Here is a 144,179-nt window from a genome sequence, read left to right on the forward strand (position 1 = left end):
AACGCTCATAAGTCAAGCAATACTGCAGTACCAAGCATCTTTTCAACTGCTTATCTGGTATTAGTTTTTGCCACAGTACAGTATGTTCACTGCGTGCGTCACATTGCTGTATTTCTTCTGTGCCCAGGACCATATTTAAAGTTCATTTACTATTACTTCAGGTTATATAGGTTCTCCTGGGTTTTGTTCGCAGGTAAAGCTACAGTAAAAAAAGGTTAGGTCAGAAATTGATATAGTTACGTCTAGTTGCAGTTTGTGTTAATTAGGTTCTATGGCAATTTCTGTCAGTTTGGTCTAGTGGTAGTCTGTGTTTATTAGGACTAGTGGCAGTCTGTGTTTATTAGGACTAGTGGCAGTCTGTGTTTATTAGGACTAGTGGCAGTCTGTGTTTATTAGGACTAGTGGCAGTCTGTGTTTATTAGGACTAGTGGCAGTCTGTGTTTATTAGGACTAGTGGCAGTCTGTGTTTATTAGGACTAGTGGCAGTCTGTGTTTATTAGGACTAGTGGCAGTCTGTGTTTATTAGGACTAGTGGTAGTCTGTGTTTATTAGGACTAGTGGCAGTCTGTGTTTATTAGGACTAGTGACAGTCTTTGTTTTTTAGGACTAGTGGCAGTCTGTGTTTTTTTTAGGTCTGTTTGCATTCTGTGTTTATTAGATTTAGTGGTACTCTGTGGTAGTTAGGTCTAGTGGCAGTCTGTGTTAGTCTGGTCAAAATTTGACTTCATTTCATTAACACCAGTTGTAGTCTACATTTGCCAGATAGGCTGGTTTGGTTTGATTAGGTTAGGCTTAGTGTTAAGATGAATTACTGCTTTAGTCAGTGCTACTATTACTACTGCATATACTTTAAAAGTTATGGAATCTGCATACAGTTTACCAAGAGTTGTGTATAGCCGAGACTTGTTGGTATTTACTACATTTCAATATCTTACTCGCTTTATAAACGAAATAACAGATCCGCCAAGAGGTGTTTAGTTTTTTTTTTCTTTCGGGGGGGGGGGGAATTACTCATATACAGTCTTCAAATACCAAATGCTAAAGACATGTATTAATGTAGTTGAAATTATCCCAGTTGCTGTACTACAGGGGAATTGTTTTGCCAGGTGAAGGGTAGTAGCCTATTAGTCAGGAAGACTTTCCTAAACCTCATTAAGATTTGGTCCAATAAAGTGATTGATTTAACTTCCAGCCTACAAAGTAGTTTACTGTACCAGAGAGAGAGAGAGAGAGAGAGAGTCCGATTCCAACACCACTCCTCCTCATGCAAATCTCGTTTCGCGTCTTTGCAACTTCTGTAGCACTTCAGGTCCTCACGAGCGAAAAATCTCCTTTGTGTCAGCTGTCCAGTGTCTCTCCCCTTAGTTTATTCGGTGTTCAGCTGCCACCCCTCGCCGCCTGTCTCCCAACTTCCTCCCACCCTCTGATGCCTTTCTTCTTGGTTGAACATTAAGTTGGGCTTTGGCACCGAGTTTCTTGACTGGACAACACTTAAGTTTTGTCAGGTGCCTTCTCAGTCGCTCTCCTTCCATCTTCATCACATTCTTTATCTGTCTGTCTGTCTCTCACATTCTCTGTCTGTCTGTCTGTCTGTCTGTCTGTCTGTCTGTCTGTCTCCTTATATATGTATGTATATATGTATGTATGTATGTATGTATGTATGTATACAGATAGATAGATAGATAGATTAATGGACTGATGGATGGATGAATAGATAGATAGAGATAAAGGTATATATATGTGTTATGTGTGTGTGTGTGTGTGTGTGTGTGTGTGTGTGTGTGTGTGTGTGTGTAGGAGAGAGTGTCTGTCTCTCTGCCTGTTTGTCCTCTGTGGAAATCGAGGGGGATACATACAGAACTATAGTTCCAACAGGTGTAACTTATTACGACGAATTTAAGTGTGTATATTACAGATGCTAATGTGGCGCCTTTGATGACCAAGGGTAGAACCAATTACAAATAATCAAGATAACTTGGTGGAAACAGGGTAGCCAATTACCTTAGAGTTTTTACATCTGCAACCATAACGCTATTACCTTCAAAGGGTCGGATGGGTAGGAGGGATGGTGGGATGGGTAGGAGGATGGGGTGGGAGAGAGGGGTTTGTGGGTTGGTGGGTAGTGGGAAAATTGGTCCAAGGCAGGAATAGGTTCATGAGGAATATACTGCTGGGGAAATGGGTCCAAGGAAGAATAAAAGTGGGACGCAATGGGTCGTCTCCCATATGGGGAATGACCGTCCAGGGCTCCAGACAATGCCAGTATGCACGGTCATAGGCCGTTACCCGCGCAACACCCTGCTAGTACACACACACACACACACACACACACACACACACACACACACACACACACACTCGTGCGTATATATATATATATATATATATATATAGATAGATAGATAGATAGATAGATAGATAGATATAGATAGATAGATAGATGGATATAATTACTGTATATAATGGTCAGTAATCCGGAGCTTATCTACTCTTTCGCTCACTTAGATTTATCTGTACGACACTCACGTGTACTTCTCATGTCGGCTTGAGCTTTTATTTATTCCACCCCTCCAGCTCAGCCATAACACGTCAGCATATTTTTGTTAAGGGCTTACATATCCTCTTTATCTTATTCTTCCCCAGTTAGCTTATCTACTTATTTCTCAGGCTACTCTTTCCTCAGGCTTACATCTTCCTTCAAGAATACTTTTTCTGGCACATTTCTTTATCTAAACTTGCCATTACCCTCCGTTTATTTAGCCCAAAGTTTTCTTTATCAACTTACTACTATTTTCCAGGTAACTCTCCCCTTTAATTTAGTCTTTCTCACAGTCATCTTATTCTTCTCCTTCCAACATCTCCAGTCTTCTTCCAGGCTTACTCTGTTTCCTCCACTTTACTCTTTATATCCCTCAGTACACTCTCACCAACATCAAAGTACTGTTTTTCCTTTCCTTCCCAGGTTGCTCTCTCTCTCTCTCTCTCTTTCGTCATATTCCAGCCTATTCTTTCCATCTCCCAGCTTATTTTCTCTACCATATAGCTTACTCTTTACATCCTCCAGCTTATCCTCTCCCTTCCAAGATACTGACCCCACCTTTCAGCTTGCTATACATCCCTTCCAGTGTACTCCATCCCCCTCAGCTTACTCTTTAATCCTTTTAACTCTCTCTCTCTCTCTCTCTCTCTCTCTCTCTCTCTCTCTCTCTCTCTCTCTCTCTCTCTCACAGCGTATTCTCAGTCACTTCCACCTCACTCTTTCTCTACTCTAGCTTACTGTCTCCCTTTCCAGCTTATTCTTTTAGCGTTGTCTTCCCTTTTACTTACTCCCCACAGAATAATCATACAAGCTTACTCCAACAGCCACCTTAAGCTAATTCACTCTAAAGTTTCCTATGCTGATTCGGAACTCTCATTACCACAGCTTACAGCTTCAGTTCAGCTTACTTTCAGCTCATTCCGCTTCAGGACTTAATTTTCTAAGCTGAACATTTCAATTTCAATATCCAAAGCTTTATCTTTAGCCAGACCGTTTATAATTTGCTTTCAGCCTGCCCTCCACAACATCTTCAACCTTTCCTCCCAGCATATTCTCCATCTTCTTTTAAATTACTCTCCCCTCCAGCCTTGCAGTTAATTCGTCGTCTCCTCAGCGTATTATCTCCCCTCCAGCTTACTCTCCCTCTCCTTTCAACTGACTCCCCTTATCCTTTCACCTTATTCTCCCTCTTCTTTTTATTCTCCCTCCCCTTCATCTTATTCTCCCTCTCCTTCATATCGTTCTCAAACTCGTTCATATTATTCTCCCTCTCCTACATATCACTCTCCCTCTTCTTCCAGCTTACCCTCCCTCATAATACTCTCCGTCTTCTTCCAGCATACCCTCCCTCTCCCTTCAGTTTCCTCTTCCTCCTCTTCCAGTTTACCCTCCCTCTCCTTCCAGTTTCCTCTCCCTCTCATTTCAGCTTCCTCTCTCTTTCCTTTTCGCTCACCTTTCCTTTTCCCATTAGCCTCTCTCTCCACCAAGGCTCAGGAAGCAAAGATATCCGACACTTCCTTCAACATTATTTACTGGGGAAAGAACAGTTCCATCACTCAACTTTCTGTGTGTGTGTGTGTGTGTGTGTGTGTGTATGTATGTATCTATATCTGTCTCCCTGTCTGTATATCTATCCATCTCTCTCTCTCTCTCTCTCTCTCTCTCTCTAAATGCTTGCCTGCCTCCTTACTTTTTGTCTAACACTCCTTCTTTTCTCTCTACCCTTTCTCGTCCATTCTTCTCTCACGTCCTCCCCTCCTTTTCACTCATGCTCGTCCCTTGCTTCATTTCTACCTTTATTCTCTCCCTTTCCCTCTTTTGAGCTTTCTTAATCATATGAAATAGGAGCAGCATTGGCAATGTGGACAGATTTCTCTTACGTTCAATGTATGTGTGTGTGTGTCTGTGTGTGTGTGTGTGTGTGTGTGTGTGTGTGTGTGTGTGTGTGTGTGTGTGTGTGTGGAGAGGATGCGGAACAGGTGTGTAGTAAGCAGAGAGGGACGGGTGATCTGGATCAATTCATTTTGATGAATCTGACGTTGTTTCTTGAAAGGTATGGGCATGACGACGGTTTACAACTGGTCTACAAGAAGAAGAAACTAATCACTTGTCACTCACTCTCCCACACCTGGTATCTCGCCACACAAGAACAAACACAGGCGTCGTAATGGTAGTGGTTGCGGCGACAGACTTTAATCCCTCCACTAATATTTTGAGTCCTAGTGACGTCCTTGATAGTATATTCTTGCTGATACCAGGCAGTGAAATTCTACTACAGGAAGTCTTCTCATACCGAAAAGGTTTGTTAAGGCAATATCTAATTTTTTCAGGAGAAAATTGGGCTAAGAGGTGTATAATGTCTGGCTGTAATATGAGTAAAATGTACACGGCTTGTTCGTGATGGAGTGTGAGTATTCAGGTCACAATTTTTTATACGAAAGGAAGTGCAGAATTCCATTTTACATTGACAGTCAGACAGGCATATAAAATTGTATGTCGATAATGTCAGTAAAGAAAACTATCCCCAAGAGTACGGGTTTTAGTTCACGATGTTGTCTGTGAAGGATTGGTGTCGAGAATCAGTTTTATCGGGACATTTAGATCATATCCCTCCCAGATCCTACCCCTGTGCTGAATACAAGCGTCTGATAGGAATACAGTGAAAATACAAAGATATCATATAATTAAAACAGCTCTGTTCACATGACGGCGCTGAATACGAAGGGAAAATACTGAGACCAGTTTATCACGATATTCATGTTACTTTTACCTCCCTTACGTTTCCCCAGGCTACGCTGAATCACCTCGAAGTAACATGAACCTAACAGAAACACACTGCACTGAAGCACGTGTACGAGTATTCAGGTGACAACGTTGTATAGCCTACAGAGAGTAAATGTCCACTGCCATTTTACCGCAAGACTCACTCCCTATTTTCCAGAATTTTACATGTGTAACACTGCATTCCAACCACAGCTCGGGACCAAAAAAATGTGGACAAACCTCAGTGTCAGTATTTCTGATTTTCTTTTACAAATGGTAATTCGTTTTCCTTGTGATTTTCCTGTTTTTTTCGGTCACTTGCTATGGGATTAAAACCAGTGTCAGATAGATACATTTACTTTTATATTTCAGCAATCCATTCAGTACGAGAGACCTGTGCTGAATAAAACTGACTAGAATAAACGCTTAAAATAACGTTGATGATGTAAGGTAATTCAGACTTATTCTAATCTGGTAACGACATCAGAAGTGCACCGCGCAAAACTCATAAACCTGGTGAAGTAATTTAAAGCTTGGTATGAGAATAAACATTGCAAATTTCGAAATGATATTAATTGGACGGCGCATGAATTAATAATAACTCTACGGCTGCACTTTTCGCAGCATTGGAGGTTTCGTAGCAAATCTCCCTTAGCCATTTCTTCTGCACAGCACACCTCAGTTCCCTCTTGCATGTCACTGAAACAATTGTCATTATTAAGTAAATAAAATAACACAAGACAAAGTATTGAAATGTAGGCTAACACGCAAAATAAGTCGGCGGTAATCAGTTGCTACGAAACTTCCTATGACACAGAAATCGACCCAAGTCTACGTAGGAAGTCAGCATGAATGATTTAAGAAATAAATGTGATAAATGTGTAAAGGAATTTAGAGAGGCAGCCTAAAAATACACCACATCTGTGAAAGAGTTATGGTGGATGACATGAAAAGTCGTATATCATATAATCTAATAATGAAGTGGGATTGCCATTTAATGTGCAAAGGATGCAAGGAAAAAAGGCAAACATATATATCCTCAGGTATGGAAAGGAGAGAGAGAGAGAGAGAGAGAGAGAGAGAGTACTATAAACATAAAAAACATTGCCTGGTGGTATCTTGAAAAGTGTCGTAATGCTGATGTTGCTATAGAAGTAATAAATGTCGATGTAATAGTCGGACTCCTAGTATTTACATGAAGATGAATAATATCTCTTAGTTTTGTCTGGATAGGGTGCTTTAGCTGTCTCATCTATGAGAGCTAATACTGACAGAAATATTCTCAGGCTTATAGTACTTACTCTCAGCCGTGTAAAATGTTGTAGTTCTAGTCAAAATAGAGTATTTGGGTTGTTGGGACTATGGCAGCGTCAGTATTGTATGTATCTGAAAACGGAGGGTCAAGCGTGATAATTATTCAGGTTGCACAGATCGAGTTTGCGCCTTGCACAAGGTTTCGATAGCTCTGTCCGTTATGTGTCCCCCTGTCTGTTGGTCCTGTCATCGTGTACCCTCATATAGTAATTTGTGAACGAGCCTCAACCAAATATCTGCTCGTACAGCCCGTCTGCCTGGTCTGTGTAAAGTGCCAGTCATCTTCCTGACGAACCGCCTCCCCGTTTGCCCTTTGACATATCTCAACTATCCCCACACACTTTATATCGTAAAGTATTGATTATGTGGAAACTTACAAGCACCAGTATAATTTTAATATTTATTAGCACATACACGTATTATAATGCTATAAAACACACACACACACACACACACACACACACACACACACACACACACACACACTGGTGCAGAGAGTGGTGTAGGCAGCACTAATCGTCTCTTGCTCTGTGGTGGTTGTTCAGAAATGACCCAGAATCGCTGAAAAAGCTTCTGAACTCACAAGAATGAACATTTCACGCAGCCATGGACAAAGTTGTCAATCAAATGAAGTCATGAATTGAATCTTTGGGAAGAAATTGTGACTGAGCTAACAAAAACTAAGGAATTTTCCCAGGACGTAGTTCTTGAGTGGAAAGGAGAAATAGAAGAATTACAAGAATCTGATCGTGACAACAAGGCCATTATTGAAGATCTCAAGTCTCGAATTGTTGACATAGAACAGAGAGTCATCTACCAAGAGAACTATAGTCGTCGTAAGAACCTTGGACTCAGTGGAAAAAGTTATCATGCTAGTTGTGAAACCTGAGAAGAGGTGACTTCAGTTGTGACGGAATTGCTGTAAGAAAAAATGCAGCTTCCATTCATGAATATTGAACGAGCCCACCGTGTAGGACCAGTTGCTCAATCTCGTTCCTGAGTAATTTGGGTGTGATTTTGAGAAATTTGGCGATCGTGAAGTAGTTTCCTCATCATACTGGGGTGCTGGAGGTGTGGCTTCCAGTCGTGTGGATGTTTGCGATGCTGGTGGTCGCTCGTCCCTTGTTGGTACTGGAGGATTGACACCCATTCATAACTTGTTGATATCGTGATGTCCGGCGTCTCGGCCCCTGGAAGCAGGGATGAAGCTGGCGGTGGGACGTGTGCTGGTCTGGGAGCTGTGAGCGTTGCTGTGATAGGTGAGGCAGCTACTGGTGCACCGGAGTGAAGTAACGGGAGAACAAAATTGAGCAAGGCTACTTATCCTCCCCAACTTCAGTAGAGAAAAGATCGTAAGACGAAATAGATACTTACGAATCCCACTTGTGTGTTTTTTTTACATATACTTCTTCACGATTTACCTTTTGCATCTATAAATGATATCGATTTTCCAAAATTGCTTATGTTCGATTCATAAAGTCTATTAACCAATTCTATTTCTCATGATCATTTTCGTAACTTGAATTTTAACCCCTGCTTTCTTTTAGATGACAAATACAACAAGGACCTACATGTAAATCATTTCGATATCCATTCCGAACTCCATAATGGTCCGAATGCCAGAGTATATACTTCTTGACTGGTTTTCTTTACCTAATAATAATAATACCCTTACCTTGCTTAGTGTGAACATACGCAGTATTGCTACCAGCTTCCAATATTTAGTTGATACTACTTCTAATATTGGCATAAAAATTGATGTTTTAGGCCTCACTGAAACAAGACTCGTTCAGAAGTTGCGCCAGTGTACTGTACCATCTCCCAGGTTACAACCAGTATAATAAAAACAGAAATAAAACTGTGGAAAGTATAGTTTTATTCATCACTGATGATTGTCACTCATCTCTGTTAACAGAATTTTGCTATCTTGATGCTGTTATACTGTAGATTGCGTGGGTGTTGATACTGTTATTATGGACAAGACATACCTGGTTTTATGGATTTACATACTTCCAAGTGGTAATAAAAAAATTATGGAAAAACTATCAAAAATTGTAACATTAGCCAATAATAGAAGATATCATGAGGGTGAAGTGCATGAAAGGGTACAGCAGGGAAGAAAGGTTGCTGGTTCCTTGAAAGCAGTGATAAGAAACAGGGAAGTGAGCATGGAAGTGAAAAAGTTACTACATGACAGTATTGTGATATCAACTCTAACGAATGGAAGTGAAGCTTGGCCGTTGTTGGAAGGACACAAGTCAAGAGTGAGAGCAGTGGAAATGAGTTATTTAAGAGGAGCCTGTGGAGTCACATGGAGAGACAGGCTGACGAATGAAGATATAAAGGAGCGTTGTGGTGTGGATGTGGATGTGATAGGAAGCGTTATGAGGAACACACTGAGGTGATTTGGCCATGTGGAGAGGATGGAGGGTGAAAGACTGACGAAGAGAGTGTATGTGAGTGAGGTGGAGGGGGGAAGAGGGAGGGGGAGGCCGAGGATGAGATGGAGGGATGGGGTGGAGAGGTATATGAGAGAGGGGGGTGTGAGTTGGGAGCAGGGCAGTGAAATAGCGGGGGACAGGGCAACTTGGAGGCGATTTGTTTGTGGCCACCCCAAACGGGATTGAGGCGTCTGGCAATAGATAGATTGATAGATGATGTTTATTTACTGGGAGACTTTAACTTAGACTTGTTGAAATACAATAACAGTACTACTTGTGAATTAATTAACTAAATATATAGTTTTCTCCTGTTTCCATTAACTACCAAGCCTACTAGAGTATCGGACGCAATGGCTACAATCATCGACCGTATATGGACCACACAGGTAGACTCGAATATCAGTCATTTTATAATACAAACAGATGCCACAGAACACTTCCCAGTACTTTCTCAATTCAAACTCCAATTTCCGAAACAAAATATCCCCTAATTTATATATGAAAAATATGTAACAAATACTGTTATAGAAGACTTCGATAATGACCTTATTCAGGTAGGCTGCTCTTCTGTATTGGAACTAAAGTCTCCTGACGAACCCTACAGCCTGTTTTTACATCATTTAAATATATCATTTTAGAAACACTGTCCAGTGAAACCAAGTGTTTGAAGTACAAGAGTAAACAAAGCCCTTACATTCCCAAGGCCTTGAAAAAAAAAAAAAAGTATTAGAGAAAAAAATAGACTGGGGAAATTTGCGAAAAAATGGCCAACAATATATAGAGAAGCCTACAGACGGTATAGAAATAAATTGACATCTATTTTTCGAGGTAGAAAAAAATAAATGTTAAAAAAAATCAATTTAAGGACAATCAAGGCAATCACAAATCTCATTGGAGAACTATTAATTCAATCCATGGTAGACAGTCTGATACATCTAATGAACAATTAATTAAAATGTAACCATCATGTAACAATATTGCTTTCTTAAGGTTGGGAAATGCATTGCTTAATGCTATTACTCATATTTATGCATAGTATTTATGTTGCCCAGCTGCATCTTCCATATGCCTGACTCAACCACACTAAACTGAAATAAACAAATATTTAAAATCCCTTAAATCTACTTCTGGTTATGATGAAATTCCACCCAAACCTATAAACACTGCCTCATCCTCTACTGTACCTCTGCTCCATTAACTCACATAGGAATTTTTTTCTTTATCATCATCATCATCTAATCCTGTGTTGCCCCATGAGGAACGTAGGAGCCCGGGGCTAGGCAAGTTGGACCTGACATTTAAGATGAGAGTGACCAGCCTCATTCATCGATGTGTGGCATTACATGAGCAATAAACCCCAATTTAATAACCGGAATTTTTGCAGGTGAACTGAAAAAGGCTAAAGTAATCCTACTGCATAGATCAGGTTATAAAGAGGATGTTGATAACTATCGACCCATTGCATTACTGCCAGCGTTTAGTAAGAATTTTGACATGACAATTTCCACACACCTGATAAATTATCTTAAAAGTAATAATCTGCTCTCCAACAGCCAACATGGGTCTCAATCAAATCGCTCTACAGAGTCTGCAATATTATACTTTGTTAATGAAGTGTACAAATATTTAGACAAGTTTTCTGTAGCTGGTGTGTTTATTGATCTCTCAAAAGCATTTGTTTCTCTGTTACATACTTCTCGATAAACTTGAACGTGTAGGCGTCAGGGGTCTCTGTAACAACTGTTGAAAAGCTAAATTGAAAATACGTCACAAACTATTTACTGCAATTCTATCTTCAGTATTTTTTTCTAAACCTATAAGCAAGGGTGTACCGCAAGGATCAGTTTTTGGGCCTCTTCTTTTTCATATATATATATATATATATATATATATATGTGATATAACAGGTGCTAGCTCAAAATCTGAATTCACTATTAATGCTGATGATACTAACTTCTTACTTATCCATTCATTCATTCATTGCCAGACGCCATGTATCCCAAACGGGGTGGCCAAGGGCTTAGAGGTAATTGTTTTACAGGGAGGGGCACTAATCCTCCACCAACCCCACTTGACACGTAGGGATGCCAACAGCATCTGGTGTTCCCAGGCTGTCACCCATCCAAGTACTAACCAGACCCAACGAACTTCTTACTCACTGATAGAAATATTGACTTGTTTCACTTACATTTACATTTTGAATTAAATTCAGTAAACCAATGGGTACAATGTGGGAAACTAAATATTAATAGTGCCAAACCAAATTATATAATTTTCCAGAATCGCTCATTAAACAATGTTATGCCTCCTTTATTACTGGAAGGTCAGTTTATACAACGTGTTCATCATACTAAATTTCTTGGTGTATCATTGGCGATATTTAATTTGGGGCTTTCACATTCATGGGGTGTGCTTGAAAATATTCAAAGTTTGTGGTATATTATATAGGGTTCGTCATAAACTTACAACTGAAGCAATGTTTAGTATATATTACACATTATGTTACCGTCATCTCATCCACTGTGTCTCTATATGGGCTTGTACTTGGCCATCATTCTTACACAAATTAACAATAGCCTATAATAATATATCTAGATGCATACTTTTTATGAGTAAATTTGATTCAGTAAGCCAAATATACTCCATGTAAGATCTATTAAATTTAAAATCTATTTTAGAATATTTCCTGATGTTATTAATCTATAGACGTGCAAAATCCTTCCCCGGAAGTGAAATATTCAAATTTACAAATAATATTAAAAATATTAGGGATAATACTATTAATATAATCTGTCCACAGTTCAGTACAACTCTCTTTAAGAACAGCGTACTATATAATGGTCCTGAACTATGGAATTCTTTACCCAGACATCAAATGTCTCATCAGCACCAGTAATTTATTACAGTTTAAAAAAAGAGTACAGAATTACTTATGTTACCAAAACACAATTCTACAGGGTGATAAATATGCATATGTTTCTCAGTATATGTATGTGTATTTGAATGTCTTCAATAGTTTATGTATTTTCATGTATGTGTGCATCTCATCTATATATAATGATATTAATAAAATCTGTCCACAGTTCAGTACAACTCTCTTTAAGAACAGTGTACTATGTAATAGTTCTGAATTATGGAATTCTTTACCCTCAGACATCAAACGTCTCATCAGCACCAGTTATTTACTACAGTTGAAAAGAAGAGTAAAGTATTACTTATGTCGACAAAACACAATGCTCTAGGGTGATAAATATACATGTCTCAGTACATGTATGTGCATTTGAATGTCTTCAGTGGTTTATGTATTTGCATATACAGTATGTGTGCATCTAAATATAATGTATACCACAACTTGATGTAATTGCATACATAAGATATATAAATTGCCTGTGCCATGTACAATTATTATTATTAACAAAATTTTGTCTGTCGAAGAGCTTCAGCTCGACAGGCCATGCCTTTATTTTCCTATATGATGGTTATTGTATAGATTATATACTGTTATTGGCAATAAACATTACGTACTTACTTAATTACATACTCTCTCTCTCTCTCTCTCTCTCACACACACACACACACACACACACACACACACACACACACACACACACACACACACACACACACACACACACACACACACACACACATCAAACTGGACTTTCTCATGGGCATAGGCTGAATCATTTTCTACTGCTGAGTTTGCATCTGAGCACTTGCTCTTATCTAGTATACTATAATCGTGTGTGTGTGCGTGCGTGCATGCTTGCGTGTGTGTGTAATTCACCGAGTCGGTCAGGATCACCTGATGGTCGTGATCGTCAGCTTTTACCCTCCCGGAAGAGAGCTGAGAGCTCATATAGTCCGATCTATGGGCAAGGCTGTGAGCTTCACACACGCCCACACCCGTCCCCTTGCTCAAGGGGGACAGTAACCACCCACTTCGTCAGTGAAACTTTTCGCAACCTGAGCGAGGCGTGTGTGTGTGTGTGTGTGTGTGTGTGTGTGTGTGTGTGTGTGTGTGTGTGTGTGTGTGTGTGTGTGTGTGTGTGTAGTGCAGCCAAAACTGGATAAAAGATTATTATGAAACTTGGCAGAATGGTTGGAACTGGGTCCCAGAAGGGCCGGTTTTTGTTAGATGTTGACTGAAATCTCATGAGGGAGTGTTTTGGACCCTCGTAATTGTTTCTATTGATGTTACAATATACGGCGCGTGGAAGAGGCAGCGGGGCATTGCCGTCGTTTCATGCGTCCTTGAAGAGAGAAAGAGATAGGTAGATAGATAGATAGATAGATAGATAGATAGATAGAGAGAGAGAGAGAGAGAGAGAGAGAAATGTGCATCTACAGTTTGATGCCTATTACTTCACTAATACTACGAACAGACGATTTTATTCGGCAGTAAATGGTGGTAGATGTAGTGGTGGTGGTACTTGTGGTGGTTGTGAAGATGATGGTGGTGTTGGCAGTTGTGGCGGTGGTGCCGTTGCTAGTAGCTTTGATAATGATGGTGGTGTGTCATTTGGACAAGTGTTTTGCTATTCTATAGGAAAGCAAGTGATTTGCTCCAAAACGAAGTATGGTTCAGAGTCGCCTCTGATTTGGACGAGTGCTGAGCGGCCCGACAGGGCCAGTTAGACTACCTCTTAATGTACACTTTTTTTTTTTTTTTTTTTTGCTTTCTCACCGTGCATCCGTGCATGCACTTGTATGTTATATATTTCATCACTTCCAAATTACTGCAACAGTTGCCACACGTTGACATAACCAGACAACCACCTGCTGGACATAAGTTGGAGTATTTGGGGCTCTTTAATCCCTGCCTGGGTTTGGACAGCATGATCTAACGCTACAAAGTCAGATGATGCCACAATTTGCAGAACAACTTGGGATGAATATTATGGAAAATAAACGTTTCAAGCATTGTGGAATGCACGTCTAAGTTACTCTTTTAACCCTTTCTCTTGCCGACCTGCTTTTACTTTCCTGGCCTTACTTGTTCTTGCATGAGTCCCTGATAATCAGAAATATCGGTGGCTCATTATCGACCTACTTATAATTAGGATTTTCTTCTTCATTGATAGCATAACCTCTAATAATGTAAAGCTATAAAATAAGTGCTTATGATCAGTATATGTGAAAAGTTGAAATAGGAAATGTTTACATGATTTTATTTTCCATACAATTTTAAACACCTCAGGGGAAGTTCCTGGAAATGGCAATAGATGTAAGTAACTGGAAGTTCCATCCTGATCGTCAAAAGCATTTCCAATATTGTTTATTTTCTTTGGTTCTGGAGGTACTGCATTATTGTGTGGAGAGGCAAGGCCCAAATCAAGGAGAGCAACACATAATTTCCTTTCAGTAGTATAATTTTTATTGTGTATTTCTTTTTATTTCAGAGTGCATGCCTTTTGTTGGTCAAAACACTGAAAGGCTGATAATTTTTAAAGAGTGGATTTCAAAAATTAGGAAGCTATGACAAGCACAAGTGAAAAAATACGCTGAACGCAATCTCGCCTCCAAGGAAAGAAAAAGTCTTTTGAATTACGAACGTCGTAATGATGGTTGCAGTGTTCTGTACATGATATCAGTGGGTGGGTAAGAGGACTAGCAGACTTTCTAGCCCAAAACTTTGCTTAATGTTCTATGTTTCCAAACATGCCTGTTAATTATTTTGCCAAATGGAATATTATATTTTTGACGTCTCCACTCTCCTTAGTCATTACCCTTGAGATCCTGGCCAGGCAAGACACAAAGCCTCCTGCATGTCCTTCCGGGTTGGCAGCTCATCTCATCCCAGACTTTGCCTCCTCCGGCTGCTGCTGACGCACGGGAATTACCTGTGTTAATTACGTTGCCTTACCTGCCTGCACCATCACCTGCCAGCATCATTAAAGGCCATACTCTCATTGTTTCACACTTCGTAACACATTGTTTTTAATAATAAAGATTTCACAGAAGACATTGATGTCCTCTTGCTTGTGTTCAGAACTACTCCTGTTGGGTGATTGCCTTACATCACCAATCCGTGTCATCACCTGTCATCACGATGATATGCAATATCCTCACTGACTTAACGATTTTCGAGCTGTATTTTCGTCATCTTAAGAGTCTTTCTTGCATATCTTACGAACCGATTAATTTACATGTTTATATTTTTATGTTTACAAAGACTGCATAAATCATACAAGAGACAGTGTTAAGGTACCCAATATACCAAAACTAATATCAAATTCTCGTTGACTTAGGAGAATTAGTAGCTCTTCTTGCTTAGCGTCACAGTGTGCATATTCTCTCGTATTATATTCCATTAACGCCACTTGATTTTATTCAGCTGAGTCTAAGGACAGGAACCTGAGAATGTTAATACTGGTACCAATAACAAACTGAAAGTGGGGAAAACACAAATGTATTGCAGCTAACTCCAAACATTTCTTCAGGTGAGTGAGCATAGGAGTCGAAGTGATAACGGACGGTATTCTTCTTGACTTGGGACATCCTGGTACTTCTTCCTTTGCATATTACACCTTGATATTCTTAGGACGTCAATGATTTCTTTCCAATAATTATGAAATTACGGACGATGTTAATCACCTCACGCAAATAACATCATAATTATTTTAATCTAGCTCTTTCCTAACACTGATTCATCTCTAGACTGACCTGTAAGAGGGAAAGGATTAATTAAATAAAATTATCTAAGGTAATAATTATGATTTTGATGAGCTGAGAAGTGATGAGAGCACGAGGGAAAAGTTTCGGTGCGAATGTAGAAACAAGTTTCTAGTCCTGCAGACTTTGATGGAATCTGAAGACAATGATATTAATCAAATGTGGAGAGAGGTAAAAGAGGTTTTGCATGAGAGTGCTAAGGTTACTATTAAGAAAAAGGGAAAAGCGAGAAGGAAAAAGTGGATGTCAGATGAAACATGGAATGTAATTCAGAAAAGGAAAGAGGCTAAGTTAAGAAGTGAAGAACAACATGTTGATGGCCAGGTAGTTGAAGTACTTAGAGCAAAGTATTGGAGTTTACATTCTGAAGTAAAAAGACTCGTTAGGCGTGATAAGAGGAGACTATATGATGAAAAGGCGACAGAGACAGAAATTAAATTAAGTAAAAATGACTGTCAGAGCACAAGAGCAGCGTATCAGGCCATAAAGGAGTTAACTGGGACTGAAAAGAGAAGGAAGGAAATACCTGTACGAGATAGAAATGGTAATTTGATGACTAAAGATTTGGATATAAAAGGAAGATGGAAAGAGCACTTTGAATCTGTTCTAAATAGACCAATCCCAGCTGAAGAGGACATTTTGCCAGCCGAGAGAGATTTGCAGATAGAAACAGGGGATATAACTTTGGAAGAGGTAGCAAAATCTATAAAGGAGTTAAAGAATTTTAAGGCTCCAGGTGAGGATGGAATATTCCCTGAAATGCTTAAGGTGGAAAATGCCGAGTTGATGAATGCACTTTTGAAACTTTTTAATGTGGCTTGGGATAATGGTGGAATTCCAGAAGAGTGGAAAAATGGAGTGATTATAAAAATACCAAAAAAGGGAGATTTAAGTGTGTGTGGCAATTGGAGGGGGATAACTTTGACACCTGTAGTTGCAAAAGTCTTTTCCAAAATCTTGCTGAACAGAATAGAGCCAGTAATTGATAAAATTTTAAGAGAAGAACAAGCGGGATTTAGAAAGGGTCGAGGTTGTAATGATCAGATTTTTATTGTAAGGCATCTAATGCAACAAGCTAATGAGATGAAAATGCCACTTAGTATGTGTTTTGTGGATTTTGAAAAGGCGTTTGATAGTGTTTCACGTGGAGCTATGTTGAAAATCATGAGATTGTATGGCATACCAGAAAAGTTTGTAAATATTATTAGAAGCCTGCATGAAGGTACTTTTTGTAAGGTAATGGTGGGTGGTTCTTTGAGTGATCCATTTCAAGTTAGGTCAGGAGTGATTCAAGGAGGAGTTCTTTCGCCATTGTTGTTTGTTTTGGTTATGGATTATGTTATGAAAAAGGTTGTAAGGAGAACAGGTGCAGGAATTAACTGGAAAGAAAATAAGAAGCTGATGGATTTGGACTATGCTGATGATATTGTACTGATTTGCGGAAGTATTTACGAGATGCAGAGGGTGCTCGATTGTCTTGTGGAGGAAGGAGAAAAAGTGGGATTGGTAATAAATTGTGGAAAGACTGAAATTATTAATATGAACGTGGAGAACCAAATCGATTGTGTAATTGGGAATAATGTGGTGAAGAATGTAGAAAACTTTAAATATCTGGGAACGATTGTATCATCTAATGGATCATTAAACACTGAAATTGAGGAGAGGATTAGACAGGCTTGGCGAGCTGTTGGAATGTTGAAATCTGTTTGGAATAATAATATGCTTTCGGTACATACTAAAGTGAAAATTTACAAGTCCATGGTTAGACCCATTTTAATTTACGGACATGAGTCATGGTACAGTACAATTGCAACGGATCAGAAAGTATTAGGATTTGAGAATAAAATACTGAGAAGGATTCTTGGGGTAAAGTGGCAAGACAGAGTTACAAATGAAAGAGTAAGGGATATTACGAGAGTGGAACCAGTTAATGAATATGTGAGACTGTCTCGCTGGAAGTGGCTCGGGCACATATACAGAAAAGAAGGTTGTTTAATACAGGATGTGCCAGAGTGGATTGCTAGAGGAAGAAGAGGTAGAGGTAGGCCGAGGGAAACCTGGTTGAGGACAATGAAGAAAGAAGCAGGAGAGGAGTGTTGGTGGGACCTGAAGGAGATGGCAAGAGACAAATATTGGTGGAGAGAGTTCATTGAGACCCTATGCATCCCGTGGGGTGCCACAGGAAATGATTGATTGATTGATTGAATTTAATAAGATCAAATAATCTTTCAGAACTAAATCAGTTTGTCTGGTAATATATCGAATAAAATACAAATCAGGTTGTCGTAGTGAATAAAACTGATGGGACTTAGAAACCCCATGCCCCTTCAGAGGCATGGATTCTCATCCCACCACTACCACCAATGTCAAAGGCCACCAGTTGTCAGGATTAGGTGGCCTTTATCTTTTGTTATGAAGAGAGAAGATGTATTATCTTGTCTGGTTGATTGAAGAGACCCAGGTAGGCGTTGTAGAAGATATCACTATAGGCCGTCCCTGTTCCGTAAGTAAAGTGAGGTGATGAAATAGGCGGATTGGGGTCGCTGGAGTTTATTTGTGAGACAGTTGCTTGACTGCGAAAGTTAAAGAGCTTGGCGTGACCGTGTATGGTTAGTAGGCGTTTGTGCTTGCTAATGCCTTCCCACTCTATTAAGCTCTTACTTTACTTGCCCTTCCTTCTTCCTTGGCTGTCTTTTGTTCTCTCTAACTCTACTTCATGTGATTTGGGACTTATATCTCCCTCTGACTTCCGGCTAAGCGTGTGTGTGTGTGTGTGTGTGTGTGTGTGTAATTACCGGGTCGGTCAGGATCACTTGATGGTCATGATTGTCAGCTTTTACCCTCCCGGAAGGGAGCTGAGAGCTCATATAGTCCGATCTAAGGGCAAGGCTGTGACCTTCACACACGCACACACCTGTCCCCTTGCTCAAGGGGGACAGTAACCACCCACTTCGTCAGTGAAACTTTTCGCAACCTGAGCGAGGCGCGAACTCCCGTCCACCAGTTGGCAAGCGGGAACGTTACCACTGCACCAGCGAGCGGTGTGTGTGTGTGTGTGTGTGTGTGTGTGTGTGTGTGTGTGTTGGCCATGTTTCCGACACATGATCCATCAGGTCATCCTGTGTTTTGGAATACCTGAGAGTGTCTGGCTATAGAGATGTGTAGTTGTCTCCAGACATAACTACCTGTCTTTTACATATTGTTCATGCTAACCGCTGTTACATAGTTATTAATGAACCATATCAGGTGAGAAGAAGGGTCAGGTGTCGGGGAAGCCACTGTGAGGGAGAGACAAATGTGAGAAAGAAGCAAACGTGGGGGAAGGAGGTGTGATGGAGAGCCAGGCTTGATAAAGGCAGGTGTAAGGGAGAGGCATGTGCTGGGGACACGCATGTGAGGGGAAAGACAGGTGTGGGAGAGGCAGGAGTGAGGGAGAGCCAAGTGTGGAGGCAGGTGTGAGGGAGAGACAGGTGTGCCGAAGGCAGGTGTGAAGGAGAGGCAGGTGTGAGGAAGAAGCAGATGTGAGGGAGAGAAAGGTGCGTTGGAGCAGCCAGGTGTGGTCGGCAGGTCTAGGGTTTGGAGAGAAGTGGGTAGAATGGATAGGTAAGTGGGGGGAGACAGGTGAGAGGGAGATCAAGGTGTAGGGGAGAGGTAGGTGTAGGAAACAGGCGGATGGGGGCGGCAAGTGCGGGGAACAAGAACATGAGTGAGGCAGGAGTGAGGGACAGGCAAGTGTGGGGAGAGAGGTAGGTGCAGGGGCTAGGCAGCTGTAGGAGAGAGTTAGAGGTGGGACTTAGCAGGTTTGGGGGAGAGGTATGTGTGGGAAGGCAGGTGTGTGGGGAAAGGTAGGTGTGGGGAGAGGTATGTGTGGGAAGGCAGGTGCGTGGGGAGAGATAGGTGTGGGGAGAGGTTGGGGTGGGGAAAGGGCAGGCATGGGGGAGAGGCAGGGTGTGGGGAGAGACAAGCTGTAGGGAGAGGCAGGTTGGGGGAGATGCATGTGTGGGAGAGACAGGTGTGGGGGAGAAGCAGGTGTCTGGGAGGAAGGTGTGGGGCCGAGGAAGGTGTTCGGGAGTGGCAGGTGTAGGGAAGAGGAAGGTATTGGGAAGATAAAGGTGTGGGGAAGGAAGGTGTGGGGAAGAGCAAGGTGTGGGGAAGAGGTAGAGACGAGGAAGTGAAAGGTGTGGAGGACTCGTGTGAGAGAGAAAGGTAATGAAGAGATTTTTGGGGAGATCCAGGTTTGGAGGGGAGGTAAGTGTGTGGAAGAGGTAGGTATGAGAAGAGGAAGGTGCGGCGAAGGCAGGTGTCGGGATGAACCAGGTATGAAGGGGAGGGTGGTGTGGAGAAGGTAAGTGTGAAGGAGAGGAAAGTATATAAGAGATTGTGGAGGATAAGCAGGTGTGGAAAAGAGGAAGATTGACGAGAGAGAGAGAGAGAGAGAGAGAGAGAGAGAGAGAGAGAGAGAGAGAGAGAGTCATGTACGGGGTAGGTTGGTGTGTGTGTGCTGAGGAAGAGGCAAATTGGTGTACGTGGGAATAGAGGGAGTTTACATTCTCTCCCTGACTGATGGTACCTCTCCCTGACAAGAGCCTTGATTACCCTTTACTCTCTGCATATAGCGATTACGATTTTATGTAGTATAATTTTTTTTTTCACGGAACTAAGAACCAGTTAGGTGGAAGTGTTAAAAAGGTTGAGATATTTTAAGCTTTTATATATCAGAAGAACAATATATTGAGCTTCAAATATAATTTAATGTTTCACTCCCTTAACGTAGACATAGTTTGGCATTAAGAGTAAGAGACTGAAATTTCTGTTTTTTCTTTTTTTTTGTACTAGAAGCTAAAAAACGTAGGCAGAGATATCATAAATTACGCTGATTTACTACAGGTGCTATTTTTGGCTTCAAACAATGTCATGGATTCGTTAACTAGTTCAATGAAAATTCACCTGCATCCCTTCAAAGATCGAAAGTGAGACTGTCTTTAATATTGTCTCACACCTCTGCATTATATTCAAAGTTTTCCTTACTTTTTTTTATTGTTGCAGTCGTGGTCTCAATGGACGTGAACTCTGTGCATTGTAGGAAGAGCCTTTTATTCTCTTTCAGCCTACCACCCTCCTCTTGTAGAATAGGAAGAGATTTTGTGGATGTTTGCATGACTGGGCAATGATGTTGCCCGTCTACATTAGTGCCACCATATGAAGGCGTCCCTTACTTAAAATGTAATGATAGGTATCACTGTTTCCACCATTTCCCTCTCCTGACCTCATTCTTCAATCACGAAATTCTTCTGTTTTTATGTCAGTCTTCTTTGTTCGTTACTTCGTTACAGTCTTTAGGGCAAACACTTCTTTTCTACTTAACCCTTCAGTAGCAATGAAGTAATACATTTGCGTGCACCCCAGGCTGGCCGAATGTTATTTTCTTCAGGTACACTTCGTTACCCAGTCATATTTGCAACGTCTGAGTGAGTTCAGTGAGAAATGATTTGGCAGTGTCACACCTCCTGGGAATAGATGATACAATTCGGCAAATCACACACACACACACACACACACACACACACAAAATCTGTCAACATTAAATTTACCTTGGCTATACCTAACAAACTTAGGCCCAACCTAACGTTAATCTACCTTAAAACTTTATTTTATCTGAGGGATGACGAAGGTGCGACATTGCTGAGTCGTTTCTCAATGCGCTCGATCCAACACTGCCAACATAAAGTGGATGACCACGTATACCAGGAAGAAAAATCTGCAGGTGGCCCCAGGGCCATTTTTTTTTTTTTTTTTTTCAGATTTCGACATTTTCTTTTCTTATGGATGTGAAGAAAATCGTCTGGCGCACATGGCAATGTGTTTTTTTTTAGCTTCCTAAACGTATCCAATGATTAGCTATGATTCACGGAAAATTTTGTAAAATCGCTGCACATGTGCCATTCACATGTAAACATAAGTACAATAACATCCGTGATGAACTAGCCCTATGAGTGCTTGGGATGATAGGGTCGTGTAAACATACCAGTGACCTTTGGTTCATTCCAATACTTTTTAGCATTTTTTTTTTTTTTTAGATAGCATTAATTCGACGTCACCGGTACTGACACAGCAGGATGTCACACGACACTGGCAGCTAGCAAACCAAACCTCTGCTTTCATTTTGGCCTTCGATCATAACTGTTTCGTCTATCTATCGATCTATCTAGCTATTGCCAGATCCCATATGAGGTGGCCACAAACAAATAGTCATCATGTCGCCATGTCTCCCGCCACTTCGATGCCCTCCCAAATGCTCCCATCCCCCTCTCACAAATACCTCTTCACTCAATCCCTCCATCTAATCCTCGGCCTTCCCCTCCCTCTCCCCCCTCCATCTCATTCACACTCTCCTCGTTAGTCTCTCTCTTTCCTTCCTCTCCACATGGCCAGAACACCGCAATGTATTTCTCCTAACTCTTTCTATCACATGGACATCCACACCACAACATTCCTTCACTTCCATATTTGTCTGCTTCTCCGTGATACTTCAGGTGCTCCTCTCAAATAACTCATTTCCACTGCTCTTACTTTTGAATTGAGTCCCTCCAACAAGGTCCAAGTTTGGCTTCCATACGTTAGAGTTGGTATCACAACACTACCATGCAACAACTTTTTTTACTTCCATGCCTATATCCTTATTTCTTATCACTGTTGTCAAAGAACCAGCAACATTTCCTCCCTGTTGTACCCTTTCAAGTACCTCATCCTCCAAACTTCCATCCTTACTGATCACCATACCCAAGTACTCAAATGCACTCACATTTTCTATTTCCTCATTATCCAACTTCCCTGTGCATTCAGTGACTTGCTTTCTTTCGAAGCCTATAATTTTACTCTTTCCTACATTCCCCTTCAAATTACCCTACCAGACCCATTTACCATTCCTGTCAGTTCCCCTTTGTCATCATTTAACAACACAGTATCATTTGCAACGACATGACAAGAAGTTTCCAAACGCTGCCCTCTCTCATTACTGCCACTCCAGCATGCACTGCCCTGCCTTGTATCTTACAATCTCATCCATATACAGATTGAACAACATTGGAGACATGACATATCCTTGTTTGAATCCACCATTCAGATAGAAAAATTCACATACTTCACCATCCACACACACCCTCATACATACTCTTCACACCATTCAACAGGTTCCCTTCTACTTCATATGTTCTTGTGATTTTCCACATCCCTTGTCTACTTTGTCATATGATTTTCCCAAATCCATGAAGGCCGTATACACTTCTTTCCCTTCTCTAGAAACTTTTCCACTAAAGACCTAAGGAATAAAATCTGATTTACACAACCTCTTCCCTTGCTAAAACCTCGCTGTTCTCCAACTATTTCCACTGTTATTTCGCTAACTCTGTCAGCAAGTATCCTTCCATATACTTTTCCTATTACACTATGAAGAGATATACCCCTATGATTATCACACACTTTTTTTTCCCCTTTTCCTTTGTACAGGGGAATATATATAACTGTCTTCCAATCCTCTGTGACTCTACCTTCCTCCCAGGCCAATCTGCACATCTTCCATATCCATTCCACTATTATCTCTCCCCCATGCGTCATCATTTTACCTCACACTCCATCAGTTCCTGGGGCTTTCCCAGTTTTGACTTTCTTCATGGCTTCCACTACCTCCATCCTACTAATCTCTTCCTCCTTTCTCACCTCTTTCCATCTCCCAGTCATTCCCCAGCCAATTATACTTGCATTACTTTCATTCTCTGTGCGTAAAGGGTCCTTAAAGTGTTCTCTCCATATGCTCATTAACTCAAGAACATTCTCTTAAGTTCCCTCCACTTTGCGCTCAAAATACTTCCAAATCCTCATTCACACTTTTTTTTTATTCACTCACTTATCTTTTCACTTCTCTCCTCTTCTCTAAACATACCTCTCTATTCCCTCTCAATTTCCTCCGTGCCTTTGCTTCCTGTTCCTATGTTTTTTTTTAGTTATGTTAAAATTTGGATGTTTTCGTTTTTTGTCTGGTTAGTGAATTACTTTTATTTAACTGTTCCGGCGGGCATATTCCTTATCCTTGTGATCGTAATCGTTTCTTCATAATTTCCTATGAACAATGTTAGACGTTCCTGTTGTTTTTTCGAGGTTTCATATATTTTACTTTTGTAGCAGCTTACTTTACTATTTTCGAAGCCTTCTTTCTTTAACGACGCTGCTGTCGTAGTGATTGTCATCAAGTCAGCTTTATGTATATAATTTCCTCTCTGATGGCTCTACTGTTGTTTCCTCTACGGAAAAAGCAGATTTCTTTGCTGAGACTTTCTCCTCCAATTCCACCTTCGACGATTCCGGTGCTGTTCCTCCATCGCTTCCTTCCTCAGACTTCCTCATGACTGATATTAAAATTTCTTCATTGTACTGTCTGGCATCACTGACTTCAGTACTAACAAGGCATATGGGCCTGATGGGGATTCCTCCTGTTGTTCTCATGAACCCTGCATCTGGTCTTACATCCTGTCTAGGTAAACTCTTCTGCCTTTGTCTGTTCACTTGTACTTTACTGCTTGCTGGAAGTTTACACTCAATCAGCCTTTCTCAAAGAAGTGTGATCATTCCTAGCTCTCTAACTATCGGCCAATTGCTTTAGCATCCTCTGTTTCTAAAGTTTTAAAATCTATGATTAACAAAAAAAATTAAAGTGCCTTTTCTATCTTTATATTGTTTCCAATTGCCAATACGTGTTCCGCCAGGGACGCTCCGCTAGCAATCTTTACATCTTCCTTTCAGACTCCTCGTCACCCCTTTTGGGGGCTCTGGCGAAAAGCTTTGCCATCACATCAAACATCTCAATGGCTTCTGATCGAGTCTGGCATAAATCTTTAATTTTCAATCTCTCCTCTTACGGTTTCTATCCTTGTATCTGTGCCTTCATCTCTTGCTTCTTTTTTCGTCGTTTTTTGATGCTGTTGTAGACAGACACGGTTTTCTCCTAGAGCTATCAATCGTGGTGGGTCCTCAGGGTTTTGTCCTATTACCAACTCTTTCTTCTATTCATTAATCACCGAAGCTGTACGCCTAACCCAATCCACCATATGCTGATGACTCCAGTCCTTCACCTTTCCATTTGCTTCTCGCAGCATCCATCTCAACAGTTACTTCAACAAACAAGGGGAGAAGCTATTACTTGAAGAAGTCTTACTTGGCTCATATCTCTGATGGGGGTAAAAGTATCCTTGTTGTTTTTAATGCATCGAAAACTCAATTCTTACATATTAAAAACCTTCAAAATCTTCCGCAGCAGTATCTTCTAAATTTTTACAATAACCTAACCATTCCTGCATCATCATTTAACATGCTTAGTGTTTCATTCTCTATGGATTTATCTTGGAAAAAACATATACTTCTCTTGTAAAATCTGCTTTCAAGTGACTAGGTATGTTAAGTTGACTCTGTGTCTACTTTATCTCTACACAGTTGTTGACCTTATACATTGGTTTTATTCGCTCCTGGATAGAGACCAACTCTAATGTGAGGGAAAGTTCCTCACATACAGCTCTTCTCACCAAGGTGGATTCAAAGGCTTTTCGGCTCATTATCTCTCCTTTTACTGGCCTCCTTCAGCCCCTGTCTCTTTGCCGCACTGTTGCATCTTTATCTCCTTTCTGTCACTACCAAAGTGATCACTGCTCTTCTGAAATGCCTACTTGCATCCCTCCGCCACCATGGCGGGCGTGTAGCACCCGTTTGGCAACAAACTCTCATTCCTTTTCTGTCCAACTTTCCAGTGCAAAAGTTAACCATTACCCCCTGTTCTTCATGTATGGAACAGGTCAGTTCTGGAATTATCTTCCTTTGTGTTTATTTCCTACTACCTACCGTCTTCCGACTTTTAAATACAGTGTATCTAGGTATCTCGAAATGAACAAATTTGGAATTTGATTTTGTTATTTCGTTTTCATTTTTTTTCTGGAAGGAACATTCCCGTGGGTTTCTGGACTTTGATTGCTTTTTCTGGCATTAAAAAAAAAAAAAGTGCAGCTCCAGTGGTTGTTTAACAAACACATCTCGACTTCTGCCAATCCCTCGAGAGGGTGATGGCAAACTGTAGGTGAGGGGCAGTTTCAACCAGCAGTACACCAGGTTCACATCCAGATAGGCCTTGAAACAACACCGTGTTGCAAGGTGAATTTGCGGGGTATCCTTCGCTACGAAAACGTCATTTTTAACTGAATCTTGTTACTACCATAGGATTAAAATAAGGACGGTTGTGAAGGGGGATTAATTAAGGCTTTATACATGTCCTTTAGTTTTAAAAAATCTTTCAGATTTCAATAAAATGATCAACAGTTATAAAAATTAGACTAGAATTATGTTGTGAACATATCTGTATATGGTTTTATTGGTTTAAGATTCACTTATTGAGATTTGCTTCAACTGAATATCGTTCATCTCCCAGAGACATTTTATCGTCACCTCTTCAATCAAATGAGGTATTAACATTTAATTTGTTCTTTCTAATTTTAGATGTCTTGATTCATCTTAGCAGAGATTTCAAAATAGAGGAGGTAGGTTTAGCTTGCATTATTATTTCATGACATGCCTGCCCTCTCAAACTGTATAAAACCGTCTGGAGATAGCAAAAAAACAAAAGAATAAGTAAATGAATAAATAACTTAACAATAAAGTAAAGCACACGTCGTCGATATGGAGATGTTAACAAGGATGTCTGTCACCAGCACTATCATCATCAGAAGCAACAGGAGCAGCAGCCTGAGACAGCCCACTGCCATACAAAAGCCTCTTCCATCTTCCTTCACTCCAGTGGTTGCTAACTTGTTCCATCCTGCCCCAGCAAAGTTACAAATTTCATCTCTCTCGCTTGTTTTCGTCCTGCCTTATCCTCTTCCTCCATCTCTGGATTATGTCTTAGTTACACTTTTCCTTGGCCATGAAAAGGTTTTGAAAGTTAGATATTCCCGTCCTTCATCCCAGCTAAGTTACTGGTGCTCTCCTTTAATCCTTTCAGCATAATGTAGTCTTGTTATAGTTCATACTTGGAGCTACCTGTCGATTATATTGACAGTAGGAGCTCTCTGGTAGTGAAAGGTTAATGAATACTCTATTAACTTTCTCAGTTGCGAAAAGTCTGCATGGAGACAAGAAAAAAAAATAATTACAGAAAGTTAATGTACAGGGCATCCATTTAAATTTTTTGTAGGGTTTCACCTAATATATATTACTTTGCTATACATAGTTTATTTCAATGTCTTTTCTCATTTAACCGTATCAGTATAATAACTTTTTCTTTTTTTACAAAACATTTTTTTCCCAGACCATTTTCTATTGCTTAGAGGCTTGTTGAACTACAGGAGCTAAAAAAATTTCTTTCATATACTCCGTCAGTGCTAAGGCGCTCTCCAAAGTTGAATAAAATTGTCTGGTGGTGTCAATAATGAATTAAGATGTAATTTTGGTGACGCGGTAAACGATAGGATTTTTCCAAAGTACAGTACACTTCAATGTGGAAATTAGGCCGTTGGGACAAAAAAGAATGATTGGCCGAGAACGACATAGAGAGATAAGGGTGAAAGTAGCCTATGTGGCAGAGAGATATAGACTGATTATAATTCGCTCATTTCAGTTTGGCTCAGATTTTCATCCTTTTGCAGATGATTTCATGTAGCCCAAATAAAGAAAAGGACAAAACTCTATATATTTTACATAACACTTCCTCACGAGTAGCATCATTTTCTTGTATGAATCGCTACTTCCAACACAAGAAGCAATAGGGAGAGACGGAAATCTTAGTCCAAGTTTTGGTGAAAAAGCATAGGAGAATGAATGATATTAAGGTGAGTGGAAGGAAAAGCAGAAGGTGACCGAGAACGAGGTGGAGGGATTTGGTGCTAGAAACCGTAAGGAAGCGGTGTGTCCTTTGAAGATGAATTAGGGACAGAAACACTTGGAGTTTGTTCGCCGAGGTAACCCCTCACAGGATGCGGTGTCACATAAAATTGATGTAGATTGATAGATAAATAGATAGATAAATATATAGAGAGATCGATTGGACAATGCATTCTGAAAGAATTAATGGTGATTTTCCTTTTGGTCCGCACTCCGCCACCTTCTAAAACTCTTTTTCATTAATTCTAACATTTATTCATCTCATCGTTTTATTCTATCTATTGTCAAAGGCCTTAATCCCGTAAGAGGTGGCCACAGACAAATCGCCTCGATGTCGTCCTGTCCCCCGCCATTTCACTGCCCTGCTCCCAGGTTACACCTCCATCTCTCATATACCTCTCCACTCCATCCCTCCATCTCATCCCTGGCCTCCTTCTCACTCACCCCCCCTCCAGCTCACTCACATACACTCCTTGTCAGTCTCTCGCTCTCCATCCTCTCCATATGGCCAAACCACCTCAGTGTATTTCCCCTAACGTGTTCTATCACTTACACATCCACACCACAACGCTTCTTCACTTCCTCATTTGTCAGTCTGTCTCTCTACGTGACTCCACAAGCGCCTCTCAAATAACTAATTTCCACTGCACTCACTCTTGACGTGTGTCCTACCAACAAGATCCAAGCTTCACTTCCATATGTTAAAGTTGGTATCACAATACTGTCATGCAGCGACTTCTTTACTTCCATGTTTCCCAGTTTCTTATCACTGCTTTCAAAAACCAGCAACCTTTCTTCCTTATTGTACCCTTTCAAGCACTTCACTCTCTAAACTTCCATCCTTACTCATCGCACTACCCAAGTACTTAAACGCACTCACTTTTTAATTTCCTCCTCATCTAACTTCACTTTATATCTAGTGACTTCATTTCTTTCGACGACCGTAACTTTACTCTTCCCTACATTCACCTTTAGAATCCCTTTCTTACATACTCTCCCGAACTCGTTTTATTCATTTCATCTAAAATTATTTATAAGTACGAGTATCTCTTCCCGTTCTTCAATTCTTTCTGAGTCATTCGTTCATCATGTGTTTTCTTCATGTCACCTAAAATCATTTACGAATTTCTGTTCCTGTCCTTCGTATCCAATCTGTTCCATTCTCTTGCCGTGTAGTTCATCCAGGTGTCACAGACAATGCAGACTCCCTGTTTCAGTTCCTGGCCCTGTGTGATTTATGACTCTTTCACTCTCTGTCTGTCTGTTTGTCTGTCTGTCTGTCTGTCTGTCTGTCTGTCTGTCTGTCTGTCTCTCTCTCTCTCGTGGTCAGAACAGCCCTTCCGTCGTCCAACAAACTTGGGACGATAATATTTAGGCCAGTGACTAAGAGGAGCTGGATTTTAAATACTACTTTAATTACTGCTGTCACTCTTTCATTTTCTGGGCAACTCTAATATTTCATCCCAGACAACGCCAGGTGACATTTTTCAGCTGTGAACAAATCACATGAGCCTGAGTCTTAATACTGTAGCCATTCGACACGGTCACCAATAAAACTCTTACAATCCAGACATTTGCAGTATTTAATTAAAGCCAACACCTGATGACTTTAGTCACCTGAGTGTGTCACAGCAGCCATAGAGTACCAAAATGTTACCTGATTACTTTCTTTTCTACAGATCACCGGGGATGCAGACACAAAGCATTGTTGCAGCGAAGTAAGTGGTAATGTATCATAGACTATGTTTTCCCCAAACCTTTTTCTCCAGAATTCCGATGATTGTTGTTCAATAGTGCTTTACTTCTGAACGGAGTTTCAGTATGTCATGAACAGTTCAGAAGGATGATATACCTGCATATTGCCTACGTGTATACTGTGAAGGTGAATGTAAAACGTAGCCGGCACAAACTATACCAACCTCTGGGTATAATAGAAACTAAATTGCTATATGTGAAAGCAAATATTCTTCTACCTGAAGAGAGTCCAAGTCAAGATGAAAACTGCGATATCTCTGCATTAAAAAATATTTTGAAACGTGAGTATAATTTTTTTGGTACCTTTTCTTGCCTGGTTCCGAGAGAGGGATTGATAGGCGAGGGATTTACTGGAAGGGAGGACGTGGGTTAAGCACTATGGGGTGGAAAGTAATATAGAGTAACGGGGTGAGGAGAGAGAGGGGAACGTGTAGTAAGTGTAGTGAAGTGGAAAGAGAAAGACAGTGGAGGGAAGAACTTTAAGAGAGAGAAGAAGCGGTGAGGAATTGAAAAGTAGTGGTGAAAAGAGAAACAGGTAGTGACTGTAGTGAAGTGAAGAAAATGAAGCAGTAAGTGAGAGAAATGAAAGAGTTAGTGAAGGATTACCGGAAGGAAAAAGAGAGAAGTTGTGACGGTAGTGGATGAAAGAAGGCGAAGCAGAGGGTATGGAAGAGAAAACAGGGAGATATAATGAGTAGCCTACGAGTATAAGGGAACGAAAAAGAAATAGGTAGTGAGTATGGTGGAGAGAGAGGGAAATAAGAGATAGTGGAAGGAAGAGAGTATAGGAGAGGACAGGGAGAGGTAGTCAGTGTATTAGAAAAAGACATGTTCAAAGAAGTACTCAGTACAAAAGGGTACAAAGGGGCACAAGGGAAATCAAACTGCAAAAGAGCCTTTTGGATCTTTCCAGGCCATTTGCTACAACGAAGGTTGTAACTCGACTGATACATGAAAGCAAGTTGAAGAGGCGTCTGGGATATACAGCGGTAAAGCAGGTCAATGATAGCCCTGTACAAACGCGCTTTTCTAAAGCTCTTTTGGTTCCCCTCTCAAGCCCTTAACTCCTCTCCCTTTACTTCCTCTCTCTTGACATCGTTTCATCTAATTCCTCCTTCACTCTGTCCTCCTTCTTACTCCCTTTGTCCTTATGAATAGAACCATATTATACCATTATCTTCATCCCCCATCCGCCCTCTCCTCTTATCTCGTCTTCACCTCACATCCACTCCCCTTGCCACGCCTTTCCTTTTCCTGACGTCCCCTCCCATTCCTGCACACCATTTCGCTTCACTTCCCATCCTTGTCCTCCACCCCTTCCTCTTTCTCCTTTACCACTTACCTCTCCTCACTCCAGCTCCTTCTCAATTATTCCTTCTCTCTCTGTCTCTGTCTCTCTGTCTTGTCTGTGTGTCTGTCTCCGTTCTCCTCTCTCTCCTACCAACCATCTTGTCACTCTAACAACTCCTACCCAACTCTCTCCCTTTTCTCACGTTGCCTCTCCTCACCCTTCTACTCCTTTAACCTCTCTTTATCACACTCCTCACCCCGCCTAGCCTGGGTACCCTATTATTTCACCTTTTATCTTCCTGAGCCCCAAACTCTTTTCTTCAGTACCCTTCTCTCTTTCCCTTCTTATAATTCGTCTTTTCTTGTCATCTCCTTCTTCCCTCCTTTCCCATCTCCTCTAATCCGTCGTTTTCTCTCCTCTCCTTCTTCCTTTCCTTTTCTTCTGCTCTTTTGAACATTTTTCCCTCTCTCTCTCACTCATTCCCACTCTCCCCTAACCTCTCCCCTCTCCTGACCTTTCTTCAGCTCCCTCCTCTCCTTGTCTAGTCGTGAAACCCAGCCTTTATCTTCCCCTGCCACTCATTCTGTCATCCTAACAGCGCCACTTTCACCTCAACTCACCCTATTATTTTAGCTTCTTAAAGTCTTACTCTGCCTGCCTCATGCCTCTCTGTTGCCTTACTCTCACTTTTCTCCCAAACTTACCTCTTGATCTTACTTTTCTTCCTCTCATTGCTATTTATCCTTACCGTTTTTTATTGTTTCTTTCGCTCCCCTCTTTTACCCTGATTTCTTCTCATAGATGTACTCTACTGCAATGGATTATACTTACTCTAATATTATTGCTAGATCTTACATCCTTACTTCATCGTGTTCCGTTATTACATTGCATTGTCATTCTTACCCGTTTTACAGTATTTTTACTAAAGCTAACGTTCACTCCAGTAAATAGGTTCATATTTTATTCAACGGTGTATCGTGCTTAACTTCATTAATTCTGACCTTCACTGGGGAGGGAGTGTTGCCCAAGAACCTTCCTATTTGCATTTTTTTCCCCTCTGATACTTTAAATACAGATACCTTAAATACAGGCCAGTGCGCCTTATGTTATCAGTACTTCATTTGCACTTACATCGGCCTGCAATATACCACATGAAAGATGTAAGAATTGTCCTTTGGAAAGCAAAAGATAAAGATGATCGTGTTTTGATCTGTAACCACTTCAAGGACGAGGTCCTTAGATATACAGCCGAGGCTCTCTGACCGTAACATCTTTTTCTGCTTGACAATGATTACATTGCATTACGCTCAGCCCCACATACTGTTACGGAATTCTTTGAGATGCAACCCACAACCAAATGCCGAGGTGACAAAAGCTTTTTTTTATTCCCTTACCCAATTTCTTCAGCAACTAACACCTCTGCTTTATTCCCAACATTTGCATTTGAAGACGAGGAATTTGCTTGGGCCATATCAGGTCATGAAAATCATCATGCGAAAACATTTACCTAGAATGTGGGAAATACTTCCTACAGTAAAAAAACATAAAAAAAATAAAAAAAATAAAAGCTCATGCCGATATACATATTCTGCCGACTTTAACTTGGTGTAAAATTGCTCTCCTTCCATCTTCAGTGCTGAGGCTAACCAAGAGATTAACAAGAGAATGTTCCAAGTCATGACGAACTGTAATGAAGAGGATGTAAAGCAGTGGCATTGTCTGTTTCCTCCACTTATTTTATTAATGAGAAATGAATGGGCTTTAATGTATAACGGATGACGTTTTATACGTCCTGTAAACTTTTAACCCATTAAGAGTTTAGACTTCCTTTAGCTAAACAAACTATCGCAGTGCTATCCTGCATTAAGCACCAACAGGCATCATCCACAACGTTAGAACGAAAACACACACACACACACACACACACACACACACACACACACACACACACACACACACACACACACACACACACACACACACACACACTTTTGACCTTTGTGAAACGGTCAGGCGGTAGCGGGGTTAAAATAGATCAGATCATTCACACTGACTCTTCCTCCCCGTAACAAGATCCAAGGTCTCTTTGACTTGTGATCACTGAAATTACATAGTTCAAATGACCAGAGGTCGTGGACGAAAAAATGACTTGAAAATGCCGCTTCCTGATTGATCACTTGTGTTAATGAAAGACTGGGAGCTCCGGTTAACTTTTAGTTTGGAGCTGAAGAGAGGGACGTAAACCTGAAAGGTCTTTAAGAGGAATGGTAAAAGTGAGATGCGTGGCGCTAAAGGGTTAAGAAGAGAAGCAGCTAGTGTGTCACCGAGCGTGTTGGAAGAAAAAGCCAATGGTGAGTTATTGACGGAAATGACATATATATATATATATATATATATATATATATATATATATATTGCGTGTCCGACTTCTGGGCGAATGCTTCAGTGCCTATTCCCAAGTCCCAGTGGTCCTTCTTGGGGCCCAGTAGTACTCCTACATCTCCACATGTTACCACTTCGGCGCTAACACCCACCATCCATATTGAATACATGCTAGGGCTGTCTCATACATGACTGGTATTAGCAGGGGTACTTTTATGACATGTCGGCGGGTCAACTGGTAGATCAGAAAAGTCCGCTTTTTATGAAATTCAAATCCTTAAACTGTTCCCAGCCCCAGCCGGGATTCGAACCTTGGTCCATTAGGACTGCAGGCCGTCTCTCTACCGATTCTATATATATATATATATATATATATATATATATACTGTAGAGAGAGGGGGGGGGGAACAGAGGTAATGAAGGGAAGAGACAGGCTGAAGAGAGGAGAGAAGAAGAGGTAGTCTGTGCATTAGGAAAAGAAATGTTCAATTAAGTACTCAGTACAACAGACTACTAAGGAGCATAAAGGAAATCAAACAACAAGAGACTCTTGAACATTTATTGACCATTTGCCATAACGAACGATGTAACTCGGCCTATACAACAAAGCAAGCAGAATGGGCGTCTTGGAAATAGAGTGGTAAAGTTGTTCAAAGAAATTCCTGTACATACGCGCTTTTCTACAGCCCTGTTGGTACTTCCTTCAAACCTTCATCTCCCCCCGCCCCCCTTTACTTCCTGTCCTATTTTCATCTAATGCCCTCCTCGTCAGTCTCTCCTTCTCATTCTCTTTCCCCTCACGCCATGTAGAACCGTATTATACCATTGTCATCACCTCACACCCACCCTCTGCTCTTACCCTCCTCTTTACCTCACTTCCACTCCCTTCTCCTCTCCCATCCCCTCGGCTGAAGGTCGTGGTCGCTCTCACCCACCAGGTTTTACACGATTTGAGTGAATTTGAACGATTATTCCGTGTGCAAATAATGCATCTGTGTTTATAAGTGTCTTGGACGTATTATTCCAGTGTAAAGTGTGAAAGTCCGGAGTATGTTAGAATTTTGCAGTATTAAGTGTGAAAAGCTTTGTCCTGTGGTGTGTTGGTTTACGTTTGGCGCCAAATAAGGGTGACTACGGTGGGTGGTTATTGTTCTCGTGAAAGTGATAAGTATTATCCTGTGTAAATTTAGAGCTACAACTGGGTGAGTGTTAACTGTATGTTGTTTCGCCAGTAAGAACAGTTAATACCCTGAATAAACATTCGGAACTGAGTGGAGCTTTGTTTTGTCTTGACTTCTTTTATTCGAGCTGACATTGTTGGCTGAGGGGAATTTTTTAATGTTTTGATTGGTTTTGTTCGAACTGAGCTTTAGTTTGGAGTGATACAGCATTTCAGTGTATCTTTTGTTTATACAAGAGTGTGGGAACGATTTTTGCGACTTGAGCAGTTTGTGGCAGTCCTTTGTGACTGTGGTTGACGCCTTTATGTTGGTGGATGTAAACAACTGCAATCTGGTAAAGAATACTTGGTGTACTTAGTGTTATGCATACCCCTTTGCACAGTGTTGTTAGTTATTGAGTACTGTTCTCTTACATTTGTTCATTGCTTTCACCAGTGAAAACAGTTTATATCCCTTGTATACAGTTATTTAGTGAGTTTTGTTTGATTGCACTTTCCCATCCCTAGCCAACCCGTATTTAGAATACTTGGTTAACTTTGTTCTTTCCTCCCCCCCCCCTCTCTCTCTCTCTCTCTCTCTCTCTGTCTTTCAGATCATGGTAAGTTAGAATACTTAGCAGGTAGATTCCCCCTTACATCACTTGGAAAGACAGCATGTCAACATTTAAATCACCAGTGCTGGAAAGTAACTCCCAGATTATTAAAGTATTAAAGGTTCACTATACATGTAATTATTTTTGTTTACAGATAACACACTGCTTTTCTTAGTTACAGATAAATATGTTTTTTCTCCCTGTTTATAGGCACAGCTGCATTTGGTGTTTTATTATTTCTGTTCCCTTGCATTCCAGGAACTAAGACATTTTTAGCACCTTCAGTGCAGGTGATAACAAATTTTTCACTTGACAGCACTCAATTAACTTTGCATTCTTTAGAACAGCTGTAATCAAAATTCCCCGGAACGTTACATGCACAGCCTGCTCCTGCGTCGGTAGCTTCACTGGATCATTTTTCACTGACTGCTATTTTGTTTGCAGGAGGTGCAAACTCCGCCATGATCTTGAGAAAAAGCTGTCTGAAGCTACAAAAAAAAAAAAAAAAAAAAAAAATATCCTGTGTCAGAAATTTTTATACACCCTCTTTTCTTACGAGTGTTAGTAGAACAACAGCAAATATTAAATTTAAATACCAGAAGTCTCTTACAAAATTAAGGTATAATTAATACTCTAACTCACCAGTAATTATCTCCTTATATCCGAGCTAGTCCCCCCGATTTGGCCAAATCATGAAGGTTACTTAGCTAGATAGAGTCGGAATAACAGATGACGATGGGCTTGAGGTCTCAGTCGGTTTGCCTGGAGCTTTCCAAGTGTCCTGGGTGAGATCTTTTTCAAGGTGTGGCTCGAACGACCTTTAGGAACAGAATGAAAAATAGTGAGGCTCTCTCCCCTTATAGGATTCAGAGATGCCAGATATTATTTCATTACAAGTACTTAAATACAGTGAATTATTTCATGAAATTTACAAGAAAAATCCAACTTAACTTAAGCTTAGTTTCAAATAAAACTAAAACCAAATATTCACTTTACCTATGTCAAAATATGTTAAATCTTCCTCCGTTTTCTCGTCAGGATACACGTCATCCTACCACACAGGCGCAGTCCAGACAATGGAAAATTCTTAAGTATTTACACCAATTTACAATATAGTTGTCCATAGAGGTTAAACGCAGCAGCATTTAATTTATTAATAATAAGAACTATTAAACAGAACTAGAGTGCAATCTCTGGGAAACCGCTTGAATTAGTCATTAATACTCTCTGGGTTTTCCTCGAATTTCAACAGGGACAACTACTTTAAAAGGGAAAGAGCGCAACAGCTCTGGGGGAAAATATTTCCCACAGTCTGGGGGCTGGACGAAAAATGATATGCTGTATCATGTAACGTGATCCCTAGCGAGAAGCTCTCTCCATAGATCTCGAAAATCCTTTGCTGCTGCCCTTCAAGGTGCACATCTTGACCCAATTGCTCTCCACCATTCACAGTCTCTGGGGTAGCCGTTAACTCAAGGGGCACTAATTTATCAATGGTTTTTATACTGATACGTCCAGTACATTTAATCATTACAAGTCTCAGCACCCCATCCGAATCTGGATGTGTGGAGATCACTGTAACTAATGGCCACAGGGATCTTGGTTGTTCTATATTTACTAAGACCACATCTCCTATGTTTATGATTAACATGTTACTGGCAACCTGAGCCCCATAAAATTTCTCTTTTAGGCTCAAAAGATAATCATCGCCCCAATGTCTATTCCAGGTGTCCAATACTTTTTCCAGATGTTGATATCCCTCATGCAGATGTTGTCCTGGTTCATCATTCTCTATTGTGGGATCATCTACTTCCTCCTGGATATCCAAACAAGGCACCGGTTGGAGCTTTCTGCCATACAACATATGAGCTGCTGTCAAATCTTCAATTGTTACGCTGGTATCATCCTGTTAGGTTAAAGGTTTATCATTAATCCTAGCCTCATTTTCAGTTATTAATGTTCTCAGCTCCTCTCTAGTGATCTTAGTTCTATGTAAGGTTTTCCTATTGCAGTTCTTCACAGTACCAACTATTCGTTCTGTAAATCCATTATGCCATTGTGCTCTTCGAGCTATGAACTGCCAGATGCAATTTTGGATTCCCAGCATTGACTTAACCTTTGGATCATTCATTATATTTAAAGGTAGAGGTGATGCTCCAACGAAATTGGTTTCGTTGTCGCATATTAATTTACTAGGATAAAACCTTCTACCCGCAAATCTTCTGAATATGTTCAGGAATGTTTCTCAGCTTAAATATTCTGTCATTTCTAGATGTTCTGCCCTTGTGTAGGTGCAAGTAAACAAACATATGTACACCTTATGGGGAGTTCCCTCACCCGTAACAGCTATGGCCCCTGTGTAATCAACTCCAGTTACTTTGAAGGCCCGACTTACATTTACCCAATCCTTTGGTAATGCAGGTGGTCCTGGATAGTCATATGGTCGTTGTTCATACCTCCAACGTATAATGCAATTCTTGAGATATTTCTTTGCAGTCTGTCTACATTTAGGAATCCAGTACCCTTCTCTGATTCGGGCCAAAGTCTGTGGCACACCTCCATGAGGAGTTAACTAATGGGCCTCCTTAACAATTAATTGTTCAAATTATTCATTCTTGGGTAACAGTATAGGATGTCTAGTTTGGAGAGGCAAATCTGCCTTTACTAGTCTGCCACGACATCTGATTAGACTCTTTCCATCTAAGAATAATCCTCAGTATCTTACCAGCTTATTATTGCTGCTAGTGCCTTGGTATAAAAGGTCAAAAATCTCTCAGTAATATTTCCTTTGAAGCTTTTTCAGCCAATATGCATGGGATCAAACTCCTTAAACCCCACTTTCTTATTCAAAAATTTAACAACTAGTTTAGTAGTGTTAAGTTGTCTTACTGATGAAAATCTACTAATGTCTTACATTTGGCTCAGGTACTACAGGTTCCACGTTTATAACACAAACTCCAGCAATATTATACTGTTTTGGCTCAGGCCATTCTTTAGTAAGTAACCATTTGGGGCCTTTAAACCACGTCTTTTTTTATCAGTCTCTTTACTGTCGAGCGAGAACTGATCAACTGGGTTTTGCTTGGAGGATACATGCATAAATTTAAATCTGGAAAACATTTCTTTTATAGTCATCATTCTATTGCGAACGAAAGGAATTTTACTGTCATCCTTTCCTATCCATTGAAGACAAATCTCACTGTCAGTCCATACATAAATATCCTCAACCTGAGTATCAAGAGGAGTGGGTGAACACCTGGCCAGTTTAGTTCCTCCTTCTATGGAAGCCAATTCCATGTGAGGTAGAGCTCTTCCTTTAACTGGTGAAACTCTGGCTTTGGACATAATACTCTTACTATCCTCTCCTGTTGCACAATAAGCTATGCTCCATATGCCCTTTGAGAACCATTACAAATATATGCAAATGTGACTTCTCATTACTGTTTTTCTTCCTGGGAATACAAATGCTTGATGCTTTTTCAAATTTCTATCTGATCTGTTCCCAATGTCCAACATTTGTCTCACCTAATTCGGTGTCCCAGTCCAACTTTTCTGGCCAAGCCTCTTGCCCTAAACATTTGCCCTTAATAACTATAGGACTAACCAATAGGAGCCCCCACAAACTGGAAAAATATGCCACCGCTTGCCAGATAACTTAATGTAAAGTGCAAAAGTGGGGTCAACTTGATTTTTTTTTTTTATGTGATCGACTCTGGGCATAGGCTTCACAGCCTGCTTTCAAGGCCCCAGTAGTCCTCCTACGTACCGTACACCTCTACATGTCACCACTTCGGCGCTAACACCCACCGTCCATACTGAATACATGCTAGGGCTGTCTCATACAGGACTAGTGTATTGGTATTAGCGGGGGTATTTTAACGACATGTCTGGCATAATTTCTTAATTTCCAAACTGCTTCCTAACGGTTTCTATCCTTCTATCTGTGCCTCCATTTCTAGCTCCTTCCTTTCTGGTTGTTCAATACCTGCTGTTGTAGACGGCCACCTTTCTTCCCCTAGAGCTAACAACAGTGGTGTTCCTCAGAGCTCTGTCGTATCACTAACTCTTTCTTTTATTCACCAACGACCTCCTAAGTTGGACATCTAACCCCATCCACCCATACAATGACAACTCTACCCTTCACCTTCCTATTCGCTTCCTGCAGCGTCCATCTCAGCAATTACTTCAACAAGTAATGGATGAGGCTATTGCACACCTAATGTCTGACTTGGCTCATACCTGTGATTGGGGTAAAAATAATCTTGTTTTTACTGCATCAAAAACTCAGTCCTTACATCCATCAACCCAACAAAATCTTAAACAATGAGTACCCTCTAATTTTTGACAATATCCAGCTCAGTCCTGCATCATCTTTAAACATACTTGGGGTTTCATTCTCTGGAGATTTATCTTAGAAAGAACATATTATCTTTCTTGTAAACTCTGCTTTCAAGAGGGTAGGAGAGCTAAGCCGACTCCGTGTCTCATTTTCCCCTGCGCAGTTGTTACCTTTATCTGCTGGTTTTATTCACCCCTGTGTAGAGTACAACTCTCATGTGGGGGGAGGTTCCCCACATACAGCTCTTCTAAACAGGCGGAGTCAAAGACTTTTCGTCTCATTAACTCTCTTCCTCTTAATGGCTTCCTTCAACCTCTATCTCTTCGCTGCACTGTTGCATCTTTATCTCTTTTCTGTAGCTGCTTCATTGGTCCCTGCTTCTCTGAACTGTCTGCTTGCATCCTTCCACCACTGTGACTGGTGCTGCATCCGTCTAGCAACAAACTTTTATCTCTTTTCTGTCCAGCTCTCTAATGCAAGAGTTAACTGTTACTCCCAGTCATTCATGTATGTCACAGGTCAACTCTGGAATTGTCTTCCTCTGTCTGAATTTCCTACTGTCTGTGATCTCCAGTCTCTGAAACGTAGTGTGTCTAGGCATTTCGAAAAGAATGGATCTTGAATTTGGCTCTCGGTTGTCTTGTTTTTTGTTTTGTTTTTTCTTGGAGAGACCAATATGCAAGCTCCTTTCCTTTGGTTCCTTCTTCCTTGCATTAAGAGATTTATTTCATATATCCACCAACCTCCTGTCCTACGCACAAACGATGTAACCCAGAATTCCAAAAACAGATATAATATATTATGATAGCTTTAAATAATTAGGAATCTAATATATATACGCTCTGATATTCTCTTGTTCGTCGGTCGTATCTGAAAATAAAACAGACCGGGTCCATCTCTTTTTCTGAACAAATCCCACTTCATTTTTTTTCCCCATTTCATGACCAGTATGACTCCCGACTCTCCACAAAGGAGTGGGTAGAATATGGCGGAGATGGTGATGAAACGATTAATTATCTGTGTCCGATATGGCCTGTGTCCGATCCCAGGCTAGACGAGGGAACTGTTTAAAGGTTTGAATTTCGTCCACAAACTCTTCTAACAATGTAGTTTGGATTTGTGCGGGACTTATTTTGAAAATGTAGTTTCGAAACGTTTGGCTAATTTGTTCCTATTAATACCAGACAATATTTTCAGCTCTGAGTAACCATATCATCCAGCTGGTTAGGTTAGGCGCAGTGTTCAATCTGCCGCAGTCTCTCACCAGAATCAGAGTCGAAAGTTTGGAGTTATGGAGTGTGTAATTGCGTGAGGGTTGGTGAGAATTACAAAGTTAGAGCTTTTGCATCGCTTGGGCGCATTACCAGGTATTAATTCTATCAGTGGATGATATTCTCTCAGTAAGAGACATCAAACGTTTAATTTTGTTGTGTTGGAGTGGTGAACTGTGTAGGAGTTGGTCAGAATCAAGTGTTCCGATTTTAGCCTCGGTGAAGCATTATACTGAAAGTGATTAAACCAGATGAATGAGTGATGTGTGTGTGTGGGGGGGGGGGTGGCAAGACCGAGGATAAGGTGGAATGACAGAATGGAGAGGTATATGAGAGAGAGGGATGTGAGATGGGGGGAAAGCAGCGAAATGGTAGGGGACAGGGCGCCATGGAGGCGATTTGTTTGTGGCCACCAGTTACGGGATTAAGGCACCTGGTTATAGATAGATAGATAGATGATATTGTTTATGCGGGCTCATGGCCTTTGGTTCCTTCTTCCTCGCATAAAAAAAAAAAAAAAAAAAAAAATTTACAAAAATCCATCTAACACTGGATAAATTTACATGCAGTGTTCATCCATCAAACACAATTTAAATTTAGATGGTGTTCATCTGACCGAAACCTCCTGCCAAAATTAGAGCCGAATGTGTCCATTGCTGGAGCATGGCATTGTGTGAGAATCTGGCTGGTAAATGATTGTCCAGGGACTGGCATTTGGATATTTTTTTTCAGATAACACCAGGCAAGTTTATTCAGCAAGAAGAAACTGTGCAGGTAGTGGATTCATTTCTGAGTGTTGTTCAGAACTGCCAAATTGAATGTTGAAATATTGGAATGTTAGGTTGCGGAACTGCGCTAGTTAGCTGAAAATGGCAATCTGGAAGTTCTACAGTATTTCTCTCCTACCTGGACCAGATAATTTTGTTCAGCCAAGAGAAGTCCTACTAAACCGTGGGTAACTGTGGAGGATTGTTCAGACTCGCGCTAAAATCAATGACGATGGTTTGCAGGAGTGGAGCCTTGAATCACTCAGTGGTAGTCTCGGGTATCTTAAGTATTTCATTCAGGTTAATCTCACACGATTTTGTTCGACACAAGGAAACAGTAGCAACCAGTGGGTTAATTTAAGGTAATGTTCAGCCAACCGTAGCCCCAGGACAAATAGCAAAGGCAAAAATTTTGGAGTGCAGGAGTATTGAAAGGCGTGAGAGTTGGTGGGAAAATTGTGGCGTCGAAGCTGTATGGTATTTTGTACCTTCTGATACCAGACACTTTTGTTCGGCTCAGACAGATCCTCCTATCCACCTAGTCAGGGCAGTGAGCAGAATATTTGGAAAAAGGTTGGGGGAATTGAAAAAAAAGAAACTAATTTTTCATAACATAGTTCACTCGCATTATTTGATTAATTCATTCATCATCTAATCCTGTGTTGCCCCAGTGGGAGCGTAGGAGCCCCGGGCTACACAAGTTGGTCCTGACATTTAAGTTGAGAATGACCAGCTTCACTCATCCCTGAGTGGCATTACATGAACAGTAAACCACAACCTCCCCTTGGATGTAAACCTGCACAGGCTCAATCCTATTTGGAGTATCTTAATTACCAACATAAGTAACGCAATAAGGTAAACGTTGGTACTGTAACTGAGGAAAGTACTGAAAGGGCACAAACTCAGGGTAATTTACATATTGAACTCTACAGAACCTTGGCAGTGAAACAAAGAAGTCGGTCGTTTACTTGACATCTTTCAATAAAAAAAACATAGGAAAAACAAGAGAAAACCCTTCTGCACTCGCTAATTTCTGACCGTAAACAAACTCATTCCGCACAGAAGCACCGTTTATATACCCTTATGAAACATCCTAGAAATTTCTAGTGCGTTCTATAAACTTCCATTTTTTTTTAATAGCCTTCCATGTCCTTACATTTATTCTCTTCGGCAACAAAACATTCTAGGACCTTCGTGAAACTTCTTAGTTCGTGCTTTCTTAGATCTTGTAGAACTTTTATCTCTTTTTTTTTTATTAGTTTTCTATCACAACATTCTCAACAGGATAAAATTAATGTAATGAGTTGCTTTTTTAGTATTATTTTCATTCGAATTATTCATTCTTTCCAAATGGGGGGGTTAAACCCTTCACCCCCACCCCACCACATGTGCACGGCCTGCACAGAGTAAATGTACGCACATTGCTCGTATTCTGCCAACATCAGAGTGTAAAGTTTGGAGTGTGTGTTTGTGTGAGAGTTGGTGGGAAATGGCAGTGCATGTAATCATTTGGGATGTCACCACCAGAGTCAGGGTGCATCAGTGGCAGGGATGGGGTGGGGGTAGGAAGTCGAATGAATTTGATTTTTAATAGCCTGTTTCACTGTCTAGTTACTGAGGGTATTTGTATGCGTCTGTCTTAATCATCATCATCATAATTCTGGCCCTCTTTCCCGTTAACTAGGTTGGATATTCAGCGTTGTTCCTCTGTGTAGGCCTATTGGTAATGACATACTTGAGTCCGATTGTAAAATGTGATTGATTTATACTGAAGGTTGGACCATTACCTGAAGCTATACCATATTACTTACTTTTTATACACCTGCATGCATACCCGGTGATGGATAAACAACAGGACCTGATACGTATACCCCTTTTCTGGGACGACATTAATATTATTTATTTTATTTCTGCTGTCTTCAGACGTTTTTATTCAGCCTTGGAGAAAGTTTTAAAACAAGTAGTCAAATATATCGTTTAGTAACATTCTTGCTATTAAAATCCTCTCCCAGACTGAATAAAATCTTTTGGTAGGAGCAAGAGTTAAATATAAAGGCAATTCCTCAAATTCGATGGAGTATTTTTGTCTTTAATTATTATCTTCCCAAGCGATAATCTTGAGCTTATGATAGGCTCTAAAATGCAGATATTAAGAAAGCCTTCATTAGCCTCTCCCATGCACGATACTACTCTTACCAACTTGTATAAAATCGTCTGGTGGCAGGAAAAACAGTGTGTGGAAATTAAAGCTTTACCAGACTATGAATTATTCACGGTTATTCATAATGAATAACTAACAGGGCCTGACACAATTAACCCTTACAGCAATCATCTTACTCTTTTCATTACTTTAGGTGAGCCCCTCTCGTGGTGAAGGGTTTAATAACGACATGATCTAAATCTGGTTCGAAATTCATTCAAAAGCTAAATACAGTCGCGTGTAGACAGCTAGAACAACGAAATGTGTCATCGTTGTGATGAAACTGACTCTTCCCATCTCATGATTAATTTAGTATGATACCAGCACACTATTAAACTTATTTTCCTGTGGACGGCTTGGCCGCAGTCTATGAAATCCCTTCACAACTAGAAATTTCCCTAAATCGAATAATATAGCCTGGTGGTGTTTCATAAAAAATGAAAAAAAAAATAATCCGTAGCACGAATCAGTGGAAGTAAAGTCATCGTAGTGAATGTGTTAATAAATTCCCTGTAACCCTTCACTACCACGGGTTTATTCGAAGCAAGAATGTAATACGAAAAACGACATCAGCCAGAAGGACGTTTTCAAGTCATTTTTTACCAGAAATCTTCCCCTTTCCATGTTTCCAAATAGCTTGAGCTGCACAAAATTATGTGGAGATAGAAGGAATAAAAAAATCTTAAGAGGGAATCGTACTGAAGGGGTTACAGTCTGGATTCCGCAGGTTTAAATGGTGTGTGGATGAATGTATGGTCCATTTCACTGGGCATGATCGTTACCCCGCTTTTCACTCTCTTATTCCTTGTTATTAGGTCATAACTCACTCCATCTGCAGGTGGGAAGGAGATTCGGGATGACGATGATGATGATGATGATGATGATGTAGTGTAACCTTAAGGTGACTAAGTTTAGTGTGAAGCCAGATAGTTTCATGTAATCCAGGTAGCCATTTAATATATTGGATGGTAACCATATGACCAAGTGGATACCTAGTGGTCTAGGAGATTAAGGGTGGTCATGAATTTTCAACTTGAAAAACTGGCTTCATCTGCAGTGGGCTTCGTTCCTATTGATTAAGAAATGGTGTATGCAGATCTTCAGGTTTATTGGATAATTTTAACTGGTGCCGCATCATGTTCAGAGTTATACTACTATGGCGTAATGTTAGTATGCCATTGAGTTACCTAGGTCCCTCCTCCACAGAGGGGTTATCATGAGAACCCAACTCCCACTCACTGTTGCCTAGTTTTATGGCTTGTAATTGCTGCCAGCTGTAGCTTTCTTCACATCTGGATACACTTGCCTGTGTTGCTCAACGACCTGGAGAAGAAACAGCCGATGATCTTCGTTCTTGATCAACACTGGATTATACTCGTGAATCAGTGCTACCTCTCTTTCTGCAAAGTCATTTGTTACCTTAGCCCTTGGACGATGCTCTCAGCTTCCTTGTAATCCTAATGACTTTCCCATGTGGATAGACTGAATTCTAGGAATGAATGAGGAAGGCCAGAGCAGTGTGAAGATCTTGGTGTTACTGATCACAAAACTTGAAATTGGTCTGTGATTCAGTGCTGTCACCTCACGTTCAACTGTTGCTCTCTTTAGTTGATCTTTGCTTCCTTCATTAAGAGCGATCACCATTTTTCGCTTCTCTTTAGTGTCAATAGTTGGATCCAAAAAGGCCAGTCCAATTAATTGCTCTGACAAATGCCATAAGTGATGATCAAGTGCTTTCAAGCAATTTTGTGAGATATCTTTCTCAGGATGAAGAGACAATTCCTAGAGAAGCCTCTAATCGTTTGCTGGAGTTAGAGCTGCTTTTGTTGCCATGATCCATGATTTCAAGTATTGCTTCATGATGAACACAACAAACTGCTTCAGTCCTCGGCCTTGCTTCAGTGTGATGCTTGTGTGATGATGGAAAAGATAAATTTTGATGCTGTATATAACTTCAGCCATCCATTTGGCATGGTGGCAAGCACCATGGTGCTGAACCCGTGTTCCATGCTGCGGTGCACCACCCAAGACAACAATGGACAGTTCTAGCAATTCTCGATAATTATCTCGAGGTTGGCTTTCGTGCAACTTTTTCTTACAAAATGCTATGAGCTCATCACATTGCTCAATCACACTGATCATTAGCAATCGCCGGCATTTCCTCATTGTCATACAAGGTCTGAAAGTGTGTTGCGTTAATAGTATTCCACTTGGCTTTGAACTGCTTGAATATATGAATATCGGGACCAGAGGCAGGTCCAAGGCAAATGGTGAAGGCCTTTTGAACAAGGATCTTAAAAATGTGATGCCGGCAAGCCAGGTGGAGGAGATCCTTGTGCAACTGTTGTTGAATAAGGGTGCAAGCCCCTGCCCTCAATCCGGTATTGCTGGCAGTGGTGTTTAATGCCATTCCTACCACACGTTCAGATATACCCCAGTCATTCAAGGTTTCAGTGATGATATTGGCCATGGCCTTTCCTGTCCCTGATTCCAAACTGGGTACATTCAAAAGCTTTTAAACTCCATCACCTGAGACGACGATTGGAAGACGTTCAGTATCATTTGCTCCTGTGACATCGGGAATTAGTTTTCCATCCCAGTGCACTACAAGTGGCACAGTTGGATGGAATGATTTCTTCAGCCACTCTGCAGATTCCCTCCAACTCTTGATTCAGTCTCGGTGGATTCTTTGCCTGTTGATAGTATACATTTCGGGGAGGTAGTGGCTGAAGCGGTAGAGAGGCGGCTTGCAGTCCTAATAGACCCAGGTTCGAATCCCGGCTGGGGCAGGGAACAGCTTAAGGATTTGAATTTCATAAAGCAAACTTTACTCACTGATCCACCAGAAGACTTGCCGAGATTCTGTAAAAGTTCCCTCACTTACACCAATACACCAGTCCTGTATGAGACAGCCCTAGCGTGTATTTGATATGAACGGTGGGTGTTTGCGCCGAAGTGGTGACATATGGAGGTGTAGGAGGACTACTGGGCCTTGGGATGGGCCACTGTCCCCGAGAAATAGGCCCTGGTACCTTTGTCCAGAGTCGGACACATAAAAAGAAAAAAGAAGAAAAAAAAAAACAATGTTGGATCTTGTCCACAGGCAGAAATGGTTGCAGAAAGCAGATGGACTGCAGCACGGTCTGAAGTCTTCGTCCGATCTAAAGCAGCAGCAACTGGAGAAGTGACAATTGTTTTTCGTGCTCGTTGGCGTTTCAGAGAAGGAGCTGCAGCCGATCCGCTATATCTGGATAATCGTCACCTGTATCGTCTTCATCACTAATTGGGCTTTCCTCCAGCTCCACTATTTCCTCTCTTACTGCTCGATGACGTTCCTCACGTTCTCTCCTCTCCTGTTCAATCTGCTCTCTCTCTCTCTCTCTCTCTCTCTCTCTCTCTCTCTCTCTCTCTCTCTCTCTCTCTCTCTCTCTTCGTTCTTTCCGGTTGAGTCTGACATCAGTATCCAACATAGAGCCTCGCCTCCCTTTCTCAATCTGAGCCACAAGAAACTCCTTATCCTCACGATTTTTGACGAGGTCGAAAGCGTTCATGTGTGCAGTGTCAAATACATCTTTCATGTGTCCTTGGAAGTCTTTTCTCTTCTTTTCCTCTCTTTCTGTATTCCTGCTCTTACCCTTCAACTTTCTCCATTCTTTAAAGAGAGATTCGATTTTGGGGTTAGGAATCCATGGCTCAGATGCAGGAATACGAGCTGTCTCCCAGAATCCCCCCAGATCCTCAGACAGAACACATGCTGGAAATCTCAGTGTTTATGTCTCTGTTTGCATCAGGTAGAAGAGCTGCGCTAACACTTCTCCACAAAGAGGTAACTTCCTTCCAAGTAGTCTTTAATTTGGTTGGCCAACAAGCCAACTCTTGGTTTTGCTCCTGCTTTTCATCGCTGGCGTTGACAATTTCACTTCATTCACAGTAAATAAGTGCTATACTAACTCAAAAGTCAGTTCCCTGAAAAAAGAAAATAGGGTATTACTAGAATGCAGCCTCCAATAAAGTAAAGCAAACACTATTTTCCAGTTACAACAAAGGTTATGACAACAGTAATTTAATTATGAGGCTCAAACTTTGGGTAAGATCCAGCACCACTAAATATAATCCAGTTCGGATAATATTTGGTGTCTCAAGAGTTTCCACCTGAACTCACAATATACACTGCCAACAAACAAAATATTCCAGATATAATTTTCCCCCTTAGTGATGAGGACCACCCTATTATATATATATAGATAGATAGATAGATAATATCTATACATATATATGTGTATATAGGTAAAGATAGACAGATAGAAATATATATATATCTATATCTCTCTCTCTCTCTCTCTCTCTCTCTCTCTCTCTCTCTCTATATATATATATATATATATATATATATATATATATATATATACACACACACACACAGAGAGAGAGAGAGGAGACAGACAGACAGATAATATCTATACATGTACTGTATATGTGTACATAGGTAAAGATAGACATAGATATATATATATATATATATATATATATATATATATATATATATATACTCGTATAGTTGTATAGGTATATATAGTAATATATACAATAGTTTTATATATATATATATATATATATATATATATATATATATATATATACTCGTATAGTTGTATAGGTATATATAGTAATATATACAATAGTTTTATATATATATATATATATATATATATATATATATATATATATATATATATATATATATATATATATATATATATGTATATGGATCATTCATAAACGTTTCGTGAAAGTTTTAGCAAGCATAATGTACACGTGTAAATCTGCCGTAAAAAGTTGCACCTGCTGAAATTCTTTAAGAGATTTTACAAGGATTTCTCTATTTCCTTTGGACAAACAGACATTCTTTAATTTAAACACACACACACACACACACACACACACACACACACACACACACACACACACACACACACACACACACACACACACACGCGCGCGCGCGCGCGCGCGCGCGCTGATTGTATATATATATATATATATATATATATATATATATATATATATATCAATCAACCAATCCTACATTGCCCCAAGAGGATCGTAGGAGCCCGGGGCTAGGCAGTTGGTCTCGACATTTAAGATGAGAGTGACCAGCCTCACTCATCCCTGAGTGGCATTACATGAGCAATCAACCCCAACCATCCCTTGGATATAAACCTTCACCGGCTCAATCCGACTGGAGCACAATAATTACCCACTATACCACCAGGTGCCAAAATTTGGTTATATGGTTACCACCCAGCGTAGTAAATGGTTTCCTGGTTTACAGAAAATCATTTGGCTTGTCACTCAGTGTAGAGTCGCTCACAGGCAGAAGGAAAAGGAAAGAATGAAGAAAAGAAAGACAGAAGAGGGAGTGTAAAGTTACCCGTAGGCAGAAGGACAATGAAAGAATGAAGGATAGAAAGACTGAAGAGGATTGAAGGAAAGAAGGATGGAAGAGAGGAAAGGGCAGACACCCGAGAGCAGCAATACATCGAGTGAGTGGATGGTGAGCGCCCCCACCTACCACTAATATATATATATATATATATATATATATATATATATATATATATATATATATATATATATATATATATATACACACACATAGAAATCAACGATTTCCACTTATCAGTCGGACGTTTCCACGAACCATGGACAAGAATTTTGGTAAAAAATTCTCCCATCGTCACCCCAAGAAAGAAACGAAGTGGTCGTGCTTAAGTACGCTAAAGCTTTCCAGACTCCCACACTGGCCATTCAGCCATGTTGCTCTTTTAGTAAGTTATTTCAACTGACAAATTGTAAGAAATTTGATCCCCGAATCTTACAACGTTGCCTCACGAAGGCAGAATATATTAGACATGGTGGAGTATGCATGTTGTAGCCTTCCAGTGCCACCTTCCATCCCAACCCTTCGGCCATGTTGGTGACTGGTCCATGTCAGCGGCAGGTATTCCTGGAAAAGTATGCGTCCTCTCAAAGCCCCGAGGAGTGACACAACAAGCTCAGTTGAAGGCATCTTGCAAGAATGTTTCTCACTGGCTGGGCTGCACTGGAATATGGTATGGAGATCACAGGGGTGGATTTTAACCCCTACAGCCTAAAGACATTTTATCTACACAGGAGTAAAAGAAAACCATGAGCTGTGGTTTGGAGGCTGTTACTTATTGAAAATACTATACCTGTGGTATCTAATTTTATGAGTTCAAGCTGGCAGAAAAATGTGAGTAGAACTACCTTTCATTATATAGGATAAGCTCAGCAAATCCTCCAGATGAAGTCAGCAGGAAAATGTGAAAGCTACCATGCAGCACGTATTAAACCCATTAAACCCCTCATTCGAAGCCAGCATGAATATTTGAGAACTACCATGCATCATATAATAACCATCGTGTAGATTTCATAGGAAAGAATGAATGTAAACTTATATTATTCAACATTACCTTATTCTGTAACTGTAAAACATTGTCGATCTGTTACCGTATTCTTCGTGATCTGGATGAGTGGAAAGCAGTCAGATTTCATATTATTTAAATATGGATGTGTTTAGCTGGGGACCAGAATTCAGATACCCAACAAGGTGTCTTTAATTTATGTTAATGTAATGCAGTGTATCATACTCCTTGAGTGTTTTTCTATGAATTTCCACCCTGCCTCAGTTGACTGGTCTGACAGGGTCGAATAACACCACATTCCATCACTGGAGATGTGACCTGTCCCCCACCTACTGCTTCACGCATGGGCGGAAGTGTGGATGGCTTTTTGAATGTAGAGTGAGGTCATGTGGAACCATGTATTGTTGTAGTGGCTGTGTTTGTAAATGAGGGAATCGGTATATGTCATCTATGTAACCTTAACAAAGTGTGAACGTAAGTGAACATATGTAAAGGACACTGTACTGCAGCACCTTCCTAAATATCTGCAGCTAACTAGGACAGAATATAGATAAGGATAAGTACAGGCTCGCACAAACGACCCAACCGCTGCAGACGCCAGTAAGGCAAACAGTTAAATAAACGACAAAATAAGCAAAACGGAGTAATATCTAATCGTCTGTGGGTTGTGGTGACGGGATGGCGTGTATTTGTGTCGCCATTGTGATATAATTGGTGCAGCAGTGTGCGGCTCCCAGGAGTTAATTGAGTGTCATAGCCAGAGTCACACCATCAAGATGCTCGCATTCGCCTTCCAAGCAATTACCTCTTGCACTACGAAGGAGGTGCTGGAGAGGTTGCCTTCACGACGTGGCTCCTATGTAACCTGCTGTCTGATTATATAAACACCCATCGACTCCCTTCCTCTCCCTTGAAAGGATGATGATACACTGTAGGAGAATGGTAACTTCAGCAGGCGGTCCATAGCTCACGTCCAGATGAGCCTAGGACCACACCTAGGTCGGATATGGAACAAGGGCCTCAGTTTGGCACTACTACACTTTTAATCTGTTTCCCTGGATATCAGTTCACTTTCATAGATTAGGTACCAGTAACTGCCAGTCCCATTATACCCCCTTCAAGGTGTTGGGACCCAAGGCTATGTGTCTTGCCACAGACCTCAGGTATACTCATACCTGGTCTCAAACCTCAAAGAATAAGCATGTAGGTCTCGCAGAGTAAGTGGCTTATTGCAAGAACTCTTATTCTACCTTGTTTTCTTACACGCTAATTTACCCTTTACATTTTTTTCGATCTTCCACGCTACCTCTCAGACTTAAACTCAATCGCACAGACGATTTTCATTCCCATACTATTTATATCCATTTTTTACATTATCATCTGAGTACTCTAATGTCACATCCATGACGTTCCTTACTCCACACCTTGCACTGATTTTAATTTCTTTTTATGTTGAATCTTTCCATTCTATATATATTCCTAAACAGTCCCACTTCCAGTGCTCTGTCTCTCAGTCTACCAGAGCCTCAACACTCATATGTTAAGGACACTACTACAGCCTCATGTATTCCTCATGCATCCATTATCCTCAGTCCTCTGTTTTGTATCAACATGGAACTAGCCACTTTCTTTTCATTAGTGACTCACCGCTCCACTTTCATTCACATCTACATTTCTTTTTATGCCAGTGGAACGAACTACTGTAACTGTTCCTCCTATTCAGGTCTGTACATCCGTTCTAGAAGCATCATTTTATTATCTTCAATTACATATAGCGTTCGGCCACATTTCCACAGACCCACATGAATTTCTGTGAGCGACAGTACCTTTCAGACATGATTTGTCAAGGTTGACCAAAGCCTTGCACTTTACATGTAGGGAAGCTCCTTCACTCTTAACAAGTGTTAGTGGATTTCTATCTAATGAAGATTGTTGCTAATATTTTCTCCACGAGAGGTCTTCCCTAAGCAGAATGAAATCAGCCGGCTGTATTCTTAAAGAAGTTAGTAACGCCTTTTCATATATTTTTGTTATATCCCAGATGATTTCAGTCAAATTAAGGATGGCCCTTCGTAATGAAAGTTAAACCTAACTCCACCAGTTCAAAAAGTCAGTCCAAAGTTAATTAATATCGTTTGGAATCATTAAGACCAAGTGGAAAATGGTGTCATCTTACTTGAAATGGTAAAGGATTAAACCTAAGAGCCACTTAAGAGCTGGAAGTTTTGGAAGTGAATGGAGTTGAAGCGCTGGGTGAGGGACTTTGGGCTTAGAGTTTGACATTAGCATACCCGAGGATCTTGATGACTTCCGAATGCTTGAAGAAATAATGCTGTATTCTCATTGCCTTGATATATTTCCAGACATTTTAACCTCTTCAGTTAGATGGCGTAGGTTTCTTGCCGTATGTTTCATAATTCTCTGCTACATCCAGACATTTCTGTTCAACTCAGAAGAGTGTTATATACTAGTGTTAGGTAAACTTTTCGTTACCTGTTTCACAATTAAAAAAAAAAAAAAAAGTCTTCTCTCAAAAGTGAATCGAATTAGTTGGAAGCAGCAAGAAAAAAATTACATCATTGGACTGAACGAATTAACTCTCTCGCATGTCGCAACTAAACTACTTAATATGAGAGACAACTGCAATAATCTGTTCCAAACTATTCTCTTCAGCTTTCAGAGAATCATACAAACCTGAGTGTGTTAATTCATACACTCTAAGACATTCGTAGAGGAGCTCTGGGATCTATGGGTTAGGTTTTACATATATATAACTATGGAACTAAATAATGTTCACAAAGTCATGATTTACGATTGCTTCTGCAGTTCATGCCAGCTAAATCCTCAGTATGATAAGCCTCAGTAGTAATGCGTAAGATCACAGAAGATTCAATGGTAACCAGGCTAAAAATGCTTATGTTAATAGTTCACGCTCGTACGTTCAAAAGTATCACGCCATAGGTGATTGTGGTAGAAAAACCAGAGGAGGGAAGACATTGCTGGTTAACACCTTAACCCCTTGAGTTCCACGACTTTTTTTGTTTTGTTTGTTAAGAGGGATCTTGTAGTGAAGGGATAAATGGAGGCTTTTTCTTACCTCGAGTAAAAGAAAAGAAAAAAAAAACTAAGTTCAGTAATATCGTCCTCTGGTATACAATGAATAAACAAAATACGTCAACGGACTGAAGTAATTAACAAAATTAGCAGGCGTTAAAACGGCCTTTATCTGTTTATAACTTTCTGTCTACTGATATCTACCTATTCATCACTATAGCTGTAACTGTGATGTCTATATGTCTGTCTACCGGTATATCTATATATCTGTTCATCTATTTGTATATGACACTGAGGAAAAACTCGAGTGTGACGTAACTGTAAATACAATTTTCCGACCTATTCCGGTGCCATCTTTAGGAATATATATATATATATATATATATATATATATATATATATATATATATATATACTTTATGGTCCTAACACGTCAGCATGACTGCTTTTAAGTAATAGTAGTAACCCAAGAAATCATTAAGACTGTGCTTAAAACCCACCAGCAGCAACTAAGTATGCAAGACTCAGCTGTCAGCATAAAAGGCTGCCATAAAAGGATGCACGCTGAGTCAACGGGAACTCCTTCCTCCTGTTTTTGGCCATGTAGAATGCCAAATACGACTCCGTGTTAACAAGTGCTGAATCAGATACCCTGATACTCTGGTCAGGAAGTGCTGTGGAGTAGGCTTTAAATGTCACCGTGATCTTTTAGCAGTTTCTGTTGATGGTACTGATGGTCGAGTAATTAGCATCGGAGTCCCTCACGTGTTGCCTCTTTGCCAGTCCCAATCCTTCTGGTAATTTGCATGTTTTGTCCGTAGGTGAAGACCATGCATTTTCTCTTAACTCATGAGGGGAAGACATGTTAGCTGACAGATAGTCAGACACTTTGGACAAAACACAGTGCTAAACAGAGTGCTGGTGTTCTCTGTGAGCGAGCAGGGGTACTCAGAAGAATGACGTCACTGACTTAGGGATGCGCACTGGCCTAGTGAGCAGTCACATATAGGGCGCTGTTGGAGGCAGGTGAGTACAATAGTCGGAAATTGCATATTTTAGGCATATTTATGCCCACATCTAGATTTATGCAGATCAAGAAGCTTCAGGATCTTGACCAACAGCCACGAGCATTATCTATGAATGGTTTTATGGAAGGTAGGATTGTAATTGTAGGCTCTGTACTCTCAGGATCATATGACTCACTTCCTGCCAGATGCAATTGTCTAACCTTAGCTAGTCTATCTATCTATCTGTTGCCAGACACCATAATCCCGTAAGGGGTGGCCATTTGACTTTGAGTTATTTGTTTTACGGGGAGGGGCACTAACCCTCCACCAACCAACTTACCGACACGTAGGGAGCACTTATGGTTTGGTTATATGGTTACCACCCAGAGTTGTAAATGGTTTCTTGGGTTACAGGAAACCATTAGGCTTGTCACTCAATGTAAAGCCACCTGTAAAGGAAAGAAAAGCAATAAGAAGTGACAGGAAAGATGGGAGAAATAGGAAGAGAGGAGGGCAGGCACAGAATAAGAATGATAAAGGCTAAGGAAGAAGTAGGCAACACTACATCACGTGAGTGGATGATGGTCGCCACAGCTGTCTCTACCATGAGAGGGTTAATGGTGACAAAATTAAGTCTCTCGAGCTCCTACGGCCCAGTTTCAGACAAATGAAATCACCTGACTTTAAGAGAAATCGAATATTCAATTTGTCCTAACAATGAAAAGTCAAGATTCTCTCCGAAGTGTTTTGTGGCTCCATAAGATGATCGTCGCAACCTTGGCTTCTTTCCTTCGAATCTCTCAAGCACCGAGAAAAGGAAGGTATTCCTCATTACGTCTTGTGAATAATGACCTCTCTCTCCCTCCCCCGTTCCCCTTCTTTACAGAAGCCTTGTAAAAGTCTGTATTTCTCCTCGTTTCTGGAACTCTCTAATACTTGTCTGCTGCCCTACTCCTACCCTATCCTACTCTCACCTCTTACCCTTCCTTTCCTTTCACTCCCTAGTCTTTCTATATTTTCCAACCCTCTACTTCTTCCCATCCCCCTCCTTCCAACAGCTGTCCTACGTCTCATCCCTCTTCTCCCTCCTCCCATTAATTTTTCCTCCTATTTCTCTCCCCTCCATCCACTACCTCTGTCTTCTATCCGTACCCCTCCCTTCGACTCTCTTCCTTCCTCTCCCTCCTACCAATACCTCTCACCTCTTCTTTACCTCTTGTCTCCCATACTCATTTCTCTCCTCCCCTCTCACGCTTTCCTCCCCGCCCTCCCTCTCCTCCCCTCCTCCATCTGTCCCTCTCCTACTTATCCCTACTCCTGTCTTCCATCCCTTACCCCTCATCCCTTCCCACCTCTTCCTGACCTCTTTTCCCAGTCTCCCCTTCCGCATTCCTTCCTTTACCTCACCCCCTCCTCCCGTCAGTCGTCTTTATATCTCATTTTTCTCCATCAGTCCTTCCCAGTTCCATTGCTTTCTTCTCTATCCTTACGCTCTTTTCTATCTTGGTATCCTTTTTACCCAATCTTTCTTAATTTCCCTTTAGCTCTCACTGGGTTATCCTTGTCCCTATTGCCTTCTCCCCTCGCTCGTTTGCTTCTCTACCCTCCCTTGCGCTTCCCTTCTCTCCCCGTTCCTTGCCACTACCTCTTTCGTGCCCGCCACCACGGGCGTCAGCAGGATTTTTTGTAAGGGGGGGCTGTACATCTAACCCTATCCACTCGTACCTTGATTATTACACCCTTCACCTTTCCATCCGGTTCCCGCAACGTCCATCTCAGCAGTTACTTCAACAAACAAGGGATGAGGCTATGGCGCACCTAATGTCTAACTTGGCTCGTATCTCTGACTGAGGTAAAAATAATCTTGTTTTTAATGCACCTAAGTTTCGCAAATAATGGCAAGTTGTTAAATAGGAGGACAAACATGCAACGCCAAAAAACACTAGACTGTTAGTTTTCACAAAGTTCACATCAGAAACAAAAAAATTAAGTCAACGGACCCTTCTGCAAGACAGACAACTGCAGAATCAAGGTCATCCAATTTCTCTGTAAGTTGAGTCGAGACTATGTTTCTAGTATCCTACACCTTTATTATTTTCCTTGCACAAATCATGCATTTGTGGCCTTGCTAAGACTAAGGCCGATCGCAGACGTATAATCTTATATATTAATATGCTTGAGTATTTTTACAGACTTTTTCAATGAGTCAATTAATTCCTTTTACCCAGTTTACCCATTTGAATATCAGTATATTTCAGAACAGTACTGATACCTTTATATGGCTGTGCAATGTTCTTTGTAGAGCGGATATAGCTCACAGAGTCACACATATACAACACATATAATTAATGTGTTTGTGTGTGTGAGTGTTGGTGTGACTGTGTAGACTGCATTGTATAAAGTTACTTTTACGGACAACAGCGATTAATACTAAGTTTTATTTATAAGAATATTGTATTAGGCCTAGGCCAGACTTAAACTAACTTAACCTAACTAGGCTAACTTACCTAATCCAGCCTAACCTAGCTATAGTCTGTTTTGTTAAGCTGGTGAGCAGTTGCCTTGCTCTCATCTTAATTACTCAGATAGTATATAACCAGATATGTTTTTAATTATGAAATATTGTCATTAATATGATAAGGAGAGGCAGTAGTTTTTCATTATGTGTCATCGAGGCATAATATGTTAAAACTTAAGTGGGTAAAATTATCACCAAGATCAAAAAAGAAAAAAATGGAGTAGAGGCTAGCTTAGTAGTCTATAGATTTCGTTGCAAGGGAACCTAATGTACCATTGGCATTTATTTGGATCTCCATTCTCCCTTATCATACATTTCGGCCACTAATGACAATTATATAGCACAATTTCGGCCACTAATTACATATAGCCTACATTACCAAAAAATACCCGGTAATAATGATGTACATGTTGTAACGGATTCATAGGCCACAATAAAATCGAAGGGGCCTACTGTATGTCCTTAAAAGTAACCTTATTTAATATATATATATATATATATATATATATATATATATATATATATATATATATATATATATATATATATATATATATATATATATATTGTGTGTGTGTGTGTGTGTGTGTGTGTGTGTGTGTGTGTGTGTGTGTGTGTGTGTGTGTGTGTGTCTTTTTAGTAATAACAGGGATGTGGGCCCTCTGATTCTGCCTGTTCAAGTAAACAGAAGCAATTGGAGTTGCGATCCACTGTTGGTGAATCCATTTCCGAAGACAGACCTGTTGCTCCTCTCACCAGTGCCACCATGTCATTTATTTCCTATCGTGATGACGGTGGTTTAGCTTTGGATAATCTCTCAGAGCTAACAGAGGACCACCGCTTGCATTTGCTAAATAATGCCCGGAAGCCTCCAAAAGACTTTTCTTGGCCATACACTGAGAGCAAGGATGGCAGTAAGATAAGGAAAAGTACTTGGGCCTTCAGCAATTAAGAGGCTCTTATGACTGTTTTGACTATTCTTGTACAAAAAAAAAACAAAAAAAACGGGGATTTCTCCACCGTTTCTGTATTATTTGGAAGTGATTCAGGTGGTGACAACAAACTAGGGAAATTGGTAAAGGAAACATTGAAGTCATTTGGTCATTTACCTGATAGAGATGGATACTTAACTGAATATTATGAGGAAGTCATTTCATGAAGTCAACCTATGTAAAGCAAATAACTTTAGACCGGTTATGGCATCTGGCAGTAATTTTGCCGCACGACTGCAGTCACAGAACGAGAAAATGAGACGCAAGAATCGTGAAGCGCTAATAATCATAATTAAAGCGACTGCATTTCTTGACAGGTTAGGGTTGCCTTTACGGGGGCATTGAAACAGCGGACCTCTTGATATACAGTACAAGGTTGTGACTTTACCCAGTGGAACTGTAGTGTTACTTTACAGCTCATGTGCACGTCTGGTGATTGTGTCCTGCCAGGACACATATCCAGAACAAGAAAACGAAGGACGTACAGTACCTTGGGGAACGCTAGTGTGGGTCGTGTATGGCCGTGACGGTGGTGCTGTATTTCTTGTGGGTGACCGTGGTCATGATGGTGGTGGTGGTGATAGTGTTTTTGGCGATGTGTGATGCTGTGTTTGAGGTGGTTGTGTGAGTGGAGCTGTGGTGGTCGTAGTGTTTGCTGTGGTGTCTCTGGTGATGGTAGTACCAGTGGTGGCAGTTTGTCTGGTGTTGGTGTTGTTGGTGGTAGTGCTACTGCTGCCGATGTGGTGAGTTTGTGGTTGTAGTAGTGCTTGTTATGGTGTGTCTGGTGATAGTGATGCCCGTGGTGATAGTCTGGTGGTAGTGATTTCGTCTGGTGGTCGTGGTTTGTCTGTGGTGGTGGTGATATCTGAGGTGGTGGTGGTTGCGGATATGTAGAAGTCGTGGTCTATGTTGTAATTCGTCACTGGTGGTGATGATGCCAGTGGTGGTAATGTCTGCGGTGTTGGTAATATGTCTGAGAAAACGGTGATATATCTATGGCTGTAATGATGGTGATGATATATTTTTTCTTCTAGTGGAGGTGTGTTTATATTATGGAGGTGCTGTTTGGTAACTGTATTTTTCGTGGTGTGTTTGTGGTCGTGGTGATACATTTGTTGTGATGAGGGTGTGACAGGAGCGGTGTTGTCTAATGGAGGATATAAAACTCAGAGGTATTTTTGTTGTCTACTGGATTATTTCACTATCATCGCTCATAATCGCCTATTTCAAGTTCAGTTTCGAAGAATGATGGCAAAGGCTAGCCAGGAAACCGATCCTGCAGACACGCAGATTGAACCACCATACCTGCTGGATGGGGATACACAGCTAATTATAGTATTTGGCTTGGCTACCTGTTGCACATTCGATCTTCCCACTTTCAATCCAATGACGTACTTCTTATTTATATTTATATATTTATATTCCTACTATTTTTTTGAAATGCAAACATCGGTAAATATACGTCCTTTTAGACAGAGAATAAAGAGCACAACCAAACGGGAGTTGGTGCAGTGTGGAGCGCTTGAAGCTTCCACGTTTCACTGACGCCAGGCGACTTGATTACTGTTTTATACACATAAGACTGAATTAATGCCCTTCTAGAGATAAGATAGACGGACAATATCATGAGAGTAATGAAACCAGAGGCGGCGGGGTGGAAAAAGTAAAGCTTACACTCCTTTGCCGACACCACAGGAAATTACCCTGCCTTTTCATCTTCAAGCAAGAGTGTTTCATGCCCACGTGGGTATATAGGCCTATAATGTGAAAAATGCGTCATGGGCTTAACGATGCAATATATGCAGGGTAGAGAAAGTGATCCAAGTATTGCTGACGCCAGATAATTAGATTATTTTTGTTTTATTTAAAGAAGAGTAAATCCCTGTCCCTCTAGAGTTACGATCAGGTGACGTATAAGTAGTTAAGATTGCGTGAAACATATAAAATTAAGTGAAATATAAAGTATGAACATTTTACTGATGCCAGAAGATTATATTCTAGCATTTTTTCTTGCAAACAAGAGTGCATTTACGTCACTCAAGGGTTAGAATACAACGAACAGGAGTGTATCCATGTCACTCAAGGGTTAAAATACAAAAAACTGGAGCCCAGTAATGTCGCTCAGGGACTAAAATACAAGAAATATGAGTGCATTCATGTCACTCAAGGGCCAAAATACAAGAAAGTGGAGCACAATAGCGTCATTCAAAGGTCAAAATATGAGAAACAGAATTGCACTCATGTCACTCAAGGGTTAAAGTTCAACAAACAGGAGAGTATTCATGTCACTCAAGGGTTAAAACACAGTGAACAGGAGTGCATTCACGTCACTCAAGGGTTAAAACACAGTGAACAGGAGTGCATTCACGTCACTCAAGGGTTAAAACACACTGAAGAGGAGTGCATTCACGTCACTCAAGGGTTAAAACACAATGAAGAGGAGTGCATTCACGTCACTCAAGGGTTAAAATAGATTGAAATCAGGAGAAGTATGGCTAGGGCTAGATATAGACTTAAGGCAGGGAGAAGGTAGAAAATACTCCATGCGGCATCGACAACCTCCCTTCGCTCCAGCTCGTAGGTCTCGTATTCGTTGAGGCAGACCCGATAGCGAGCGTGAAGGTGTATGGCGTAGAGGGGTAGGGTGTGGTGGGCGACGGGGACCGCACCGCAGTAGTCCTCGGCGCTCTTATAGGGTTCGGGAAGCCCGTAATGGAGAAGAGGCACCCGTCGGCCCCAGCAGTCTAGATGCCAGGCTGAGGGCGCTGGGTACATCGCCATAATGTCTTTAAGTTGTGATTGGGTCAGCGTCGCAGCCATGTTCTCCCAGACGGCGATACCCACACCCACAGCGACACCGGCCATCACGGTAAAAAGATATGGAATACACCCTTTTATCTTCATTTTCGTGGATGTTAGATGGTGGAAATAAAAGAATACAAGTTTGAGTAACGTCACTCTTAATCAGTAAAATAAAACTATATCACGCTCGGAATCCCAAGCTGACAGAAAATCGGGAAATACGTATGTTAAAAATACACCAATAAGATAATTAAACTGGTATTTCGCGTGCTCTTTCAGACACCTGTATTGTGATGCAATCATGAGGTCGAGATGTTACCGCTACGGCTGCGGCTGAGGGAATAGTGGTTGACAGATTTTGAGGCGCTTATATAGCCCTTCATCACAGAAAATGGGATGCTAATGCTATGATTGCTGCAGAGGAAATGGTGGTAGACAGCTTTTTGTGGTGTTTAAATTCCAAAGCCTCACAGGAATCGAGATGCTACTACAACGAATGTTGGTGAGGGAAAGATCGTGTACAGATTTTGTGGCGTATATACACGTACATTCGATAAATAAGAGCATTCCCAAAGACACGGAGACCAGATAGAAAACGGGATGACTGCATAGAAAACGAGACCCAAAAGAAAACGAGATGACCGGAAGGAAAATGAGGAGACCCGAGAGAAGACGAGGTGACCCGAACACAGACGAGGAAACCCGAAAAAACAAACAAAATAAGAAACCCAAACATGGACAGAGGAGGAGACCTGATGACAGAGGAAGGCACCTGAAAACCTTATGACAACCTGAGATGAGGGGGAAATGACCACTGGCGTGTTTTGGCTTCCAGGGAAGTTGCAAATATCAAGACTGATGATTTTCGTAGTATTAGCACAAGTCATGTTTAAAACAAATGAGTATATATCGCGTGAAAATAGTTTTGACATTTCAGCAAGTACTTGCAGAACAATATTATGTCTTTTCTTTTTTTTTTTCTTTTTTTTTGTCGTTATAGAAAGTACAGTATCGAAAATCGTACCGGTACATCTTTTCAGTGTTTGGGATTTTCCTTATTATACTCTTATTCACTGCGAAATCGGAGCATAACATGTCTTTATGTCTTCACTATTTTCCCATGATATCTAGCTATTTCAAACGCAGTTTATCCTAATCCTCCAATAACTGTCAGCGTCGACATTCAACTTCCTTGTAGCCCCAAATTCACAAGTGGTTAATGAGGAATGATTAGGGGAAGGGAGTGCGTGGACGCACAGGAAACCATAAGGGTGCTGTGGATGGGGCAAATGGTAAGAGAGGGGAATTGGGATGAAGAAGGTTCTGGGGTAGGGTGAAGTCTATCTGTCTGTCTATTGCTAGGCGCCATAATCCAGTAAGGGGTGGCCATTTGACTCTGAGTTAGTTGTTTTACAGGGAGGGACACTAAATCTTCACCATCCCACTTACTGACACGTAGGGAACACGTATGGTTTGGTTATATGATTACCATCCAGCGTTGTAAATGGTTTCTTGACTTATATTAGGCTTGTCACTCAATGTAAAGCCACCTGTAAAGGAAAGAAAAGAAATAAAAAGTGATGGAAGAAATAGGAAGAGAGGAGGGCAGGCACAGAAAAAGAATGATAAAGGCTAAGGCAGTGGTAAACAGCAGAAGTAAAAGGAACAATTGTCATGATGGGGAGGAAGGTGAATGGAGGGGAACAACGGAAAGTGTGGGTGGATGAGAAGGTTGCGAGAGGGTACTTGTAGCGGAGGGATGGAAAAGGGAAGGTATGGGTGACTGAAGGGGGAGGGTCGTGGATGTGGGTGAGGTAGGAGTTACATGGGATGGGTGTGGGTAGTTAGTTTGGGTTTATTGTCTGCATAATGCCACTTGGGGACTAGTTTACAGTTCGGGACTACGTAGCCTCCGAATCCCTGCGCTACAGAAAGAGCAATGAAGAACTGGATGACAGATGAACTAGACTTAATGAATCTAATGAACCTAAACTGAAGTTGATCTAATGAACCTGAACTGGACTGAAGTGAATCTAATGAACCTAAACTGAAGTTGATCTAATGAACCTGAACTGGACTGAAGTGAATCTAATGAACCTAAACTGGACTGAAGTGGATCTAATGAACCTGAACTGGGCTGAACTGAATCTAATGCACCTGAGTTCGACTGAAATGAACATAATGAACCTGAACTGAGCTAAATGATCTTGATTTGAAGTCACTGGACATTAATTAGTCTGGATGGACTTAAGCTGACCTGAGTTTCCTAGTAGGGATGTTAACTATCTCAGGTTCCTTTGATTCATTCTCAGCTAAATAAGTGGATCAGTAGACGGACCTAAGACCCGAATCTCCCAGTAGTGATGTTAACTATCTCCGGCTCCTTTGACTCATTCTTAGCTTAATAAGTGGATCTGCATTAGTCTGGATTCTCCTAAACCGACTTGAGTCTCCTAATAGGGATGTTAACTATCTCAGGCTCCTATGATTCATTCTCAGCTAAATAAGTCGTTGTGTAGACGGACCTAAGACCTGAATCTCCTAGTGGGGATGTTAATTGTGTCAGGCCACTATAATTCATTCTCAGCTTAATAAGTGCTTTGAGTTAACTAAAATAACATACTAAAGTTATCACGACTATGAAATATTTAATAGTGGCAGTAGTCGTTCCTTCAGGCTCTTATGATTCAATTTTAGCTGACTAATATCGTTTGTCGTCAGCTCGAACAGAAGAATGGAATTACCACGGGTTATGAAGGTTGATTCCTTCACATCAGTGGCATATTATTTGTTTATTCTTGCTAACACCTGCAAATTTACCTAACTTGGGAAAGACATCTATTTGTAAAATTGCCTGAATGTTGTATCTTAAGCTTCCAGTTAAAAAAAAAAAAAAAAAAAACTCTCCAAAGCTTAATGTCTCGTCTGGAGGTCGGTAGAGCACAGGGTAAAATATGTAATTGATCTTGTGGGATTGTGGAAGGTAAGTGGCCAGAGTGAAATGGAAATAACTTAGCAGGGACGGAATGGACGTGAAGGTCATGATTACACTTAAAGGAAAGTGAAGGCACCCAAATACCCATGAAATGGCTTGACCGGACCTGAACTTATAGAGCTGGAAATACTTTAACTTGAATGGACTTTAACCTCTTAACTCCGATTATGTACTTTTTGGTTTATTGCTGCTGCATCGAAACGCCTATATTGAACTTGAGAAATACTTATCATACTGAAAGTTGTTAATGAGGCGAAATCTGACCTGTCTTGTTTGATAACTACCTTCCAAAGTGAACAAAATTGTCTGGAAATAGCAACAATAAAATTAAATATGCCATTCTCACGCTGGAGGGACTAACAGGTCTTACTGGACCCAAACTGACGTAACTGGATCAGGAATGATGTGAATGAACCAAAATTATTAACCTGGCTATCCAGCTTAAGGTAAAATGACCTAAAGTGACCTCAGTGAATCAGAATTTAACAAGTTGAACTGAAATGGATATAAAGAGCTTGACTGGGTCTGAGGTAGCTTCAGTTAGCCACTATAGTATTCTACTGCTAACCAATTCACTAGTACGAAATTGGGCCATTTCATCTCTATTTGTTCTGACGAGTATGTCGTTGCAACGGAAATATGCAGTCAAGGAACGCTCTTGTTGTTTTCCAGCAAGTAGTTATTGACCGAAATAACAACTACACTCACTGCCATAATCGTCTATCGTTTTGAGACTCATCGTTAGTGATAGTTTGAGTCATGCGAAATATTTCATTATAGACCGAGTCATGAATATTCATTTGGGGGCAGCGATATGTGCTAATATCCACTGCTTTAAGTAAAACTGTTACATTACCTCTTCCCAAAATATAAGGACCTTTCAGTCCCTCCAGCGTGAGAATGGCAAGTTTAATTTTATTGTTGCAATTTCCAGACAATTTTGTTCACTTTGGAAGGTAGTTATCAAACAAGACAGGTCAGATTTCGCCTCATTAACAACATTCAGTATGATAAGTATTTCTTAAGTTCAATATAGGGGTTTCGATGCAGCAGCAATAAACCAAAAAGTACATAATCGGAGTAAAGAGGTTAAAGTCCATTCAAGTTAAAGTAGATCCAGCTTTGTAAGTTCAGATCCGGTCAAGCCATTTCATGGGTATTTGGGTGCCTTCACTTTGCTTTAAGTGTAATCATGACCTTCACGTCCATTCCGTCCCTGCTAAGTTATTTCCATTTCACTCTGGCCACTTACCTTCCATAATCCCTCTAGTTCAATGACATATTTTACCCTGTGCTCTTCCTACATCCAGACGAGACATTAAGCTTTGGAGAATTTTTTTTTTCCTTCAAACTGGACGGTAAAGATATAACATTCAAGCAATTTCACCAATAGATGTCTTTCCCAAGTTAGGTAAATTTGCTGGTGTTGGCAAGAATAAACAAATAATATGCCACTGATGTGAAGGAATCAACCTTCATAACCCGTGGTAATTCCATTCTTCTGTTCGAGCTGACGACAAACGATATTAGTCAGCTAAAATTGAGTCATAAGAGCCTGAAGGAACTACTACTGCCACTATTAATTATTTCATAGTCGTGATAACTTTACTATGTTATTTTAGTTAACTCAAAGCACTTATTAAGCTGAGAATGAATCATAGTGGCCTGACACAATTAACATCCCCACTAGGAGATTCAGGTCTTAGGTCCGTCTACACAACGACTTATTTAGCTGAGAATGAATCATAGGAGCCTGAGATAGTTAACATTAGGAGACTCAAGTCGGTTTAGGAGCATCCAGACTAATGCAGATCCACTTATTAAGCTAAGAATGACTCAAAGGAGCTGGAGATAGTTAACATCACTACTGGGAGATTCGGGTCTTAGGTCCGTCTACAGATCCACTTGTTTAGCTGAGAATGAATCAAAGGAACCTGAGGAAGTTCAGGTCAGCTAAGGTCCATCCAGACTAATGTCCAGTGACATCAAGATCACTTAGCTCGGTTCAGGTTCATTATATTCATTTCAGTCCAGTTCAGGTGGATTAGATTCAGTTCAGCCCAGTTCAGGTTCATTAGAGCCACATCAGTCCAGTTCAGGTTCATTAGATTCACCTCAGTCCAGTTCAGGTGCATTATGTTAAGTTCAGCCTAGTTCAGGTTCATTAGAGCCACATCAGTCCAGTTTAGGTTCATTAGATTCACTTCAGTCCAGTTCAGGTGCATTAGATTCTGTTCAGCCCAGTTCAGGTTCATTAGATCAACTTCAGTTCAGTTTAGGGTCATTAGATTATTTAAGTCCAGATCATCTGTCATCCAGTTCTTCATAGCTCTTGCCGAAGCGCAGGGGTTCGGAGGCTACGTAGTCCCGAAATGTAGACTAGTCCCAAAGTGGCATTATGAAAACAATAAACCCTAACTACCTACCCACATCCTTCCCACATAACTCCTACCTCACCCACATCCACAACCCTCCCCGTTCAGTCACCCATACCTTCCCTTTTCCATCCCTCCGCCACCAATACCCTCTCCCAACCTCCTCATCCACCCACAATTTCCCTTGTTCCCCTCCATTCACCTTCCCTCCCATCTAGGCAGTTGTTCCATTAACTTCTGCTGCATACTTCTTAATTAACCTTTATCATTCTTTTTCTGTACCTTCCCTCCTCTCTTTCTATTTCTCCCATCACTTCTTATTGCTTTTCTTTCCTTTACAGGTGACTTTACATTGAGCGGCAAGACTAATGGTTTCCTGTAAGTCAAGAAACCATTTGCAACGCTTGGTGGTAACCATATAACCAAATCATACGTGCTCCCTACGTGTCAATAAGTGAGTTGGTGAAGGTTTAGTGCTCCTCCCTGTAAAACAACTATCTTAGAGTCAAATAGCCACCTCTTACGGGATAATGGCGTTTAGCAATGGATAGATAGACTTCACCCTACCCCAGAACCTTCTTCATCCCCATTCCCCTCTCTTACCATTTGCCCCTTCCCAAGCACCCTTATGGTTCTCTGTACGTCCACGCACTCGCCTTTGTCTACTCATTCCACATTAACCACTTGTGACTTTAGGGCTACAAGGAAGTTGAATGTCGACACTGACAGTTATTGGAGGATTAGGATGAAGTGCGTTTGAAATAGCTAGATATCATGTGAAAATAGTGAAGACATAATAGTTAACACATGTTATGCTCCGATTTCGCAGTTAGAGTATAATAAGGAAAATCCCAAACACTGAATAGATGTACGATTTTCGATACTGTACTTTTTTTCTATAACGACAAAAAAAAAAAAAATAAAAATAAAAAGAGGCATAATATTGTTCGGCAAGTACTTGATGAAATGTCAAAACTATTTTCACGCGATATATACTCATTTGTTTTAAACATGACTTGTGCTAATACTACGAAAATCATCAGTCTTGATATTTTCAACTTCCCTGGAAGCCAAAACACGCCAGTGGTCAATTCCCCCTCATCTCAGGTTGTCATAAGGTTTCCAGCTGCCTTCCTCGGTCATCAGGTCTCCTCCTCTGTCCATATTTGGGTTTTTCATTATTATTATTATTTTTTTTTCGGGTTTCCTCGTCTGTGTTCGGGTCACCTCGTCTTCTCTCGGGTCTCCTCGTTTTCCTTCCGGTCATCTCGTTTTCTTTTGGGTCTCGTTTTCTATGCAGTCATCCCGTTTTCTTTCGGGTCTCCGTGTCTTTGGGTATGCTCTTATTTATCGAATGTACGTGTATATACGCCACAAAATCTATACACGATCTTTCCCTCACCAACATTAGTTGTGGTAGCATTTCGTTTTCTGTGAGGCATTGGAATTTAAACACCACAAAAAGCTGTCTACCACCATTTCCTCTGCAGCAATCGTAGCATTAGCATCCCATTTTCTGTGATGAATGGCTATATAAGCGCCTCAAAAGCAGTCTACTACACACACACCACAAAGCCAGGAGACAGGACGTGTGTGCTGGGCATTCCCCAGGTCCTGTTCTCCCCACTTACTCTTTTTTAATCAGCCCATACACCACTGACCGGGCTAATGTATGGCCCGGCCTGCACTATATGTGCAGGGAATCTTTAAAAAAAAAAAAAAAAAAAAAAGTCTACTACCATTCCCTCAGCTGCAGCCGTAGCGGTAACATCTCGACCTCAGGGTTGCATCACAATACAGGCGTCTAAAAGAGCACGCGAAATGCCAGTTTAATTATCTCATTAGTGTATTCTTAAAATACATATTTCCCGATTTCTTTGTCAGCTGGGGATTCCGAGCGTGATATAGTTTTATTTTACTGATTAAGAGTGAAGTTACTTAAATTTGTATTCTTTTATTGCTGCCATCTAACATCCACGAAAATGAAGATAAAAGGGTGTATTCCATATCTTTTTACCGTGATGGCCGGTGTCGTTGTGGGTGTGGGTATCGCCGTCTGGGAGAACATGGCTGCGACGCTGACCCAATCACAACTTAAAGACATTATGGTGATGTACCCAGCGCCCTCAGCCTGGCACCTAGACTGCTGGGGCCGACGGGTGCCTCTTCTCCATTACGGGCTCCCCGAACCCTATAAGAGCGCCGAGGACTTCTGCGGTGCGGTCCCCGTCGCCCACCACACCTTACCCCTCTACGCCATACACCTTCACGCTCGCTATCGGGTCTGCCTCAACGAATACGAGACCTACGAACTGGAGCGAAGGGAGGTTGTCGATGCCGCATGGAGTATTTTCTACCTTCTCCCTGCCTTAAGTCTATATCTAGCCCTAGCCATACTTCTCCTGATTTCAGTCTATTTTAACCCTTGAGTGACGTGAATGCACTCCTGTTCACTGTGTTTTAACCCTTGAGTGACGTGAATGCACTCCTGTTCACTGTGTTTTAACCCTTGAGTGACGTGAATGCACTCCTGTTCACTGCGTTTTAACCCTTGAGTGACATGAATACTTTCCTGTTTGTTTAACTTTAACCCTTGAGTGACATGAGTGCAATTCTGTTTCTCATATTTTGACCTTTGAATGACGCTATTGTGCTCCAGTTTCTTGTATTTTGGCCCTTGAGTGACATGAATGCACTCATGTTTCTTGTATTTTAGTCCTTGAGCGACATTACTGCGCTCCAGTTTGTTGTATTTTAACCCTTGAGTGACATGGATACACTCCTGTTCGTTGTATTCTAACCCTTGAGTGACGTAAATGCACTCTTGTTTGCAAGAAAAAATGCTGGAATATAATCTTCTGGCATCAGTAAAATGTTCAGGCTTTATATTTCACTTAATTTTATATGCTTCACGCAATCTTAACTACTTATACGTCACCTGATCGTAACTCTAGAGGGACAGGGATTTACTCTTCTTTAAATTTAACAAAAATAATCTAATTAGCTGGCGTTAGCAATACTTGGATCACTTTCTCCACCCTGCATATATTGCATCGTTAAGCCCATGACGCATTTTTCACATTTAGGCCTATATACCCACGTGGGCATGAAACACTCATGCTTGAAGAAGAAAAGGCGGGGTAATTTCCTGTGGTGTCGGCAAAGGAGTGTAAGTTTTACTTTTTCCACCCCGCCGCCTCTGGTTTCATTACTCTCATGATATTGTCCGTCTATCTTAACTCTAGAAGGGCATTAATTCAGTCTTATGTGTATAAAACAGTAATGAAGTCGTCTGGCGTCAGCGAAACGTGGAAGCTTCAAGCGCTCCACACTGCACCAACTCCCGTTTGGTTGTGCCCTTTATTTATTCTCTGTCTAAATGGACGTATATTTACAGATGTTTGCATTTTAAAAAATAGTAGGAATATCAATATATAAATGGAAATAAGAAGTACGTCATTGGATTGAAAGTGGGAAGGTCGAATGTGCAACAGGTAGCCAAGCCAAATACTATAATTAGCTGTGTATCCCCACCCAGCAGGTATGGTGGTTTAATCTGCGTGTCTGCAGGATCGGTTTCCTGGCTAGCCTTTGCCATCATTCTTTGAAACTGAACTTGAAAGAGATGATTATGAGAGATGATAGTGATATAGTCCAGTGGACAACAATAATACCCGGTACCTGTGAGTTTTATATCCTCCATTAGACAACACCTCTCCCGTCACACCCTCATCACAACAAATGTATCACCACGACCACAAACACACCACCAAAAATACAGATACCCCAACAGCACCTCCATAATATAAACACACCTCCACCAACACAAAAAATATATCATCACCATCATTACAGCCATAGATACATCACCGCTTTCTCAGACGTATTACCAACACCGCAGACATTACCACCACCGGCATCATCACCACCAGTGACGAATTACAACATAGACCACGACCTCTACATATCCGCAACCACCACCACCTCAGATATCACCACCACCACAGACAAACCACGACCACCAGACGAAATCACTACCACCAGACTGTCACCACGGGCACCACTATCACCAGACACACCATAACAAGCACTACTACAACCACAAACGCACCTCATCGGCAGCAATAGCACTACCACCAACAACACCAACACCAGACAAACTGCCACCACTGGTACTACCATCACCAGAGACACCACAGCAAACACTACGACCACCACAGCTCCACTCACACAACCACCTCAAACGCAGCATCACACATCACTAAAAACACCATCACCACCGCCGCCATCATGACCACGTTCACCCACAAGAAATACAGCACCACCGTCACGGCCATACACGACCCACACTAGCTTTCCCCAAGGTACATTGTATGTCTCATTGCCTAAACCTTTGCCTAGACAAGGCAGCAAATGTAAGAGAAATTCAGTTTACAATAGCTGTTGTGTGAGAGTTTACCACATTCTTCAGGAACTGAAATACGCTTTCCTCTTATTTGCAAAAGACTCTCATGACAGGCTGACCAAACGCTGTCCAACTAGATGGGTCGAGTCTCAAGGATCAGCACAAATACTTAAAGCACTGTATCCAGCAATTCTTAAGACCGTAGATGGTTTCTCTACCTCCAAAGATTCAAATTTGGTTTGCAAATCGCTAGCTTTCTCTAAAAGTATGTCCTCAGCTTCATTCATTTTTAGCATGGAGGTTCTGTCAGTTGTATTAAATGTTACCAGATCGCTATCACAAAAAATGCAGGGTATTGAAATGGATCTAAAGCAAGTTCTTGACTGTGAAAGACAGTATAGATGTGTTGCAAGTGTACAGGAATGATGATACATTCAAAAGACTGAGATTCCTGAACAAAAGTGTGGAAGAGAGATTCAAGCTCAAAGGAGTGTAGGCCGACAGCAGTACCGGTCTAATCCCTCCCCCCCCCACTCCGGTGATGCAGAAGCATACTCTTACTACAGATGAGCTGTTTTTTTTTTTTTTTCCTTATATTGATAGAGTATTACAGCAGCTGAATGAACGCTTCACTTCAAAGCATTCTTCATGGCAGAACCTACGCAATATCTTACCTTCTCTTTGCGTAAATAAAGCGTTCTCAGATGTACATGAAGCAGCTGTAATATACAATAAGTTCCATAAAGGCAGCATAGAGGAATTGGAAGCAGAATATTTCAGATGGCAATATAGCCTACATGGAAGAATCAGGAGGAGAAAGATCGACCTGAATCTGTTGTTGCGTCTCTGAGTGTATGCAATGAATTTGGCACTTATCCCTAACACTGAAACACTGTTGCATATCTTTGCAACACTTCCGGTGACAACTACTACAAGTGAACGGTCATTCAGCTGCTTCAAGTATCTGAAGTGATATCTGCTCTCCACCATGTCGGAGCAAAGACTGAATGGATTAGCCTTACTTTTTGTACATAAGGATATTGAGCTGAACTATGATGAAGTTATTTCAGCCGAAAAAATAGGCTGCTTGATTTCAGTTGATCAGCTCTCACACGGCTCTAGTAATCTCTCTCTCTCTCTCTCTCTCTCTCTCTCTCTCTCTCTCTCTCTCTCTCTCTCTCACACACACACACACACACACACACACACACACACACACACACACACACACACACACACACACACAACTTCAATAATGCGGGTTTTAGTTTAATTTGCTTAATGTTTCATATACATTACACTCTCTCTCTCTCTCTCTCTCTCTCAACTTCATTAATCCGAGTTTTGTTTTAATTTGCTTAATGTTTCATATACAGTACTCTGTCTCTGTTTGTCTGTCGTTCTGTCTATCTGTCTGTCTGTCTGTCTGTCTCTCTTTCAAGTCATTAATGCGAGTTTTAGTTTAGTTTGTTAAATGTTTCATATAAACATGAGCATTGCAACATTCAGGAATGAACGCATCAACAATTGTATATTATGATCTAGCATTTTTTGTATACATACTGGTTGCCGTAGAATTCCCTACTTAAATATTTTTCAAACAGCTCATTTTTGTTTTAGCGAAGACACATAAGCTTCTTTATATTGTTTTTGCCACTGAATATCAAATTAGTGCAATATATCTCTCCTGAGACCTCAAAATTCCCCCTAAAAAATGCTTGATTTTCAAAAAATATCCCGGTGTGGCATTCAGCGTCCCCACAGACCCCCCAGCTGTTGAGGCTAGCTTAGCTCGCCCACCCCCTTAAAAATATCCTGGATTCACCCCTGCGCCCATCCCCGTTTCCAAGGACCCACATACGCCACTGGGTAAATACGAAGACATACAGATTGAATGATAGATAAATAAATAGATAGAAAAGGAGATTGATAGACAGACAGACAGATAACGGATACTGATTCCATGGAGGTAGCAAGTGGATGTGGGAAGATAATATGATTGATAATGGATTGAGAAATTATATATTTATCACCTCTGACACTGTCACAGATGGATAGATCGGTCGATAGATTATAGTCGTGGCTCGCGACTCTGAGGTTGCAATTATCGTGCCCTGGCAACATACCTCTCAACAGTGCTTCCGATTTCGTGTCTAATATGATGCGCTTGTGATTCGTTTATATTATGTTCGAGTATAAAAATATTCGTGTATGATATGTTCATGTATAATAATATGCTTCGTGTATAACATGATACAAAATCGGACGCGCTGTTGAGAGGTAGGTTGACTGGGTACGATAATAACAACCTCAGAGTCGTGCGCCGCGACTGTAGTTAGTGCATAGACAGACAAATATAAATAGTTACATAGACTGACGGATAGTAGGACCAAGACAAGTAGACAGATTGATTGATTGATTGACAGACAGGTAAATAAACTGATAGACAGAATGACAGATAATTTGATAGATGAAATGACTGATCTTTAATAGAGGCTTCAGTGACCTTGATAGTCTAAGTGGGTATGTAAGATTTTAAATGTTATACACAGGGAATAAATATTTGACTCTTTCCTTCACTACCCAGTATTTTCTCACAGACTGTCCCTACTTGTTCCCCATACCCAAGTCCTTCCTCCCCTTCCCTTGTACAATACCTGTCTTACCTTCCTCACTCCCTCCCATCCCATTTATTCTCCCTTCTTGATCATCCCATTTCGTCCTCCTACCTAATATTCTACCTCCATCTTTTCTCCCCATCCCTCCTACCTGTTCCCCTTTCCCCCCTGCTCACTCCTCTTCCCGCTATCTTTCCGCACTACCTCTCTTTCCGTTCTACGTACTTTTCCTACCTCACACCTTCCTCCGCGTCCCTCCCCTTCACCTTTCCTTCTTCCATTACCAAACAATGTGGCGTCAACACCACTATAGAGTATTTCCCCAGAGTCTAGATGAGCCGGAGCTAAATCTTTCCCAAGGTCCCCACTTGCAGACCCCATCCCGCTACTCGAGTCCCCTTCACCGTCATCCTTATCTTCCGCCTTCCTTTAAACTCTCAACCTCGTCTTCCACGTCCCTCTTTTCAATTTTCGATTCCCCCTTTTCAATTTCTACTTTTGCCCTCACCCTTATCTTCCCCTTCCACTTCTCCCAGTCATTATCACTCACTTTCATTTCCCCTCCTTTTCCTTCACTTACCCTTACCCTCATGTTCGTCTTCCCTCTCCCTCTTTTACACTTTCCCTCCTTCCCGTCCTCATTTTTTTTTCCAACTCTTCTACTCTGCCTTTCCTGTCTTCTTCCTTTTTCCCTAATCTCATATTCAACTTCACCTTTAGCAAACTCTTCTCCTTTTCTCCTCTGTCTTTACCACTTCTAATCTTCCTTTCCAACTGCTTATTCATTTTTCTCTTCCCCATTATGCCGTTCCCCCTTTCCTTTTATTCCTTTACCTTCTTTCAACCCTCCCATCTCTCGCATGTCCCCATCACACTCATCTCCCACTTCACATTCCGGTTTCCCCTCTTCATCTTTCTGCTTTTCCTCATCGTCTCCATCGCCATTTTCCTTTTTTCCTTATTCCTTTCCATTCCCCCCATCCTCTTCTCCTCTTCGTCATTCGTTATTATCAGGAAGGAATCAGACTGGATGAATGTTGCAAGCGATGTGGCTCAAGTTATGTATGTTTTAGTTTGAATTGTTTAGATGTTTCATATACAGGAATGAACGCATCAACAATTGTATACTATGATCTAGCATTTTTTTGTAAACATACTGGTTGTCGTAGAATTCCATAATTAAATATTATTCAAACAGCTCATTTTTGTTTTAGCGAACACACATAAGCTTCTTTATATTGTTTTTGCCACTGAATATCAAATTAGTGCAATATATCTCTCCTGAGGCCTCAAAATGCCCCTAAAAAATGCTTGATTTTCAAAAAATTTCCCGGTGGGGCACTCAGTGCCCCCACAGACCCCCCAGCTGTTGAGGCTAGCTTAGCTCGCCCACCCCCTTAAAAATATCCTGGATTCACCCCTGCGCCCCCCCCCCCTTTCCAAGGACCCATATACGCCACTGGGTAAATACAAAGACAGACAGATTGAATGACAGTTAGATAGATAGATAAATAAATAGAAAAGGAGATTGATAGACAGACAGAAGCACAGATAACGGATACTGATTCCATGGAGGTAGGTAGATGTGGGAAGATGATTGATAATGGATTGAGAGATTATATATTTAACACCCTTGACACTGTCACAGATGGATAGATCGGTCGATAGATTATAGTCGTGGCGCGCGACTCTGAAGTTGCAATTATCGTGCCCTGGCAACCTACCTCTCAACAGTGTTTCCGATTTCGTGTCTGATATGATACTCTTGTGATTCGTTTATATGCTCGTGTATAAAAACATTCGTGTATAATATGTTCGTGTATAATAATATGCTTCATATATAACATAATACAAAATCGGACTTGCTGTTGAGAGGTACGTTGCCTGGGTACGATTATAACAACCTCAGAGTCTTGCGCCGCGACTATATTTAGTACCTAGACAGACAAATATAAATAGTTAGATAGACTGACAGACAGTAGGACCAAGACATGTAGACAGGTTGATTAATTGATTGACAGACGGGTAAATATACTTATAGACAGTTAGAATGGCAGATAATTTAATAGATGAATGACGATCTTTAATAGAGGCTTCAGTGACCTTGATAGTCTAAGTGGGTATGTAAGATTTTAAATGTTAAACAAAGGGAATAAATATTTGACTCTTTCCCTCATTACCTAGTATTTTCTCACACGCTGTCCCTACTTGTTCCCCATACCCAAGTCCTTCCTCCCCATTCCTAGTACCTGTCCTACCTTCCTTACTACCTTCCGAACCCATTTATTCTCCCTTCTTGATTGTTCCTTTTGATCGTCCTACCTATTTTTCTACCTCCGTCTTTTCTCCCCATCCCTCTTACCTGTTCCCCTTTCCCCCCTTCTCACTCCCCGTCCCGCTACCTTTCCGCAGAACCTCTCTTTCCCTTCTACGTACTTTTCCTACCTCACACCTTCCTCCGCTTCCCTCCCCTTCACCTTTCCTTCTTCTATTACCAAACAATGTGGCGTCAACACCACTATAGAGTATTTCCCCAGAGTCTAAATGAGCCGGAGCTAAATCTTTCCCAGGGTCCCCACTTGCAGACCCCATCCCGCTACTCGAGTCCCCTTCATCGTCATCCTTATCTTCCGCCTTCCTTTTAACTCTCACCCTCGTCTTCCACATCCCTCTTTTCAATTTTCCCTTCCCCCTTTTCAACTTCTACTTTCGCCCTCACCCTTATCTTCCCCTTCCCCTTCTCCCATTCATTCTCATTCTCACCTTTATTTCCTCTCCTTTTTTTTCCACTTACCCTTACCCTCATGTTCGTCTTTTCCCTTCCTCTTTTACGCTTTCCTTCCTTCTTTCTGTCCTCATTTTTTTCCAACTCTTCACCTCTTTACACATTCCCTCCTTCTTCCCGTCCTCATGTTTTCTTCCAAGTCTTCACCTCTCTCTTCCTTGTTTTTTTCCCCTTTTTACTGTTCTCATATTCCACACCATCTTTAGCAAACCCTTCTCCATTTCTCCTCTCTCTTTACCACTTCTAATCTCCCATCCCACCTTCTAATTCATTTTCTCCTTCCCCTTTACCTTCTCTCAACCCCCCTATGTGTCGCATGTCCCCATCACACTCATCCCCCTCTTCATATCCCTGTTGCCCCTATTCATCTTTATACTTTTCCTCTTTTCCTCATCGTTTTCATCTCCGTTTTCTCTTTTCCTTATTCCTTTTCATACCCCACATCCCCGCTTCCTCTTCACCATTCGTTATTATTAAGAAGGAATCTGACTGGATGAATGTTACAAGTGATGTGGCTTAGGCTAAGGGTTCTATACTTTTCTAATTTATACTGATGACACTGACGTTGGTTTCTGTTGTAAAATACTCAAATTCGCCAGTGATTAGAAGATCGGTAACAGATCAGATAACCCTGAACAAAAGTTGATGATTCAAAAGGATCGTCTTAACTGTTCATTTGGACTCAAACATGACTAATAAATTTTAATATCGAATCATGGAGAGTCCTTAACATTGAAGGTGTAAATAAAAAGTTTCGTTATTTTATGAAACAGCTTACACATATACACGAAGAAATTATTTAGAAATAATAATAAATGTTTTAAAACTATGTCGTCAGTCTACCGAAGCAATAAAGCTAACAAACTAATTAGATTTATGGGCAAAGCATTCGACTTCAGGTCGGAGAATATCGTCCTTACCGTGTACAATTCCTTAGTGCGTCCACATCCTGAGTACTGTGTTCAGCTTTGGCCATTTTATTACAAGAAGTATATAGAGAAACTAGAGACAGTGCAGCGAAGAATAATCAAAATGACACGTAGACTTAAAAGAAACCATACGAAAATCGTTTGGTAGGCGTAAAGCTATTTGAGTTATCAAGGAGAGGGAATTAAATTCAAGTATTCAGAATATTCAAAGAACCCGACAACATTAAAGTCTATGATTGGTAGACCGGTCTTATTCCACTTGAGGTAATATAACTTATTCTAGCCAACGTTGCCAGTCAGATGAAAAAAAAAAAATAGTGTAAACATATGGAACAAGTTGCCTAGCACTGAGGTACATGGCAGTACAGCATTAACATTTAAAAGTCGCTTAGATAAATATCTATCTCCGAAACCCAATTCAACGCAGCCATGGCTGAACAGTACAAAAATCTGAAAGTTGTTTTTCTCTCATTCAGATCATAATGGATGCAGCATCAGCATGACGGATTGAACTTAATATTATTTTTCCCTTACACATTAACAGAGTGTGGAATATAGTGTCACCTTTCAATCATTCCCGTATAATTTCCATGACAGTTTTATGTTGCATGGTGGTCCTTTTCACTTTTTCTTCCTGCGTCGGCTGAAGGGTTTGGTGGGCGGGGGGAGGGCGGGCCTTCTTGCTTCCTTATCCTTATCTTCTACTCATAGAATTAAATCTGGTCATAGTATTCTCTAACAAGCAGCCTCGAATGGATCACTATGCCTGTCGTTCGTCTGCACTCGTCTTTAATTCCTCCCCATTTTAGCTTGTTTCGTGCTCCATTTCCCCACTGTCATTTATCTCCTCACTTCCCCCGTTTTTCTCCATTGCTATTCTTCATTCCGTCTACCGTCACTGCTACCTTTCTTTCACCTTTCTCTTCATTTTGTCTTTCACCCTATTGCCCTCACCCTTATCGCTATCTCTGTCTCTGCCTATAGCCAAACGCCTTCATCCCGTAAGAAGTGGCCGTTTGTCCTTTGAGTTAGTTCATTTATGGGAAGGGACATTAACCCTCCGCCAACCCACTTGTCGACACGTGGGGAAGGCCCCAGTTCTGCTTACCAAAACTGAACCACTAGACACTCAGTGATTTTTGAGTTTCAGTCGTGGACAGTGGCAGGGACGACTCGCACCAACCGTACGTCATCGCAGTCTTCGAAGACGGCCCAGAGAGTCACCCATTCAGAGTATGAACCTCCCCAGTTTATCCCTTTCCTTCCCCACATCCACCTCCTCTTCCCTCTCCTTCCTTTTTTTTCCTCCCACCCCGTCTTGGTTTCTTCTCCACCCTCAACCTCGAACACCCTTCCAATCTCATTCTTTTCTTTCCTCCTCCATCACCTTATCGCCTATCACACCCAATTCTCATCTTACTTTACTCATTTTCTTCATCCTCTCACCCTTCTTTCCTCATTTTCATTTTCCATTCCACCTTTCCCTCACCCGTTTCCTTATTTCTATTTTCTCTCTCCTGATTTCCCTCATCATTTGTCCTTTTCTCTCATTTGTTTTTCTAGTTTCCTTTCCCCTTTCCAGTTTGCCCACACTAATTTTCCACTTCCTATTCCCTTCCTCTTGTCTCACTCCCAATTTCTCTTTCCTTTTCCCCTCGCATTGTTCTTATTAGTCCCTCTTCTTCTTCCTCATCTCCTCTTCCCCTTTCCCTTCCATCACTTTCCGCTCCTCCCACCCTCACTTCTCGCCTCTAGCCAATTCATTTTGTCATTTCCGTCCGTCCAGAATGACAGCTAACTACATTTTTAACAACAGGGTACAAAATTCACCTTCTCTTTCCCTTGCCGTACCTATCCCTCTCCCTCCCTCTCTCTCTCTTCCTCCTGTCCCCACACATGCCCATCCCTCACCATCTTTTCTGACCCAGGCATTCTCCTAACCGCTTCCTTCTCCCCTTGTTTCCTTTCCCTCTCCTTCCGTCGCTTTCATGTCCCTCCTCCTATATCTCACACTCACCTCCATCGCCTCACATACTTCAGACATGCTACTCTCTAAAGGTGTAACTTTATTTCGTCTCTGCGGAATGAGATATCACTACATTTTTGACCACATGGCATAAAATGCAGTGTTCCAATCTTTCACTCTCATCTCCTTTAATTTCTTACTCATGACGTTCCCTTCCTCCCATTTCCTCTCCCTTCGCTCATTTTGTCTTTCCTCTTCTCAGTGCCTTCGATGTAAAACTGTATCTCTTGCGTGCAGAGTGACATATTGCTGCACTTTTTTACAGCCTGGTAAAAAATGGGAATGCGACATACCACGTCGCTCTGGTCACCGTCAAGAGCTCTGTATTTCTCCACTTTGAATCTCCCATTACTGCGTTTGAGTTTAACAGGAAGAGTAATAGGCAGTATTTACCCTTCCTCATGCTGGCTAAGTACGGGTTAATAATTGGCGTCCATAGTGAGACCAAGGCATGTGGAAGCTTAAGTGTAGTATTAATTTTGTGCGTGTGCTTCTCTGTACAGTAATGTTACTCAGGGCCAGGTGAGACTGATCACCTTTGTTTTAAATGTAAAGACCGATTAGCTTAGTCTTGGGCCTCTACGCTCCTGCCGGGGCAGAGAAAATGGATCATAAAATAGAAAACACCAGATCGGTGGTCATTTTACATACCAAGCCACCCTAGGTTATGCGTTAATAACTAGCCTCAGTTAACCTATAAGCACCAGTTAACAATTATCTGTTTTATTCTAGCAATAACCAACGATCTAAACCTCGTTGGTTTTAAGGGTGTAGCATGGTCATAAGAACATTCACCAAGAAAATCAGTGAAGGCAAACAGCACAGCATCATCGACCTATTGCAGATTCGACATATTCCATCCTTCATCAGTCATCGCCATCTCCTCTCCCATTGCAAGATTCGAGTTTTTACTTCTTCCATAACTTCATTTACCTATAATACATACTGGGTAACCACGCGGACGTCGCACAGCCTTGATTCATAACTTCATTTACATATTAGACATACTGAGCAACCATGTGGGCGTCATACACCCTTGTCTCAGCTCTCCATTTACGTACTATATATACTGGGCAACCATGCTGACGTCACGCAGCCTATTCTCTACTCGAAACTTACTTTGAATTAGCCTACTCATCTTGATAATTGTATGCTGAACATATGCTTCAGTATTATAACCCTCTACAGCAATTTCCCATCCACACCGTGCACAGCCGTAAAGCCATTCAGTATTCCCTCTGTATTCGCCTTGTTATACATTCTACAAAGCCATAACAGTTGTTGTTGTTGTATCCCTATACTCATCTGAATCTGAACTCAGTGAACTGCAGTCCGAAGTTGTCCTTCTGCAGATCACCATCTTCCTTTTGGAGGATAGGGAGGGAACTGAAGGACATATATATAACAAAGCACCAGAGCCGCCAGGTTATGTTGGTGCCACAGCGTGAAGGCACCCCTCACCAGTATCGATCAATAAATATATTGAAAACTAATAACTTTTTTTTTATTCTGAAAATTTAAGATCAACTCAGAGCAAGAGTGCTTCCTGAGCCAATTATTTAAAGCAATTATAAAAGTAAAAAAAGTTAGGACTAATAACTTGAACCTTCTTTTTCAAGTAATGTAGTTCAAAAAATGATAAAATGAAAATGCGAACAACGTTTTTAAGACATGGAAATGAAACAAAAAAGCTGGAAATACGAGTCATTTTGTATGTTTAATGAATGAAATACAAGAGAAATCTTATATCCGACCGTTCTGTGTAGAATGTTGAAGACTAAAGAAACAGTACTGATATGAACTGCACCAACCAGCCATGACCTCGTCTAGCAGTGAAACTCATATATTTGATGTTAACCTTAACATTTCAGTCCCAGCCGTGCCTCCATTGATGCTAACCTAGACATCTTTCGGTCCTGACTTTGGCATCCTTCGGTCATAATTCTAACATCCTTCAAACCATATCTATCATTCTTCCCTTGTAACCTTGGCATCCTTTGCTCTTGAACCACATCATCCTCCATGTAACTTTGCCATCCTTCAGTTTTAATTTTGGCATCTTTCAATCCTATCATTTTCGTTACTACTTCGGCATCCTTCTTCAGTCCTAACCACGATATACTTCTGTCATTTCCTCTGTATCCTTTTTATCCTAACCTTGTCGTCCTTTGATCCTAAATCAGGCATCCTGTGTTCCTAATCTTGAATTCCTTCAGTCCTAATCATACCCAGCTTTTGGTGTTACTCTCCATGTTCGAGGTGTAGATTTTGGTGACTAGTTAGCACCGTAGGTTGGCAAATCGAAAGCCACATCCATTGCCCTTCTGACGGTCATGCCAGCAGAAAGTTAACTCTTTTGATCATATAACTTCTTACTTACATATTTTTTCTGCTACAAGACAATTTTAATTTAGCACAGAGGATCTCCTTGCAGCGAATGGGTTCAGTGAAGGCTATATCTAACCTCTTCAGTTCGAAAATCTGCACAAAATAATCAGACGATGACAATGGAGGTCATTATGAGGTACTCTGACTGTTGGTTGGAAGGCCAGAATGGGGTATAAAAGACCATTACAGTTGGCATTGGTGCTGGAGCTGGACGCCTTCACGTTGTGGCACTGATACAACCGGGCTGCTCAACTATCTGTTTTAGAAACGTCCTTCATCTACTTCCCTGTCCCCAGAGGGAGGATGGTGAACTGCTGGCGAAGGGTATATTCAACCTGCAGTCCATTGGATTATCATTCAGATAAGCTAGAGTTGTAACTACTACCACTACTGTTACTGCTACTACTATTATTACTCTTAGTACCACTACCACTACTACCAGTACCACTACTACTACTACTAGTAGGCCTACCACTACTACTACTACTACTACTACTACTACTACTACTACTAATGATGATGATGATGATGATAATAATAAGTAATAATAATAATAATAATAATAATAATAATAATAATAATAATAATAATAATAATAATAATAAAAAAATAATAATAATGATGGTGATGATGATGACGATGATAATGATGATAATGAGGAGGAAGAGGATAATGGGGAAAATATTAATAATAATAATACTAATACTAATAATAATAAAAATAATAATAATAATAATAATAATAATAATAATAATAATAATAATAATAATAATAATAATAAGAAGAAGAAGAACAATAATAACAATAATAATAGTAATTATTATTATTATCACTATTGTTATTTTTTTTTTTAGAGTAATTATAATAATAATGATAATAATAATAATAATAATAATAATAGTAATAATAATGATAATAATAATAATAATAATAATAATAACAACAACAATGCGGAGGAGGAGGAGAAGAAGGAGAAGGATGAGGAGGGGAAGGAGGGGAAAGAGGAGAAAGAGGAGGATAATAATAATAATAATAATAATTAATAATAATAATAATAATAATAATAATAATAATAATAATATTATTATTATTATTATTATTATTATCATCCTCATTATTATTATTACTCCTAGTTCTTCATGTATGCAGCTCTGGAACTGTCTCCCTCTGCCGCTGTTTCCTACTGCCTATAATCTCCAGTCTTTCAAACACAGTGTCTAGGCATCTCGAAATGAAAGGATCTCGAGTTTGGCTGTCTGTTATCTCTTTTGTTTTCTTTCTTTCTTTTTCGTCTTCTTGGAGAGAATAATCTTGCGAGTTCCTTGCCTTTGGTTCCTTCTTTCTTGCCAAAAAAAATATATATATAAAGTGTTGTTCTACATCTTAACTCTCCAGGAAGACACCACACTCATATTTTTTTCTTTCTCCAAACTCTTCTGTTCAACATGGCAGCGTCTTTTCAAACTATGAATGTTAGATACAGGCTTCTCTAATCCCTCCACTAATAAAAATTCCTACCATGCTGAATTAAATCATCTGGTAGGGGTCTGGGCAGAATGGAAGGTATGTCATCGAAGTGAAGGGGCTAAACCAGGAAGAAGTAGGAACACGACCGACGAACACGCATGTTTGGTTAGCTATTGCGGCTACCAGATTATTTCACTTAGTTCATGCGAGACTTTTCCAAACGGAGGGGTTAGATACAGCCTTCATTAACCCTTTACTACCAAGCTGCTGTCCTGAACTTCATAAACGCATGTAATACTGACACATCGCTCTCACAGAAAGATCCGTGTTGAAAGCCGACAAAAAGCCGTCCTTTACAAAGATAATCACACCAAAGATGGTCAGAATCAAGATTCATCCACTTCGTGGTGCCTCAAAATATTGCGCAGAAAAGACATACGCAGTGGGAAAAACAGAATACATTTGACAGTTCCAGAGGTCATTAGTAGTAGTAGTAGTAGTAGTATTAATAGTAGTAGTAGTAGTTGCAACCCCAGGTTCCTCTGAAATGTGTACCCAGTGGACTTGAAGCCGAAGCTGTCCGTCTCCTGCAGTCCACAACCCTCCATTTAAGGGATTGGAAAGTTGTATAACTGGGCAGTGGAGTCGCCCAGTTTCACCTGTGTCACCATGTGATGGAGGTCTTCGAGCCTAAAGGACCAGCTGGTTACGTACAGACGGTTATTAAAGTTTTCGAATACTGTAATTCCTTCAACGTATGAGGCGTGACGATTATGTCACGCCTCATACTATTTTAACTTTACTGGTGCTAAATAAAATCATCTAGGGCCACTTAAAGTAGAATTCAGTGACAGGCAGACACATACATACATACATATACATACGCACAAACATGTATAAATGTATATGTATGTACTTATATACATAGGCTTGCATATACACACACATACATACATACATACAGTACATACATACAGTACATGTATACATACATACTAATTAGTATATACATAACCACATACTATATATATATATATATATATATATATATATGTATATATATATATATATACACCAGCATACACACATATATTGTACTTTTTTCACCACTTTATTGTTATCCATTCTCTCCATATGACCATACCATCTCAGTACAGTCTCTTCGATTCTGGTGTCCACAAACTTCCTCACTCCACATCTCTCATGAATCACATGATTTCTATAAAGAGTAATTTTTATTAATGATTTCTACTTTTCTTATCATGGCTTTTTAGCCCTTATATTATTAGATTTTTACGATGGTCATGTAATTATATTATAAATATTGTGTTTCCTTAGGTTATTTTTATAGGCTATTTACATTGCATCATTACATCTTTTTATTCCGTAATGTCCATTGTTGTACTTGTCTTTGATTATGGGCCTAGCTATATTGTTTTCCTATCACATCCTCATTCCCCTACTTAGTTATTTCTCCATCCTTGAAGTAATTAGACTTATTATCTGTGTAGTACCCCATTGTGTCAGGAGACACCTTTTAATTAGTCGGGAAAAATTATTACAGACGATTTAAAGATTTCTCACAAACTAGACTGATATCTTGTAAACTGGACATTACAACAAAACATTATATAAATGTTAGTGTATATATGAGTGTATCTATAATAGTGCATAAGTGTAGCCCTGTGTAATAGCCATGTATAACCGTTAAGGGCCTACGTGAGAGAATGTATGCCTACCTGTGGAGTCATGCTGGAGTTTTGCTGAATTGTGTCTATGGGGTTAGAGGGAGAGAAGCCCTTCGGTTAACCGCCTTCAATTTTACCTCAGACATCAGGCAGGGAGGCATCTGTTATCATCTAGTCCAGAATAAAATAGTGTAAAACCCACTGGACTTTTTGGGCACTACCCTGACACTTAATCGGGCAACATCTTCCCCTCTAAACCAATTTTTTTCCACCAGCACCAACACCCTACCGCTGCCACCTATTCCTCCTCCTCCTTTTCCTCTTCCTCCGAGCTCTTCTTCCTCTTCCTTCTCCTCCTCTTCCTCTTCCTTGTCCTCCTCCTCCTCCTCCGCTTCCTCCTCTTGTTTCTGCTGCTTATCATCCTTTTATCATCATCTTAACCAGCTCCTCTTCTCGCTCTCTTTCTCTCTCTCTCTGTATCGGTACTTCAGCTACTTTTGCTTTTCGTTTCCTGCTTCCCATCCCTGTTCTCTTCTCTTCCTTCCTTTCTTCTATAAATCCCCTCCCCATTCTCCATCCCCTTTACCCTCCTTCATTTTTACTCCTTCATCTCTCCTCCCATCTTCTTTTTTTTCCTCCTTCTTTCCTCCTCCTTCACCTCCTCTCAGGTCTCCAACCCCTCCGAGGCACAACTTAAACTTTTAAGCTAATAAAAAAAATGGTAAGGTCGGTTGCAGTAAGCTGATCAGTAGAGAGAGAGAGAGAGAGAGAGAGAGAGAGAGAGAGAGAGAGAATAGACAAGAGGAAGGCGCGGAGAAAACAGGGATAATGACCAGACGAAGAGGGAGGAATAAAGAAAAGAGGGCGAGATTAAGGAAATAAAGGAGTAGAGATAGGGTGAACGGAAACAGGGAGGTGTGGGAAGCATGATGCCGAAAATTTAATGGAAAATTCCGAGAGAGAAAGAGAGAGAGAGAGAGAGAGAGAGAGAGAGAGAGAGAGAGAGAGAGAGAGAGAGCGGGGGGAGGCGGAAGAAACATGCGAAAAAAAAAAAAAAGCTCATCCCAGCTCCACGCTAGGAGACTTAATGAAACCTGAATAGAAGTTAATTACATCATAGCCCGACCTAAAGAAAATTTATTACGCTTCTGACTGCTAATTGAAAATACCATAATTAGAGCTACTTTCTGTGCCGCTCCCGGGTACATATGAATAATACCATAATTATCCCCAAAGGTCTTCTACAGTGCTCCCGGTTGTTTTTAAATGATAACACAGACTTTTGGTTTCTCCACGGTTCATGTTTGCTAATGAATAATACCACACATACTGTAGCACTTAAAAAGAAATCTCTAACCCTTACGGTTCCTGATATCATTGCCCCTAAAATTTTTGTTTTATTTTTCATCACCTCCAGTTGCTAGCAAATAATTCTATAGTTAGTCCAATAAACTTCTTGTCTAATGCTCCCAGTTGGTCATTAATAATTCCATAGTTAGTCCTAATTTTTTTTTTTTTTTTTTTTATCGCTTCCAGTTGCAAATAATGCCACAGTAGCCCCCTTTTTTATAACGCTCCCAGTTGCTAATGAATAATGCCATAGCCGTGCAGTTTATTGTATCACTCCCTACCGCCCTATAGGAAAAGAAATTGACTGCATTTTATATATCCACCTCGCTACCCATTCACAAGTAAACCTAACCCAACCTAAGCAAACCGATTCGTACCTAATCAGCATAACATAACCAAACCTAATATAATCAAGCCTCGCCTAAGGAACCAAACCTAAGCTATCCTAGCTTAACTAACCAAACTTAAACGAATCTAAAACAATTTTCTCTAACATACACTGATCTAACCAGTCCTAACTTAAACCAACCTAAAACTCTTCAGGTAAAGAGAAAAGTGTCCAGCTAGAGTGCGGTTCGAAAATTTTCCACCTACATGCCTGTTCCCGTGAAAAGCTATATCACTTGCAGCCACTCACACGCGCACCACCCAGAATCCCCATCCAATTCAAACAAAATTGCACGGCCAGCTCAGCGCTCATGGGATTTGCTGTGGAGGTCAGTCTCTCATCTAGAGAGTTCTCCCTGGCTGAAGAAACGGTAGTTCGGGTTTTCCGCCGAATAAAGACGTTTTGGGCAGTTAGTAGCTTTTGTAGATGTCACCTTACCGCTGGAAGACATGTGTGAAACTATGGTTGCAGTTTCCCTCCAGCCAGTGTTGGGCGAGATTGAGCAGAATATGTGGCAACACCCAGACTAAGGTGAATAATTCTGAAAGACGCGTTGATAAGCTGTTCAGTTGGCTTCACTCGTGGCAAATGCATTTCAATACTGATGTATGCGAAATTCTAAAACTTGAGAGTAAGAATGAAATGATAACTGCATTATATATAATGCTTAACTCGAGGATGGAAAACAAGAGAGGTTTGGGAATAACCAAAAAAAAAAAAAAAAGTAAGATGTATTCGGGAGTTCCCACAGGCAGTAAGGAAAGCAATGAAGTTAACAAGAGTAGATAATTTTTAGAGAGTTGGGTGCAACGAAAAGTGATGAAAACAAAAAAATAATGTGAGAAACAAACCATATGAACACCGTTTGTATGACCTAAGTCTATATATCGTATTTAAATGTAGGCTACGTAGGGATCTGATTCAAGTATATAAATTTTCAGAAGACATGACATGATATTAGTCTATAAATCCTTCACACAGACCGGTCCGATTACGCCAGATGTATTAGTTATAAAATTATTTCCAAACATACAATTGATAAAAACATTTTTTCTTCAGTGCGGTTGTAAACATACAGAACAAAACGCTCTGGAAAGAGATGAACTGCGATAAAATAATAACATATAATATTCATTTGGCTAAGCATCTCGATTCTGTTAAAAACTCTTACAATTCACGGAGAACACAAGGTCAATGCAAAATCATTACGCACTTGATTGCACTTTGCCCTTACAGATTACCCAAAAGCAGAGAGCAGTTGTCCGTTCATCTGCAAGGTGATCCTTCTTATTTTTGTCTGCCGGCTTCGGCTGAAGGTATGGATGTACCTGGGAAGCCTCATGCCTTGCTGTCACTATTAAGTAACAAAGTCATAGCCTCCTTTCCAGCAAGCAGCTTGAATGGATCATCAAGTCTGTTGCTATTTGCTTTCCTTAGTAATCCTTTTTGCTCCCACATCGACTTCTACCCTTTAGTCCTCTCCCACAGTCGCTCGTGCACCCCCCTCACACACTCTCGTCTCACTCTTCCGCTCGCACATCTTTTCCTTTCCCTTCCACCTCTCCCACAATCTCTCATGTACCTTTTGACATGCGCTCTTCTCCCTCATCCACAATCTCTCATGCACCTTTTCACATACTATCTTCTTCCCCTCCCACATGCATCTTCTCGCCTACTGCGTTCTTCCTCTCCCACAGTTTCTCATGCAGCTCGTCACACGCTTCTTTCATTGTCGTCCACTTTCTCTCATGAACCTCTTAAAACACTCCCTTCCCGCTCGCCCAACGTTTCTTCTCCCCTCAGTCTCTCCCACAATCAATCAGGTCCCTCTTCCATCCTCCTTCCACTCCTTCCTTTCTCCCACTATCTCTCATATACCCCTCCTACAATTTCACGTGCACCACCCCATTTTCTCCCTTTCCAGTTCTTCCCTTCATCTCACAAAATCTCAAAATCGTATAATCCCTTCTCTTTCTGCTACACCGCCTCATCTCCCTTTTCCTTAATCACAGATTTTCATGCAGCGCCACCCACACACTTTACTCCCTCTTCCACAGTCTCTGACATACCCTTTCCAGTTTCTTACTCTCACCCCCTCCCTTAATCTCTGACTTACCCTTTCCACACCCCCTTCTCCCACCCCATAGTCTCTCCCCTTCCCACAATACCTTCCTACCTTCCTCAGTCTTCTCTCCCTCTTACAGTCCCATATCTCTCCCCCACTATCCCTGTCCTCCCTCTCACTTTAATCCCCCTCCCTCCTGCACTCTCAGTTCTCTTTTCAACACACCTCTCCCAAACAGTCCCTTTCCTCCCTCCCACATTCACTCATCCTTCCTTCTACAGTCCTTACTCCTCGCTCCCACATTCCTTTTTCCCCTCTCCCACAACATACGTGAGAAAGTACCGCTATAAATTTCGTGAATGGCGGGTCATTCTCCTGGCCAGCAGCTTGGAGGACACACGCTTTCAAATCCGTCCTCATGCTGCCTCAATCTCATCCCTCTTCACCCCCACATGCCTCCAAACCCTACTTGCTCTCCACGCCTTTTCGTTCCGACCCCACTTATTTCTTGTATATCCTTCTCTCACCTCTCTTGTTTTAATTTTTAGCCTGTGCTTTTCTCTCATACCTCTCCTTCGTCTTAAAAATCCTGTTTCGCACTTCTTCACTCTCAGTCCACACCTGCTCCGACAGAGCCAGTAATGCTACCCATTCTCACCCCTTTCACCTCTCCATTTCTTCCAGTCATATTTAATTTTTCATTCCCTTGCTTTCACTTTTCTTTTTCCTCTTTCCTCACGCGGTCTCGCTCACACCTCACTCAGACCCCGTCATACCCCACAGCCCCCTCACCCCTTCTCAGTGTCTCCTCACCCTTAACCCTTATTTCTTCTTCCTTTTAATCCCTCTCTCTCTCTCTTTCACCTTCCCCCCTCTTCCTCATATTCATGTTCTTTTGCGCTCCCTGTTATTCTTTCCCCCTCCTCGCTCTCATAGTTCCACCTCAGTCTTATATTTTCCCTATTAATTTCTTACCCTTTCCCCAATATTCTTCCATCCTCCCTCACCTATCCTCCCCTCTCACTCTCTTCCTCTCCCCTTTATTCTTCGATGTTTCCTTTCTTCTATCCACCCTTTCATTCTCGTCTCACTTTCCTTCCTTCCTTTCTCCCTCCCTGCCCCTTCATACCTTCCCTCCTCCATCTCTTCTTCTTTTATTCCCCCACACCATTTCTAATCATAGCTCCCTCTCAATCTTCGCTCCTTTTCATCTTGTATTTCTCCATCCGTTCTCACACTTTCTCATTCCCCTACACTTAGTCCCCTACCCTCTTATAATTGACAGCCTCACAGATCCATTCAACTCTCTCCCTCTAATCCTTCCTCTCCTCTTTCTCGTTCACCTCCGTTCCTCCTTCACCTGCCCTCCTCCCCCACTCCCTTCCCTTTAAGTCGTAATTACTGGTTCCCACTCTTTACTCACCAGACCCTCGTTTCCCGCCTCCTCACTCTCATGATTTCCTCTTTTCATCCCTCTCCTTCTCATATCATTCTTGTTTCGCTCCTTTGTTTTTGTTATTACATCGTTCTCTCTCTGCATCTCTCTTACCCTTAATAAGCCATCCAAAGGCCCACAGACCTCCCTCACTCGTAGGTTGGTATCTTCTTTCCTCTTTTCCTTCACGTTCTCAATTTATTTCCCGTATTTGAGAGCTTTTCCTTTTTACTCTACCACTATTAACCTTACTTCCTCACTCCTACAAGCCCAACACCTCACAACTTCCATCACTGACTTCATCTCGCCACCTTTTCTTTTTCTTTTTTTTTTCGATTTCTTTTCCCCTCATCTTTCTCCACACCATTCTTTCTCATACTCTCATTTTTCCTCTTTCCCTTTCCTTCATCTCAGCGTATGTTCCTCTCTCTCTAGCTCTTCTGTCACCATTCCCCTCTGCCTTCGTCTTAATCTTATGCTTTCCCTCCACTCCTTCTTATATAATATTCCTCGTCGGTGTTCTCTCTTTGCATTTCCCTTTCACTATGGCTTCATCCTTCTCCTTTCTCTTTCCCCTCACTCCCTCCACTCAGTTGCGGACTATCAGTACTTGGAGCCTGAGGCTAAGTTTGATTAAAAGCCTCTTAACTACATGCATACAGTCATACATAAACTACATACATATATATGTGTTACATACATTCATACATATACTAATAAGCTATTGTCGTATGTAACAGTGCCACAGAACATAATATAAAAGGTTGTGTTTTATTATCATTTGGAACCTGATGAAACAAAATAATTATTGGTACTATTTTCTATTCATTTATTTATTGGAAGATCTCTAGAAACTTGGCTCTGTGTGTGTGTGTGTGTGTGTGTGTGTGTGTGTGTGTGTGTGTGTGTGTGTGTGTGTGTGTGTGTGTGTGCCATAAATTTGCACAAGAGGCACGTGTTTGTAATAAGTACGACTGTCAGCGATTTGTCTGTGGCCGCCCCGTATAAAAGATTAAGGCGTCTGGCAATAGGTAGAATGATAGACGACTGTCAGAAAGCGACGTAAGAGAATGTATGTGGGCAATTACAAGAGAGAGAGAGAGAGAGAGAGAGAGAGAGAGAGAGAGAGAGAGAGAGAGAGAGAGAGAGAGAGAGAGAGAGAGAGAGAGAGAGAGAGATCGTAATTTCAACTTCAAGACAAATTTGTCCACATAGGTTAGTTCTCTGGTAGTGAAATATTTAATGAAACTAATCCAACCCTTCCAGTTGAAAGTCCCTCATAATTTGAATAAAACAACCTGGAAGGAGCAAGATTTACCCAGGAGGCAAGAAAGGTTCAGCAGTCATGGGTTGTTATGAAAGGTTGTGACATATCATTTTAATCCTTGGACTGTCAGGAACAATATCCAGGTGCAAAACCTTGGAAACCAACTACCGTGAGCTGGGAATCGAAGATGGCATCCAAGACGCCTGCCACATCCATAGATCATAAGGTGGTCATAATTTGCAGTAATATCAAGCGTAATACGGGTTTTCCATGGCTTGTAGGGACAAGGAATTAATTTTGATTATTTCAAAGTAGTTTGACACACCTTCACCTGTAAAATCATCTACTGTAAGCTTGAAATTCAAGATGGCGTCCAAGACGGCTGCCATATTTATAAATGTTCATAAGTTGGTCATAATTTGTACTAATCAAGTCTTGTGAGAGCTATAAAGGAGGATATAGACATAAGCAGTTGTGAAAGGCTGCCACCGTACAACAAAGCATGTGCCTTGGTGGTTGATGTCATGCACTCAGTTCATCGTTTGTCATTTGTGAAAAATGAAAAGTTCTCTGCCACTTCGCTTAGATACAAACAACCAGTACTCAGTGAAGTCCCAGTTAATGCAGTGGCTGTTCACCTGTGTTTTGATCGCTACAGAAGTCCAACTATGAAGGAAGCAACAAGGTAGATGAGGGCTGATAAGCCCAAAACAGTAAAAACATTTGATAATTCAGACAAGTGCAAAGCCCAAAGTACTTCAGAGTTCTTTGCTTGTTCTACAAACAAAGCACAATTATTTGCCTTCCTGTATGATAAATGGTGTCAAGATGAACTTCAGTCTTCAAGTTCTGGTAGCACCAAAATTTATCTGGGTGATTTCAGTGAAGAAACAAAGTAATGTTGCAGAGTGGAAGTGTAACTGCAGTCCCAGCCCTTGAATCAGTACATGAAGAGGCAGACACTTGTTTATTTTGCATGTCCTGTATAGTTTTCAAGTAGACAATGTTGATCAGGATATTGTTCATTCAAGTGGTACAGACGTTATTGTCCACTATATATATTATGAATCCATCATGTTGACAGACCTTCCTGGACGTTGGGTCAAGACAGCAACATACAATTACCTCCTCATAGCTCAGTCGGTAGAGAGGTGGCCTGCCGTCCTAGCGGACCCAGGTTCAAATCCTCGCTGGGGCAGGGAACAGATTAAGGATTTGAATTTAATAAAAACAGACTTCACTGCTCTACCAGAAGACCAGCCAACATGTCGTAAAAATACCCATGCTAACACCAATACACCAGTCCTGTATGAGACAGCCCTAGCATGTATTCAGTATGAACGGTGGGTGTTAGCGCCGAAGTGGTGACATGTAGAAGTGTATAGTATGAAGGAGGACTACTGGTCCTTGGAAGCAGGCTGTGAAGCCTATGCTCAGAGTCGGACACATAAAAAAAAAAAAAAATGACATTGCCAAAGCACTGCAGCCACACAGATGCCCCACACTTTCATTTGTTCACATTCTAAGCGGCAGGGATGCCACCAGCAGTCTCTTTTTTACCAGCAAAAAGAAATGGGTAGCAGCAAGTAAGGAAATTCAGCAGGATGCTTTGGAAGACTTTGGTAGTGACGGTAATGCCATTATAATAGAAATTGTTATCAGTCAGGCTATGAAGTTACTTGTCACCTTCTACAGAAAGAATGACCAGATGTCAGATATCTCTTTGTGTGAAATTCGCATTCAAAAATTTTTAATCAACAAGACCACTCTTCTCAAGCTCCTTCCACCTACGGAGGATACTTTTATGCTGCATCTGAAATGTTCTGCCTCGGCAACGTCACTGACAAGACAGCATACACTGCAGAGCCTTTCATTCCTTTGTTGAATGAATATGGATGGACAGTAAATAAGCCGATGACAACCTCAGGCACTGTTAGTATTTTATTCTGGCTAACGGCAAACAATTTTATTGTAACCCTCAAAGGGTTACACATTATTAATGTGGCTACATTACATATTATCTGATAATTCGAAAGTTTATGGAATTTCAGGCTCATTGCTGCTGCACGCCAAGCTCCCACAACAACAGCAGTAGCCTGGGAATGGGAGTTACGGCTTCCATGTCACCCTATCACGAGACGGTGGCTGCAAGAGACGGTGCTAAATTGTTATGTTCCTGCTGTGAAGAAGCTGATGGAGGCAAACAAAGTAGCACGGCTGACATTCACCCAACAGTATGTGCAGTATGTTGTGAACGTCTGGCAGAAGGTAATTTTACCAATGAAAAAACTTTTTCATCTGTGGCAGTGACTGGGAGACACTGCTGGCGAATGCCCAACACTCGCCATGATGCCAAAAACATAAGTGAGAGATCATCAAGTAGTAGGGTATCAGTTTCCTTTCATGGCCTGATGTGGGCAGCGGGCCCCGGAGAACTGGTTACCTTCAACGAACATCTTAAATGCGCAGGAATATATAAATATTTTGGAGATCTCACTCTTACCATCTGTCCGAGCATACGCCATCCCGAAACAGAACATCATACAGTACTACTTCAAGACAGCTCCCCTATTCATACCAGTCGGTCAGTAATGGACTAACTCAGGCAGCAACTGGAGATTCAACTTGTTGATGGCCTACGAAGGGGTGCGACTGTAACCCCATTGAAAATTTATGGGGAATTATGGTGGACGAATGGAAGGGTCCTGAGATGTACAAGGAGGCAATAGAAATGAAAGCACGAGAAGTACGAGTATGGGAGAGCATCCGGCGTCATCCACACTTCTGCACGAACCTCAGCAAATCTATGTCTTCCCGATTGCAGGGAGTCATTGAGGCCTAGGGGGGCTGGACTAGGTATTAAACCCTTTGGCGGTGGATAATGTATTCATTAATGAAATAAATGTATCACAAGGCTTCACTGTCTTCCATATCGTTTGTCCTACATGTGTACGTTCCACAATGTTTGTGAATGCTGTTCCTGGACTGATTAAAGCTATAATGTTTAATGATTGTGGATTTAATGCTGATTCCCACAGTAGCTGTGCAGATGGTTATAAATGTTAATACTATTTTATGTGAATAGATAAACCTCATTGTGATGGGCAGCGGAGAGCATTCACCAATAATTAACTATAACCAGATGAAATATGATGCAAACAACACAACATATTGTAAGACAATGAAGGTTCAGCTGTGGTATCCTGTTTTGCCTCATTATCCAGGCCTTAACTGTTGCTTCACCTCATACGTGCATTATTTTCATTGTCTCTGCCTCACCTATGACTCTAACTTCCCAGTATCCTCCTAATGCGTGCCTTCATTTTCCTTAGAGGGTTTCTAGTCATCTGGTCCTATAACCCCTACTACATTATATTCATTACATTATTCGTCACATCATCACTCTCACACAAACAATGTTATCACAATACTGCTGAATCTGCTACTGTCTTTATTGGCACTGCCACTATTTAACCCCTTTTCCTCCCTGACTGTCTAATTTCCCTCACAATACGATTACTGTTACTCCTACTATTAATCCACTTTAATTCTGTACATCATCATCATCATCATCCGGACCTCCTTTCCCACCCTAGGGCAGGGTGAGGAGTAGCAATGTCCAGACAGCCTAAATATGCCCAGTGCAATGGGTCAGGCTTCCATTTACTCATCATTCAAGACCCCGGGATCCCGGCTTTATCGAATACGCCAAAAACATTCACCACGTTGTGTAGCTTCACACAAACATATCCGATAAAGTCAATCTGGACGCTGTCACGTTTAGGGGTGCCAAATCCCTGATCATACACTTCTCACAACATTCATCCAGTCAGCTCGATCTCTTGTCAGTCCCCTAGCATCACCTACTTCCAAACCTCTCTTCCTCACACACTCATCCACCATCTTCTTGGCCTACCTCGCCTCCTCTCTCCTTCAAATTCGCATAGATATACTGTACCCTTTTCACCACTCTAATGTTATCCATTCTCTCCACATGACCATACCATTTCAGTACACTCTCTTCAATTCTGGTGTCCACAGATTTCCTCGCTCCACATCTTTCACGAATCACATTATTTCTTATCCTACCCATCCTCTGTACCCCTCATACATTCCTCAGCAGTCCCGTCTCCACTGCTCTTACTTTTGACTTTTCATTTTCATGCCACACCAAAGTCTCACATCCATATGTTAAAGCTGTTGCTAACACTCCTTCATATAAGCCTTGTGTAGCTGCAACACTCAAGCCTCTGTTCCTTATCAAGGCCTTCATTGCAGCAGCTACTTTTCTTCCTTGTGTCACTCTACTTTCCACTTCTTTCGCACATTTTGCTCTCTTTTCTATCACTGTACCCAGGTATTTGAACTGTCTCACCAAATCCAGTCTCTCTCCATTCACTGTAACATCGCACTAAGAGTCACCTTCTCTCTCAATAACCATCACTTTACTCTTTTCTACATGTATTCGCAAGGCACGACGCTCACAGACATCAGCAAAACTGTGCACTAGCCTACCAAGTTCTTGTCCGGTATTTGGAAACATTACTGCATACACATGACTGTCCTTGTGTCCATGTTTATCTGCTAACCACATTGTCCCCATCCCACCATCGACAACTTGACACTTACCCCAACTGCTGCCCCATTTGCACACCCTCTCTCTCCCAGCCACCATCGACCCTACTCCTGCCCCACTCCGACACCACACGATCCCTCCCCTCATCCCTGAACAACCAGGCATGTTGTCCACCCTTCTACCGGTGAATATACAACAACAACAACAACAACATCAACAACATAGATGTGCAGTGTTCCCTGACATTACATATAAAATCTGCGAACCCGAATGTGCCTATATTACGGAACACTGATATATTAACCATAGAACCGACCACACACCGTTCTTTATCACTACTCGTACCACTGGACCTTCCTTGTAGCATTTCACCCTGGTAATACAACCCATTGTAGTCGTTTGTGGGATCAATACAGCTTTTGGGAAAAATAACGTAGTGCACGACATGCCCATAGCACACTAAAATACACAGTGATATTTTGCTGACAGCCATTAAATAACCTAGGAAGAGTTAGCGGACAAACAAACAAACGACTGGACATAGACAGACAGACAGACAGACAGAGGTCTAATGTCTTACATCGGAATATGACGACCTGACAAATCTGTTACCATCCTGCTTTGCAGGTGTTAACATAGTTATAACAATAATAATAATAAATAAATAAATAAATAATAATAATAATAATAATAATAATAATAATAATAATAATAATAATAATAATCACGTGTTATAAGGCAGGATACAGACGAGGAAAAACACTGAAACAGGATGTGTTGACGCAGTATCTGTTTGCCGTGACAGAAAGTTGGGTTGTTGTCAGACACGAATTCAGTCAGTATTACCATAACCCTACCATTACAGCATAATGACACTGTTTGATTTCATATGCCAAAGCTGTGTTCTCGTGTTTCATCAGGGAGATTGTGGTGGTAGTGGCGATGGTGGTCTGGAAGGTGGGGTGGAGAGGGGGTTTCCTTCTGCATCGTAGAAGGGCACCAAAATACTGCTCGCGGTTGTCCGTTCGCCTACCCTCGCTCTAACCCTGACTTCCACTTCCTTCCACCGAGGGAGGTAAAGAAACTTTGGTGCTTGGGTGAACATAGTCGGCACCAGGACGCTTGGATAGACCCACACAACCCAACCCAAACCGCAAGCCCATCCTTAGTTATCATTCCAGCTACATACAGCTAAGTATCCTTAGAGATTTGCCAAAATCGAGGGGAACTGGCTAGGATATAAGGAGATAAGAATAGGTGAGTTAAGGTGTTAGTTATACCCCACTCATTCAAAGCGACTCCGATTACTTTATTTTACCATTTTTTGGTGTTTGATAGAAGAATACGTTCAAACAAAATTTCTGACATTTTGGTGCCCCAAGTGAGAAGTACAACTGTGTTTTTAAAACAAACCATGTCGATTCTAGAAAAATACGATGAAAGAATACCAAGGAGTTATACATAATACGTAAGTAAGGAATAGGTACTACGAAGGCTCCTATGCTACCTGCAGTACGGGCACTAAAGAATTCCTTGAAGGCAGCCCTTGTATAACTAGGCAACAGAAAAATACCGACTCCAGTCTGCTAATGGGAACTGGCTTACAAGTTCAGTAGTTTACAGTTCTGCTGCGTCTACCTGTCATATCAAGCCACCTTTCATCCCTGATGCATCATAATCAAAGACATCCATCTGTGGGTTAAAGAACAAACCCAGCCTCTCTCAGTTTAAGAATATTGGGTAGCTGAAAATACTGAGTAGAACAGGTGAAATATTGGAGACTTTTGTAATCTGTATTACGCTTTCTAATGCCAGGAATAAAAATATAGACAGCCGACATTCTCATAATGAAGAAAGCCTCCAAGGCAAAGACCAATTACCGAGTCTAAAGCATACTCTCCTGAAAATGCCGGTTATTTGTTTCAATCTTTGGCCACCACTGGAGTAAGCAAACTTTTATTTTTTTAAAGCGGAAATTCTTCCCTGGGAGGTCCGTTGGTCTTGTTTTTTCCATCTCGTGACGATTTTACGCTATATAAGATATATTTATTGAACTGGGGTTTAGGGGGCAGGTAGATTCCAACTTTAATAACCCTTGTAAAAATGCAAGACTAGTGTTAAGCTGAATTAATTTTGGGGTGGCAGTATGAATAAACTGAATTGGACGTCACCAGGATTCAACAAGTACACTTCCTCATTACTGCATTTTTTAAAATTTTATACTTACGATCATAAAACAATTATGTTTCTTATAAGTTTCGACTGGGATAGGTCAACTATAACCTCTTCAGCACTAGAACCTTTTCATAAAAGAAATAAAATTCTGTTGGAATGATAAAGAATAAACTAAACAGGATGCAACCAGGTTCCCGGAGTTAGCAAGACACGGCAATACTAATCTGAAGACTGTCGTCTGGTGGATGACAGAATACGTTATTACACTGAAGCAATTAATGGAGACGATATTAAATTCTTTCAGTACGATGGGTCTTTCATGAATTTAAGAAATTCGTATAAGTCTTGCCAGAGTAAAATAAAAAAGTTGCCATCGTATCGCATTGCTATAGATAGATCAGCTTCTGTGATGTCTTCGGTTTCTGACCTCTGCCTTATGTAAAAAATATGACATCATACAAGAGACGAATGAGATGATGGCATGGATCTTGTATGACTGAACTCTAAGGGTGTGGTCATAGTTAATTATCGAGTGGGTCTAAAATACTGTTTTTGTATGACTGAATTCTGAGTGTGTGATCGTAGACACGAAGCAAGAGGGTTCAAAGTATTGCTTTTGTATGGCTGAACTCCAAGTGTTTGATCACAGTCATTATACGAATGATAACAGAAAGTAATATTCTTGTATGGCTAAATTGGAGCATGGCGTTCCATCACGAGTCTTAAGATCTTTTATCAGACTTATTTTAACATGTCACTACAATGATGAACCAGGGAATGCAGACAGAACCAGATGTAAGGAAGATGTACGTCAGGTGTGAGGTCTTCATAGAACTGTGACCAAGAGATGAAGTTCTTGAGTACAGGTGGCATCTGGGAGACAATGTTAGGGTGGCAGTGAGACGTGGAGACATTATGTGGCTGACAATGTTATGAAAAGACTGTAGGTGATGCTGTGACGACCGGTAGTGTAGGGAAGTACAATCTTTATTAAACACATCACCATTTGGGTGTTTTCTTAATCTGACAATAATCGCCTCAGAACAGCAACGACAAGATACAATACAACATATACTGTATATTACATCCTCTGGTTTAATGGGTAAAACAAGGTAACACAGGGATTCATACTGGTAGAAAACAAGTGCTGAAAGTCCACATTGTATTAATGTAGACTTATGACTGATACCTTATGTACTGGAAAATGTTGGAAGCACCCAGAGATGGATTTGTCAAGTGGAGAAAATGGGCAGTGAGACATTGCCTAGGAAAAAGTATGTGAATGTGGTGGTGCGGAGAGGGGGAAACCAAAGACGAGATAGAGGGATGGGGTGGAGATGAACTGATCAGGAAGGAGAGGATACTGACGGCATGGAATGGGGTAACATGGAAGAGATTTGTTTGTGACCATCACCTGCGAGGTCATGACGTCTGGTTACAGAGGGACAAATACACCATTTTGAGGAAAATGACATGCATTAACAAAACATGGACTGCAATATAATGGCAAGACAGCACTGGAAGGTTACACAGCCAAAGTGAGGGTTCGAAGTTGACATCATAAAGGAGGTGGAATTATGAATAGCACCGCAATGCTATGAGAAAGAGAAACTGAAATTTTTTGAACATGGAAAGGAACACTAAAGGAAGCAACTCTGGTAAGTCATTACAATAGAATGTGAGGTTTTGAAGCAGTGTACGGAGTACAAGACACGGAATGGTGGGGATAAGTGATAGGAAAGAGGAGGGACAGGCAGAGATTTAAAGGAAGAAAAGGAAGGCAATGGAATGAAGCTAGGGAAGAGGAAGAAGGCAAGGAGAAGAGAGGAGAGGACAAGGAAGGGTAAAAAAGGAAAGAGGAGGGGCGGTATGGAAGGGAGGGAAAGAAAGGAGGGGAAGGAAGAGAGGGGAAACAAAAGGAGGGAACTGAAGGCGAGGGAGGCTAAGGACTGTTCCAGATTATTTATGAATGGAGGACCCCAGTAATCTGATGTATGGATTATCATTATTTTTTGTAAATTTTTTCCATGCTCTGTTATGTTATTTAAACACACACACACACACACACACACACACACACACACACACACACACACACACACACACACAAAGAACACGGTTATACTGTAACAACGAGTACGGGTAAACTGTAAGCCTTTTATAGCTTGTCTCTGACTCACAGTTAATAGTTGCTTTTTACTGTACTTTCAGTACTTGAGCAACTTCGGACAAGGTACTTTATTTTTATTCGATTACATTTACCTCACGATCCTTTTACCTTTGCTTGACTATATTTGTAAACGAAATAAACGTAAGTAGCAAAACTGGGAACTTTTAACAACTTTTGTAATTAGGGTCGTAACACTTATTTTCTGTGCCGCAGTTTTGACTCTTACTTCACTAGATAAATGTCAGTCCTTACTTTCATCTTAACGTTTATTTTCTACACTGTCCCCTCTTGTTTCCTTCCATTCGCTTTCACTCAATATATTCCTTTCTTGGGTGGATGGCTTGGCAGAGGTGCTGATGGCAAAGAGCCTGTAGGTCGCACTACTGGAATGCGAATCAGACAAAGTAGAATCGGAATTCATCGTTCCTAGCCCTCTTGTGGCATGTGGTACTCTGTGATTGCCATCCGCCCTTATCCTCTAGGCTTGTATGACGCAGTGTTGACAAAAATGGCGGTTACTTCAAACCAAGCAGGGAAAACCAAATTGTCTATGTCTGTCAACCAGGGTTTATGGAACGCCTGATATCCAATGGCCAGTATCGTGAGGGGGTTAAAATGTGTGGAGGATTTTGAGTGATGTGAGTTATGGCGTTAATCTTTTCAATAAGAGGAAATTTTCTTCGATATTGTATTCTGGGTAAAGGTTGATGAGTTAATTCAGAAGAGTAAAATCCCTCCCTGTGTAAGGGTTATAGATTCTCTATCTCTTTGGCTAAGCAGAGCAGACCTGTAGACGGCAAGAAGCAACTGTCCAAATGGACCCATGAGCTATGTAAAGAGCACATTACATGAACGGAGATTGTGTCTAACCTTTTAATCCCGACGGGCCTCTCCTAAGCTCATTATGGTCGTGTGGCATTAATGAGAATGAAATGCAAAGTACCCTCGCCAATAAGAAGAACTCAGTGGGTGAAACATCCATGCCATACCATCAGTTATAGGCCTGTGCAAACAGTTATTAATGGACGTATTTGGTATTGGTCGATAATAGTAAATTTTTTAGAAAGTAATCATACAAATTTGATAAATAGTAGCATTTTCCTGCTTCTGATCTACTATTTATCAAGTTATTTGTCACCAAGCTTTGGTAATGATGAGCAGTGTACTTAACCATGACATGTGACCAACAATCATTTGCTAGGACCTTAGTGTCGAACCTCTAAGTGTGCTCTCTGCCTTCTGCTAATGCTAATTATTCTAAGAATCGAATTACTCCTGTTTATCTGACTCTCAATGCATTCACTAAGTCCAGTTCAGATAGGGTCAGATGTGATTAGATTAGCCTTACTTTATGATCTTGACCTTTGATCATTTGTTATGGAAACAGTACTTTAATTCTTTACTAACCTAAAACTAGTCATGCAAATTTTAACAAAATCATATCAAACCTACGGAACCTCAGTTGATGGGCCGAACATTTGGTATTGCCCTGTGACCTTTATCTTGGACCGATTGCTCTTTAGGTTGACTTCTCCCTTTCCATTCACTCAATCCTTCCACAATATTTGATGAAAATGGATAAAACTGAGATGACCTTGTTTTTGTTCTACGGTCTGCTTGTCGTAAAAGGCGACTAAAAGGGTTGGCGGAGGGTTAGTGCCCCTCCCCGGAAAACAACTAACTAAAAAAAAAAAAAAACAATAAGCCTCGGACAAGGACTGACCAAACGTTGACGACCAAGGACCGGACAAAGGACATTGCAATTGGAACGTGGAATGTAAGGGGAGCAAATGATGAGGTGAAAGAGAGAGAGATTGTCCAGGTGCTTGAGGATGCGAAAGTGGATGTATGTGGAATAACTGAAACAAAATGGAGAGGAGAAAGTGTGAGAGAATGGGAGTATGGATGGGGTATATGTGCTGGAGTAGGTGAGAATGAGAGGGCAAAGGAAGGAGTATGTATAGTTGTGAGTAAAAGATGGAAGAGGAGCATAAGACAGTATGGATCAGTTGGATCAAGGATTGTGTGGGTAAAGTTGAAAGTTGGAATACAAATGTGGGCGATTGTCTGTGTGTATGCGCCAACGCAAGATCGTGCTAGAAGAGTGAGAGAAGAGTTCTGGACAAATGTAGAAGTGTGCATGGAAAAGTTTGGAAGGAATGATAGAGTGTTTTTGATTGGTGATATGAATGGTAAAGTTGGGAATGTGAAGGTGGATGGAATAGTTGGTGAGTGGGGTGTGCCTGCTGAGATAGATGAGAATGGGAGTGCGTTAGTGGACATTTGTGCTGGGAGGGTTGGTGATAGCCAATACCCTCTTCAGGCATAAAATGATCCACAGGTATACATGGCGAGTGGTGAGAAGGGTGGGTGGTGAATTGAGTGAAAGGAAGGCAATGATTGATTATGTGTGTGTGGATGAAAGGATGCGAAGATGTATATTGGATACAAGAGTTTATAGAGGTTGGGGGAGTGGACTTTCTGACCACTACTTGGTGGTGGCCAGAGTTAAAGTTCAAGTAAGATGGAGGAATAGAAGAAGGGAAAGACGAGAGGAAGGAGTAGTTGCAAGGAGAGTGGAAAGGTTACAAGAGGATGAGAAAAAGGCAGAGTATAAGAGAGAAGTGGAGGAACGATTGGGCAAATATGAGTTGGAGCAGATGGGGGACGTGGAAGGTGTGTGTAGAATATTTACAGAAGAAATATGTGCAGCATGTGATGTGGTGTGTGGAAGGAAGAGAAGACGGAGGGGGTGCAAGGAACAGCGTGGTGGACTGAAGAGGTGAAACGGGCTGTGGCACAAAAGAAGAAAGCATATAATGAATGGATGAGAAATAGGGGCGTGGAAGAAGTTGAGAGGCGGAAGAGAGAGTTATATGTAGAAAGAAAGAGAGAGGTGAAAAGATTAGTAAGAGAGAGTAAGAAGAAAGTGGATGAGGAATTTGGAAGGAATTTGAGTGTAAAGTGGAGGGACTGTAAGAAAATGTTCTGGAAAGAGGTGAAAAGAGTAAGACAGGGTGGAAGTGAAGTTAGCAGGGAGTGAAAGATAAAAATGGTAGATTACTAGTGGAGAAGGGAGAAAAAGTGAGCAGATGGAGAGAACACTTTAAGGAATTGTTGAACGTGGAGGATGGAAGTAATGCGAGTATAAGTGGCTGGGGAATGGCTGGAAGAAGAAGGGAGGTGAGAAGACAGGAAGAAATCAGTAGGATAGAAGTTGTGGAAGCAATGAAGAAAGTTAAATCAGGGAAAGCCCCAGGAATTGATGGAGTGTGTGGTGAAATGCTGAAGCATGGGGGAGAGATAGTAGTAGAATGGATGTGGAAGATGTGCAGATTGGCCTGGGAGGAAGGTAGAGTCCCGGAGGATTGGAAGTCAGGTATAATTATTCCCTTGTACAAAGGAAAAGGGGAAAAAGAAGTGTGTGGTAATCACAGGGGCATTTGTCTTCTTAGTATAATAGGAAAAGTGTATGGTAGGATACTTATTGACAGAGTTAGAGAAAGAACAGAGAAATTAGTTGGAGAAGAACAGGGAGGCTTTAGGAAGGGAAGAGGTTGTGTAGATCAGATATTCATTCTCAGATCTTTAGTGGAAAAGCTTCTAGGGAAGGGAAAGAAGTTGTATGCGGCGTTCATGGATTTGGAGAAAGCATATGACAGGGTGGATAGACTAGGATTGTGGAAAGTGTTAAGAATATATGGAATAGATGGGAAGTTGTTGAATGCTGTGAAGAGTATGTACGATGGTGCGAAGGCTGCAGTGCGTGTGGATGGTGAACTAAGTGAATTTTTCTCTTTGAAAGTTGGTTTGAAACAGGGATGTGTCATGTCTCCGTGGTTGTTCAATCTGTACATGGATGGGGTAATAAAAGAGGTACAAGGTAGGGTAGTGGATGTTGGAGTGGCCCTGGTGAGAGAGGATAATGTTTGGAAACTCCCTGTACTGTTGTTTGCAGATGATACCGTGTTGTTGAGTGAAGACGAAGGGGAGCTGCAAGGCTTGGTGGATGAGTTTGAGAGAGTGTGTAAGAAACGGAATCTAAAGGTGAATGTAGGGAAGAGTAAAGTGATGGTCTTTGAGAGAGGTGAAGTCAGTGAATGTTCAGCGAGGTTGGATGGTGAGGAATTGGAAAATGTGAGTACGTTTAAGTACTTGGGTAGTGTGATGAGTAAGGATGGAGGTTTGGAGGGTGAAGTGCTTGAAAGGGTACAGCAGGGAAGAAAGGTTGCTGGTTCTTTGAAAGCAGTGATAAGAAACAGGGAAGTGAGCATGGAAGTGAAAAAGTTACTACATGACAGTATTGTGATACCAACTCTAACGTACGGAAGTGAAGCTTGGACGTTGTTGGAAGGACACAAGTCAAGAGTGAGAGCCGTGGAAATGAGTTATTTAAGAGGAGCCTGTGGAGTCACATGGAGAGACAGGCTGACGAATGAGGATATAAAGGAGCGTTGTGGTGTTGATGTGGATGTGATAGGAAGCGTTATGAGGAACACACTGAGGTGGTTTGGCCATGTGGAGAGGATGGAGGGTCAAAGACTGACGAAGAGAGTGTATGTGAGTGAGGTGGAGGGGGAAAGAGGGAGGGGGAGGCCGAGGATGAGGTGGAGAGATGGGGTGGAGAGGTATATGAGAGAGGGGGGTGTGAGTTGGGAGCAGGGGAGTGAAATGGCGGGGGACAGGGCGACTTGGAGGCGATTTGTTTGTGGCCACCCCAAACGGGATTGAGGCGTCTGGCAATAGATAGATAGATAGATAGTTTCTCTGATAGGAATTTTCCCGGCGATAGTCCTGGATGGCAATAAATTTCAACAAACACTGCGTTTTCCGCCGCTGGTACCGGGCTGAGCTCTTCTCCAGTGTCTGCCTAAATATTCTAACTTCCTACTGACCACCAGAGTTTTAAGTCACCACAGTGTCATGCAAGCATAGGGAATGTGGGTGGTTGTCACAGATAGTCAACTGCATGGAACGGAAGGGCATGGAATTACTTGTCCGGATTCGACTACTAAATTCCTCATTGTCACCGCTGCCCGCCTGGTCCATGCTCCTTAATTCCCACCCAGACACCGACTCATGCAAGGAAAGGATTAAGTGAAATCCTTGTCATGATCTCTAGAGCTCATCTGAACGCAACCTTGCCGTTACGCCGAAAGTGACCTCACTTCTTCACCTCTGTGCTCCACAATGCTTTCACCTAGACAGTGGGGACACTTGCAGTGGAGAGACGAGTGACTGATGAGTATTGCAGCCTTTTATTGAATGTTCTAAGTGATGTAGTTGTTGAGATATGATGGTTTGAAAACAAGCAATTTCTGTAAATATCGCCGGGTACATAAAATGCGTGCCAGATTCAATGTCGAGCTTTGGGGGCCAAGTAGCTCTTCAGTGATAGAAAGTGTTTTTTTTATTCTACTTTTTCTACATCCAGAAGATTCTCATTCAGTCACGGATAGAATCGTAGAATTGTTGGGGTAATACAGCTTTCAGTAACTATCTGCATCAGGAGTGGTATTATACTGCTAAATTTTCTTTTCCCTCAGTCAAGCTTCTTCATCTCCTTCTGGTGAGCTTTCGTAGCAGTGAAAGTTCTACCTAACATCCTCATTTCGAAAAGTCTCTCCTAAACTATATGAGTTCATCTGAAGTCAGCAAAAATGAAATTTTAGATTATGCCATTTGGTTGAAAAGGCTATTTCCTTCATTACCATACTGTCTTGAAGATGAAGATAATAATAATAATAATAACACAAGCTACAACAAGAACCACAACAACAAAAGACGCATCGGGTTGTTTGGGGTAAGAATTTTTTTCGTACCTACATTTACTCAGGCACAGCAGCTCAAAGATTACTTGACTTTCTTTCGGTCGTATCACTTTGAAATACTGACAAAGTGAAAAATGAGTCTGTAAGTAATCTGTACTTTTCACAAATATGTATGTCTGCTACTTTTATTGAAACACCATAAAAAAGGAACTTATGCAACATCTGAATACAATATACCTTTTGAAATAGCGGCCTGAGAAACAATCACGTACAACAACGACACTCACTGTGAACCATCAATCACTGGTTGTTGATAGTTTTTTTTCTTTCTTTTTTTAATGATGGATACAAGGAGAACTGCAAGAATAAGAAGAAAGGTGGACAGACGGGATAGGCGATGTGGTTTGGACGAGGTGGGAAGGGTCGGCGTGATGGATGGGATAGGCAGGGTGGGTGTAGTGGGTCGGTGGATGGGCAGAGTGGGTGTGGAGGGTGAGTAGGCATGGTGCTTGTGGTGGGTGGGCGGGCTGGATCGGTTGGAGGGCAAGGTAGATAGTGGGTGAATGAGTGGGTGGGTTAGGGAGGTGAGTGAGTGGATGGGTGGAGTGGGAGGCCGGGATAGATGGATGGGTGGAGTGTATGGGCAGCATGGGAGTGTGTGCTGGGTAGGCATGGAGAGTGAGACTGGTTGAGTGGGTGAGTGGACAAGGTGGGTACGGTGGGTGAGGTCAGTGATTCGGTGAGTGGGTTGGTGGAAAGGGTGGGTAGAGTGAGCACGTGGGTAAGGTGGAAGGGGGAAAGAGTGTTTGGGTGGGAGGTTTGGCCTCTGTGGGTGGATGTGTGGCTCCCTAGAGGAAAAGGCATGAAATGGGCTTATGTCGCTCGTACAGGCCAGTCACAACAGAAAAGCTACTTAATGCATTATCGTAAATTACACACATACACACCAGAGTTTTTTTTTTTTTTTTAGACCATTCTCGAACACGGACAGAAAAATCCACGCATGAATATACATAGGCACTTCTGGCCGAGACAAAAGCGTCATCAGCGCCAACTCAAGGCTCAGGAAAACTTAAACGAAGAGCTCATTAACTTTTATCCCACTGACAGGTCACTAAAAATGGCGCCTTAATGCTTGTTCGATAGGTTCATAGCGAGAAATGAGACACACACACACACACACACACACACACACACACACACACACACACGCTAGAAGGCTTTGTAGTCATCCCCACTGAAGAGAGATTCTTAAATATAAATGTCGTTCACATTGATGCAAGTCTTTTTTTAATCACACTACCACCAGTTTTTACTATTGATTATATTCAGCTCAGTTACTGAAGGGGTTGACTAGGACTATATCTAATCCCTGCCATTGGAAATGTCATCTCTGACCAGAACAGAAGCGTCTGAATTTAGTAAGAGTTCAGTATAGATGGCATCTCTGGATTTAAGGAATTAACATCAGTACATCATCTTTTTTCAACCGTTAGCTCCTTTATCCTGTGACTTTTTTGTATTTTATTGTTGTTACATTCGGAGGGTTTTATTCATCTTATACAGGAATTCTAGCCGTGAAGAAGTTAAAAGATAGTTAAATGTAACTCCTGTATCAAGAGTCTATCCCATGATGAATTAAATCTTTTGGAGGTAGCAGCAGTAAAAAGAAGCATATTGCGTCGAAGTGAACGGGTTAAATATTGGTTGACGATGTATCTAATTTTATCTGATATGGACATATGTTTGAGGAAGGTGAGAGCCCCGACCATCCTCTCACTTGATGTAATGCAACCATATAAGTTTACGGGGTGATAAGCCATATGGCATTCCGTAAATTAGGAAATCATTCACTGGACTGGGTGCTAACCAAATACCGACAAAGACGTCTTGTGGTCTAGTTAGTTAAGACACACAAGCCACATCAGGCCCGTAAGATCATCTATCTGAGGGGTGACTGGTTTATTGCTCACCCACTGCAATGTCAATCAGGAACAGGAGACGTTTGTCACCTTTTCCTTAAACATAGAGACAATGGCCTTGCCTTGGGTCCGTATGATCGTGGTGGTGCAAGAGAAAAAAATGCTGGATGATAGAACTGAATACAACAGAACGATAGACATTTTACATACCAATCCTCCCGAGGTGTAAGCATTACGAATTTATCTCGATTTTCTTAAAAACGTCATCTGACAATTATCCTTTTTAATCTAACTACTCGTAAAACCAAACGATTTACACCTTTTCGGCCGTAAGGGTGAAGCACGGGCATAAGAACATTCACTCCAAATTAACGACAGACAAACAGCAGAGCATCATCGACCTCCAGCATACTCGAAACTTTCTACCCTTCACCAGTCATCACCAGCGCATCTCCCTTTCCAAGAATTTGGTTTTCTCTCTTTCATACATCCACAAATATAATCGTTTTACTGAACAATCATGCGAACGTCGCACACGCTAATTTCAATGCAATACTAATAAAAATATATATATATATATTTAGATACCCATGCACAATAAAGAAATGCTTGATTACCATACCAAACTCTAGACTATTCAACAATTTTCCTTCCAAGTCATAAGTACATTTTAAACTTTCCGATATACCCTCTCTATTCATCTTGTAATACCTCTTCCAAATCCATAATAGATGTTGTTTATGTGGCTTTAGGCTCAGTGGGCTGAACTCATTTGACTTCAGCCTGAAGTTGCATTTCTCTTGTAGTTCACCATCCTCCTTCCGGTGGATGGGGAAGGAGCTGACAGACTTTTACATAACCAAGCACTAGAATCAGACGGTTATACCTGTGCAACCGCATCAAGACATCCCTCTCCATGAAACTGAAGAAATGAGAATTGAAAGGGTGGGCAATCCTTTTTAAATAGTGAAGTTAATGGAATAAGACAGAGAAAATGCAAGTTAACCATTTAGAGATATACATAGAAACTGAAAAGCTGGAATTCCGAGTCAGCTTTTGTGCTTAGTGAAACAAGCATAAGCGAAAAACTTAAATCTGAGAGAAATTTCATGCAGTATCTGAAAGGATTAGATAAAAAAAAAGTACTGATGGGAATTGCACAAACCAAAGCAAATCTAATGTAAGAGCGAAAGCCCCATTGATCCTAACCTTGACATATTTCAGATCCAACCGTGCATTCATTGGCCGTAACCTTGGCATCCTTCGGTTCTAACCTTGGTATGATTTGATTTTGAATTTAGCTTCCTTTGGTACTACAGTGTAGCCTTGGCACTCTCCGTTCGTAATTTTGGCATCCTGCACTCCATATTAAACATTCTTCATCCCAAAGTTTGGCATCCTTCGGCCTTAACCTTATCATCTTTCTTGTCTAACTTTGCCATCTTTTTGTCTTAGATTTGTTATCCTTCAATTCCACCCTTAGCATTCTTCAGTCCTAGCCTTAGCATCCTTCTGTCCTAACCTTGGTATCCTTCTGTCCTAAGCACGATATCGTTCTGTCATAACCTTGGTATTCTTTTGTCCCAGCCTTGGCGCCCAGTGCGTCTAACCAGGGTATCCTGTGTCCTAACCTTGGAATCCTTTGATCTCTTCATGCCTAACGGTTGGTGTTGTTCTCCATGTTTATGGTGTATATTTAGTGATTAGTTGGAGTTAGAGGATGACCTATATGGGCTAATCAAAGCCACACCAATCACTCTTCTAATAACTTTGATTTATGTCAGCAGACTGTTATCTGCTTCAGTCAAGTAACGTCTTTGTTTTTTTTATTCAGCTTCGGGGAGAACCTTCGCAATGAATGGATTTAATGATGGCAGTCAAATCACTCCAGATCAAAAATTCTTGAAGCTAAAAATCATCAGACACTGACACGCTGAAAACCATTATAACGTGCTCGGGGTGAAGGTAGAATGGTCAGAATGGGAAAATCATACGCGGCTGCAGATGGTGTTGTTCTGATGCTAACCCTTTCAGTCCAGTAACATACTTTCAGTTATACTGTTTTCATCTTTATACAGTCATAATTTAGCACTGTGGACACTTTTCGAACTGGGGATATCAAAAACAGTCATCTTCAACCATTTCTCTAATAGAGATCACAAGACCTACGAATAAAATCGTCTGGAAGTAGTTTGCGTAAGTGACAAATTGATCTATCAACCTATCTGTTTATCAGTCTATCTACAGTATAGAGATATATTAGCGAGCAGCAAAAAATGTATCTTCGAAAAGGAAAACAACAGACATAACTGAAATGTGTATAGGCTAATTGGCTTACGGTGTGTTCAACAGGGTCAAGGTCTGCAGGATTAAAAGAACACATTTATCTAATATTCTGATTGTGTGTGTGTGTGTGTGTGTGTGTGTGTGTGTGTGTGTGTGTGTGTGTGTGTGTGTGTGTGAGAGAGAGAGAGAGAGAGAGAGAGAGAGAGAGAGAGAGAAAGAGAACGCGCTACGAAGTGTATTTATATACATATCGGAAGAGTACGTTAAAATTTTTTATATAATACACTGTAGGAGTGCTCTGGCAACTCCATGTTTGAGTCGTACATTTTAAATTACAATGTCTAACTTTCCAAAACTGAAAACTAACCATTCATTAAAGAAATAAAAAACGTTTGAATAGATTTTGTGATTTCAGAAATTTCTACACATTTAACATGATGCAGTTAGTTATTTGGAAGGTTTTTGAAGTTGAATCTGGTGGCAGCAAGACCAATTTGGTGTTGGGGAGGGAAACCTTCATGTGATGACACCATTATGACTAGATGACTCCACTATCCGCTGAGGCATACGTTCTTTAGCTCTATCCCTCAGAAGAAGGATGGTGGACAGCAGGGTCAAGAAAATTTCAGCCTTCAGTCTACTGGCTTCACGTTCGCATTAACCTGGGGTAAGAACTACAATACGATTAAAGAACCGTGATATTACTGAATAAGGTAATTGTTTCAGCGCGCGGATTATTTTCTATATATTACACTGGCGTGCGACAGTACGAGGGGGTTGTGTTTGGTCTGATTCATCTATCTTTTTCGGACTCTGTTAGCAAGATTACAGAAGAACTAATGAACAGAAATGAACTTAAATTCGCATAACGATTGACGAACATTTTCTCGAACGTGTGATTAATTTTTGGTAGGAAAAAACCATTGGCAAGCCAACTCATTTTTAATCTAGTTATGACCAAACTTGGTGAGAGGGTTGAGGGACTGGAAAGGGTGAAATGACTGAACACTGAGAACAACAGGTGAGAGTTAAGGGCCACAGGGCAAGGTAAAATATTCAGTCTTTTAACTCAAATGGTTTTTATTCGATTAGGAACTAGGCTCTTTGGAATAATTTAATTTTAGCCGAGAATAACACGTCTAAATTCAGATTTACAGTCTATGATCAACTTAAATATTTTTTATCCGATATGAACTACGCTGAGAGACTGGGTTAAAGGCCAAGTAAAAATGAAGTAATTTGATTTTGAGAGCAGTTAGTCAAAGGTCAGAGGCACAGGGTAGGGTCAGAATTTCGGCTACACGATCTGTGGGCATTTGTCATATCCCACACACATCATAAACGGTCTGGATGGTGATGAAGAGGGAGGGCTATATTAAAGCAATGGTTGACTTTACGCTTAGACACTCAGTTAAAATGTTTCCTCTTGACTGATGTTTGGAATAATGGCAGAAAAATGGTTAATGGTGGTGGTGATTAAAATAATAATGACTGTGAGAATAAGAATGGTGGTGATGGTGATGATGATGATGATGATGATAATGATTAACGTAATAATCGGCAAGAAAAAAGTAAATTTGAAGAATGCTCGTTCTTGAAATTGTAATGCTGAAGAATTTGTATTGTGGAAATGAAAACGAAGTAGGTCAATTGTAACTTTGCCGGTCATTACAAGACTCGAAACATGGAGTCATTTTATACCGGTGTGTAGATGGATGCCAGATTGTAAATATCCTGTAAATGAAGAGAATGAATAGTTACAGACAGATGTGCGTAGATAATTACGTGGAGAGAGAGAGAGAGAGAGAGAGAGAGAGAGAGAGAGAGAGAGAGAGAGAGAGAGAGAGAGAGAGAGAGAGATTTAGTTTTTTTTTTTTACCCGCCCCCTCCCAGGATGGGCTCGGGGACGGGTATTGTTTTCACTCGGTTTGTCTGCCTGTTTGTTTGTATGTGTGTCTGTGTGTCTGTCTGTCTGTCTGTCTGTCTGTCTGTAAACAAACTACTGGTGCGATTTTGGCTAAAATTACAGGGATAGTGGGCTGTGACCTAATCACCTGATTAAATTTTAGGTCAAACTAGGCCTAGGCCCAGGCTGAAAGCCCCCAAAGTGTTAAAAAAAAAAAAAAAAAAAAGAGGACTGGTAAAAATCGTTTTTTCGCAATAACTCCTTTCAAATTCGTCATATCGACATAAAACCAAAACCTAAAGGTGCATCTTTCAAATCTGCATCCTATAACATGCCTCATTACATCAGGGGGGTCACCCCCAAGTTAGCGGTAGGGGGGTCAATGTCAGGTGGGTCGGGCCTAAAATTTCAAATGAGCATAAAATCGTCAATTTTCACCCGATTAACTCCAATTTTGATATGTGACATCTTTGACTGAATATCCTGTTGTGTTTATACGTCAGTACTCAAATGATTGCCGGGGACGAGTTTGATGTGCGTTGGCACCGATCTAGTTTTTTTAAGTAAAGGGAGTGCCTAAGTGCATGCATGTGTGTGTGTGTGTGTGTGTGTGTGTGTGTGTGTGTGTGTGTTTTGCGTATTTGTGTGTTTGTGTATATGTGGTTACTTATGTATGTATATGACGTGTACATGAGTAAGTGTTTGTGAAAATGGAAGGGGTGCATTTCCCATGAGAAAAAGTGTGATTAACCTTTCCATACATTCTTAATACATTCAAGTACGGTACATGGCGTCTTTCTTTTTTCTTGATATTCCCAAATGACATTGTTTAGATTAGGAGACCCCTTCCTTCTAGGTGACGAGGTTAATAAAAAAATTATTTATAACCCATCCAGCTTGAATTCAAACGCCTTTCCAATGCTGATTAAAACGATCCATAGAAAATGAGGCAGGAGAGGCAACAGGACTTTAATGTATTACTCTGGGCATAAACTCGATAATCCGTTTTGTAAGGCCTAATGGTCTGCTTATAAATAATACATACATCACGTGTCACCACTTCGCCGCTAATACCCTCGTCGATGCTGTAAAATGTCTCATTAAGGACTGGTGTGGATATATTGGCAGGGGTGTTTTTCTAGTATGTCGTTGCGTCGTTTGGAAGACCAGTAAGGACTTTTTATTATATTCAAATTGCCACATTGTTCTCTGCCTCAGCCTGGGATCGAACTCCCGTCCATATTGACAACAGATTACTTCTCTTATCACTCAACCACCACCTGCCCCGAGCACTGTGTCCCAGTGTGTTTCGGTGTTTCTGGTAATTCAAGCATCTACAAAACCATGCTTATGCCGTACTAGATCATTTTTACGAAGGGTAAAATGGCAAACAACGTAAATTACAATCGGCAACAAAAGTCGCGTCGCTCTCTCTCTCTCTCTCTCTCTCTCTCTCTCTCTCTCTCTCTCTCTCTCCACGAACTATGACAATCAACCTCATGCATTCTTAGCAACCCACGATGATAAATTTATCTGGCCACCGGTCATTGTTATCAGTGTCCATTGCTTTGGATTAACCTGACAACATTCCGAAGTCCATGGAGAGAAAAGCAAAGGCGAAATGAGTTTTGTTGCCGACAGAGCAGTAACTAAAAATCGTCTCCCCTTGTTTTCGAATTTAATACCAGAAGAAATGGAAGGCTTAAAATTAATGATTGTCGACTGTACGAGGGTCATTATGGCAGACAGTAATTCTTACCAGGTCTTAATTTTCCCCACCACCTGCAATAGCTTCTGTTACATCCAGGTCCCTGATTTTACTGTTAGGAGTCCAAGGCCTGAAAGCAAAAACGAGGTTTGAGCCTAACTTAGGATTTAAGTCAAAGTCGGACTTGAGACGTGGTCGCCAGAAACCGATATGCACAAACAAGGTTTATGCCTTGAACAGGCGAAGCCGATGCTCATAAGTCCAAGCCGCCTCTGAGCGGGCTTGAGTCAGACTTGATCACTGAGAATCTGTTATTTAACAATTATGTAAGGTAGAGATACTTTAAAACGATGAATAATTTACCAACAAACCCCAATACAACAATGAACGGTGGCGGTGAGATCGTTTTTTTTTTTTTTTTTTTAATTATATACAGAATATTTGTCCGTCAGTGTACGTTGCGTTTCGTACACTTGCCTATATCGTACTAGAATAAACTTTCGTTAGTCGATGATATTACATAAGAGTGTTGCTGGAAATGTCTTATAATTATTATTCATATTTGCATTGTGATGGAATCATTATTGATGTACAATGCATAATAAAGGTAGTAGGTTATCACAAAACATAATTGTACACATTACTGTACAAGTGAAACTACTGTTCAGTTTGTAAGTTTTCATGTCGAGTACAGTTTGTATTGTGAAAGCAATAAAGTACCAAACGGTTAACAGTTCTCTGTGCTTCATCACCACTTACTAAACTAGAAAGCACTCAGAGATCGCATACCTCTGCCAGTGCCACTGTTATTAAAAAGGATCCTGGTCCGAACCCGTGGATATAGGATACGGGTCCAGGTCAGCCCAAAAATTTAATAGAATCTTTCTTGGTCCACGGCCCACCTTCCCACAAAATTTCAATGAAATTAATCGAGGTCGTTTGGCGATATTGGGCTGGATACTCTGGATCCTGATCCAGATCCGCCTCAATATTATATAATTCTTTCCTTGGCCCATGGACCACCCCTCCACAAAGTTTCATCTAAATCCCTTTGCAACATTTTGAGTAATCTTGCTAACAGACAGACAGACAACAAACAAACAAAAGGTTGGCAAAAACATTGCCTCCTTAGCAGAGGTACTGATATGTAGATTGTGTACGTTTGTACAGTAAGCTGGTTAATACTGTTCATAGCCTATTCAACTCATTGTCATGCAGGTCCTGTTTGAAGTTCTTTTTCCACTCACTATAAATTTTACTGCGGTGCAATTGTATGCTTTATTATACTCTTCTTGTATGCGCTGCTCATGACTGTTGGTATCTGTACGATACAAACGGAAATAGCATAAGGTATGTCATACAAATTTTTGCTTCTTCCTATTAGGGGGGAGGGATGGCTTCCGCAAGCAGTCCTGTAGTCCTGTTGGTGCACCTAGACTTGTCATAATTGGTGACTAAAATGAACCACAGATTATAACGGCGTGCTGTAAAAACAGAATAAGAAAATTAGGGGTTCTCTATAGGCAGCAGTCCTCCATTCACAAGAAAAGCTCTAGTAATGCTAAAACTACAGCTGTCGCTTTGAAAGCGGTGGTATTGGTACCGTACTTTGGTAGTCACATGTAGTGCCGTGTAGGAGCTGCCAGCCCTACGATAACTGCCAGCTAAATATGGGTGACGTAGAAGAAGAATGGGACATGGCCAACGAAGATATCCAATTGGAATGGACTGTAGTATCAATTATCTAATGTTATTATAAAACCTCTCCTGGTTTATGATGCCTTCTTTGCGAAATTTAATATTCAAAAGTCGGTACTCTGATTGGCCGATTTGGAAGTAGTCGAAGGTCTGCCGCAAGTCCGCGACTTGTGCCTAGTCAGGTGAAGTCAGACTTGAGCTTCGATTTTGCATATGGCTGAGCCAAGCTGGCTGAGTCCGGCTTGAGTAAGCTGTGAGCCTGTGTTTGGTACAGTCCCAAGCCTGATTTTCAAGTCCGATTCAATCCTCGTTCTTGCATTGGAGCCCAAGGGTCTGGCCGGACGGAAAAGTGAACTCGATGTTTTTCCATTTGCGTGCTGAATGTTCTAACTAATGCACCACCAGCTTTGACCTTTTAAATCCAGAGTGAGTAACAATGCTTGGTTTGTTGACAGTACAATGTTCCCACTGATACTAAAAACAACCAGCACCTCAACCATTCAATCCCCCACCCCCTCCATCCCTCCCTTCCTCTTTCCTCCTACCTCCCTCCCCTTCCCCCTTCCTCCTTTCTTTACACTTACTTTATTGACAGCACACTAATTAATACCATGAACCCCACTTATCCTCTCACTCTGTTCCCCTTGCCCTTCCTCTTCTCATTTTCCTCCTCCTCCTCCTCCTCCTCCTCCTCTCTGTCTTAATCAATAAATCATTGAGTACTGGGAAAGTTCCATGCGAATGGAAACTAGCAAATGTAACACCAATTTTCAAAAAAGGAAATGAGTCGCACCCAGGAAATTACAGACCAATCAGCTTAACATCAGTAGTGTGCAAGTTAATGGAAAAAATCATAAGAGATAAAATAGTTAATTATCTAGAAGAAAATAATATAATTAAAGACTCGCAGCATGGATTCAGACATCGTCGTTCATGCTTAACTAACTTACTGGACTTCTTCCATGATATTTACAAATCATACGATGACTCAAGAGCAGTAGCTATAATTTACCTCGACTTTCAGAAAGCATTTGACACTGTCCTTCACAAGCGTCTCATGAGAAAAGTAGAAGCACATGGAATAAAAGGAAATACGCAAAAATGGTTACAAGACTGGCTTTCAGACCGAAAACAGCGAGTTGTGATAAACGGAAAGGAATCCAAATGGCGTAATGTGATCAGCGGCGTTCCACAATTCTCAGTACTTGGACCGATACTTTTTATTATCTATATAAATGATATTGATGACGGTGTAAATTGTAAAGAATCCAAATTTGCAGATGATACTAAAATAACCAGTAAAGTCACTTCAAAATTACAGTGGCAGCAGTTACAAAATGACTTAAATAATTTAGCAAGCTGGGCAGAAAAATGGCAAACGAAATTCAACACAGAAAAATTTAAAGTACTTCATATTGGAAGTAACAATGTCCATGCGAATTACAAAATGAACAATATTCAGTTATCAAGTACAGACAGTGAAAAGGATCTTGGTGTGATAATAACAAATGACCTAAAACCAAGCAAGCAGTGTACCGATGTGGTTAAAATTGCAAACAAGCAAGTGGGTTTTATTGGAAGAACTTTCGAGTTTAAATCGGAAAAATTCATACTTGCCTTGTACAACTCGCTAGTGCGCCCCCATCTTGAGTATTGTGTGCAATTCTGGTGTCTGTACTACAGAAAGAACATTGAAAAATTAGAGAAAATTCAGCGAAGAATCACAAAAATGATACCACGACTTAGAAACAAACCATATGAGGAACGCCTTGAAGAACTTAAATTATTCAGCCTAACGAAGCGCAGGTTAAGAGGGGACCTTATTGAAGTTTTCAAAATCATGAAGGGATATGACAACTTAGACATGAATAAATATTTTGATATAGGCCGGTCGAGTCAAACCAGAAGTAATGGCTGCAAAATTATGGGAAAGCGATTCCAATCCCACGAAGCAAAATACTTCTTCTTTATCAGAGTTGTAAATATCTGGAACAGATTACCCTCAGATACCGTGAACAGTATCTCAATTGAGACATTCAAAAACAAATTAGACAAGTATTTGCATGAGAATCCTCAGCTGACTCTTTTTCTGTCCGAATAACTTGCTTTTATAGCTATGGTACATGTAAGTTCATGCCCCTTTTGTCTACAAGACACCCCGTAAACAACGTACCCGTACATAGTGTTGTGTCATGTTATTATACATTTTCAATTTATTCAGTGCAAACAAAGCAATATAAGCACAGATTAGGATCTGCACAGATAACCCTGAGTTAATGGTCACTACTCTTACATTCGACCTGTGATGGGCTGTGGATCACTGAGGGTCCCTGTTAATCAAGCGACCACCATCAGGATTTTTTTAATGTACCAGGGGTCACTGCTTTAGGATGAAACTTGTGTACTTGTCCCATATGGGAGAGTTCCCTGTCTCAGTGGAGTGAACGGAGCTAGGGCCTGATTGACTGCTGCCTACCTTAACCCGTCACGTCCTGAGGCTTTCCGCACCTCCGACATCCCCCAATCCCGAGGTATTTTCGATTTTTTTTTTGGGGGGGGCTAAAACCTCCGCTATTGGTGAGAAACATCGAAAATTCATAGGGAAATCGCTCACCTGAGGTTGAAAATACTCGATGCAGGTAGGAGTACCTCCTTACCTGACTGGGTTTTCTATCAGGCTGGCTGCAAAGAAAACGAGTTCTATGGGAGGGTAACTATTTCACACCACTCATAAATGGTATTTATTTATTTACTTGGTACGAATTTATATGTAGTATGAGAGTATATTGGTTTTCAAGCAGTAAAATAGGCATTATAAGCATTGTTCCACTCACTAACTAATCACCATACCTGACCTTCTTTTGCCACATTACCTGGTCATTATTTCTGACTGTTTCTTCTTCTAATGCTATGTAAACTTTGTCCCCCACATTGTCATCGATTGGGGAATCACTCTGGCCCTGAATATCTTTACTGGCCAGGTCACTGGTAAGACGTGAATTGCCGAGACAATGGTGTGAGGGGAGGAGGGGGGAGGTTATGCGGTGTAAGGCATTGTCCTGCTTGGCATCTTGTAGAGGAATAGAGGAAGGTGTCCCGTGTATACATGCGAAAAATCACGCGCGAAAATTGAAAATTGTGCAAATTAGGGACCTTGCAATTGCACGAAGTACCAGTACGTCACTGGGACTGGCAAATGCAAAATGTTGCAACGTACCCATACGTCGACGGGACAGGGCGGGTTAGAAGAGCCAGGCAAGGCTGCTGCACCACCCTAAACATCCACACTGTGCAGTCCCCTCGTGTCTACAGGACACCCCGTAAAGTTAACATAGCGTCACGTCACGTCATACATTTTTCGATTTACCCAAAGCAAATGAGGTAATATACGGTAAGCACAGATTAGGATCTGCACAGATAACCCTGAGTTAACAGTCACTACTCTTACTTTCCACCTGTGATGGGTTGTGGATCACTGAGGGTCCCTGTTAGTCAAGTGACCACCATCGGGATTTTTTTAATGTTCCAGGGGTCACTGCTTCAGGATGAAACTTGTGTACTTGTCCCACATGGGAGAGTTCCTTGTCTCAGTGGAGTGAACGGAGCTATTGCCTGATTGACTGCTGCCTACCTAAAAAGCGCCAGGGAAGGTTGCCGCACCACCCCTAAACATCCACTCTGTGCATTGCACATCCATACTGTGCACTGTGCAGTCCCCTTTTATCTAAGACACCCGTCTTATATATTTTTCAATATCCCCAATGCAAAGAAAGCAGTATAAGCACAGATTAGGATCTGCACAGATAACCCTGAGTTAACGGTCACTACTCTTACTTTCGACCTGTGATGGGCTGTGGATCACTGAGGGTCTCTGTTAGTCAAGTGACCACCATCGGGATTTTTTTTAATGTACCAGGGGTCACTGCTTCAGGATGAAACTTGTGTACTTGTCCCACATGGGAGAGTTCCTTGTCTCAGTGGAGCGAACGGAGCTATTGCCTGATTGACTGCTGCCTACCTTAAAAGCGCCAGGCAAGGCTGCCGCACCACCCCTAAACATCCACACTGTGCAGTGTGTAGCTTCCACGTTATGTCCACAGACTTCCCATTAACTCAATGTACCGGTTTTTAATGTCATGCCGTAACTATTATTTTATTTGTTTACTTTCTCTTTCAGGTTACTCAATCGGGTAGCTTATAGATAAAGTATTATAGAATGTGACTTTTCCTTTCCAGTGTTTCCTATAAAATTTCCATGTCAGTTTTTCCATGCTACATGGTGGTTCTTCTCACTTTTTCCTGGAGGGTTTGGTGGTAGGGGGAGCCTTCTTGCTTTACTATCCTTATCCTTCAGCATGTAGAGTTAGATCTTGTAGTCATAGTTTTCTCTAACAAGCAGCCTCGAAAGGACCATAAGATCTGTTGCTGTTTGCTTTCCTGTGTAATCCTGTGTAATCCTGTGTAAAATCCTCCTCCTCCTCCTCCTCCTGCTACTACTACTACTACTACTACTACTACTACTATTACTATTACTTCCCACTCCCCTTCCTCCATCACACTCTCATCACCATCCCCTCATCATCTACTACAAAAACACTACTCACAGTGTTTAAATCAATTCAGTCCGAACACCACCATCCTATCGCCTCTAAAATGAGAATCATTTTAAACTTTTTCCCGCCTGATTGAGTTTCTGTCCTTGACACCGCTTGTCCTTTTGGGGGACTGGCACAGGATTTTGAAATATAGTCGTCAGGTGTGCTTTTACAAATGGCAGAACAGGGAAATACAAAATATGAGGCGAAGTCTATTGCCAGCTCATATGTTTTCATTATCATCATCATCAGCAGCAGCAGCAGACAGCCAGAGAAATGAGACACAGATGTCAATATATCATTCAAGCCTTGTAAGCTTGTATTCATCACGCAGGTCTGCCATCGGCATTTCGTTTTTTTTTTCCATGCTCTCAGTATTACTATTCAGATGGCACGTGAGTGTGCTAACGATTCACTAACTCACTGTCTTGCTGTCAACAGGAGACGCGTCTGGATTTATGGCACATCAGTAAAATAACTTTGGTAATGCCATGTACTGCACTATTGCGAGCAAAAAATCGAAATCAATTCTGCTCCAGCATTGTGTCCTGCTTTTCATACGTATTATTCCTCGATGAACTAATGAGTCTCTGTTCTCCATATACACTTTCGTTGTCTGAGTCATTTTGCTATCGCATAAAATAGTTCATGCAGCACCTAGCATTGTCAGTGCCGACAGAGAAGAGTTGGTGATTTTTTTTTTTTTTCCACGGCTGTATTCCCGAACTAAGAACTGTTACACAGGAGGAGCACAATGATATCCCAAATAATTTCACAAGTCTACATAATCAAACTTTTTTCTCTCATCATGTCTAAAATATAACATTTCTAGACCTATTTTTGATGACGATCAGGAATAAACTGTTCATTTTAGCGTAGCATGTCACAATTTTATGGAAACTACCTTTTATCAGTTTGGTTGAATTTTACTGGTGGACGCACAGGCTGACTTATAAAATCGAAGTTTTTCTAAGTATATTTGAGGTTTCGAAGCATTTCGTATAAATTCAGTGTCTCCAAATAGTCCACATATAGAATGTATTTTCATCCAAATTGAAATGACAAAACAGGAAACTCTCCTGCAAGTCATATAACAGAGAGTGAGTTTCAGTGCACTTTTGCAAAGGTCAGACTACTCAAAATCGTCGAGCTTTAGATTTCCGTCGATGCTGCGTTCCAGGCTTGTCCTTGTACAACATCCAGCAGTAATCCGTGAGCATACTTTCATTCCAGAAGCCTTGATAGCGATGCTCCATTGCACTAATATCTTGATGGAAGTGTTCTCCTTGTCCGTCAGAGACGGCTGCCAGGTTCTGCTCGAAAGATTCAAGGTGCGAATGGAGAAAATGAGCTTTCAGCGACATCCGACACCCCATAGCAGCCAGTGAATTGAGAAGTCTCTCAGCACCATCTTCATAATCCGGTGACCTCTTGTTTCCCGGGAAAATTTCACAGATCCACTTGAATAAGGTCCAGGCAGCCAGTTCCACATCAGCCAGATAGGTGCTGAAGTTGTGGTCTCTCAGAAGTTCCTTTATCTGTGGGCCGAAGAATATGCCTTCTTTCAGCTTAGCTTCAGTAATGCCTGGGAATTTGCTTGCGACATATCCAAATGCCTCAGTATTTCTTCTTCCCAGTGTCTTCATGAACTGCTTCATTAAGCCGAGCTTTATATGAAGCGGTTGAAGAACAATGTCTCCGGGAGCAAACAGGGGCTCATTCGCAATATTCGAAGTTCCTGGCTCGTATGTTTGTCCATGTGGCCATGTCGACTGCACGTAGTGCATGGAATTTGCACGGCTATCCCAGAGCCAAAAGAAATAATAGGGTTTTGTGAAGCCTGATTGCAGTCCAAACAGCAAACCGATCACTTTCAAGTCCACACAACTTCCATTTGTATTCTACATATTTTATGGCATCTAAAAGGGTCTCAGTGTTTTCATTGCACTCTTTCATGTGCACTGAATGTCCTAAAGTCACAGAAGGTTTCATATTCCCATCGTGCAGCAATCCCGCCTTCATGCTTTTCTTCGATGACTCAATGAATAAACGCCTTTGAGAAGGATCATGCTCCTGTGAAAGGCAGCGGAACAATCCATCAGTGTCGTTGTAAAAATATAGTTGTCCATCAACAGAAAAATATCAAGAAAGATCTTCATTTTGTTTTCTGATGTATGTTACTCAAATATCTTTTTTGAGCAGACATTTTTCTTACAAACGAGATGCCAAAAGTTCAGCCTTGTCCTTTGGTAGTCCCAAATCTCGAACTAAGTCATTCAACTCTCCTTGAGAGAACTGTTCAGGTGTGTCTTCATTGTCGGCTAAAAACTCTGCATCCTCAGCTGCTTCACCTGACTCATTTTGGGCTACATCTTCGTCTTCGTCGTCGCTACTGGCGATACCATCTTCTGGTGGTACTGGAATGGGAAGATCTTCATCTTTGTGCAACATTGATCTTATAGCGGATTCCAAACTGGGGTAAGCAATCTTGTGCTTGGACTTAACAGAAAACTCGGATACGTTGACCTTACAAAAGTAACAATCTGTATCATGATCTTTTGGCCCCCTCCATATCACAGGAACGGCGAATGACATTGTCTTTTTTCTCGTCTTCAGCCAGTCTCTTAGTCCATTCGAACAAGCTGGACAAATTACATGCGGTGTCCATTTTCTGTCTTGATTTGCAGGAACACAACCGAAGTACAGATGATAGACCTTCTTGATATCGTTCGTGATGTTGCGTCGCTGTCCCTTGGGGGTGAACAAACCACAGACATAGCAGAAACAATCGGGGCTATTTTTGCATTGCCTTGACATTTCAACTGATTCAATAAACAACAACAGCTGAAAAAAACAACAGGAATATATGTGAATATTGTTATATACGGTTTCAACATGAAGTTTTATCATTCATCATAAAAACTAGACATAGTAGGAAAAAACAGATGGTACGTTCGGAATCAGCACCTGAAAGTGTATCAAGAGCACCACAAAATTTCCATGATGATTTTTTTACTGTTGACTGGAATTACAGTTCAGTGTTCCAAGAAGATCGATCTGTCTTTATAGAAAAGAGCATATGATTACACTGCTCACTCGTAGGGTTGCCACATTTGAATAGTCAAAATACAAGACGCCTCAGTTGAAACCCATCCCCCCCCCGCCCCCCAAGACACACTGTGGGCCTTTGGCGTTATGAAACTTTTATATATATATATATATATATATATATATATATATATATATATATATATATATATATATATACATATATATATATATATATATATATATATATATATATATATATATATATATATATATATATATATATATAGTGTTCCAAGAGATCGATCTGTCTTTATAGAAAGAGCATATGATTACACTGCTCTCTCGTTGGGTTGCCACATTTGATTATTCAAAATACTATTCGCCTCAGTTGAAACCAATCCCCCCCCGCCCCCCTAGACAAACTTTGGTCCTTTGGCGTTATGAAACTTTGATATATATATATATATATATATATATATATATATATATATATATATATATATATACACACACACACACACACCAGTACAGCTGATGTACAGCTTTAATCTTTTTACAGTAAAATGGTCAACAGGTAAAGTACAGAATTGGCTAGTTTATGACTGAAAAACACTAAGCGCCTAAGATGCAGGGTAAGATCGTAAGAATAACAATTGCTAGTATAAAGATGAAAACTAAGCCAATAACTGTGTGCAATTACTATTTGTTTTATGGCTACAACAACACTCGCCATGAAAAAAAAAAAAAAAATCTCGTGGCTGAACAAGAGAAAAAGGCTGGGCATTTTAGCTAGCTACTAGCGCTAAACCAGCCAAGTTGACTACACCTGTAGGCACCAAGCATGCTGACAGATTCACTTACTGTGCATATACAGATGTACAGGAAATATATATTTTCAGTACCTTTGTACTACCACGGAGAGGTTTGTATGTCACGCAAATGGATACGTGATCTATTGCTCTTCAGGCTGGAGTCTATGAATGACAGCTTTTTACTGAAAGATGATGTTGTTGAACGGAAGTCAAATGAAAAGATCTGAACAGAGTTTGAATTAATGCAGCCAGACATGTCCTGGTGTGCACAACCCTAACCATTCCAAGTTTCCAACAGTTAGTAGATAGAACTCTGGAGGCTTTCATTCCGTTTGCGATCACCTATTTCTGTTAGGCAGGTATTTTTAAAATTTCTCCAAAACAAACGTCAGAAATCTCTTAATGCAAGCAGTGACCTGTGAGAGCCAATTATAAACGGGAGGGGGGAAAGAAAAACAACAAAAAAAAGCTTTCAGCCTTTTCACTATTGAAAAAACGAGTACAAAAGAGAAATTATGAATGTGCCAATCATATTCCTTTAGTACATGTGTACTAAAATGATTTCTGTGAAGTATGGATATACTGTTAAATATATAATTACACTGTAAACAACTTGGTGATTTTTAGAAAAAAAGATATACATTTTTAACTCAGTATGATAAATGAACAATCTCATTTCTTTGCTTTGTTGGTCTCATTACTCCATTCTGCATACTTAACTCCTGGAAGCTAAATAAGATTTCTGACCGTATTATGCACAGGTATTGTGGTCTATACAAATCTGCTGTGTGTGTGTGTGTGTGTGTGTGTGTGTGTGTGTGTGTGTGTGTGAACTTGTTGAGACATCGTGCTACTACTAAGACAGACTACACAGGTGAGTGGGTATGTATGAGTTGAAGGTTAGGTGGGTGAACTGGATAAAATAGGTCCCCCTGGGAATGGATCCATGGTATGAATAGGTCCATGGATGTAATATATCCACGCTGGAAAAAAGGTGCACGAGGGAATGAAGCCTTGATGGAAATGGGTCCGAGTAGACACATAGGTCCATTCAGTTAAATTAGTTCCATGTGGGAAATAGGTCCACAGAAATATATAAATCCATGTAAGGATTTGTAGCTTCTCCATGAGGAAAATAGGTCTTCAATAGGCCCAGTGGGAAATTTTGGTAGAGGAGGGAAACAGATGCATGGAGAAAACTGTGGACCACAGTGAAAGAGATCTGCAGTGTAAAATATGTCGATGGTGACCAATAAGTTCGCATTCGAAAACCGATCTATGAGTAAAATGGATCTACAGGGGAAAATATATCCATAGAAGAAAGGGATTCACAAGGAAGATAAGCTCATGAGGAGTTAGGTGTATAGGGGAAAATAGTTCACAAGGGAAAATATGTTCATGAGAAAAAACTAGATCCATTGGGAAAGTAGGTACATAAAGGAATATAATTTCATCAGGAAAATAGGTCCTCAGAGAAAAATTAGTCAATGCAAAAACAGGCCTGTAGAAGTAAATAGGTGGTCGGGAATTGACCCCAGTAGGTCTGTCAGAAATGGCTGTAAGCGCTAAATCGTTTATTCATAAGAGTGCATGATAATATAAAAAAAAATCAATGGGTATCATCATAAAGAAATGGCTGCAAACGTTAGGTAAAATCATAGGGCTTTATTTCATCGTCTGTGGTGTCAGACTGTAGTTCACAGAATGCACGGTTGTGGAGAAAATCAGCAATGCATTTTTGGCAGAACAACTATGAAACGCATACATAACATTCTGAAAAGTTTCTTGAGTTCCGAACAGTGCATCACTGGGTTCGGAAAGATATTGTTCACAGTCTTGGTGTACACCACAAGGAAGTGAGTCGATAATAATGTCCGTGACTGTACACCGATACTTTCTTGATCCAGTGCGTGTAGTTCTTGAACTTTCTTATACGCCCTTGTACATCATTTACTTAGTCCATTGTCGGTTGTTGGAAACAAGTCGATTTCCTATGCAGTTATACAACAGACTCTACGTATGTTATTCAGCACGTAACTCAGAAAACATCAGGATAAAAGAGACATGTATTTGCCTTTTGTTGTTAGTGAAAAGTCACATGGTTCATTTGAAACAGCGGCAATTATAGAACTGGATAAGAGTCAATATGTCAAAGTGGAAGAAAGCTAAATGAGACCTTTGTTCTGTGGTGGACTCTCAGACTGGTGACGATTTGGTTCAGATTAGTAAAATTTTACTAAAGGAATGTACACATTTTTGGTTAGGTATAAATTTCCAAGCTTTCAGTCTTTTGAATATGGGGCTCAGTCGAATGCTACCCATTTTAATCCAATGACATTTTTTTCCTTTTTTTGTAATCAGGTTATCTCCTGGTGACTATATTTAGCTCAAAACAGAACTCTTGTATTGAAGGGTTAATGAATGTTACATATAACTACGCAAGTTCTAGAAATTTCTTTGAAATTCAGCCAAATCATCTTTATGCAAACCTCTCTAATCTCAGTAAAATTAACTTGATGTAGCAATAAAGAAAAGTGTTGTCCATGTAATGGTCAGTCATCTTAAAGACATATATTCCGAAAGGTAGGCAAAGACCTACGTTTCCATGGAAAATAAGATTTATAAAACAGGGCATAAAAAATTCGAATGGCATCTCTTTGGCTCTCCCAGACTTTGTTGCACATAAATTTCTTGGTGAGCAAAATTAAAAAGTTGGGTCAGACGTTACACCTGACCAAGAACTTTCATTATCAATGTGAAATTAGATACTGGTGAAGGAGACTGAGTGACAGAGTGAGTGGATGTCAGCCTTGAGATGCGTAAAAGAATGAACGCAAGACTAAAGAATATGAATCTGCAATAAATGACCCTTTCTAATAAAATAACAAAAATACAAAATTGCAGATAACTTTCTCGAGATGTCAGGACACATTGTTTTTTTAAGCAAATGGCTTTCAAAGACTATTAGGAAGACATATTAAGTATGACAGCTCCAGACTTGATAATTATGAAAGACAGAATCACAGCAGTTTTGCATTATTTAATCTTTCTATCAAAGATCTGTTTGTCTATCTCTTTATCTGTCTGTTGATCAGTTTATCAACTTAGCCATCTGTCTGTCCATCAACCTCTCTGTTTGTGTCTACTTACTACTTCATCTGTATACAGTATGTATATATGCATGCATATACACTGATGTGCCTTTAGAGATGCAAGGACACATTGTTTTTTAAGCGAATGGGGTTGAAAAACTTGTTAGGAAGACATACTAAGTATGACAGTTCCAGACTTGATACACTGTACATATGAAAGACAGAAAAACAGCAGTTTTGCATGATTTTATCTTTCTATCAAAGCCCTGTTTGTCCATCTCTTTATTTATCTGTTGATCTGTTTATCAACTTAGCCATCTGTCTATCCATATACCCCTCTGTTTATGTCTATTTACTACTTCATCTGTATATGTATAATATACATGCACATATGTATGTATGTACAGTAGGCTGTGCATGAATATATGTATGTAAGTATGTATGTTCACCAAAGTACCTACCTGCAGTACATACTGTACCTACTCACCTACCTACCTACCTACCCACCTGCCTGTCAATCTGCCGTGGCTATCTATCTATCTGTCTACCTATCTATCTGTCTATCTATCTATCTATCTGTCTATCTATCTACCTATCTGGCTGGCTGCCTAGTTATTTATATTTCCCAATTTACATATCAATGTCTACTGCAGTGGTTACGAAGCTGGAGCCTTGCATTATCTGAAAACACTAAAATTCTATTTTAGTATCAATATCCTGAGGCAACACTTGTGAAGTATACGAAATACTGTTAACCATCTCCTGTAGAGCAGATGAAGAAACAATGCAAGATGAATTCTTGGAATTCTGAAGCAATGCATTTGCAAAGGACACGTTTGGAGAGAGGAGTTTGACTGAGTTCTGGTTGAGATGAGGACACTGCCATATTATCATGATATTGGCTATTCGGATCTTTCTGGTGTTCCAGTCTACTTATCTCAATAAGGCGAAGTTATTCATGTCTTTGATCATCAGTCACAACAGCATAATCAGTTCCACTTGGAAGATGGCCTTGTTTGTGCCTCTGTTGTTAGCCAATCATACCTGTTGTAAGTCAATACCTTACTTAGCACATTATCTGTATCATTGAGTTCCCAAATCATTTTTTAATTGTTTTATTTACATGCATGCACATTAGCTCTGTTTGTGATTAACCGAGTTGTTAAATTTTTATATTCAGCACACTCACTCCAGCGACTTTGCTCTGTTGGCTTCTACAAAGTGGAATGTCGATGAGGGACAGAGGACGGAACAGTTTGGGAACCACTGGTCTACATTTTATATCTATCCATCTATCACTTATCTGTTTACCTGTCCATCTGTCTATCTGTCAGTCTATCTACATAAATATATATCTACCCACCTATCTATATAGACAGTCGGATAAATATAGATAGGCAGAGGGATAATTTAGTGCCTCAAGAAGTTTGACCAGGTGATGTGAATAAAAAAGAATAATGACGTTCCTTTTTGTATATGCTCATTGTTACAGGACTGATGTTCTGTACAGTACCTGGTGTTCAGTGAGATCCCTCTCCCCGTGTAATTAGTGTTGCCTACAGCAAGTATGCCATTTTCACCAGGTGCATCTTTTCCTTAATTGCCTTGTCTCACACACGTTGCAATTTTCCTCGGGGTAAGTACAATGTTCAGCGTTAATTCTCCTTCTACGACCTCCTTCCCGCCACGTGAATGAAGGCACGAAGGAAGGAAGGAGAATGGAGAGGGAGGAATGAAGTAGGTATAAGGAAAGAAGTAAAAGAATCATACCCATCATTGTCATCATCATTACTCTGCCCAAACCTTGGATGAGATATGATCGAGAACTAGGAACAATTAAGTATGGCAGTGAGAGAATTATCAACAACATGCCCAATGGTAGAGGCCACACAAACATTCACTGATCATTCACTCCCCGGGAGACAACGGAAACTGTCCAAGTTGGACCGTAACTGTTGTACTTGGAAAAATCACATCGGTATGAAATCCGGTCACTAATGATCCACTATTTTCGTTCATCTACTCTCTTACGTAACAACTCCGTAAATCATCGCATTGCTGGAACAACTTTAGTATTATATTTCAGCTAATGTCAAATGAGTTTATCCAGCTGAGTCAGCCCTAGAGCCAGCAGCCTCAGGGCTGGCATGAGTAGCTCCCCAGGTACCTACCCACTTACTCTTCTGGGCCAGGTTATTTAGTTTCAAAAACCCAGGAAGGTAATTTAAAGAAATTATAGTTAACTCATTAATTAATTCATTCAATATATACATATACATACAAACATACACAAATTTAAAGACCGAGTGCTCCACACAAAGTGCGGTTCCAGTCTCATGTCCTAATGACAGTGCTCCAGGCAGCCCTATTCAGAGCTGCCTCGCTTGTCAGGTTTTTAGATTCAGGTTCAGATTGTATAGTCTGATCCCACGTATTTCTAGGTCTAACACTTGGTGCAGCTCCTTCCACTTTCATTGATCTGCATCTTTCACCCAGCTTAGTTCATCCATCCTCTTCACATGCCCAAGTCAACCAAGCCTGCTTGTGCGCATCTCATTGTTGATACTCTTGATACCTAACCATCTCCTCAGTTCTTCATTAGATATCCTATCTTGCAGTTTGGCACCACACATCCATCTCACCATTCTCATCTCATTACGTTCCATTCTGTTTTATATCATCTGCTTTGACAGGCCGCGTTTCCGAGGCAAATGTCATTGCGCTTCTCACACATGAAGCATACACCTTTCCCCTCAAGGGGAGTGGGAGTCTTCTCATGGTTAGAACTGGCAGCAGTTATCTAAACTTTCCCATCCACATCTTATTCTGGCGATGGTGACGGCCTCGGCCACACCACCAGCTACTCCCAAGTAGCAAAACTTGTCCACCATCTCCAGTGTCTCATTGCCAAAGTTCACAGTCTCAAGCCGGTCATTCAGCACAAGCTCACCCATAATACTATACATACAAATTTCTCAGCTTGATAAACTAAAAAAAAATAGTAGGCTAACTTACATAAATAATACTTACCTTATTTACTTACTGATTTAATTTAAAAAATTCAATAAAATACTATAAATTAATATAAAACACTGTACCCATTAAATTTGATTTTATACTCAAAACAATTTGTTGAACATAAAGTTTGCAATATTTTCTTGTCATAAACTGAAAAAATTGCATAATATGCTGTGTATGTGCGTTATCATTGTACTGTACTTCTTAACATTTTATGGCACCACAGTATTACTAGTCCATTATTTCATTATTTTTACAGAACCATATGAAAATTTCTAACACAAAGCATACTGAAATTTTATTTTTGAATCTGTAAATTAGTATTTCCTAGTTGGGGACTAACAATAATCTGAGTATACTGATATTCACAACTACTGCAGATCTGGCGTTATGTGATGTGGGAAGGATGTATGGTGTGTGATGTAGTGTGGTGTAACTTTGGTAAAGTCAGTAAAGTGTACCAAAGCAGAGCACCTCGAGTCCCAAAATCAAATTTCTGGGACAGGTGTACAGAGCAGCTCCTTGGATATGCTCCCTCATATTAAAGATTTCGGGCACTTTCTGACTTTAAAGGTTTTGTCTGACCTGCGACCTTTATCAACCATGCTGTCAAAAATTATACCTGTTTTGTCCTCCATTCTCCGACACACACACACACACACACACACACACACACACACACACACACACCATTTTGTTAACAACATTATATTCCAGTTTTTCTACAGCCCTCATTCGATACTAGATCAGATTCATTAGTCATTACATTATATTAATGGTTATCATTAAGCTGTTAGTGTTATAAATATTAACACGGCCATTGTATATTCGCTTTAAGTACAGAAAAAATTCACGTATATACAGTAGAGAGAGAGAGAGAGAGAGAGAGAGAGAGAGAGAGAGATGTATACATTATGCGAAGAAGAAGGAACCAAAGGCTGAGCAGAACGTTCCTTCCAAGAAAAACGAAAAACAAAAGCCAAATTCAAGATTCATTCATTTCGAGATGCCTGGACACACTGCGTTTGAAAGACTGGAGATCATAGGAAGTAGGAAATACAGACAGAGGGAGACATTTCCAGAGTTGGCCTGTTGCATAAATGAAGGACTGGGAGTAACTGTTAACTCTTGCATTAGAAACTTGGACTGAAAAAGGATGAGAGTTTGTTGCTGGAGGGGTGCCATGCGCCCGTCGTAGAGGTGGAGGGATGCAAGCAGTCAGCTCAGAGAAGCAGTGACCATTGAAGTAGCGATAGAAAAGAGATAAAGAGGCAACAGTGCAGCGAAGAGACAGAAGTCAAAGTGAGCCAGTAAGAGGAGGAGAGTTGATGAGACGAATAGCCTTTGACTCCACCCTATTGAGAAGAGCTGTATGTGGGGAGCCTCCCCACACATGAGAGTTGTACTCTAAACAGGGGCGAATAAAACCCGTGTATAAAGTCAACAACTGTGCAGGGGTAAAGAAGGCACGGAGTCGGATTAGCACGCTTAAAATCTTGTAAGCAGATTTTACAAGAGATGTAAAATGATCTTTCCAAGATAAGTCCCGAGTGAATGAAACCCCAAACATGTTCAAGGATGATGCAGGATTGAGCTGGATAATATTAAACATTAGTGGGTACTCCTGTGGAAGATTTTGATGGGTTGGTAGGTATAAAAACTGAATCTTTGATGCATTAAAAACAATATTATTTTTTCCCCAGTCAGAGATACTAGCCAAGTCAGACATTAGGTTTGCTATAGCCTCATCCCTTATTTGTTGAAGTAACTGCTGAGATAGACGTTGCGGAAACCGAATGGAAAAGTGAAGGATGGGGTCATCAGCGTACGAGGGGATAGGGTTAGATGTACAGCTTAGAAGGTCATTGATGAATAAAAGGAAGAGAGTTGGTGATAGGACAGAACCCTGAGGAACACCACTGTTGATAGATCTAGGGGAAGAACGATGGCCGTCTACAACAGCGGCTATAGAACGACCAGAAAGGAAGCTAGAGATGAAGGCACAGATAGAAGGATAGAAACCGTAAGAGGGCAGTTTGGAAATTAAATATTTATTCCAGACTCGATCAAAGCCTTTGAGATGTCAAGCATAATGGCAAAGCTTTCGTCAAAGTCCCGAAAGGAGGATGACCAGGAGTCTGAAAGGTAGGTGAGAAGATCGCCAGTGGAGCGTCCCTGATGGAACCCATACTGACGATCAGAAAGAAGGTTGTGATATATATATATGTATATATATATACCATTAACTCTGATGGTAGAGAGAAGTCGACTATGTTGAACACTGAGTAAACTCTACTGTGCTGAACACTATCTAATGGTAGGCGATTGCATGTGGCTGAAAGGGAATCATATGATCCTGAGAGTACAGTGGCTCCACTTTTTTTTTTTTTTTTTTTTTTATGTGAGAAAGAAGGAACCAAAGACAACGAGCCAGCAAAACTGATCCTTCAAAGAGAATAACAATATACAAGAGAGAGCCAAATTCAAGATCCATTCATTTCGAGATGCCTGGACACACTGCGTTTGAAAGACTGGAGATCATAGGAAGCAGGAAATACAAAGGGAGACAGTTCCAGAGCTGACCTGTTGCATAAATGAAGGCCTGGGAGTAACGGTTAACTCTTGCATTAGAGAGTTGGACAGAAATGGGATGAGAGTTTGCTGCTAGACGGGTGCTACGCGCCCGTCGTAGAGGTGAAGGAATGCATGCAGACAGTTCAGAGGAACAGTGACCATTGAAGTAACGATAGAAAAATAAAGATGCAACAGTGCGGCGAAGAGACAGAGGTTGCAGGAAGTCAGTAAGAGGGAGAGAGTTAATGAGACGAAATGCTACCTATACTGCTACCTTCCACAACGCCATTGATATATGATACTCGTGGTTGTTAGTCAGGTTCATAGCACTCCTTGAATTTGCATAATGGGAGATCTATCTATCTATCTATTGCCAGACGCCTTAATCCCGCAAGGGGTGGCCACAAATGAATTGCGTCCATGTCGCCCGGTCCCCATTATTTCACTGCCCTTCTGCCAGCTCACGCCTCGCTCTCTCATATACCTCTCCACTCCATTCCTCCATCTCATCCTCGGCCTCTACCATCCTCTCCCCCCTCCACCTCACCCACATACACTCTCCCCGTCAGTCTCTCACTCTCCATACTCTCCACGTGGCCAAACCACCTAAATGTGTTTCTCCTATTGCCTCCTATCACATCCACATCCAAACCACAGTGCTCCTTCACTTTCTCATTTGTCAGCCTGTTTCTCCATGTAACTCCACATGCTCCTCTCAGATAACTCATTTCCACTGCTGTCACTCGTGACTTGTTGATGCTGGGACAAATATGTCTAAACATGGCATGTTCGGCTATTACGCTTCCCCGCCTCCCACAACGTCACTATGTCATTGCTAGTAGGCCTCTGTACATCTCCAAATCAATGATGTCATTTTTGTCAATCCCTCCACGCTCACAGAGAATGCCATTATTCTGTGTAACACTGTGTTTTGCCTAAAGCGGCTGAGTATTTGTCAACGAACATATCTTTCCCCAGCAAGTTAGGAGAAATGCTAGCCTCTCAACCAAGAACTAAAAATGCAAGTTACCAAAGGGACTGAGACTGGCATTGAGAAGAGGCAGCTAGTCAGGGACCTTGACGTTAATTATTCAGTCATCAGCATACCACCTACAGCAACTGAGAAAAGATACTGGCGACATTTCAAGTCTCCGATACCAGGGCTTCTGCTGGGTACTTGACATTCTGCATGATGAAAAGGAGAAGGAAGGAGTTCCCGTCGACTCAGCAAACTGTATATCCAAGAGCAGGTGCAGCCTTTTATGCTGACAGTAGGGTCTTGTTCTCTTAGTTTCTGCCTGTGAGTTGTAAGTACAGTGTTACTGATTTACAGTTAGTGATGTTAATTAAAAGTACCCATGCTGACGTATTAGGACCATGACGAGTACACACACACACACACACACACACACATTATATATATATACTATATATATATATATATATATATATATATATATATATATATATATATATATATATATATATATATATATATATAATATACAGATAGATAAGGGTCTTTCCTCAGCTGCTGAGTGCTGCTAATCCTTCAAGCAGGTGACGTACTTCTTTTAGTTCATTCTTGTTAATTAGAAGACGATTTTATTCAACTTACTGTAGATTTTCTATTTTAACTAGAGGATAAAATTAATATAACCTTCGCTTACCTTTTCACTGCCACTGGCATCGTAAAAGCTGAAGAGTATCAAACGGCGGTAGCAGGACTAAAAAAACAATACATCACGGTACTGAAGGTGTTCAAACGCTGACCAATGAAACCTTCTGTTCTCTGGCTCCAATTCCACAGTTACCTTTGACAGAGATATTGGTGAACGTATGAACTGTTAACATGAGTATTTTTAGACTGGTTTCCATGGCATCTTCTGCCAGCTGCCTGCATCTCTGCTGAGGCTTGTCATACTGAAGAATTAGGTGGCATGAACTTCAGATCCGAATGTAAATCCTGACTTTGTATGCATCAGTTGTTACTTAGCTATGTTAAATCAAAACTAAACTCAAAGTACCTTTCCTAGTGCTCCTTTACTGACGTCCTAGAGCTTTATGAGTTAACACGTTCAGACTCCTTTGGTTCACTCTATGTTGTATAAGATGGTCTAGAAGAGACTGTTGCAGTTGTTTCTCATAATTTTGTTTTGTTGTTGCATAAGTGCAAGGTAACCTGTTCAGCTCGGTGTCATAGTTGTTTGATTTATTCTTGTTGCTTACAAATGATTTGATTCACTTGAGGAAAACTTTTTTTTTTTTTTTTTTAAATGGTGAAGGAAGTATCGAAACATTTATTCAACCAATTAAGTGTGAAGAGTCTCTCCTGAGGTGAACCGAACTGTCTGGAGATAACAGAAAAATATAAAACCTACGCCATCTACTGAAGTGGCTAAATGTCTAGAATCATCCCAAAGCAACGAGAGTACGAAATAAATCCTTAAGCATTCGTGGAAGCCATTTGGTTCCTCGGCTATGGTAATGTCAAACTCAAAGACTAAAGTCTCTCACTGAACGCCTCATTTCCATTCACTTACCAAACTTCAGCTTGGCCAGAGCTCTTAAGTGGCTCTTGCGTTTAATCCTTTACCCGCTCAAGTATGATGACTTCCTTTTCCACTTTTTTCTTACTAACTGTAGACTATTTTACTCAACTTTGAGAGACTTTTCGAACTCGAGCAGTCAGACGTATATTTCATCGTCCCTCCGAGTTAGAAAGACCATTCTTAAATTGAAAGAAATCGTCTTTAAGCAGTAAGAATAAACTTTAACCTCAAGTTAAATGACGCCCTTTTTTATATATTTCTATTACTTCCAGGAGACGAAATTCTGGTTACAAAGAATTCTTGTGATGGGAAAGTTAATAACAACGTTATTTAGTGAAAATCTCCTCTGGCCTCCTCGAACAATTGTGTATTATTATTATTATTTTTTTTCAAATGTGAGGCTTCAATTCACCTGGAAAAGCCTAACTCGAGAAGCACTGTCACTCACAGAAGAATATACTCGTATGTATCTTTGTGAGTGTGAGCGACCTCCATATGTAACTATAAATACGAGAAAAGTGATGGCTTTTGCCAAAGAAAGTGACTACTCACATAATGCTGTGCTGGTGAACGGGAGTCTTTAATTGACGGAACGCTGTAACTGCTCTGGTGCAATTATGGAGAAAGAAAAGTAAATGTGAAAGCACAGTGGAAAGTTGAGTTGCTGATAGAAAGTTGCCAGTATGTTGATACAAAACAGGGAACTGTACATAAATACTGCAAAAAGTTTAAATGGAACTATGTCAGTGCCCACATTAATATACAGTATGAGTGCTGAAACTTCGGTGTGGCAAGAATATGAAGACAAGAATGAGAGCACTGGATACAGAACAGATAATGAACATATGTGGGAAGCGGATATTTGATATGATAGAACTTAAGTTTTTTGGAAGTTGTAGGGAAAGGCATTTGAATAATGGGACAGTAAGGAAAGTTTTAGATGGTATGATCATGTAGAATGGATATGAACTGGTTGGTGTTTATAAAAAGGTCTATGCGAATAAATCTGAATCTAGGGGGCGGCATGGAGGGCCAAAAGAAAGATGTTTATGGAAAATTAATGTGCCAGAAAACGTGCAAAGAGAAGTATTATTGCAATAAACCGGTTTCTCTGTAAGGCTGACATGCATAATCTCAAAGTTTTCAGACCAGACTTTAGTACATGTGAGGTCTTTGGCAATCCATGAAGCCTCGATCTGTACACCTGGAAGGAGGTGATATGGGACTGACTGTTATTGATGCCTAATTTGTGAAAGTTAATCGATATCCAGGAAAAAAAAAAAGTTTGATGTAGTAGGGTTCCCAAATGGAGTTGTTCCTCGCCTCCATATCCGACCTGGGTGTGGGAAGCCGAAGGAGGGGTGGCACATGGCGAATATATTTAAGTGAAAGCATTAATGCCACCTACCTAAATACGTCTGCCACATTACACAGGATGGAGACCATACCCTATCATGGGAGAGGGGAGGCAGCTCATAACAGCGTGGATTTTGTAGGAAAATATATGAAGCTGAGAGAATGATGATGGTGAGCAGCATGAAAATGGCAATATCAGCAACAGTCCGCCAGTTTCACATTCATTTGAGCTTGGAAAAAAAAAAAACGTCAACAGAAAATCTTAACATACGACCCTGTGAATGAAGGCCACGTGCCAGCTAGTTACACTCACTGCAGTGATCACTCAGGCTGACTTCATTCACTTTGGAAATTCAAAGGACCCACGTAACCTATAGCATGCCCTACACTCCTTCAGTAGCCATTTACATATAATTATTACACTCACTGTAAAGAAACACAATAGCTGACTGCTGTTAATGGGGACTGGTAGCATGGGAACAGAAGCAGTAAGGAGTGCGGAGACAGGTCCAGAGAGAATCTAGATCAATTTAGTTAGAACTACAAAACACTGTATCCCTTTCTGCTCCAATTCCCTCCCAGACTGCAAGGAAAAGCTGCACCACACAATAAGATTCTAAAACACAAATACACCTACTTTACTATTACTAATACAAGACAGTTACATCACTTTGGCAAACATGTGCACATACTAACAAGTTATACATAGTTACATTATGTTTGCAACACGAATACATGGAAATTAATCTCAATTACATGTAAAATAACAAATACGTTTAATGCAACTCGGACAGTTAACCTAGTGATTCAGTTGTTGAGTATTGTATGCTCACTTGAAGTCCTACTTACAAGACTAATCACTGAGTTATTTCTACTATTAATTATTTCCATGACCAGGGACAAGTGTGACTATAATTACAGTATTGCTGGATTCAATGAGCAGTAGTTGATTGACATTTAGTTAACTGATGCTAAGGGCACGTGATACTTTCCATGCCTTGTGTACTCACAATTCTCCCCTATCTCATAGATTTCTACTCACCAGCTCAAAGTGACCCATAATTCTACTTGTCTGCCTCCCTTAGAAGAGGTGGTGTTTCTCAGACACAGCTCTCGTCCATCCCCTCTGATTTAGTTCTAGTTCTGTTCTGCTCTCGTCACCCTTATGACTGACCTTATACACACTTCCTGGAGCACTATCTTCCCCCGCACTTGAGTCACTGACATTAATGATGCACTCACTAGTACTCTCTCTTGTGACTTCTTTCTCTCACCACATGCCCCACGGCAGATAAGCCAAGAGCCTATTCATCTCAGCAGGCCAAGTACCCTCGAGAGTTTTCTGTCTCCTCCTATTATTACTTCACTTCCTTTTCCCTCTGCAGTCTTCTTCATCTCTCACCATCCCTGGGCGCTCTTTGCAGCTTCCCATGCTTCCTGTGCTTTTGTTCTAATCTCTGCATTATGCTTACACTTGAGAGTCTGGTATGCTTCCTTAAGCAACCTGCGGCACTCCCTGCCCATAGTTGCCGTGATCTCTTCTCCATTCCTTTCTCCTTCCTCCATACCTCCTTTCTTCCTGCGCCCCTGTACAAAGTTGGCAGACAGATAACATGGGCATGTGGAGTGGGAACATGGTCTGTTCATTTTCTTTCTGCCATTGTTACCTACCTCATCACTCATAGTGACGTCACCCTCAAACCCGTTGTGGTGGTTAACGTCATGCAGCAGTTCACTGTTACTATCGTGACACCTACAGAAGACACACGGCACTGGTGACCTGAAGTACAGTTCGGGGTTGGAGTTTCAGTGATAATTACGATCAAATCCCTGTTGTAACCCTGATTTTCCTTTGCAGGAGGAACAAGGAAAGGAGAGTATCTGGCCTTCTTGGTCATTTGCTTCTCGTGTTCTCATATTCTTTAGGTATGAGAAGAAAATTATCATTTTTTTTTTTCTGAAGTGAGAACAAGAAATCTAGAGTAAAAAATCTTCCTGTATGTCTAGTTTTCCTGCAAAAATAAATCTGCGTTGCAACAGTGAAATGACCGTAAATATGTGAGTAGATCTCTTCCAGCATCCGGATTCATAAACAAATTTGCGACCAAGGCCCTCTCGTAACCCAAGCTTGTTTTAGTAGGAGGAACAATAGGCGTGGGCAGATTCTCACTGTCCTTGTCTTCTGCAAAAGGAAAGGGCATCATATAACATTTGTTTCGGGATGGACAAGGAAAAAAGAAAGCATAATCTTTTTGTCTCATGATCCACTTACATAAACAGGTTCAGATTACGCGAGGGAAATGGTTCAAGGTTTGATCATGAGTCCAGGCCCTGATATCATGATATCAGGATATCGTTATATTTAGTTAAGTGACATGGGCGGGTTAGCCTATCTATAAAAAGTCTGTTTGTTTTGACCAAATCGTACTGGGCGGCTCCCACACCAATAATGGTAAGTTATAGTTGAATGACATTCGATAAGTCTCAGTGATAAGGTAATTACGAGTCATCTTGCCTTCGTTAGTAGTCAGATCAACCCTCCAGCTTCACTACACTAAACTATCACCTGAGATGAAAAGAATAGGGATTTTTTTTTTTTAGATTATCAAATTAGGGAACAGCTCATCTTGGTTTTAATAATACTACAAACGGTATTATGTCGACATGCAGATCATACAAACGGGACAATCGTTACAGACAATGGTCGCGTTAAAGCCGGGATTCATTATAAAAGTTACATGAGAAGGTTATCTGGCTAATCTTCATCATGAGACCTAGACAGAGGTACACAGACTACACAGACGGAGCGATCATGCAGACTGGTTCTGCTCACTGTATTTGTAGCTTTCATTATACAAGTTACGTGAACGAAAAATGTAATCAAACCTGACTAAGATCACTAACCCTTTTCTGTTCAATTAATGGTCAGGTGTAGTCAGACTGGAGTGCTATTTGACTTGTCACTAAGGAAGCTCATTTGTATCTCATAACTAAGGGCCAGCCATTTTTATGCAACCATATCATGGCATATCTTTAGCAGGAGTGTCCCAGTTCCATCAGGTGTAAACTGACTATAGTGCCCAGCACCATGTCGAGAGAAATCAAATGGAATTTCTATTAAAGAAATATGTATACGAAAAAAAGAGGAAGCTGGATAATACGTCTTATTTTTATCGTAATTCTGGGCAGGTAAAGAGTGTACAGTTATCCTTATCGTATGTTATCATATGATATCACTATGCTGGTTCGCAATGATCAAGTTGCATACTGAAGAAAAGATGACATTACAAAATTTCGATTTCATAGATACCCCTTGATGATATATTCGTACTTCACCTGAATGAATACGGGTTAATTGTGGCTATCACTGTCCCTTGGAGAAGGTCCGACCCTGCAGTGGACATCAGTGCTCGAAAATACGGGGGATTTGGTGAGACTTGACCCCCTCACATACAGTGATGACCCATAGATATTAACAAAGCTGGAGAATCCACCGTCGGTCATAAAATGACTCCTCAAACTAGATGTGTTACTTTTTATTAAGAGAAGTGTAATTATTTACATACTTGATTATTCAGAAGCGAATAAAGACATAACCTGTATTATTTTCAAAGATAGGAGACATAGCAGTTCACTTATAACCTATTAACACTGTTCATCACACTGTGAAAAATGTCATAAAGTTCGTAACACAAGTCCAAACTTTCCAAATGATGATTTTTGGCCACCCTTGTTTCATTCCGTTGTGTGATTTTATGCTATAGAAAACTTCTTACTTTTTTCCGTCCCCGCCCTGGAGGTGCTCGGGGACGGGTATTGATTTCACTCAGTGTGTCTGTCTGTTAGTTTGTGTGTTCATCGGTCTGTCTGTCTGTTAACAACTTTACGCAAAAACTGCTGGTGCGATTTGTACTAAAATTACACAGATGACGGGCTATGATCCTCTGATCACCTGATTAAATTTTGGGCCAAACTGGGCCAAGGCCCAGGCTCTAGAAACAAAAAAGGAAAAAATAAAAAACGTCATAACTCCTTTCATATTCATCATATTAACATAAAACAAAAACCTAAATGTGCAGCTTTCTAATCTGCATCCTATAACATGCCTCATCACATCAGGGGGGTCACCCCACCCCCCCTAGTTAGCGGTAGGGTGGTCAATGTCAAGTGGGTCGGGCCTACAGTTTCAAATGGGCATAAAATCGTCAATTTTCACCCGGTTTACTCCAAATTTGATATGTGATATCTTTGACTAGATATCCTTTTGTATTTATACGTCTGCAATTAAATGACTGCTGGGGACGGGTTTTCTGTGCCTTGGCACCGCTTCTTGTTAAATGAATATTGTCATCTCAACTGCAAGGTACTGAATAGTGCTGTAGTATTTACAACCCACTACATGTGGGTGGCTTCCGGCACCCAGCATCGCTTGCCTCCCCCCCCCCACTCCCCCGGTCTCCCACTCCCTCCCACCCTCTTGGTGGGCCTGGCCCCCAGTATCGAAGGTGGTGACCCTCCCAAGTACACTGACCTATTGTGAACAGAAGTGGACATCACATTGACTGATTTGTTAACAGTTACGGTATTTATGTCTTATTAGTGGGTCTTTTGAAATAAAAAATAGAGTTACGGTCATATTCCCAGCTGGCATGGAGATTTCGTAACTGATGCAAATTATCTAGATATTTAAAGTCTGAATAACATGTTGGAATAATGTGAGAAATAAACTGGCACTAAATTGTTATGGACGAGATGCTACGAATCCTCTTTTGCCAAAAAAAAAAAAAAAAAAAAAAAAACATAAGATATAGCAATTTGCTTATAGCAAAAGTTTATGTTCCCCTGGAATATATGTATAGAGCAGAATCATTACAACACTAATTCCATGATGGGGGGGTATTTTCATGGGTGCATGGGGGGTGGGGAGGCAATCTTAAGTATCTGAACTTACTGGAGATACAGTTTTATCGTTTTCCAGAGGCAGTAGTTACTCTGTGGGGAATATTTTTCACTCGTCTATCTTGTGCAGGACACACGCAAAAGAAAAGGAAGAAAAATGCAATGGCCCCCTTTGTAAAGAGGAGCTTGACGTAGTTTAGCGAAAGAATGGGAAGCTACCCGGCATCAGCAGATTGACTGCGTGGGTGTGCATGCACCTCAGTTTTGTTTTTAATCATTCGAGTTATTATAACGCCATATATAACATGTTCATTCGAGTGAAGTTAACTAGTTTCCTTCATCAAAAGACATACAGTAACAGGGGACGACATATGTTATCGTATTTAGTCGGGGAAGGTGGGGGGCAGTAGGATGGCCCTGATAAGGAGAAAATTTTGAAATCAGGGTTTCTTTATGTGTGACCTCTTGAAATTGTTCCTCTTTATAAATATACTTTGAGAAATTTGAACAACAATTATAAATATTTAGAGGTGGTTCAAAGACACCAAAATTTGTTCCTTATAAAACCTTTATTCACGTGAGCCCTGCAAACTATCTGTTTCATACACTAATCAGAGAATTGTTCCACTTTGTAACAGTCCAGATTATAATACAATCATACATATGCATCATACATAGGCACTTTAAAATAATACGCAAGGTAATCTTGATTATAAAGGAATTAAACATCATGGATTACTTATGAGCAGTGCGGATTTCTTGGCATCAAAGTAGTTTTGCCGACACTGCTTCACAAAGCAGTGCCCTAACAGTTTCACGTCTCATAACACACTGGCGCCTCAGTCTGCATGGTTGTTGGTCATTGCTAGAGAGCCGATGCATGTCCAGGCAGCCTTGAAATTATCCTTTTCCTTCCAAGCATCTAGGTTTTCAGTTTGGAATTCATCCAGAAAACGCAGGGTTATGAATATTTTTCTGCTTTTTGGAACAATATCTACGAGCATCTTCTGTTCCACTGTGATCAAGTCTACCATCGCTCGCATTCGTGGGTCCATTCCCTGTCTTTGTGCCGAATCTTTCAGCATAGCCCGCTTCGTGTTCGACTGCATACCTGGATCAAAAAGACAGAAGGATCAAGTCTTTCGTCAGCGGTCACAAATATCCGATCATCCTGCACGTCGTGGCTGGACTGATATTTCACTGAGGGCATACAAGAAGTTGCTAAAGGAAGCGAAAGTTGTTCCCGGTTTTCCTGGGAGTCACTGGTGCCAGAAATAAAATTTTGAGGTAAATTTTTGCCAGATAAATGTTATGATCTCACAGTCACTGAGCCAGTCCTTGAAGATGCAAATAGTTTTTGCCATTCCGTAGGCTTAATGCATAGGTTCAGGAGCTAGGAACTGGATCACATAAGGAGGTGCGATTTCCACGTAGAGCATCAATAGTTGTAGAAGTTCACTAGTTCTCGTAGTTGGTGGTTCTAGTGTTGCTTTTAGATGAATGCCGCAACTTCATTCCTAATACTGGCAAGCTTGAACTCGGCGAACTCTTCCAAGAATGCGTCTTCATACTTTTTTTCTTTTTTTCCAGTTGATAGCCATTGTGCTTTGAACTGCTTGCAAACGACGATTGATCGTGCACTGGTGTTCCCCAGGTACACTCCTAAAACAGTGGCCAGGAGTAGCTCCAGTACATGGTGTTGATACCCGAATTTTAGATGCCTCTCCAATAGCTGCTCCAAAATTACACAAACCCCTAATGACTGGACAGTATTGGAGGTAATTGTGTCAAAGCACATGGAACAGACCAAATTGTCCACACCACATTGGCGGATGTTACTGTACACAGTCTCGTCAGCAGGTTTGGTCTGGCCAGAACCATTGGATAACTTTGATATCTACAGCTGCTTCTCAACACCAAAAAGGGTTAGCTATTTTTTGCCCTTATGTTTCCTGTGTGATCAGGAATAAGTTTGCTGTCTCAGCGAGCTGTCAGGACCGTATGTGATTTATGTGCCAATTTAATGGCGACAGTTGCTGCATCTTGGTAATAATTTCAACACGTATGGTGACGGTATGGTATTTGTGTGAAAGTACCGTACCGTAACTGAAAGTGAGTATCAGACCGCAGTTTCATATTATACATCAAATCCCTACATATATCTAACTATCTATCTATCTTTTTATAAATATATGTATATATAATTTATGGAGAGAGAGAGAGAGAGAGAGAGAGAGAGAGAGAGAGAGAGAGAGAGAGAGAGAGAGAGAGAGCGTATTGTACTGCACTGCCAACCTTTGCCTCTCTCTGCAGCCAGTAGATGCACCATGACCTTTGCACATAAAATCTACAGTGCAGTGCTGCAGGGTGGCTCGCAGTAAGCTCACAGTTAGGAAATTAGATTGGAAGTAATTAAGTCACCTCTAAATATTACTGCGTCTGCACTGTATTTCGCCCAAATGATTTTTGGGGAAGACTGAATAATTTGAAAAGGTCAGACATAAACTATGTAAAATGTCAAAATAACGGCCACCCTTTGGCACAGGTGTTTTCAAATTTTGTTAACGGGGATTACAGTACAAAAAAGTATGGGAACCGCTGTCTTAAAATGATACAAGACACATGCTGACTACCTAATGATATAGCTGATATATGTAGACAGATAAATAGACAGATGGACGAACATATTCTATATGGTGATATCAAAACTTTCTTGCCATCTTTACAAACTGATAAAATGACAGATATTGACTGATCGATTACTATGGACAGATAACTATAGACAAACGGGAAGAAAAAGACTTTATGTCGATATTAAATTTATGCTGAAAACATACACAAGAATATTTAGGTGTGTCTTGCAGAAGTAGCCAGTGTATGATTTCTTCTTGGAGTCTGTATCAGACTGGAAACAATGGCCTTTATGGTGCATTTTCAACGGGGGGAGAGGTGTAAGGCCAATGGTGCCAAATCAGGACTATAGTCAGGATGGGACAAAATTTCTCAGAGCCAAGTATTCAAAAGCTTTATTGTGGAATGAGCAGTGTCCGACTGGGAATTATCGTGCAATAGTGACACTGCCAGGAGGACAAGCTGGGCTTCTTGCAGTGACCTACGGCCTTAAGTTCCACTAGGGTGGCCTGATAATAACACGTGCACAGCGGGGAATAAAATCCAACAAAAGCACCCCATGCATGCCCCGCTCCCCCCAATAAGAAACTCTTGTCAACCTGATTTTCATCAAGGGATTCAGTATGTTTTCATAATTAGTTGGTCATTACTCTCTTTACTGCAATGGAACATCTAAGTCTCGCATTCAGCTTGATTCTGCCAAAGAAATCCACATCCTTAACGTATAGCGCTGAAAGAGTGTGAGCGAACTCGTCATTCTTGTTGTCATTTGTCACTTACTTGAAAACCCACCTGCTGCAAACATCTCTGTAGCCTAGGCACTCATGAACAAGGTCCCATCCTGTGCCATGTGAAAGGTTTAACTTCTGTTAATACTGCAAAAGAGATCCATGTGTCAACCGTCACCGCAGTGTTAATATCAACATGACTGTAGGAGGCAGATGGTCGCCCACCTCTATTTCTC

Source organism: Coenobita brevimanus, chromosome 30 (genome assembly GCF_032717465.1).
Source record: "Coenobita brevimanus isolate Jiangsu-jjx chromosome 30, ASM3271746v2, whole genome shotgun sequence".
Lineage (NCBI taxonomy): Eukaryota > Metazoa > Arthropoda > Malacostraca > Decapoda > Coenobitidae > Coenobita > Coenobita brevimanus.